Source organism: Xenopus tropicalis, chromosome 4 (assembly GCF_000004195.4).
Source record: "Xenopus tropicalis strain Nigerian chromosome 4, UCB_Xtro_10.0, whole genome shotgun sequence".
In the NCBI taxonomy this organism is placed as follows: domain Eukaryota; kingdom Metazoa; phylum Chordata; class Amphibia; order Anura; family Pipidae; genus Xenopus; species Xenopus tropicalis.
In genome coordinates this window covers 150,660,953-150,805,131 of record NC_030680.2, presented here as the reverse complement: position 1 = coordinate 150,805,131, position 144,179 = coordinate 150,660,953, and the positions used below count along the sequence as shown (strand labels likewise).

The 144,179-nt window shown below is 47.9% G+C and overlaps 3 protein-coding genes across 3 annotated transcripts; 1 reads left to right on the top strand and 2 right to left on the bottom strand.

Annotated features, from left to right (window-relative positions):
- Positions 1-217: 217 nt before the first annotated feature.
- On the top strand, positions 218-21,757 carry tmem40 (transmembrane protein 40). Its single transcript, XM_031901266.1, has 13 exons — positions 218-471; positions 12,667-12,723; positions 13,968-14,107; positions 14,429-14,579; positions 15,196-15,300; positions 15,943-16,032; positions 16,846-16,899; positions 18,665-18,727; positions 18,920-18,970; positions 19,358-19,429; positions 19,684-19,758; positions 19,991-20,053; positions 21,400-21,757. The coding sequence occupies exons 2-13, from the start codon at positions 12,675-12,677 to the stop codon at positions 21,417-21,419; spliced, it is 933 nt and encodes a 310-aa protein (XP_031757126.1). The 5' UTR covers positions 218-471; positions 12,667-12,674; the 3' UTR covers positions 21,420-21,757.
- Positions 21,758-23,185: 1,428 nt separating this feature from the next.
- On the bottom strand, positions 23,186-46,152 carry tkt (transketolase). The gene is given in 14 exon segments (NM_001015866.1): positions 23,186-23,466; positions 24,405-24,527; positions 24,672-24,765; positions 25,242-25,325; positions 26,741-26,871; positions 28,107-28,263; positions 29,538-29,702; positions 30,070-30,263; positions 31,003-31,121; positions 33,126-33,317; positions 34,407-34,504; positions 36,377-36,490; positions 37,402-37,519; positions 45,954-46,152. Coding segments are annotated over 14 exon segments (1,884 nt in total). The 5' UTR covers positions 46,061-46,152; the 3' UTR covers positions 23,186-23,278.
- Positions 46,153-55,098: 8,946 nt separating this feature from the next.
- dcp1a (decapping mRNA 1A) lies at positions 55,099-89,055 on the bottom strand. Its single transcript, XM_031901265.1, has 10 exons — positions 88,863-89,055; positions 78,741-78,781; positions 78,505-78,632; positions 69,877-69,943; positions 64,634-64,757; positions 62,578-62,685; positions 60,435-61,076; positions 58,713-58,778; positions 58,204-58,389; positions 55,099-57,628 (listed from the first exon to the last, which is right to left on the bottom strand). The coding sequence occupies exons 1-10, from the start codon at positions 88,995-88,997 to the stop codon at positions 57,548-57,550; spliced, it is 1,578 nt and encodes a 525-aa protein (XP_031757125.1). The 5' UTR covers positions 88,998-89,055; the 3' UTR covers positions 55,099-57,547.
- Positions 89,056-144,179: the final 55,124 nt, after the last annotated feature.

Here is a 144,179-nt window from a genome sequence, read left to right as displayed (position 1 = left end):
ATAGATAAATAGATAGATAGACAGGCAGATAGACAGACAGACAGACAGATAGATAGATTCTGGGGCAGAAAGCAGGAATAATGAGGAAAGAGAGAATATTTAGTAATTAGACAGCAGAGGAGCTTGTCACTGGGCAGGGAGTAATGACATAACTGCTCTCCCCACGTGGCCCATAGTCACTGACAGCCCTGTGAGTCTTGTGTCAGCCTGCCCTGCTATGTGCGTAGCTATATACGTAGGTGACACAACAGGCAGAACCCGCTGAGTGTCAGGCCCCACATACTGAGTGACTGAGCCCCAAGCCGGGAAGCACCGAGCCAACGACTGACTGTCTCCTGCCTGGGAGCAGTCTCTCAGCAGTCTCAGAGCAGTCTCTCAGCAGTCTCAGAGCAGTCTCAGAGCAGTCTCTCAGCAGTCTCGGGGAATCACTCAGGGGAGCAGGACACGTCTGGGCCTGGGAGCTGACAGCAGGTAAGTGGCTACAGAAGGCAGGAGAGGTAGGTCCCTGGGTTAAAGCTGTGGGACTGGTTGGAATCCATTTGGGCCGGTACCTGCCTGTGTATTGGGCTCTCGGCCCCGGGGCCCCTAGTAGAACTGACACTCACTGACTGGGGGTCTGTACTGGGATTCCCTAGCGCTGTGGGACTGGGGGGCAGTGAGATCCATTAGGGAAATGGCATGGGGGCAATTATGGGCTGGAAATAGAGCGAAACATTCCAAACTGCCCCCCCCATTAGCCTGAGGGGGAATCCCCGGGGCAAGTGCAGCTCAGGGGCAAATCTGTCCCGTTTCCCTTTGCTGAAAAAATTTGCAAAACTTTGGAAAAATTTGGCAAATGCGACCATTGTGCAACTTTTTTGATGCAACTTTTTCTTTTACGCAACCACAACTTTTTTTGACGTGACTTTTTTTTTCAATTTTTTTCGTGGCAAATTTTTTCGCCCCTTTCGCAAAAACTGCCAATAGCGAAATTTCTCTGCAAATCCAGGTAAAAACATTCTGCTCATCTCTACTCGGGATTCTACTGTCATTTCCTAGAGATCAGGGGCCCCTGTGTGCCAGGAAAATGCCCCGCCCCTTCCCATATTAACCCTTCCAAGGCACTCAGCCCTTATTTATTCCATTCTATTCTGGCAATCTGTGGGAATTTATTGGGCTGGGGGGGGCTGTTTGTGCCTCTGGGTACTGGGAATGCCAGGGGGGCTGTAAGGTGCCACAGACAGTCACTATTTATTGGGCTGGGGGGGCTGTTTGTGCCTCTGGGTACTGGGAATGCCAGGGGGGCTGTAAGGTGCCACAGACAGTCACTATTTATTGGGCTGGGGGGGCTGTTTGTGCCTCTGGGTACTGGGAATGCCAGGGGGGGCTGTAAGGTGCCACAGACAGTCACTATTTATTGGGCTGGGGGGGGGGGCTGTTTGTGCCTCTGGGTACTGGGAATGCCAGGGGGGGCTGTAAGGTGCCACAGACAGTCACTATTTATTGGGCTGGGGGGGGCTGTTTGTGCCTCTGGGTACTGGGAATGCCAGGGGGGCTGTAAGGTGCCACAGACAGTCACTATTTATTGGGCTGGGGGGGCTGTTTGTGCCTCTGGATACTGGGAATGCCGGGGGGGCTGTAAGGTGCCACAGACAGTCACTATTTATTGGGCTGGGGGGGCTGTTTGTGCCTCTGGGTACTGGGAATGCCAGGGGGGCTGTAAGGTGCCACAGACAGTCACTATTTATTGGGCTGGGGGGGCTGTTTGTGCCTCTGGGTACTGGAATGCCAGGGGGGCTGTAAGGTGCCACAGACAGTCACTATTTATTGGGCTGGGGGGGCTGTTTGTGCCTCTGGGTACTTGGAATGCCAGGGGGGCTGTAAGGTGCCACAGACAGTCACTATTTATTGGGCTGGGGGGGCTGTTTGTGCCTCTGGGTACTGGGAATGCCAGGGGGGCTGTAAGGTGCCACAGACAGTCACTATTTATTGGGCTGGGGGGGCTGTTTGTGCCTCTGGGTACTGGGAATGCCAGGGGGGCTGTAAGGTGCCACAGACAGTCACTATTTATTGGGCTGGGGGGGCTGTTTGTGCCTCTGGGTACTGGGAATGCCGGGGGGGCTGTAAGGTGCCACAGACAGTCACTATTTATTGGGCTGGGGGGGCTGTTTGTGCCTCTGGGTACTGGGAATGCCAGGGGGGCTGTAAGGTGCCACAGACAGTCACTATTTATTGGGCTGGGGGGGCTGTTTGTGCCTCTGGGTACTGGGAATGCCAGGGGGGCTGTAAGGTGCCACAGACAGTCACTATTTATTGGGCTGGGGGGGCTGTTTGTGCCTCTGGGTACTGGGAATGCCAGGGGGGCTGTAAGGTGCCACAGACAGTCACTATTTATTGGGCTGGGGGGGCTGTTTGTGCCTCTGGGTACTGGGAATGCCGGGGGGGCTGTAAGGTGCCACAGACAGTCACTATTTATTGGGCTGGGGGGGCTGTTTGTGCCTCTGGGTACTGGGAATGCCAGGGGGGCTGTAAGGTGCCACAGACAGTCACTATTTATTGGGCTGGGGGGGGGGGCTGTTTGTGCCTCTGGGTACTGGGAATGCCAGGGGGGGCTGTAAGGTGCCACAGACAGTCACTATTTATTGGGCTGGGGGGGGGGGCTGTTTGTGCCTCTGGGTACTGGGAATGCCAGGGGGGGCTGTAAGGTGCCACAGACAGTCACTATTTATTGGGCTGGGGGGGGGGCTGTTTGTGCCTCTGGGTACTGGGAATGCCAGGGGGGCTGTAAGGTGCCACAGACAGTCACTATTTATTGGGCTGGGGGGGGGGGCTGTTTGTGCCTCTGGGTACTGGGAATGCCAGGGGGGGCTGTAAGGTGCCACAGACAGTCACTATTTATTGGGCTGGGGGGGGGGGCTGTTTGTGCCTCTGGGTACTGGGAATGCCGGGGGGCTGTAAGGTGCCACAGACAGTCACTATTTATTGGGCTGGGGGGGCTGTTTGTGCCTCTGGGTACTGGGAATGCCAGGGGGGCTGTAAGGTGCCACAGACAGTCACTATTTATTGGGCTGGGGGGGCTGTTTGTGCCTCTGGGTAGTGGGAATGCCAGGGGGGCTGTAAGGTGCCACAGACAGTCACTATTTATTGGGCTGGGGGGGCTGTTTGTGCCTCTGGATACTGGGAATGCCAGGGGGGCTGTAAGGTGCCACAGACAGTCACTATTTATTGGGCTGGGGGGGCTGTTTGTGCCTCTGGATACTGGGAATGCCAGGGGGGCTGTAAGGTGCCACAGACAGTCACTATTTATTGGGCTGGGGGGGCTGTTTGTGCCTCTGGGTACTTGGAATGCCAGGGGGGCTGTAAGGTGCCACAGACAGTCACTATTTATTGGGCTGGGGGGGCTGTTTGTGCCTCTGGGTACTGGGAATGCCAGGGGGGCTGTAAGGTGCCACAGACAGTCACTATTTATTGGGCTGGGGGGGGCTGTTTGTGCCTCTGGGTACTGGGAATGCCAGGGGGGCTGTAAGGTGCCACAGACAGTCACTATTTATTGGGCTGGGGGGGGCTGTTTGTGCCTCTGGGTACTGGGAATGCCAGGGGGGCTGTAAGGTGCCACAGACAGTCACTATTTATTGGGCTGGGGGGGGCTGTTTGTGCCTCTGGGTACTGGGAATGCCAGGGGGGCTGTAAGGTGCCACAGACAGTCACTATTTATTGGGCTGGGGGGGCTGTTTGTGCCTCTGGGTACTGGGAATGCCAGGGGGGCTGTAAGGTGCCACAGACAGTCACTATTTATTGGGCTGGGGGGGGGGGCTGTTTGTGCCTCTGGGTACTGGGAATGCCAGGGGGGCTGTAAGGTGCCACAGACAGTCACTATTTATTGGGCTGGGGGGGCTGTTTGTGCCTCTGGATACTGGGAATGCCAGGGGGGCTGTAAGGTGCCACAGACAGTCACTATTTATTGGGCTGGGGGGGGCTGTTTGTGCCTCTGGGTACTGGGAATGCCAGGGGGGGCTGTAAGGTGCCACAGACAGTCACTATTTATTGGGCTGGGGGGGCTGTTTGTGCCTCTGGGTACTGGGAATGCCAGGGGGGGCTGTAAGGTGCCACAGACAGTCACTATTTATTGGGCTGGGGGGCTGTTTGTGCCTCTGGGTACTGGGAATGCCAGGGGGGCTGTAAGGTGCCACAGACAGTCACTATTTATTGGGCTGGGGGGGCTGTTTGTGCCTCTGGGTACTGGGAATGCCAGGGGGGCTGTAAGGTGCCACAGACAGTCACTATTTATTGGGCTGGGGGGGCTGTTTGTGCCTCTGGGTACTGGGAATGCCAGGGGGGCTGTAAGGTGCCACAGACAGTCACTATTTATTGGGCTGGGGGGGCTGTTTGTGCCTCTGGGTACTGGGAATGCCAGGGGGGCTGTAAGGTGCCACAGACAGTCACTATTTATTGGGCTGGGGGGGCTGTTTGTGCCTCTGGGTACTGGGAATGCCGGGGGGACTGTAAGGTGCCACAGACAGTCACTATTTATTGGGCTGGGGGGGGGGCTGTTTGTGCCTCTGGGTACTGGGAATGCCGGGGGGACTGTAAGGTGCCACAGACAGTCACTATTTATTGGGCTGGGGGGGGCTGTTTGTGCCTCTGGGTACTGGGAATGCCAGGGGGACTGTAAGGTGCCACAGACAGTCACTATTTATTGGGCTGGGGGGGCTGTTTGTGCCTCTGGGTACTGGGAATGCCAGGGGGGCTGTAAGGTGCCACAGACAGTCACTATTTATTAGGCTGGGGGGGGGGGCTGTTTGTGCCTCTGGGTACTGGGAATGCCGGGGGGGCTGTAAGGTGCCACAGGACAGTCACTATTTATTGGGCTGGGGGGGGGGGCTGTTTGTGCCTCTGGGTACTGGGAATGCCAGGGGGGCTGTAAGGTGCCACAGACAGTCACTATTTATTGGGCTGGGGGGGCTGTTTGTGCCTCTGGGTACTGGGAATGCCAGGGGGCTGTAAGGTGCCACAGACAGTCACTATTTATTGGGCTGGGGGGGGGGCTGTTTGTGCCTCTGGGTACTGGGAATGCCAGGGGGGCTGTAAGGTGCCACAGACAGTCACTATTTATTGGGCTGGGGGGGGCTGTTTGTGCCTCTGGGTACTGGGAATGCCAGGGGGGCTGTAAGGTGCCACAGACAGTCACTATTTATTGGGCTGGGGGGGTGTTTGTGCCTCTGGGTACTGGAATGCCAGGGGGGCTGTAAGGGGCCACAGACAGTCACTATTTATTGGGCTGGGGGGGCTGTTTGTGCCTCTGGGTACTGGGAATGCCAGGGGGGCTGTAAGGTGCCACAGACAGTCACTATTTATTGGGCTGGGGGGGCTGTTTGTGCCTCTGGGTACTGGGAATGCCAGGGGGGCTGTAAGGTGCCACAGACAGTCACTATTTATTGGGCTGGGGGGGCTGTTTGTGCCTCTGGGTACTGGGAATGCCAGGGGGGCTGTAAGGTGCCACAGACAGTCACTATTTATTGGGCTGGGGGGGCTGTTTGTGCCTCTGGGTACTGGGAATGCCAGGGGGGCTGTAAGGTGCCACAGACAGTCACTATTTATTGGGCTGGGGGGGCTGTTTGTGCCTCTGGGTACTGGGAATGCCGGGGGGGCTGTAAGGTGCCACAGACAGTCACTATTTATTGGGCTGGGGGGGCTGTTTGTGCCTCTGGGTACTGGGAATGCCAGGGGGGCTGTAAGGTGCCACAGACAGTCACTATTTATTGGGCTGGGGGGGGGGGCTGTTTGTGCCTCTGGGTACTGGGAATGCCAGGGGGGCTGTAAGGTGCCACAGACAGTCACTATTTATTGGGCTGGGGGGGGGGGCTGTTTGTGCCTCTGGGTACTGGGAATGCCAGGGGGGGCTGTAAGGTGCCACAGACAGTCACTATTTATTGGGCTGGGGGGGGGGGCTGTTTGTGCCTCTGGGTACTGGGAATGCCAGGGGGGCTGTAAGGTGCCACAGACAGTCACTATTTATTGGGCTGGGGGGGCTGTTTGTGCCTCTGGGTACTGGGAATGCCAGGGGGGCTGTAAGGTGCCACAGACAGTCACTATTTATTGGGCTGGGGGGGCTGTTTGTGCCTCTGGGTACTGGGAATGCCAGGGGGCTGTAAGGTGCCACAGACAGTCACTATTTATTGGGCTGGGGGGGGGCTGTTTGTGCCTCTGGGTACTGGGAATGCCAGGGGGGCTGTAAGGTGCCACAGACAGTCACTATTTATTGGGCTGGGGGGGGCTGTTTGTGCCTCTGGGTACTGGGAATGCCAGGGGGGCTGTAAGGTGCCACAGACAGTCACTATTTATTGGGCTGGGGGGGTGTTTGTGCCTCTGGGTACTGGGAATGCCAGGGGGGCTGTAAGGGGCCACAGACAGTCACTATTTATTGGGCTGGGGGGGCTGTTTGTGCCTCTGGGTACTGGGAATGCCAGGGGGGCTGTAAGGTGCCACAGACAGTCACTATTTATTGGGCTGGGGGGGCTGTTTGTGCCTCTGGGTACTGGGAATGCCAGGGGGGCTGTAAGGTGCCACAGACAGTCACTATTTATTGGGCTGGGGGGGCTGTTTGTGCCTCTGGGTACTGGGAATGCCAGGGGGGCTGTAAGGTGCCACAGACAGTCACTATTTATTGGGCTGGGGGGGCTGTTTGTGCCTCTGGGTACTGGGAATGCCAGGGGGGCTGTAAGGTGCCACAGACAGTCACTATTTATTGGGCTGGGGGGGCTGTTTGTGCCTCTGGGTACTGGGAATGCCGGGGGGGCTGTAAGGTGCCACAGACAGTCACTATTTATTGGGCTGGGGGGGCTGTTTGTGCCTCTGGGTACTGGGAATGCCAGGGGGGCTGTAAGGTGCCACAGACAGTCACTATTTATTGGGCTGGGGGGGGGGCTGTTTGTGCCTCTGGGTACTGGGAATGCCAGGGGGGGCTGTAAGGTGCCACAGACAGTCACTATTTATTGGGCTGGGGGGGGGGCTGTTTGTGCCTCTGGGTACTGGGAATGCCAGGGGGGGCTGTAAGGTGCCACAGACAGTCACTATTTATTGGGCTGGGGGGGGGGCTGTTTGTGCCTCTGGGTACTGGGAATGCCAGGGGGGCTGTAAGGTGCCACAGACAGTCACTATTTATTGGGCTGGGGGGGCTGTTTGTGCCTCTGGGTACTGGGAATGCCAGGGGGGCTGTAAGGTGCCACAGACAGTCACTATTTATTGGGCTGGGGGGGCTGTTTGTGCCTCTGGGTAGTGGGAATGCCAGGGGGGCTGTAAGGTGCCACAGACAGTCACTATTTATTGGGCTGGGGGGGCTGTTTGTGCCTCTGGATACTGGGAATGCCAGGGGGGCTGTAAGGTGCCACAGACAGTCACTATTTATTGGGCTGGGGGGGCTGTTTGTGCCTCTGGATACTGGGAATGCCAGGGGGGCTGTAAGGTGCCACAGACAGTCACTATTTATTGGGCTGGGGGGGCTGTTTGTGCCTCTGGGTACTTGGAATGCCAGGGGGCTGTAAGGTGCCACAGACAGTCACTATTTATTGGGCTGGAGGGGGGCTGTTTGTGCCTCTGGTACTGGGAATGCCGGGGGGGCTGTAAGGTGCCACAGACAGTCACTATTTATTGGGCTGGAGGGGGGCTGTTTGTGCCTCTGGGTACTGGGAATGCCAGGGGGGCTGTAAGGTGCCACAGACAGTCACTATTTATTGGGCTGGGGGGGCTGTTTGTGCCTCTGGGTACTGGGAATGCCAGGGGGGCTGTAAGGTGCCACAGACAGTCACTATTTATTGGGCTGGGGGGGGCTGTTTGTGCCTCTGGGTACTGGGAATGCCAGGGGGGCTGTAAGGTGCCACAGACAGTCACTATTTATTGGGCTGGGGGGGCTGTTTGTGCCTCTGGGTACTGGGAATGCCAGGGGGGCTGTAAGGTGCCACAGACAGTCACTATTTATTGGGCTGGGGGGGCTGTTTGTGCCTCTGGGTACTGGGAATGCCGGGGGGGCTGTAAGGTGCCACAGACAGTCACTATTTATTGGGCTGGGGGGGCTGTTTGTGCCTCTGGGTACTGGGAATGCCAGGGGGGCTGTAAGGTGCCACAGACAGTCACTATTTATTGGGCTGGGGGGGGCTGTTTGTGCCTCTGGGTACTGGGAATGCCAGGGGGGGCTGTAAGGTTCCACAGACAGTCACTATTTATTGGGCTGGGGGGGGGGCTGTTTGTGCCTCTGGGTACTGGGAATGCCAGGGGGGCTGTAAGGTGCCACAGACAGTCACTATTTATTGGGCTGGGGGGGCTGTTTGTGCCTCTGGATACTGGGAATGCCAGGGGGGCTGTAAGGTGCCACAGACAGTCACTATTTATTGGGCTGGGGGGGCTGTTTGTGCCTCTGGGTACTGGGAATGCCAGGGGGGCTGTAAGGTGCCACAGACAGTCACTATTTATTGGGCTGGGGGGGCTGTTTGTGCCTCTGGGTACTGGGAATGCCAGGGGGGCTGTAAGGTGCCACAGACAGTCACTATTTATTGGGCTGGGGGGGCTGTTTGTGCCTCTGGGTACTGGGAATGCCAGGGGGGCTGTAAGGTGCCACAGACAGTCACTATTTATTGGGCTGGGGGGGCTGTTTGTGCCTCTGGGTACTGGGAATGCCGGGGGGACTGTAAGGTGCCACAGACAGTCACTATTTATTGGGCTGGGGGGGGGGCTGTTTGTGCCTCTGGGTACTGGGAATGCCGGGGGGACTGTAAGGTGCCACAGACAGTCACTATTTATTGGGCTGGGGGGGGCTGTTTGTGCCTCTGGGTACTGGGAATGCCAGGGGGACTGTAAGGTGCCACAGACAGTCACTATTTATTGGGCTGGGGGGGGCTGTTTGTGCCTCTGGGTACTGGGAATGCCGGGGGGCTGTAAGGTGCCACAGACAGTCACTATTTATTGGGCTGGGGGGGCTGTTTGTGCCTCTGGGTACTGGGAATGCCAGGGGGGCTGTAAGGTGCCACAGACAGTCACTATTTATTGGGCTGGGGGGGGGCTGTTTGTGCCTCTGGGTACTGGGAATGCCAGGGGGGCTGTAAGGTGCCACAGACAGTCACTATTTATTAGGCTGGGGGGGGGGGCTGTTTGTGCCTCTGGGTACTGGGAATGCCGGGGGGGCTGTAAGGTGCCACAGACAGTCACTATTTATTGGGCTGGGGGGGGGGCTGTTTGTGCCTCTGGGTACTGGGAATGCCAGGGGGGCTGTAAGGTGCCACAGACAGTCACTATTTATTGGGCTGGGGGGGCTGTTTGTGCCTCTGGGTACTGGGAATGCCAGGGGGCTGTAAGGTGCCACAGACAGTCACTATTTATTGGGCTGGGGGGGGGGCTGTTTGTGCCTCTGGGGTACTGGGAATGCCAGGGGGGCTGTAAGGTGCCACAGACAGTCACTATTTATTGGGCTGGGGGGGGCTGTTTGTGCCTCTGGGTACTGGGAATGCCAGGGGGGCTGTAAGGTGCCACAGACAGTCACTATTTATTGGGCTGGGGGGGCTGTTTGTGCCTCTGGATACTGGGAATGCCAGGGGGGCTGTAAGGGGCCACAGACAGTCACTATTTATTGGGCTGGGGGGGCTGTTTGTGCCTCTGGGTACTGGGAATGCCAGGGGGGCTGTAAGGTGCCACAGACAGTCACTATTTATTGGGCTGGGGGGGGGCTGTTTGTGCCTCTGGGTAGTGGGAATGCCAGGGGGGCTGTAAGGTGCCACAGACAGTCACTATTTATTGGGCTGGGGGGGCTGTTTGTGCCTCTGGATACTGGGAATGCCGGGGGGGCTGTAAGGTGCCACAGACAGTCACTATTTATTGGGCTGGGGGGGCTGTTTGTGCCTCTGGGTACTGGGAATGCCAGGGGGGCTGTAAGGTGCCACAGACAGTCACTATTTATTGGGCTGGGGGGGCTGTTTGTGCCTCTGGGTACTGGGAATGCCAGGGGGGCTGTAAGGTGCCACAGACAGTCACTATTTATTGGGCTGGGGGGGGCTGTTTGTGCCTCTGGGTACTGGGAATGCCAGGGGGGGCTGTAAGGTGCCACAGACAGTCACTATTTATTGGGCTGGGGGGGGGCTGTTTGTGCCTCTGGGTACTGGGAATGCCAGGGGGGCTGTAAGGTGCCACAGACAGTCACTATTTATTGGGCTGGGGGGGGGGGCTGTTTGTGCCTCTGGGTACTGGGAATGCCAGGGGGGCTGTAAGGTGCCACAGACAGTCACTATTTATTGGGCTGGGGGGGGGCTGTTTGTGCCTCTGGGTACTGGGAATGCCAGGGGGGGCTGTAAGGTGCCACAGACAGTCACTATTTATTGGGCTGGGGGGGGGGCTGTTTGTGCCTCTGGGTACTGGGAATGCCAGGGGGGCTGTAAGGTGCCACAGACAGTCACTATTTATTGGGCTGGGGGGGCTGTTTGTGCCTCTGGGTACTGGGAATGCCAGGGGGGCTGTAAGGGGCCACAGACAGTCACTATTTATTGGGCTGGGGGGCTGTAAGGTGCTGGGACCCTCTAAAGATTTTCTTGCAGGGGGGCCCGGCGTGTTATTGGAACCCACTATACTTTTCGTTGCACTTTTCTGGATTTGCCCTAATTAATGGGTCAGATTTAGCACCATTTATATTTCAGGCCCTTATTACATCTCAGAACATTCCAGTAACATTTCAGGAGGGGGAGTCCGTTTATCCAGCTAGGCCACACTTGGCTCAGTGTTAGTGAACATCTCCCAGCATTCCCCTGGGTATAACAAGGGGGGGGTTGATGATGCAGCAGCAGACCAACCGCAAATCCGCTGAGAATTCCCAGCATGCATTGTGTTGATATTTGTGGGGCCATTTGCTACTCTGACGGCCCCTACTGTAACTATCTAATAGCCTTATGCAGGGTTGTTACCCACAAGCCCCCTGTGTGTTCTGGACTACAAGTCCCAGCATTCAGTGGTAATAACATGGCAGGAGTCACATCAGGCCCCGAGGGAATGAAAGGCTTTGGGACTGTATGTTGAATGGAATAAATAAAATATAAGCAAATGAGAGTTGGCCAGTAGAAGCCGCTGATCCATTAGCCGTATGCGTGCGGGGGGGGGGGGATCCTGCCAGCAGGTCGCTATAGGCCCATAACCTCCCATACGTCTCTATGGGAAACAGTGAGAGGAAGACTGGAGCCACTTAAGCACGAAACCCCTCATAGAAGCCATAGACCTTATACCCAGGCTAAGTGCCGCCCCCATTCCCTTGATTGGCCATGTTGGGTCCCCAGGCCACGTTATTCCTGGGCTAAGTGCCGCCCCCATTGCCGTGATTGGCCACATTGAGTCCCCAGGCCACCTTATACCCAGGCTAAGTGCCGCCCCCATTGCCTTAATTGGCCATATTGAATCCCCAGGCCACGTTATTCCTGGGCTAAGTGCCGCCCCCATTGCCTTGATTGGCCACATTGGGTCCCCAGGCCACCTTATACCCAGGCTAAGTGCCACCCCCATTGCCTTAATTGGCCACATTGAGTCCCCAGGCCACGTTATTCCTGGGCTAAGTGCCGCCCCCATTGCCTTGATTGGCCACGTTATGTCCCCTGTGACTGTATAACGACTGGGTAATTAGCCATAGGGTGACTAACGAAGGAGCCATGTGACCGCACTGTATTTCAGGTTCCACTGTAACGATGTTTCAGCAGATGATGCCTCAGTTAATTGCCCCCTCCGGTGCCATTTATTGCACAACGTGCCCAGTGTGGCAATGGGGCCCGTGCCCGTGGCTGCTGTCACTTCATCTTCCTCATCACACCCATCGGCTTCCTCTTGTCCCACCAGGGGTTAAATCCAGGAGGGCTGAAGGGTCTGCAGCATGGGGGGGGGGCAGATTTATAGAATGAGCTCACATTCATTAACTCTTTCCTGACTGTAAGGAATCTGCCAATTAATTACAGTTTTGGGGCAGTCATATTCAACTGTCATATCGGGTCACATGAGTCCAGGGGCAGTCAGCTGATTAACTAACCCCGCCCCCCCAACAAGAACTAGTGTTAAAATTATCTTTGGGGGCTTATTCACTCGCTAGTCATTTTCAGCGTTACTGTAAGTGGGGGGCAACACCCCAAATGATTTGTGGACCAGAACTGTTTATTCGATTTCTTTTGGTGTTTTTTAAATTATTTAACATTTTGCTTTTCACCTCCATTATCTGGTTGCCAGGGTCCCACTTAGCCTAGCAACCAGGCGGTTGGTTTAATGACAGACTGGGAGGATGGAAGTGGCTTTTAAAATTATGCCAAATAGTAATAATAAAAATCCATTTCTTAGTTGCCAAGCATCGCGGACCCTAGCAACCAAATTGCATTTCCTATTTCCTTTAGAAGCAGAAGAGAAACCCTAGTCAAAAATAAAACCAACTGTTAGGTTGTTGCTAAGGTGACTCGTACCCTAGCAACCATGCAGTGGTTTAATTGACAGATCCAGAATGAATGGGGGGAAAGGGGCTAAATAGAAAGAAAAGTAATAAATTGAATTGCGCTGGAGGTTTTCTATACATTACACAGAGAGTATGAAGCAGAAGGGACTCACCTGAACCCCATTCCTGCCCCACTGAACCCCCACAGTCCCATTGGTTAGAAGAGAAGGAATAAAAACTCTTATTTTCTGTTACAGGGGCCACAATGGAGGCGGGTCACTTCCAGATCCCCAATCTCTCCCCAGATCAGCAAGGTAACGCAGCGACGCAGCAGATGAGGTTGAAAAAAGACTTGCAGATTGTGTGAACACGGGTCATTCCATTGTGCCTCATGGGGGAGGCCGGTTATTATTGTTGCATTTCCCAGCAACCCTTGCAGCGCGTTCTTGCTGCTCCCATGGGAACACCTTCTAGCCTGCATGCTATTTAGTTCAGGCCCATAGATTTCATTGGGATCACTTCTCTAGGGATGCTGGGATTTGTAGTCTAGCGACTCGCAGGGAGCCACGGGATGGCAAATACTTTCAATGAAACGGGGCCACTTGGGCCACCATTGCTCTTGGCGAGTAAGATTCTCGCCATGGCAGGAACATTCCTGGTTATCCCATTGGTTTGTTAATTATTTGTAACTTTTTTGCAAAGAAAATGTGTATTGTTATGAGATTCCCCTATTCTAATTCCCATTTATATCATGTAACCCTTTCCTTACCTGTAGAATAGGATCACATTGACGTAACTGGCACAGTTCTGTGGTTGGGATCCAGTAGACTTGACCCCTCTTTACTATGAGAGAGACTGAGGAACTGGGATTGACAGCGCAATGCCTCCACCTAGTGGCCACTGAGGAGTACAGCTCAGGGAATTCCACTAGGAAAACAAAACACACTCAGTTGCAGTAACCAAGATTAAAAATTGCATTAACCAATGGGGATCCGTCTGTTCTATCAACCTCTGGCACAGACTCTCAAGGTGCCACACTCTAATGCCCTTGTTCAGTTCCAGCACTGGGCAGTGGGGTAATTAGATGTTACTGAGCCCCAGAGCAAATTCAGTTTGGGGCCCCTAAAGCTGACCTATTCTATCAGAATATATTGAAATTGCTCTATTATAAGGGCCTTATTGGGCCCCCTACACTCCTGGGGCCCACTGCAACCGCAGGGTCTGCTTTCTCTGTAGTTACGCCCCTGGCACTGGGGCTCCCAGCCAATAGAATGGCTCTCCAGCTTGTTACTGGGCAGGATGATGTCACAGACAGAAAAACAGGGGATATGGTTATCTGATCCCCTACAATAAGTTGAGTAGAACCCACAGAGGGTATCCCCCGATAATACATTTCATACTGAGATGGACCCCCCCATACAGCTAGCTCCAAAACTGCACCTTCCCTTCTGCCTGACAATGGGGGATCATGGGTAATAAGATGTGGAGGGGACCCTAAACTTTTTTTTTTTTTTGCTCAGGACCAAACTGATCCCATGTGTTTTTGTTCCCCCAACAGAGATTTTTAGGAAAGCCTTCAGCCAGGATCTAGAGAAGCTGAAGTCGGATGAGGGACTGGGGGCGCCATCTTGGGACCTGTTCATTAACCTGTGTAAAGCGCCGGCGCTGTCCATCCTGACGCAAGAGGAGGCTCAGACTGTAAGTTTATTGGCTATTGGCAAATTTTTTGCACCACAATTTTGCAGAAGTTTAGTGGAACAAACTGCCAATAGCGTAACGCAGAATTTCGGTGCAAATCCATGCCTGGCGGAAAAATTCACTAATTACCATCCAGTAGCAAAGCACTTACGCCCCCTGGAGTCTGAATGCAGGGGAAATACCGGGGGGGGGGGGCTAAACAGAAATGGAAGGGGGTAGGGGCTCCCCTTGATTTATAAGGCGTCTCACCCTGGGCATTACATTGATACCCACTGGGGCTCATACCATTCTATTCAATGCACATTCATATTTATATTCCAGTTACTGCAGCTGGCTCCGCCCTCTCAGCAGCGCGACGCCGTCCTGAAATCCATTGAAGAAAAGGGACCAAGCGCAATATTTATCCTTTATCTTTTCCTGAATCTGCACAACGAGGAGCGCTATGGGGAAATGCCGAGCTCCACTGATAACGGTACGTTCTGGGCAGGTCAGACTGGTGTGAGATATTAGGGCTCATTCACAAACACAAGATTGCCCCACATTAACACTACTTTGCCCCCATACTCACTCCTTACAACTTGTATGGTGCAATGGGCCTGCCCATAGTCATAGGGTTCCCCTAGTGGGTCCCAACTACACACCCAACTGACCAACATCAAGGGAATCAAAGCACAGTTGGCACAATTGTTGTGGTGTATACTATTTGTTTGGTGCCCACAATGACAATGGAATTCTGGGAGGTGGGACGTTTCATTGTAGGAACAATAAATGGGCCCCGTTTACAACATTGTGCCTGTGTGAAAATGGATGAGCATATTAACCTCAGACATACCAGTATAATCACAACAGAAAATGGCTTAAAAAAAATCTCAACCCCATAGGATAGGGATAGCTGCCCCATCTGAGTATGGACAAGAACGGAGAGTGGAAGAGTGGAGGTTTGCTCTGCTTTGCTCTCCCTAAGCTAAATGTGTCGACTGTATTTTATATTACCAATTTTACACCCATGTGTCAGTATCCAGTGCAATGCAGCTGTATCAACAGGAAACTGCTTTTTATTTAATTTGAACGGACTCTTTTCCACGCAGATGAGAAGTTGGGAATTATATCAACCGTACGTGACAACTTCCTGCTCGTACTGCGCAAAAAAGTCATGGAATTGGCCCAGAGATCCAGACTCAGCGCTCCCCAAGGTAAGTGAAGCAGTGACACACCATCCGCCATGCAGCAAGTCTGATGGTCCCTAGGGGGAGCCAGTGAGCTATTTTCCAGTGATAGGCCTGGTGTAGGCACAGAAACTCTCAGCAGGGAGGTGGGGTGAGACAACAATGGGTGGGGCATTGACACGCGGGGTGGGTAGGGCTATGATGTGGTGGTCAGCTATTGGCCAATTGCAGTTTCAATCTTGCAGAGTCCTGCCCAGTTTTCCAAATTGGGCTGTTTTGATCCGGACAGCCCAACTGAAAACCAGGTTGTCTGGGTCAAAACCAAACAAGTGGCAACCCTAGTCTGGTGGCTTTTTGAAATGGCGTTATCAGATCCCGCCCCCCTCTGACATCAACTGTGTTGGCATTTAGGTACCTTCTTAACCTTGGGTTGGGCCTGGGTAGATATGGGGCAAGTTAGAATGAGTGCAGGTTAGAAAATACCATTACTATTATTACTATTAGGTTACTACCAGTTCATCTAGGGTTATGCCCTGTGATCCCATCAGATCCATAGAAGATGGCATTAGGTAACTTTGGCAGCCTGTCTAACGTCTATTGGATCTACTGAAAATCTGTCTGTCTGTGGCCAGAGATAGTGTATCTGACACCTGTGTCATTTGTTACCAGGCGGAGTAAGACCCGGTTCTGCTGTTGCCACCGTGAAGCCCATGGCACCGAATAAAGAATCACCACAGGGCAAATCACAGGAAGATCCAGGTTTGTCTCTTGGTTCTACATATAATTCCAATGGTGCAAATGCTGATAAATTCTATTTGACCTCTAATTTGATCTATAAATGTTTGATCCATTGTGATATTTGACCCGGGATTGTGTAGAATTTTCATCCATTTTTATGGAGGAAGACGTGGGTACCCATTTTGGATTCAGCAGAATGTGTACTTTACATCTTTATTTATAATATATATATTTGTGTTTTAACATAAGGAGATCAACATTATATATAACATACATACTTCCAGTTGGATACAAAATACAAATCAGAAAAATAAACTCCGCCTTCTGGGCACAACCTTTAGACATTTGGCAAGTTCCCTAATTAAATAGGGCCCCTTGTGGAGTGCCAGTAACAAAACACATATATTGGGGCCCGACCCTGACCCGGCATGCCTCCGAATTTATATACCCGCCCTGTTCTGACTATTTGTGACATCACTTGCGCAAAGCTCAGGGCCCCCCTCACCCCTGCTCCTTCGCCAGATTTTCTATGGCGGAGGCTGGGGGCATATTTTTAAAAAAATAAAAGATAGAAATATAGGACAGGACCAGACAGGACTCCCCAAAATTGTCAATTGCCGATCACCACATCATAGCCCCACCCCATGACATCACCAGCCACCCATGTGATATCATGTCCCCACCCACTAACATCAGATCCCGTCCCCCTCCAGAATTAAATCCACGAAAAGGTGGCAACCCTATCTCCCCCCTATATTCCTTTGCTCACTCCTTATTACAATATACATAGATACAGGTTTTTACTGATATTTATTTTTTTGATCCTGTGTTTAGAATCTACAGATGACATTATAAAGGAAGAAAAGAAGGAGATCCACCCTGTAACAGGTGATGAGAATGATATTTCTTATAGATAATTTGTAGGATTCCATCTTTCCATGATTATTACAGATTAGCAGCAGAATATGAGTGGCAGAGGATCTTGGGATGTGTAGTTCAGCATTGATACAAATGCCGACTCTGTGCCTTCATCTTTAGAATGCTTTATGCTGGTACATTAGAAAATGTGGGGCATATAATGGGTTAAATTGCAAACTTTCAGAAATTACCTAAAAACTGCTACATTCAGCTTAGCTTTCCTGTATAAAGACATATTTACCCATTTTGGATTCAGCAGAATGTGTATTTTCTTAAAATATGTTTTTTTGGGGTTGACTTATTTATTTGCCACTTTTACCACAAATAAATCAGACAGTTTATTTTTTGGTAGTAGAAATATATGCCATGATATATGTATATACTAACTTCATTTTGGGGTCTCTAAATGCCAGATACATCAGTAATCCTATGCACAGGGGGCATCAAACTGTTCAATGGACCCCTGGCTTTCATATTTAGGATATTTTTTCTTGGTACCTAATGCTACGTGGGAGATAAGGGGCTTAATTTTAATGGAAACTGCTAAGTAGAAAGACACAGTTACCCATTTTGGATTCAGCAGAAAGTGTACTTTAATAAAATGCATGGTTTCCGGGGGTAAACCTACTGTTCCAGGATTTTTGGCTTTTGAATCTTAGTTTTGATCTATAGTTAGGTTTTGATCTATAGAAGTCCGAAATCATAAATACATATGGGGTATTGGCACATTCAAGAGAAATGAGACTTTCAGAATCAGTTGAATTTTTGTGCAAAAAAAATACATTTTTCTGGCATAAATCCCTATATGATGAGAAATTGCAATTTTTTTTTGGTATTTAGAGCTGTAAATTTCCAGAAGTGGAGGTACTCAGGCAGATTTAGAAAGCTCAGGTTCTCCTGAGAAAAAAAGGGTGTATAGTCTTCCTAGGTAAACTCAAAATCCGCACCTAAGAAATGCCCCTGGGGGCAGAATTGGGGCTGATACAGGTATAGGACCCATTGTCCAGAATGCTTAAGTCTACTAAAAAATCAATAAAACATTAAATAAACCCAACAGGGCTGTTCTGCCCCCAATAAGGGGTAATTATATCTTAGTTGGGATCAAGTACAGCAACTGTTTTATTATTACAGAGAAAAGGGAATCATTTAACCATGAAATAAACCCAATAGGGCTGTTCTGCCCCAATAAGGGGTAATTATATCTTAGTTGGGATCAAGTACAGGTACTGTTTTATTATTACAGAGAAAAGGGAATCATTTAACCATGAAATAAACCCAATAGGGCTGTTCTGCCCCAATAAGGGGTAATTATATCTTAGTTGGGATCAAGTACAGGTACTGTTTTATTATTACAGAGAAAAGGGAATCATTTAACCATTAAATAAACCCAATAGGGCTGTTTTGCCCCCAATAAGGGGTAATTATATCTTAGTTGGGATCAAGTACAGGTACTGTTTTATTATTACAGAGAAAAGGGAATCATTTAACCATTAAATAAACCCAATAGGGCTGTTCTGCCCCAATAAGGGGTAATTATATCTTAGTTGGGATCAAGTACAGGTACTGTTTTATTATTACAGAGAAAAGGGAAATCAGTTTTAAAATTCAAAATTACTTGGTTAAAATGGAGTCTATGGGAGATGGGCTTTCCATAATTTGGAGCTTTCTGGATAAGGTTTCCGGATAAGGGATCCCACACCTGTACTGTGAGTAACATGGAATGTTCTGTCCCCAGAGAGAAGCAGAGAGAAAGACAAGAAGAAGAAGGAAATGGAGAAGCATCATGTGGCCGATACAGGTAACCCCCATGCTCCCCAGTGTAACAGACCTCATACCCCTTTCAGATATTGGTGATATTTAAATATAATATTCAATACACAAACAATAAAAGGTTTCCAATAATTTATATTTATAATGCATTTTATACAAATATATGTAAAGTATAATGTTCTCCCTTTTTGTCTTTCTTCGTCATTTTGGAAACCAACAGTTGATGGACCTCGGCACAGGAACAGGAAGTACTGGGGCATCAGAAAGGATGGTAAGAAAGTGACAGAACCCCTCAGTGACTGCTAATATCCTTATCATTTACAGTAGGGGGTACATTATCCCTTATAATACATGAGTGATACTCAGAGTTCCCTGTATAACTCAGCCTGCAGCCTTGTGCCTTTATATGGGGGGCACAGAACCCCTCAGTGACTGCTAATATCCTTATCATTTACAGTAGGGGGTACATTATCCCTTATAATACATGAGTGATACTCAGAGTTCCCTGTATAACTCAGCCTGCAGCCTTGTGCCTTTATATGGGGGGCACAGAACCCCTCAGTGACTGCTAATATCCTTATCATTTACAGTAGGGGGTACAAAATGTACAATAAATCTATAATGCTTGTATGATTTGTTTTTCTTTTCTGCTTTACAGATGAGTTTTTTCACTTTATTATCATTTGCTTTGCGGTTGGCGCCTCGCTGATCTCTTCATACAATTACTCAGGTAAAAGAATGAGATCCATTGGTTAGAAGATCTGCATCCCAAGGCATGCTGGGAACTGCAGGGGGAGTCACAGTCACAGGCTGGGGAAGGTATTGTAGGTATTGTATTGGTTAATGTTTGGAAAAGAGTGTGTATGTGAAGCTGAGAAGGGGTGGGGCATCATGCAAAATAGGCGGGGCTGAGGGGCGGATTGGGGGCACACCCAGGTGGGTCAGGTGACCTCATTTGTCCTGTTTTTATTTCCCTCTCTGCAGATTGGACCGTTTCGGCTGGGATCGGGTTACTCGCTTTTGCTTCCCTAGAAACCATTGGGATCTATTTTGGTTTAGGTAAGTCACTGATTTATAATGTACATGATCCACTGTTGGGATCTGTTCCCTGAGCAGCATTAAAGTCCTGCATTAAGGGATATGATTATTCTTACAAGCGTCTGCTAGGGGTGTGGCCTAGAGGATTGGGGGCGTGGCCTGACATAACAAGGGGACAGGTTTAGTCAAATTGCACATTTTTCCCCATTATCAGCACTAATTTATTATTATTATTATATACTGTTTCCTCTAGTTTACCGAATAAGGACAGTTATCGAAGCTTTTCTACCTCTTCTCAGGAAATCGCCTCTGGCCAGTAAGTCTTGTTCCCTTTCAGCATCATTTCACTGGTTTTCATCTGACTGAAACTTCATAGGGTGGGATTATTGTGTGCCCAGAACATTCCCTCTCTGTATATTTGTATTTATATATATGGGTAGGGGGTGCCATAGTGTTTCCCTTAGACAGTACAGTATGGGGGTACAGCTTATTGTGTGCCCAGAACATTCCCTCTCTGTATATTTGTATTTATACATATGGGTAGGGGGTGCCATAGTGTTTCCCTTAGACAGTACAGTATGGGGGTACAGCTTATTGTGTGCCCAGAACATTCCCTCTCTGTATATTTGTATTTATACATATGGGTAGGGGGTGCCATAGTGTTTCCCTTAGACAGTACAGTATGGGGGTACAGCTTATTGTGTGCCCAGAACATTCCCTCTCTGTATATTTGTATTTATACATATGGGTAGGGGGTGCCATAGTGTTTCCCTTAGACAGTACAGTATGGGGGTACAGCTTATTGTGTGCCCAGAACATTCCTTCTCTGTATATTTGTATTTATACATATGGGTAGGGGGTGCCATAGTGTTTCCCTTAGACAGTACAGTATGGGGGTACAGCTTATTGTGTGCCCAGAACATTCCTTCTCTGTATATTTGTATTTATACATATGGGTAGGAGGTGCCATAGTGTTTCCCTTAGACAGTACAGTATGGGGGTACAGCTTATTGTGTGCCCAGAACATTCCTTCTCTGTTTATTTGTATTTATACATATGGGTAGGGGGTGCCATAGTGTTTCCCTTAGACAGTACAGTATGGGGGTACAGCTTATTGTGTGCCCAGAACATTCCTTCTCTGTATATTTGTATTTATACATATGGGTAGGGGGTGCCATAGTGTTTCCCTTAGACAGTACAGTATGGGGGTACAGCTTATTGTGTGCCCAGAACATTCCCTCTCTGTATATTTGTATTTATACATATGGGTAGGGGGTGCCATAGTGTTTCCCTTAGACAGTACAGTATGGGGGTACAGCTTATTGTGTGCCCAGAACATTCCCTCTCTGTATATTTGTATTTATACATATGGGTAGGGGGTGCCATAGTGTTTCCCTTAGACAGTACAGTATGGGGGTACAGCTTATTGTGTGCCCAGAACATTCCTTCTCTGTATATTTGTATTTATACATATGGGTAGGGGGTGCCATAGTGTTTCCCTTAGACAGTACAGTATGGGGGTACAGCTTATTGTGTGCCCAGAACATTCCTTCTCTGTATATTTGTATTTATACATATGGGTAGGAGGTGCCATAGTGTTTCCCTTACACAGTAAGCAGGGAGTATATGGACAGGATAATAATGATATTTTGTGTTTTTCAGGTTTACAGAAGGAGCAGTAGATCCCAAGCTGAGGAAATCCTTCCCTTATTCTCTGATCATGAACTGAAGTATTTTTCACCGGATAATTAAACCAATTGCACATTCCTGTGTTACTGGGGGGGCAGAAGCTGTTTTGGGGTTGGAGCCGCACAACATGGTACATTCTACACCGACGCCCAGTATCCGTCCCAGCATGCACTTGGATATATTCAGAATGGCTTTGTGGGACACGTGTAACTTCCGGCTGCACCTCCTGCTGAAACCTTTACTTGAAGAGGAATCAAATGGTTAATGTATGAAAAGAAATAAATGTAATGTATTGATCTCTGGCCGTGCAATAAAAGCCTCCCATCAGTAATGCGCTTTGTCTGCCCCGAAGGAACCCCACATTGGACTCATTACTACTATACCGGCCCCATAAAGTTACACTCGGGGAATCTGGGACCAGTCTGGGTCTCCCTGAAAACCATTCTGGCTCACTGTAAAGACAAGTGTTTTTATATATATATATATATCTATGGGCTGTTCCACCGCAGTAGGGTGGGAAGTGGAATGAGCCAAGTGCCAAAATTAGGGTCTGAATTACATTTTTCCTCTGATTTAATATCCCCCAGCTTCACTGTGCTGCAATCCATTGTTCCCCCTAGAGCTGCTGCTGCTTCTGGGTGGGGGGCTGATAAAATATTAAAGCAACACTGACATGGGGGAACCTGTTTGTTACAAACCCATCAGTTAATGAAGCTTCTCCAGCAGAATCCTGCATTGTAATCTGTTTTCTCTGTAATAATAAAACAGTACCTGTACTTGATCCCAACTAAGATATAATTACCCCTTATTGGGGCAGAACAGTCCTATTGGGTTTATTTCATGGTTAAATGATTCCCTTTTCTCTGTAATAATAAAACAGTACCTGTACTTGATCCCAACTAAGATATAATTACCCCTTATTGGGGGCAGAACAGCCCTATTGGGTTTATTTAATGGTTAAATGATTCCCTTTTCTCTGTAATAATAAAACAGTACCTGTACTTGATCCCAACTAAGATATAATTACCCCTTATTGGGGCAGAACAGCCCTATTGGGTTTATTTAATGGTTAAATGATTCCCTTTTCTCTGTAATAATAAAACAGTACCTGTACTTGATCCCAACTAAGATATAATTACCCCTTATTGGGGCAGAACAGCCCTATTGGGTTTATTTAATGGTTAAATGATTCCCTTTTCTCTGTAATAATAAAACAGTACCTGTACTTGATCCCAACTAAGATATAATTACCCCTTATTGGGGCAGAACAGCCCTATTGGGTTTATTTCATGGTTAAATGATTCCCTTTTCTCTGTAATAATAAAACAGTACCTGTACTTGATCCCAACTAAGATATAATTACCCCTTATTGGGGCAGAACAGCCCTATTGGGTTTATTTAATGGTTAAATGATTCCCTTTTCTCTGTAATAATAAAACAGTACCTGTACTTGATCCCAACTAAGATATAATTACCCCTTATTGGGGCAGAACAGCCCTATTGGGTTTATTTCATGGTTAAATGATTCCCTTTTCTCTGTAATAATAAAACAGTACCTGTACTTGATCCCAACTAAGATATAATTACCCCTTATTGGGGCAGAACAGCCCTATTGGGTTTATTTAATGGTTAAATGATTCCCTTTTCTCTGTAATAATAAAACAGTACCTGTACTTGATCCCAACTAAGATATAATTACCCCTTATTGGGGCAGAACAGCCCTATTGGGTTTATTTAATGGTTAAATAGGAAGCAGCCGTTTGTTCTCAGAGCCTTTATTGGAATATAAAAATGTAATAAGTGAAGCGTTGGGTTATGAGAGCGGCGATGGTGGCACCGGGAAGAGGCGGAGTTACTTGGAGTTGGTCGCGTGGGACACCAGCCCTTTCACAGCCGCCACGATAGCCTCACTGTCGATTTCAAACAGCCGGAGCAGCTCGGTGGGCTTGCCGCTACGTGGCACGTGGGACACAGCCAAGGATTTCAGAGTAATGCCGGGGACCCCGACCACGGCTGCAGCCACGGCTTCTCCAATGCCGCCTAGAGGGGAGGAGAGAAGGGAATTTTACTCTCTGATGGAAAACTCATCCGTTATTCTCTTTCTCTGCTCAAAGTTTCCCCCGGAGCAGTAACCCCTAGCAACCAATCAGCAGGTAGATTGTTCTGCTCACCTCTTTAAAAGCCAACATCTTATTGGTTGCTATGGGATACTGCTCCAGGGCAAACTTGGCGCCTTCTATTACATACGGGGGATGGAGTAAATGTTCAAAAATGTAACTTTTAGGATGTTGTAGAAAGTTCTATTCTGAGACAGTTTGCAGTTGGTCTTCATTTTTTATTATTTTAGTTTTTTTTTTTAATTATTTAGCTTTATATTCCGCAACTGCAGTCTGAAATTTTGGCAGCTCTATAGTTGCTAGGGTCCAAATGACCCTAGCAACCAGGCAGTGGCTCCAATAAGAAACTGGAATATGAATAGAGTGGGTCTGAATATAAAGATAAGAAATAAACAGAAAGGATAACAATGACATAGTGTTTTGTCTGCAGGGGTCAGCGACCCCCCTTTGAAACTGGGAAAGAGTCAGAAAGGAAAAGAAAATAATTCAAAAACGGTAAAAAAAAATTAAAAATGAGGACCAATTGCAAAGTTGCTAAGAAGCGGCCATTCTATAACAGACTTAGAGATGGACCGCCCCTTTAACATAATGCATTGTTAATTATTTTGGGTCAAAGTCAAAGTGTATGCGGTATTGGGCAGAGCCAAACTGCAGCCTGTGTCTCAGGTTTACTGATAAGGAGGAGTTTGGTACCCTCAGGTAATTTATTCCACTGCCTTGTTGCTAAGGTGAGTTGGGCTCTAGAAACCATCCTTTAGAAACCTCGTTATCTGGTTACCAGGGTCGCTAACAAGCAGGGCGGGGTCTGAATGTTTTACCACCTGTATTGAATAAAGGGAACGTTCCTGGCGTGGCACTTACCTTCGTGGTAATGATCCTCCACAGTTATTAACCGCCCGTTGGTGGCTTTGGCATTCTCCACAATCGTCTTCTTGTCCAGCGGTTTGATGGTGAACGGGTCGATGATTCGGATGTTGATTTTATCTGCAGGGATGGAACGTGGAAGCCATTAATGATAATAATGCTCACTGGGGTGGGATAGAAGAAGAGTGCTTTCTCATCTACAGCTACTACACATGAAAGGGCTTTGGGGCAATTATCATTGTTACATTATTATATTCCTTTTACCTTTCTTAAGCTGCTCAGCCGCTGCGAGTGCTTCATGCAGGGTCACACCCGCGCCGATTACTGTCACCTGATCATCTTTGTTCTGTGCCACCACCTGTGCCCAAACGGCAAAAACATCATCAGCTCCCACCCACAGCCAGAAATACTGCTATACTGTATACAGGGGGAATGCTCTGGGCACACAATAAGCTGTACCCCCATACTGTACTGTCTAAGGGAAACACTATGGCACCCCCTACCCATATGTATAAATACAAATATACAGGGGGAATGCTCTGGGCACACAATAAGCTGTACCCCCATACTGTACTGTCTAAGGGAAACACTATGGCACCTCCTACCCATATGTATAAATACAAATATACAGAGAAGGAATGCTCTGGGCACACAATAAGCTGTACCCCCATACTGTACAATATGGCAGTTTCCTATTTCTATACCCTACAGAGAGCCAATCAACATCTGGAAGTTACATTTTGCTCACAGAAGCTGTTCCCACTGAGCAGCCATGTTATACACAAACCCAGTTGGCCCCCTGGGAAGAATATCTGTGTTTTCTTCACTACTGACCTTGGCATGTCCGATTTTGAATTCCTCGGTGCTGCTGTAAATAACAGCATTCTCTGGGCGACTCGTTCTTATGAAGCAAATCCCCTGAGTAATAGAAAATAAAGAAAATTATATTGTGTGTGGGGGGGGGGGGGCGTGGGGGACTGTGAGGGGGTAACAGCCATGTTATTTGTACTTGTGATTGGCAATTCTTAAAGGGATGGTTCACCTTTAGGGTGTTAGAGAACTCACTATTCCTAGCAGCTTTGCAGTTTGTCTTCATTATTTATTTGTTATAGTTTTTTAATTACTTGCCTTCTGTTCAAATCTCTCCAGCTTTCACATGGGGGTCACTGACCCCGGCAGCCAAACCCTATTGCTCTGTGACACTACACTTTGAATGCTATTGTTATTCCTTATATTTCTATTTGGTACCTCCCCTTTTCATTTTCCAGTCTCTTCATTAACCATTAATTAAACCCAATAGGGCTGTTCTGCCCCAATAAGGGGTAATTATATCTTAGTTGGGATCAAGTACAGGTACTGTTTTATTATTACAGAGAAAAGGGAATCATTTAACCATGAAATAAACCCAATAGGGCTGTTCTGCCCCAATAAGGGGTAATTATATCTTAGTTGGGATCAAGTACAGGTACTGTTTTATTATTACAGAGAAAAGGGAATCATTTAACCATGAAATAAACCCAATAGGGCTGTTCTGCCCCAATAAGGGGTAATTATATCTTAGTTGGGATCAAGTACAGGTACTGTTTTATTATTACAGAGAAAAGGGAATCATTTAACCATGAAATAAACCCAATAGGGCTGTTCTGCCCCAATAAGGGGTAATTATATCTTAGTTGGGATCAAGTACAGGTACTGTTTTATTATTACAGAGAAAAGGGAATCATTTAACCATGAAATAAACCCAATAGGGCTGTTCTGCCCCCAATAAGGGGTAATTATATCTTAGTTGGGATCAAGTACAGGTACTGTTTTATTATTACAGAGAAAAGGGAATCATTTAACCATTAAATAAACCCAATAGGACTGTTCTGCCCCAATAAGGGGTAATTATATCTTAGTTGGGATCAAGTACAGGTACTGTTTTATTATTACAGAGAAAAGGGAATCATTTAACCATGAAATAAACCCAATAGGACTGTTCTGCCCCCAATAAGGGGTAATTATATCTTAGTTGGGATCAAGTACAGGTACTGTTTTATTATTACAGAGAAAAGGGAATCATTTAACCATGAAATAAACCCAATAGGACTGTTCTGCCCCAATAAGGGGTAATTATATCTTAGTTGGGATCAAGTACAGGTACTGTTTTATTACATGAGGGTAACTCCTGGGTAAGTCGGGTAGGTACCAGCCCCAGCAGGTAACACAGAATGGTGGGGGTTACTTTTTCATCACTGTACAAGGGGAGGGGCATCAGGACAAATGATCCCACCAACAATGGAAACGCAATCAATAAGCAGGGACAGGAACGGGGCAAGAATGCTGGCACATACCTTTGTGTTTGCTGCCAACTCCACCGCCTTCTCTGTAGATACGGCATCACTTGGGTAAAATACGGTTGCGGTGGGGACAGCCCGGAACATGGCCAAGTCTTCCAAACCCATCTGAGAGGGTCCGTCCTCCCCTGCAACAAACAAATTGTTATCACGTTACAATTCCGCTACAATGGAGCAAATTATCAGGAGATCATTGCACCATCCCCACGATTAAATCAACAGAAATCAATGAGCGGAAAATTAGGCCACACCCAGCATGCTGGCCACTCCCCTGGGGGAGAGAAGCTGAAACTGGAGCAAAATCAACCTATCTGGTATTTTAGTTGCTTTGCACACACAACCCTAGCGACAACAGAAGATGGGGGGCTACTGGGGGGCATCTTCTGGGGCACAGAATTTCTCAGCTAAAGGGCTGTGGGGGCCTTGGGTAGGTATTAAAGCCCAAAACTCATAAAGCAGAACAAGTTATGTTAGTATTTCTGTGCATGGGAAGCCATACAGCCCTGACCCACAGAGCACACACTCGCACACACCGAGCGCTTTACCTTTAGTAATAATGGAGTGTATCTTGTGTCTATAATAACAACAAGAAACAGCACAGGATTCAGCAATAACATGGGGGGGGGCAGTTTGGTTTCCCCATGCCCCCCCCCCAGCAACATATTCTCCAGAATTAGGAAGTCATTTTTTATTTTGCAACATTACAGCATTTTGTCAGGACGTTTCCAAACCAGTCGGGGGCATTGGCCAAAGGGGAAACTTGCCTCAAAGCGTTTCCAAAGAGCAGAGGGGTTTGCAAAATGCCAGAGGTTTGGTAAAGGGATAATTCTATTCTATTCTAATTCTTTAACTTCCTGTTAATCTCGGTATTTATACATCTATATACATCCTATAGCAACCGTTACCTAGTACAGTACAAGGGTATATCTTTTGCTCAACTTTTTTTTAGAATAAAACAACCATTCTTGCATTTATTAAATGTCACAATAATGTTGTCGAGAAATTTGTGAAATTTAATTGGCTGTTCAATTTCATGAATCCTCTTTATTTTTCCCAAACCGGAAGTGCTCCAGCGGCCATTTTAGGAGGCATTGGTGCTCATTCTTGGAAAACAATTATGTGTTTAAGTATCACTTGAAACTGGGTGAAATAGAAAACAATGATGGGATTAACTTCCCCTTGAAAGTGTGTTTAGGACAGGCTGTCGCTGACTATTCCATTCTGTTCCTACTAGTCTAAGCCCCCATAGGACTAAATGGTTCTCGCTGCTTTTCCAGAAAGACACACAAGTGATGTTGGGGTGGACGAGAGGGATTAGCATAATGGGAGGAGCCACAGATAACAGAAACCAATCAAAACCCACCTATGGAGACACCGCAGTGGGAGCCGCACAGGTTGATGTTGCTCTCAGATATGGCCGCCATCCGGATCTGGTCGAAGGCTCTGGTGAAGAACGTGGCAAAGGCACTGGCAAAGGCCACAGTGCGGTCTCGTGTGGTGGAGCCAACGGCAACGCTGACCTGCAGGAAAGCATATGGTTGGATTCTGGGAAACTCCTCATATTCTAAGGCAGGGAGTCTTCAACTCCCAGCAGCCCACAGTCACAGGTGCTGCTCTAACCAATGGCTACTCTGCCTGTAACTTTCTCATCCTAAAATAACTGGGGCCCTAAATTATATATTATATAGTGAATAAAGTGCCCCCTATTGTAACATATAGGGATATTATAAGCCCCCGAGGGGTTCCTTATAATATATAGGGAATAAAGTGCCCCCTATTGTAACATATAGGGATATTATAAGCCCCCGAGGAGTTCCTTATAATATATAGTGAATAAAGTACCCCGTATTGTAACATATAGGGATATTATAAGCCCCCGAGGAGTTCCTTATAATATATAGTGAATAAAGTGCCCCCTATTGTAACATATAGGGATATTATAAGCCCCCGAGGAGTTCCTTATAATATATAGTGAATAAAGTGCCCCCTATTGTAACATATAGGGATATTATAAGTCCCCGAGGAGTTCCTTATAATATATAGTGAATAAAGTGCCCCCTATTGTAACATATAGGGATATTATAAGCCCCGAGGAGTTCCTTATAATATATAGTGAATAAAGTGCCCCCTATTGTAACATATAGGGATATTATAAGCCCCCGAGGAGTTCCTTATAATATATAGTGAATAAAGTGCCCCCTATTGTAACATATAGGGATATTATAAGTCCCCGAGGAGTTCCTTATAATATATAGTGAATAAAGTGCCCCCTATTGTAACATATAGGGATATTATAAGCCCCCGAGGGGTTCCTTATAATATATAGTGAATAAAGTGCCCCCTATTGTAACATATAGGGATATTATAAGCCCCCGAGGAGTTCCTTATAATATATAGTGAATAAAGTGCCCCCTATTGTAACATATAGGGATATTATAAGCCCCCGAGGAGTTCCTTATAATATATAGTGAATAAAGTACCCCCTATTGTAACATATAGGGATAATATATAGTGAATAAAGTGCCCTATATTTTACTTTATTTATTATAATATACAAGTTTCAGTCATGTGACAGAAATTACATCACTAAGCTCCAATTATAACTGATGACATCACTAAGCACTGTTTATAAGGATATAATTTACAGTTTGGTCCCATAGAGAAATTAACAAACTGTATATTAGAAATAGATTATTATAAATCAGTCAAAGGCTTCTCCAGGCAGCAGTCCTGTAACTATAAATGGGCCTATCAGAGGGTAACTGAGACTGTGGTGCAACTGTTGCATGATTACCATGTTCTGCTCAGCAATGTAGCATTCGATGTAGCGATCCGGATGCTCTTTCTTGAACAGTTCTGCAAAAGTGGAATTTTTCGTGTCCCCGTCCAGAGCGATGACTCGGTCGTTGGCGTGGCCCATCTTGGCGAGCGCCAGTCCGTAAGCTTTGCGGGTTGCCATCTGTTAGCGAGAGGGGAAATATCACTAGATTAGTAGCACATAAAGGAACCTTCTGTGCATTATAAGTAGAAATAAGGTATTTGTTTCCATATGGCTCCGGGGCCCGGAGGCCGGTGATTGGATATTTCTGATTTGGCCACAACATTGGTTCATTGAGTCCACTCATTTGCCACATTGGGCCAACAGGATCCAACAGACCCATCACCCAATGAGATTTGCCAACCTGCCTGATCAATATGGCCGACTGGAGCCCCCATACACAGGTTTATAAGCTCAGTCTGGGGAGGTTGGCTCAGATTGGCCCGTGTATGGCCGGCTTTCCCTTCCCAACACTTAGCTATTCAGTTTCCCATCATTCCTCACTCACCTTCTCCCCCAACTTGTATCCTGGGGGTGATGGCATCTTGATGTTTTTGATGCATACGGCTGGGGCATCTTCCACCGGGAGGGTGGGGGTCAGTTTCTTGTTGCTTTTGATCTTTCCTTCAATCTCTTTAATGGACTGCTCAGCCAAGTCTTTGGGGAGGGGCTTCCCGTGCCAGTTCTCTTTATCCTCCACCCCTGCAAGCACATGACACCAATGGAACTGAACCAATCAGCATTTGCGATATCACCTGACCCACGACTGCAGCAAACAGTGCAACTACCCAACCATAACGCTGCCCCACTGCGCCCCCTGGTGGCTATAGAAGTTGCCAAAAAACATAATTATACAGTAGATGCAAGGAAATTCCCCAATGACCAAAAATCTCATTATAAATGCAAAAGAAAAGACCAATGAGAATGCTGATTCCCAGCACTGTGTCAGCCATCTTGCTGGTACCTTACATATAGAGATAATTATGTCAATTTTTTCTTCATTATGTTCCACAGGAATCAGACATGGGGATAAAGGGACAGACTTGTTCAGTGCTGGGAAACTGTGCTTATTGCTCCCAACTCCAATTGCAGGAACAGAGAGCAAGAAATACACAGATCAGCTGGGATTCTCATTGGGGGATTTCTTGCATATTAATGTAGCCGCTGGCCCTGGGGATTTGGGGACAAGTTTTACTGCGCAATATTGCTTTAAGAATACACCTCTGATGTTGCTGGACTACAGCTCCCAGCATGCCTCACCCTTCATTATATGTTACATTATTCTGGGATTTGTAGTTCAGCAAGAGCTGAGTAAAGTTTTGGACCATTACCCTAAAAGTATAAAGTAAGGGCAAGAGTAGTGAAAGGGCAATGAATAACAGCTTTTTGGGTGCCTGGCGAGACTGAAGGGGCAGGGCTAGAGAGTTAGGGTGACACTTACCTGAAATCCCTTTGCCCTTAAACGTCTTGGCAATGATGGCAGTTGGTTGGTTCTTGACATGACAGAAAGCCTTGCACAACTCTTCCACACTGTGTCCATCGACCACAACACTGTGCCACCTGGGGGGGTCATTATGCAAGGACACCCGGTCACCCAAGCGGAGAAAGTGTCTGATCCTGCCCCATATACCCAACTATAATTCAGCCCAACATCTCACCCCGTGCCTGAATTCTGCCCCCATATACCCAACTATAATTCAGCCCAACATCTCACCCCGTGCCTGAATTCTGCCCCCATATACCCAACTATAATTCAGCCCAACATCTCACCCCGTGCCTGAATTCTGCCCCCATATACCCAACTATAATTCAGCCCAACATCTCACCCCGTGCCTGAATTCTGCCCCCATATACCCAACTATAATTCAGCCCAACATCTTACCCCGTCCCTGAATTCTGCCCCCATATACCCAACTATAATTCAGCCCAACATCTCACCCCGTGCCTGAACTCTGCCCCCATATACCCAACTATAATTCAGCCCAACATCTCACCCCGTGCCTGAAATTCTGCCCCCATATACCCAACTCTAATTCGGCCCAACATCTCACCCCGTGCCTGAATTCTGCCCCCATTTACCCAACTATAATTCGGCCCAACATCTCACCCCGTGCCTGAATTCTGCCCCCATATACCCAACTATAATTCAGCCCAACATCTCACCCCGTGCCTGAATTCTGCCCCCATATACCCAACTATAATTCGGCCCAACATCTCACCCCGTGCCTGAATTCTGCCCCATATACCCAACTCTAATTCGGCCCAACATCTCACCCCGTGCCTGAATTCTGCCCCATATACCCAACTCTAATTCGGCCCAACATCTCACCCCGTGCCTGAATTCTGTCCCCATTTACCCAACTATAATTCGGCCCAACATCTCACTCCGTGCCTAAATTCTGCCCCCATATACCCAACTATAATTCGGCCCAACATCTCACCCCGTGCCTGAATTCTGCCCCCATATACCCAACTATAATTCGGCCCAACATCTCACCCCGTGCCTGAATTCTGCCCCCATATACCCAACTCTAATTCGGCCCAACATCTCACCCCGTGCCTGAATTCTGCCCCCATTTACCCAACTATAATTCGGCCCAACATCTCACCCCGTGCCTGAATTCTGCCCCCATATACCCAACTATAATTCGGCCCAACATCTCACCCCGTGCCTGAATTCTGCCCCCATATACCCAACTATAATTCGGCCCAACATCTCACCCCGTGCCTGAATTCTGCCCCCATATACCCAACTATAATTCAGCCCAACATCTCACCCCGTGCCTGAATTCTGCCCCCATATACCCAACTATAATTCGGCCCAACATCTCACCCCGTGCCTGAATTCTGCCCCCATATACCCAACTCTAATTCGGCCCAACATCTCACCCCGTGCCTGAATTCTGCCCCCATTTACCCAACTATAATTCGGCCCAACATCTCACCCCGTGCCTAAATTCTGCCCCCATATACCCAACTCTAATTCGGCCCAACATCTCACCCCGTGCCTGAATTCTGCCCCCATTTACCCAACTATAATTCGGCCCAACATCTCACCCCGTGCCTAAATTCTGCCCCCATATACCCAACTATAATTCGGCCCAACATCTCACCCCGTGCCTAAATTCTGCCCCCATATACCCAACTCTAATTCGGCCCAACATCTCACCCTGTGCCTGAATTCTGCCCCCATTTACCCAACTATAATTCGGCCCAACATCTCACCCCGTGCCTAAATTCTGCCCCCATATACCCAACTATAATTCGGCCCAACATCTCACCCCGTGCCTGAATTCTGCCCCCATATACCCAACTATAATTCGGCCCAACATCTCACCCCGTGCCTGAATTCTGCCCCCATATACCCAACTATAATTCAGCCCAACATCTCACCCCGTGCCTGAATTCTGCCCCCATATACCCAACTATAATTCGGCCCAACATCTCACCCCGTGCCTGAATTCTGCCCCCATATACCCAACTATAATTCAGCCCAACATCTTACCCCGTCCCTGAATTCTGCCCCAAAGCTGATTCCCTGCCCCCACATGTATATACACCTACCCGAAGGCTTCGCAGCGTTTCTGGTAGACTTCGACTTTGTGCTGGAGAGGCGCCGGGTCGCTCTGCCCGAGACGGTTGACGTCAAAGATGGCAACGAGGTTGTCGAGCTTGTAAAATCCAGCAAAGGCCATGGCCTCCCACACTGAGCCTTCTGAGACCTCTCCGTCCCCCAGGAGGCAGAACACCCGGTAGCTGCGCAATGTTCACAAATGGCAGTTAGAACAAAGGGCAACCCCAAAACTTTCTCAAAAACAAGAAAAATTCAGCTTTGCGGTTGGTCTGCATTTGAAGATTTTTTTTGCGGTTTTGTAATCATTCACTTGCATCACATGACCCCAGTACCCAGCATGACTGTGAAGCTTGATTGATACTGATTATTTGTGGGGATGCACTGAACCCACTTTTTTGGGTTCAGCCGAACCCACCCCGGGTGCATCCCTAATTATTTGTGGGGATTTATCTTTCACTCATGTTTGGCCTGCAAATGGCCAAAACGCTGCCTGGTTGCTAGGGCAGTTGGACCTAGCAACCTGCCAGCAGTTTTAGTTCCACATTAGCTGCAGAACTGAATACTAAAGGGAAAGTTCATCCTAACATAAACTTTTAGTATGTTAAAGATCAACCTGTTGTAGGTAACATTTCAGTTGGCCGTATTCATTTATTTTGCCCTTCTAGGTACATAGGAACTGTATGGGGGCTGGAAACAGCATAATGGTTAAATCAAGGGTTAAAGGGATGGCCATTGCATATTAGTGACTTGGGCCGGATCTGTACCCATCTGTGTAGCCATTTTTATGAATGGAAACCACCTGTCACTGCACAGTGTTTTAACCCAGCAACATCAGGGCAGCAGGGCTTCTGCTACAATATCTCAGGAGTCTGAACCAGCAGTGCAGATCATATAAACAGCCAGACATTAGCATAACTTAGGTACTGGTCGGGCTGAACCAACAAAGATTGAGCTGAAACAGAGACTATTTAGTAAGTAGAGGCTCCACAGATTTCTTAATGCAAACACTGGATGGTGGGGGCAACAAGAGCCCGTTCCCACAATGCACTGCACGTGCGCAGTCATAGCAAGTTACTGGGAAATCACATTTTTTACAACCTCCAAAGTCTTGCAAAGGAGGCTGAGAGTTATAGTTCAACAGAAAGTGCTACAGACTGGAGAGAGAGCAACAGAACAGAAAGGGAAAAAAAAATGATTAATTGGAAAATTTCCATTGCACTCATGAGAGATCTGGGGCCGAACTCCGACATAGGAACAAGTTGAAACATTACCTGGCTTTGTCGAAGAATTTGCCGGTGTACGCCATGCCGCAGGCAGCGCCGAGCCCCTGCCCCAGAGATCCCGTTGCCACATCCACAAACTCTTGTTTCTACAACGTAAAAAGCTAAATTTCACTCCACTGACTGGTTGCTAAGGTATACTGAACCCTAGCAACCAGAGAGCAACTGAACGAAAAAGACCAGCTGCAAATAGTCTGCATCATACTAACAGTTAATCTAAATGTATAATATATAAAGCTGCCCTCTGTGATATATACAAATATAATGTGTATTGACATAAATTCCTTATCAGTTGGTTGAATGAGGTGCCGCGCCCATTATACTGATACCCCGGGAGGGAGTGTGCACCTTCCGACTAGGCAAAGGGGGTGCAAAATACTGCTTGTTAGGCACCATTTACAAAGCCAGGGGCAAAGTCTAATAAATGTGAGCATTCCTCAGCGGGTTGCATCCCAAGGTGCAGTTCTTTGCACAGAATTCAAACACTTTATACATTTGTTACGGATACTTTAATTGGTTGCTAAGGTAATTTGAACCCTAGCAACCAGATAGCTGCTGAAATTCTAGAGTTGCTGAACAAAAAAGTAAAATAATTAAAAAAAAAGACCAATTGCAAATTGTCTCAGAATATTACTCTCTGCATCATATTAAAAGCTATCAGGAACTGTTTTGCTTTACTTCCCCCCCCCCCCCCCCCACTATCTTTGGCTCAAGGAGCTGGGAAGCAAGGGGGCTGTGTATTATTCTATTATTATATAACAATTGCATTATACAGTGAATGTGCCGAAAATAACAAAGCGCTGATTTTCTCCATCAAAGAGTGAAATACGACTCCCCAATCTGCAAGAGACAATGCACCCAAAATACAAATGGTCCGACTATAAGAATACAGCAATTTATTTTTCTCCTCATTGGAAATATCTGCATTCAGCACTTAATTTGATGCTAAATGTGAAAGTCGCACATATCTGTACTTGATCCCAACTAAGATATAATTACCCCTTATTGGGGGCAGAACAGTCCTATTGGGTTTATTTAATGGTTAAATGATTCCCTTTTCTCTGTAATAATAAAACAGTACCTGTACTTGATCCCAACTAAGATATAATTACCCCTTATTGGGGCAGAACAGCCCTATTGGGTTTATTTACTGGTTAAATGATTCCCTTTTCTCTGTAATAATAAAACAGTACCTGTACTTGATCCCAACTAAGATATAATTACCCCTTATTGGGGCAGAACAGCCCTAATGGGTTTATTTAATGGTTAAATGATTCCCTTTTCTCTGTAATAATAAAACAGTACCTGTACTTGATCCCAACTAAGATATAATTACCCCTTATTGGGGCAGAACAGCCCTATTGGGTTTATTTAATGGTTAAATGATTCCCTTTTCTCTGTAATAATAAAACAGTACCTGTACTTGATCCCAACTAAGATATAATTACCCCTTATTGGGGCAGAACAGCCCTAATGGGTTTATTTAATGGTTAAATGATTCCCTTTTCTCTGTAATAATAAAACAGTACCTGTACTTGATCCCAACTAAGATATAATTACCCCTTATTGGGGCAGAACAGCCCTAATGGGTTTATTTAATGGTTAAATGATTCCCTTTTCTCTGTAATAATAAAACAGTACCTGTACTTGATCCCAACTAAGATATAATTACCCCTTATTGGGGCAGAACAGCCCTATTGGGTTTATTTAATGGTTAAATGATTCCCTTTTCTCTGTAATAATAAAACAGTACCTGTACTTGATCCCAACTAAGATATAATTACCCCTTATTGGGGCAGAACAGCCCTATTGGGTTTATTTCATGGTTAAATGATTCCCTTTTCTCTGTAATAATAAAACAGTACCTGTACTTGATCCCAACTAAGATATAATTACCCCTTATTGGGGGCAGAACTGACAGTATGGCTGCTCCCATGGAGTGTAAGCTTTTAGGTACTAACAGGCACAGGGTGTCCTTCCAGAATGGAGTCCAGTTTCCTTAAATTCAGTAGCTCCGCTTCCTTCACAAACCCGGCCTCGGCCCAAGCGGCGTAGAGAATGGGCGCAGCGTGACCCTGAAACGAGAAACAGACATACAATGCGGTGTTTCCCACACATCCCGAGCTCCATAGACACAATATAAACAGAGAGGCCCAGTCTGGCTGCAGGAACCCAAAACACCAATGAGATTCCCACACCTAATCTTGTAATACCCCCTTGTTAACTTGTCTAGAAATGCCATATTTTATATACTGGACTTTCTACACCAGCCTAAAGGTTCAGCGTCTCTAAAGAACTACTGGTCCAATCCTTGTGGACAGCAGCTCCCCATCTTGGATTCTGTTAGAAGTGTCAGTGACACTGCACGTGCTCAGTATGCCGTGGGCAGCGGATGGGATAGTCTAGGGGTTGTCAACACTGTTATTAAGGTGAGCTTTGTTTCACCCCCAAATCATATGCATTTGCCATCTAGGTGATATCTAGGAAGTGCTGAATGGAAAATAAAAGTAATTGTAATTGTAAAACCTGAGCTGTCAATCTTATATTGACAAATATATATATTGATTATATCAATATATGATTGACAGCTCAGGTTTTTAAATACATTTATAACAACTATGGATGGGCAAATATCTTCTGTGCCGCAGCTACAGAGCTGGGGTTGCCTTGGGCTAGTACAGCACCCCAAAACATAATGTACAACATTTCTGCCCTACTTCTTTAGTAAGGCTTTAGTTCTCCTTTAAAAACTCCCCAAAGCATTCGTTCCTGCTCGAAATGGGCATTGGGATCAATGATTTGCTGTTAAAGCTCAGTACTTCTGTCTCACTCTAACACCCAAAATGGTGCCTTACTGGCTACCACCCTGATATCGGCCTAGCTTTAGGTGGGGGGCCTTTGGGTGGCTTTATATAAAATGTTTCCCCCCCAACCCCACTATCAGACATGGCCAAATCTAACCCTGTGCTTATTACTTGTATCTTACCTTGGACATCACAAAGCGGTCATTGTTGGGGTTCCGGGGGTCCAGGGGTTTGTACCTCATGGTATGGAAAAACAGGACAGACATGATCTCTGCTGAGCTGCAACATGATGTGGGGTGCCTACAAGCCAAACACAGAGTATTATGAGCGAGTTTGAAGGGTACGATTTGGTGCTGGGTATTTGGTTTGGACCAGGTCTGGGTATAGTCTGGTCACATGAACATGCTGGCACACACCAGGCATCTGCCCCACCTTCACTATCGACTGAGGGCCAGGGTTAGTGAGTTTGCAATCAGGTCGATAGATAAGGGCCACGGCACACCCACATGCTACTTGCCCTAGATCACGTTCCAGATCACATGAACAAGTGCTAGCAATGGGGGTCAGTAGCTGTATGAGGAAAGTAGCCGCATCTGATTGCACCCGGTGTGCCTGTTCTGTTGGCCTGGGGGCAATGTCGGACTAGGACCCCTGGGGCCCACCAGAAAACCTTAGACCCTAGGCCCACTCTCCTAACTATTTTTCCTCCTTTCCCCACCCAACCTCTTTATTCTCCTAGTCTCTTGTATCTCCATGGGAGCATCTATCCTTCCATCTAGTTCTCCTCTTTGTTCCCATTCAGAAATAGGGAATGACCATGAAACAGGCCAAATGGTCAGGAGCAGGAGGGCCCACTGACTCCTGGACCCACCGGGAGTTTTCCAGGAATGGATTTCCACAGGTGAGTAGAAATAATTGCATACAAACACCCCAATGCTTGCTCCCCAAGTGTGCAAAAATAACAATAAGTGACACGCGTTCTGTACCACTCAAACGTTCTAGGTGACTCAAGATGGGCCCCTCTGCACTTGGAATGGACTTTTGCACTTTGTGGCTGCACTTTTCAAGGGAAAGCTTCTCTTTGTGAGTTCAGCCATCTTCTCTGGAAAGCCTTGAAAAATCAGATCTTCTGGCACAAGAGGAAACAAACTGGATCTTGGCTGATGTGGCTCCCGGTGGCCCATTTAAATAGATCATCTCAGTATTTAAAGGCCATGTAAACCTTACATTTACCATGTGTATAAGTTGGGCACATCTTTCCCAATTATATTAGTATAATTTGCACTGAATATATCCCCTCATACGCCAGCACCATCCCATTTTCCTAAGGCAAATAGCAGCTTTCGTCCGGCGGCCATTTTCCCCTCTGACACATCATCAGTGAAGCAGCCGTCTCTTAATTTACTGCTAGACTGGAGGGCGTGTTTGGTAATCTGCATTGAGAAGAACTGAGCATGCCCAGTAGCCAACAGCCAATGCAAATTCCTGAGGGAGGTAAAATCACGGCACAATGGCATGCCCAGAATGGCTACGGACAGGGGCAGATCGGCACGGAGAGAACACGCATGCTCGGGGTATTTATGGAATAAAACATTAGTTCCCAGGACACGGACACGTGTGTTAATTCAGTTACACAGATATTAGTGGAGGAATTCCGCATGCGGGTTTTAATCATTCCAAGTCCCGCAAACTCCATTCATACTTATCCGCCGTCTCCTAGGCGTCTCCCGCGCTCCTTCTTCCACCTAAAGTCTAACAACCTGAAACAGCGAGCAGGGCAATGGCATTACTGCAGCAACTAAAGGGCAAGTCATTGTTACAAAAATGGCAAATTGTAATTAATAGGGATAATTCATTCATGCTAATCAAATCCTGGATCATAGAGCTTGCACTCAGATCTTATCTGGGTAAGTTGAGGGGCTCTGTGCCCATATAAAGGCACAAGGCTGCAGGCTGAGTTATACAGGGAACTCTGAGTATCACTCATGTATTATAAGGGATAACGTACCCCCTACTGTAAATGATAAGGATATTAGCAGTCACTGAGGGGTTCTGTGCCCCCCATATAAAGGCACAAGGCTGCAGGCTGAGTTATACAGGGAACTCTGAGTATCACTCATGTATTATAAGGGATAATGTACCCCCTACTGTAAATGATAAGGATATTAGCAGTCACTGAGGGGTTCTGTGCCCCCCATATAAAGGCACAAGGCTGCAGGCTGAGTTATACAGGGAACTCTGAGTATCACTCATGTATTATAAGGGATACTGTACCCCCTACTGTAAATGATAAGGATATTAGCAGTCACTGAGGGGTTCTGTGCCCCCCATATAAAGGCACAAGGCTGCAGGCTGAGTTATACAGGGAACTCTGAGTATCACTCATGTATTATAAGGGATAATGTACCCCCTACTGTAAATGATAAGGATATTAGCAGTCACTGAGGGGTTCTGTGCCCATATAAAGGCACAAGGCTGCAGGCTGAGTTATACAGGGAACTCTGAGTATCACTCATGTATTATAAGGGATAATGTACCCCCTACTGTAAATGATAAGGATATTAGCAGTCACTGAGGGGTTCTGTGCCCCCCATATAAAGGCACAAGGCTGCAGGCTGAGTTATACAGGGAACTCTGAGTATCACTCATGTATTATAAGGGATAATGTACCCCCTACTGTAAATGATAAGGATATTAGCAGTCACTGAGGGGTTCTGTGCCCCCCATATAAAGGCACAAGGCTGCAGGCTGAGTTATACAGGGAACTCTGAGTATCACTCATGTATTATAAGGGATAATGTACCCCCTACTGTAAATGATAAGGATATTAGCAGTCACTGAGGGGTTCTGTGCCCCCCATATAAAGGCACAAGGCTGAAGGATGAGTTATACAGGGAATTCTGAGTATCACTCATGTATTATAAGGGATAATGTACCCCCTACTGTAAATGATAAGGATATTAGCAGTCACTGAGGGGTTCTGTGCCCCCCATATAAAGGCACAAGGCTGCAGGCTGAGTTATACAGGGAACTCTGAGTATCACTCATGTATTATAAGGGATAATGTACCCCCTACTGTAAATGATAAGGATATTAGCAGTCACTGAGGGGTTCTGTGCCCATATAAAGGCACAAGGCTGCAGGCTGAGTTATACAGGGAACTCTGAGTATCACTCATGTATTATAAGGGATAATGTACCCCCTACTGTAAATGATAAGGATATTAGCAGTCACTGAGGGGTTCTGTGCCCCCCCATATAAAGGCACAAGGCTGCAGGCTGAGTTATACAGGGAACTCTGAGTATCACTCATGTATTATAAGGGATAATGTACCCCCTACTGTAAATGATAAGGATATTAGCAGTCACTGAGGGGTTCTGTGCCCACATAAAGGCACAAGGCTGAAGGATAAGATCACATTCTGGTTACAGTGAGTGCTGTTTCTGTGAGTGGATCAGTGGATCAGTTCTGTGGGTCAGGATTGTGTAACTGTTCATCTTCCCCCCTGTGGTTGCACTTACAAAACAGAAATGTACACAAGAGCATTTCGCCAGGAGATTGGCTCACAGAATGTGGATTTTTCAGAGGAACAGGAAGACAAGAAGGAATACAGCAGCCAGCGGCACCCAGTGGCTTCTGGGAGTTGTAGTACAAAACATATCCTGCAGGGATGAAGCTTTTCCATGGCTGGAATAAAGGGAATCTGGGGCAGAAAATGCCAAGTCAGGCTGAGTGAGTTGTTTGGGCCAGACACACAGTCTGTTTGTTGGGCAGAGCTCAGACGGGGAGGTGAGGGTTAGTCAGCACATAATACATTCCCGGCATTTCTACCCCGTATTTATGTCACACAAACGCTCACTGCCTGCAAAGTCACCGTGACAGTGTAACTCTGCGATGCCCCCACGCCAGCACCTCCCCTAGTGCCAATGGGGCTTTAATATGGAGGCACGCTTCATGGCTGCATGGAAATCTCTGCAGTCTGCAGGTCATTTCTAATTCCAATTAGCTTTGCATGATCTTTTTACAAACTGGGAGTTGGTAGTTAAAATGTAATAGCTGGAGGGCCGCCGGCAGAGTTAGAATTAATAGATGACCCATAGACGGAAGGTTTGACCACCAAGGAAAACCTTGTCTGCGAAGACAAATACAGGTATGGGATCCCTTATCCTGAAACCCGTTATCCAGAAAGGTCCGAATTACAGAAAGGCCATCTCCCATAGACTCCATTTTAATAAAATAATTCAGAATACTAAAACTGATTTCCTTTTTCTCTTTAATAATAAAACAGTACCTGTACTTGATCCCAACTAAGATATAATTACCCTTTATTGGGGCAGAACAGCCCTATTGGGTTTATTTCATGGTTAAATGATTCCCTTTTCTCTGTAATAATAAAACAGTACCTGTACTTGATCCCAACTAAGATATAATTACCCCTTATTGGGGGCAGAACAGCCCTATTGGGTTTATTTCATGGTTAAATGATTCCCTTTTCTCTGTAATAATAAAACAGTACCTGTACTTGATCCCAACTAAGATATAATTACCCCTTATTGGGGCAGAACAGCCCTATTGGGTTTATTTAATGGTTAAATGATTCCCTTTTCTCTGTAATAATAAAACAGTACCTGTACTTGATCCTAACTAAGATATAATTACCCCTTATTGGGGCCGAACAGTCCTATTGGGTTTATTTAATGGTTAAATGATTCCCTTTTCTCTGTAATAATAAAACAGTACCTGTACTTGATCCCAACTAAGATATAATTACCCCTTATTGGGGGCAGAACAGCCCTATTGGGTTTATTTAATGGTTAAATGATTCCCTTTTCTCTGTAATAATAAAACAGTACCTGTACTTGATCCCAACTAAGATATAATTACCCCTTATTGGGGCAGAACAGCCCTATTGGGTTTATTTAATGTTTAAATGATTCCCTTTTCTCTGTAATAATAAAACAGTACCTGTACTTGATCCCAACTAAGATATAATTACCCATTATTGGATGGAAAACAATCCCATTGGGTTTAATTAATGTTTTATTGATTTTTTAGTAGACTTAAGGTATGGAGATCCAAATTACGGAAATACCCCTTATCCGGAATACGCTTGGTCCCGAGCATTCTGGATAACGGGTTCTATACCTGTATTGACAATGTCTGCTCCAGGTCAAGTAACCCATAGTAACCAGATGTAAGCATGTTCCCTGCCCATTGGTTGCTATGAGTTACTAGACCTGATGCAGATGGCATTAACCCATTTATACCAAATTTCCACTTAAACGAGTGTAACTACCATCTGACTCCCAGCAGCTCAATGACTTTCTCGGGGCAGATCTCCTGAATGTGTGGGGTTATCTGCAATTGCCTCTTTCCAAATAATGGCGCCACATTTCCTATTAGAACATCCTTATTGCACCAACACTGCACTTCCTTAAACTTAGGTGCAAGGGCCCCGGGGTGGGGAAATGCTCACAAAATGGGTGGATTAATAAGGGAATAATATAGAGAGGTTTGTTTTGCCTTTACTAATTCAGTTATACCACATGACAAAATGATGGGTGGGTGGAGCCTGTTTTATGCATTTGTCCAAATATTCCACTCCAGCTGAGCCTATTAGTGGGGGCAATAAAACAAATATTTACCCATAAAGCCCTAGAAGGCAGACACCTACACTGCCATAGGGCTGCTGTACTAACCGTCCCATAAAGCATTCCACTAAAGTGCATAGGGTTTTCAATTTAAGTGTAAGAATTCCTGGCTCCTTTATTATCATACAATGTAACTTAACTTACCCTTTAAAGGGATGGTTCACATTTAAGTTAACTTTTAGTTGTCTATTTAAGGGTAAAAACTCCTGGCTATTGTAACTAATTGATTATCACCCTACCCTAGCAACCAGACAGCTGCTAAAATACCAAATGGAAAGCTGGGGCAATTTCCCATTATGTGCCCCAGCATAACTGACCCCACCAGGAGCTTCAGGTGAAGTATTTATTCATTTTTTTCAGTTATTTGCCTTCTTCTTCTGCCTCTCCCCAACTTTCAAATGGGGGTCACTGACCCCGGCAGCCAAATAATATATTGCTCTGTGAGAGTCCAGTTTTATTGTTACTTTTTATTACTTATCTTTCGCTTCAGCCCCTCCCCTATTCATATACCAGTCTCTTGTTCAAACCATTCCCTGGTTGCTAAGGTAATTTAAACTCTAGCAATCAGATAGCTGCTGAAATTCTAGAGTTGCTGAACAAAAAGCTTAATAACTGAAAAAAAAACATAAAAATAAAAAATGAAGACCAATTGCAAATTGTCTCAGAATATCAATGTCTACATTGTATTAAAAGTTAATGTAAAGGTGAACTACCCCTTTAAGTTCAGAAGGTTCTGGAAAGTCAGGGAGGAAATAACCTGATTTGTTCTGGCAGCGCAGACTATTGGCAGGGCAGAAATTTGCCGCGGGCATTCGGCCGGCTAAGCTCACTGTGGGCATCTTGGTCTTGAGGCTCATTAGATGTGATGCTGCTGCACAGAGAGAAAGGGAGGATATAGCGCCCAAGGCCAGCATTCCTCACTTTATCTTGTTTGTTATATACGATTGGTCCCGGCACAGCAGAGCGGCTAAAAAACAAGTTGCGCTTCCCAGCAGGCAAACTTCAAGGACCATGGGCAGACTATGGGGGGGCACCCCTCTTCCCATGGTTCTCAGTCGGCTTTTGGGAAAATAGCTATAAAAAAGAGAGAAATAGAGACCCCCTAATACCAATGAACTTGGCCCCCCGGCCCACCTGGCTCTCCAGCTAGGAACTGGGTCCTTACACTTCCTTGGGCTGCAATGTGGGGGTACAGAATATAAACAGTCCCCCCCAAATACAGTGTCTATCTCATGGTCACTCTGGGCAAACAGACTTCTGCATCACTTAGATTGTAAGCTCTACGGGGCATGGACCTCCTTCCTACTGTCTCATACCAAAATCTCTGTGTATTTATACCTATTTATTGTATTTATTATAACACTTGTATAAGTGTGTATATTGTTTTCATAGGTTTGTCAATCAGCAAACTTTAGAAACATTGTTTCAGGAGTCAGAATCCACAGTGTATAGAAAAAATAGAAATACCCACTGCTTTTAATGGCAATTACATTTACAAATAAACATCAAACCAGTGAAAATATGCCATGTATGTATATTGGGAGGTTGCTTAGAACTATAGTTTTGGTAGATATTGTATTTAAAAGGCTGGTTATGGGGCACCTTTGGCTCTGGTTATTATTTTCGAATGTAAATACACAGAATTGCACTCAAACATGAATAAAAACAGACGTCTCAGCAAAGAAAATCAGTGATCCAAAAGATCAGCAATGTGAGCCCCAGAGGATGCTGGGACAGGAAGATGGAGGAAACAATAAAAACTCAAAGTGCAAGCTCTCATGACTGTGCAGGAATTATACAAATAAAGGGCTAGAATGAAAGAGCGGCTGAAGCTTTAGATACGTCTGTCTCTCCAGTATGGATCAACATGTGAATGTAATATAAACTCCCCCAATCACTGATCACTTTAGTTCCCCTTTAACCTGGGATGAGGAAATGACATTGTCTTGCAATTGCCCCCTTGTGCAACTGCCCTAAGGCAACCGACTGATGGTGCAACAAGGAGTAACAGCGGCAGGCCACACAGGCTCTGCCCCAGCAGGTATTACTGTGTGGAATATTACTGAGACAGGGCGGTACCTGCACCCACGGTGCCAATGTCAGGCTGAACACGTGGAGCAGCAGTCTGTACTGAGAGAAACTGATACAAACATTCGACACAGATTTACACTTAGGGTGAAGACACACAGAGCTACTTAGTAGCAGCTACTTTTCTACCAGAAAACCCCCTGCCATAGACAGTACTGAGAATTCTCTCTGCTAAACACACGTAGCGACAATTATCAGTCATTGATCAGAATTGTCTGTTTTAGTAGCCGTGACAAGTAGCTGCTACTAGTAGCTCTGTCTGCACCCTAATACACACACAGGGCTCCTGGGAGGTTCTGCAGCATCTGTGCCTCAGGGGGCTTTTTAATATTTATGGAAAAGCCCCCTGAGGCACAGAAGTTGCAGCGTTGGATATTGGGGGGCTGCTTATAATCATGCAGCTTGCTACCACAGAATCAGGGTGGGCTTTGGCTATTTCCCATAAGCCTTTGCTAGCCATCACAGGAGGCAGGCTGGGTACCAAGCTGTAACAATGGCATTGTGGCGCCACAGGTACTACGCCCAGTAACACACGTGCCCGCCGCTGGGCTGATATTCAGGTGCTTATGGGCTGGAGGTTATCAGCCGCCTCAGAAAATAACAATAATACTAATTTCATGATAATTCTGACTGGTATATACAGGTATAATATACAATGTGTATTAAATAGTGGGAGAGGTGCCACTTCTACCTCAATACCACTCACTTTGTGAGGATGCTGGGCCCTCTGTGAGCCCCCCAATACTTAGTAAAAATGGTAAGGGGTGAATGTAGAAGGAGGAGGGAACCCCCACACAGAGTGAGGCTCAGGTACAGGGATGAATGGGAGGCAGGAATTAGAACACGTGACTCCCAGCTTTAGCGGGAACTGCTGGAAGTGAGAAATACCCCCCCCCAACAGGTGCAGGTGGTACATCCCCCCCCAACAGGTGCAGGTGGTACATCCCCCCCCAACAGGTGCAGGTGGTACATCCTGCACGTATATAAGCACTTACCCAGATCCAGCTGCTGTGGTGGATTTAATGCAGAGAACTCGCAGCCTATTGGCCGTGTCCCTGAGGGCCTGTAGGGTCTGCTGGTCGGGCTTGTGGTACTCAGCCATGGGGCAGGCAGGTGTCGGGGATTAGTGCGGGATTACGGGCGAGAAGCCGGGCAGCTGCTGGAGCTCTGGGGCCTGTGACAGGTGGGAGAGCGGCTGCAGCCTTCACTCTGTGCGGCCTGGGAGGGGAGTCATATAGGAGGAAGCGGAGGCAGGACTGGGGCGGGAACTGTGGGCACTGGGGGAATGGCTGGGCTCTGAGGGGCGGGGAGTGTGGGCACTGGGGGAATGGCTGGGCTCTGAGGGGCGGGGAGTGTGGGCACTGGGGGAATGGCTGGGCTCTGAGGGGAAGGGAGTGTGGGCACTGGGGGAATGGCTGGGCTCTGAGGGGCGGGGAGTGTGGGCACTGGGGGAATGGCTGGGCTCTGAGGGGAAGGGAGTGTGGGCACTGGGGGAATGGCTGGGCTCTGAGGGGCGGGGAGTGTGGGCACTGGGGGAATGGCTGGGCTCTGAGGGGAAGGGAGTGTGGGCACTGGGGGAATGGCTGGGCTCTGAGGGGCGGGGAGTGTGGGCACTGGGGGAATGGCTGGGCTCTGAGGGGCGGGGAGTGTGGGCACTGGGGGAATGGCTGGGCTCTGAGGGGCGGGGAGTGTGGGCACTGGGGGAATGGCTGGGCTCTGAGGGGCGGGGAGTGTGGGCACTGGGGGAATGGCTGGGCTCTGAGGGGCGGGAGTGTGGGCACTGGGGGAATGGCTGGGCTCTGAGGGGCGGGGAGTGTGGGCACTGGGGGAATGGCTGGGCTCTGAGGGGAAGGGAGTGTGGGCACTGGGGGAATGGCTGGGCTCTGAGGGGCGGGGAGTGTGGGCACTGGGGAATGGCTGGGCTCTGAGGGGCGGGGAGTGTGGGCACTGGGGGAATGGCTGGGCTCTGAGGGGCGGGGAGTGTGGGCACTGGGGGAATGGCTGGGCTCTGAGGGGCGGGGAGTGTGGGCACTGGGGGAATGGCTGGGCTCTGAGGGGAAGGGAGTGTGGGCACTGGGGGAATGGCTGGGCTCTGAGGGGCGGGGAGTGTGGGCACTGGGGGAATGGCTGGGCTCTGAGGGGCGGGAACTGTGGGCACTGGGGGAATGGCTGGGCTCTGAGGGGCGGGGAGTGTGGGCACTGGGGGAATGGCTGGGCTCTGAGGGGCGGGGAGTGTGGGCACTGGGGGAATGGCTGGGCTCTGAGGGGAAGGGAGTGTGGGCACTGGGGGAATGGCTGGGCTCTGAGGGGCAGGGAGTGTGGGCACTGGGGGAATGGCTGGGCTCTGAGGGGCGGGGAGTGTGGGCACTGGGGGAATGGCTGGGCTCTGAGGGGCGGGAACTGTGGGCACTGGGGGAATGGCTGGGCTCTGAGGGGCGGGGAGTGTGGGCACTGGGGGAATGGCTGGGCTCTGAGGGGCGGGAACTGTGGGCACTGGGGGAATGGCTGGGCTCTGAGGGGCGGGGAGTGTGGGCACTGGGGGAATGGCTGGGCTCTGAGGGGCGGGGAGTGTGGGCACTGGGGGAATGGCTGGGCTCTGAGGGGCGGGAGTGTGGGCACTGGGGGAATGGCTGGGCTCTGAGGGCGGGGAGTGTGGGCACTGGGGGAATGGCTGGGCTCTGAGGGGCGGTGAGTGTGGGCACTGGGGGAATGGCTGGGCTCTGAGGGGCGGGGAGTGTGGGCACTGGGGGAATGGCTGGGCTCTGAGGGGCGGGGAGTGTGGGCACTGGGGGAATGGCTGGGCTCTGAGGGGCGGGGAGTGTGGGCACTGGGGGAATGGCTGGGCTCTGAGGGGCGGGGAGTGTGGGCACTGGGGGAATGGCTGGGCTCTGAGGGGCAGGGAGTGTGGGCACGGCAGGCTGAGGGAGGGGACTGGGGAGGGGGCTGTTAGCCTGGGCACCTGGGCAGGGAGAGAGGCCGGGCAGGGAGATTGGGTGGGGGGCAAGTACCGGGGCTTTGAGGGGCAGGAACTGAGAGGAATAGGAAAATAAATTCAAGGCCGCAAAGACTTAGGAAATAATCAATTTTCATAAAGTTTCAAATCAGTCAGTCCCTGTACCTGCCCCCCCCCCCACCCCGGGTTGTACCCTGACTGGGCAGCAGGGGGCAGGCGAGATGAGTGGTTGGGCACTGAGAGAATTGTGCTGATAGGCTGGGCACCGAGGGGTAAGGGCTGAGGGGCAGGGGCTGAGAGACTGGGCACTGAGGGGTAAGAGCTGATGGGCAGGGGCTGAGAGGTTGGGCACCGAGGGGTAAGGGCTGAGAGGCTGGGCACTGAGGGGTAAGGGCTGAGGGGCAGGGGCTGAGAGGCTGGGCACTGAGGGGTAAGGGCTGAGGGGCAGGGGCTGAGAGGCTGGGCCACCGAGGGGTAAGAGCTGAGGGGCAGGGGCTGAGAGGCTGGGCACTGAGGGGTAAGGGCTGAGGGGCAGGGGCTGAGAGGCTGGGCACCAAGGGCTGAGGGGCAGGGGCTGAGAGGCTGGGCACTGAGGGGTAAGGGCTAAGGGGCAGGGGCTGAGAGGCTGGGCACCGAGGGGTAAGAGCTGAGGGGCAGGGGCTGAGAGGCTGGGCACCGAGGGGTAAGAGCTGAGGGGCAGGGGCTGATAGGCTGGGCACTGAGGGGCAGGGGCTGAGAGGCTGGGCACCGAGGGGTAAGAGCTGAGGGGCAGGGGCTGAGAGGCTGGGCACCGAGGGGTAAGAGCTGAGGGGCAGAGAGGCTGGGCACTGAGGGGTAAGAGCTGAGGGGCAGGGGCTGAGAGGCTGGGCACCGAGGGGTAAGAGCTGAGGGGCAGGAGCTGATAGGCTGGGCACCGAGGGGTAAGAGCTGAGGGGCAGGGGCTGAGAGGCTGGGCACCGAGGGGTAAGAGCTGAGGGGCAGGAGCTGATAGGCTGGGCACCGAGGGGCAGGGGCTGAGAGACTGGGAACCGAGGAGTAAGAGCTGAGGGGCAGGGGCTGAGAGGCTGGGCACCGAGGGGTAAGAGCTGAGGGGCAGGAGCTGATAGGCTGGGCACCGAGGGGCAGGGGCTGAGAGACTGGGCACCGAGAGGTAAGAGCTGAGGGGCAGGGGCTGAGAGGCTGGGCACCGAGGGGTAAGGGCTGAGGGGCAGGGGCTGAGAGGCTGGGCACCGAGGGGTAAGGGCTGAGGGCAGGGGCTGAGAGGCTGGCACGAGGGGTAAGGGCTGAGGGGCAGAGGCTGAGAGGCTGGGCACCGAGGGGTAAGGGCTAAGGGGCAGGGGGCTGAGAGGCTGGGCACCGAGGGGTAAGGCTGAGGGGCAGGGGCTGAGAGGCTGGGCACCGAGGGGGTAAGGGCTGAGGGGCAGGGGCTGAGAAGGCTGGGCACCGAGGAGTAAGAGCTGAGTGGCAGGGGCTGAGAGGCTGGGCACCGAGAGGTAAGAGCTGAGGGGCAGGGGCTGAGAGGCTGGGCACCGAGGGGTAAGGGGCCTGAGGGGCAAGGGGCTGGAGAGGCTGGGCACCGAACCGAGGGCGGTAAGGCTGAGGGGCAGGGGCTGAGAGGCTGGGCACCGAGGAGTAAGAGCTGAGGGGCAGGGGCTGAGAGGCTGGGCACCGAGGGGTAAGGGCTGAGGGGCAGGGGCTGAGAGGCTGGGCACCGAGGAGTAAGAGCTGAGGGGCAGGGGCTGAGAGGCTGGGCACCGAGGAGTAAGAGCTGAGGGGCAGGGGCTGAGAGGCTGGGCACCGAGGAGTAAGAGCTGAGGGGCAGGGGCTGAGAGGCTGGGCACCGTGGAGTAAGAGCTGAGGGGCAGGGGCTGAGAGGCTGGGCACCGAGGAGTAAGAGCTGAGGGGCAGGGGCTGAGAGGCTGGGCACCGAGGAGTAAGAGCTGAGGGGCAGGGGCTGAGAGGCTGGGCACTGAGGGGTGGGGCCGAGAGGCAGTGCCCAGGGACTAACACGGCTGAATAGAAGGAACTAATAGTCTAATATTGAGTAAGGGCATCTCCTAAGGAAGCAGAATGTCTCAATTCCTGTGATTACATCATAGCTGGGTTTGTGAGGTAATTGGGACATTTCTTGCTCTGAATAAGGAAAAGAAAAACCAGTTTGAGTTTTGGGAATAAAATAAAGGGAATCTTTATCCTTCCTGTATTGTCACCTCACTGCTATTAATATACTCATTGTGTAACTATGTCTGGGAGTAACCTCTTATACTAGTTGGGCTATAGGGCGGCTCGGGGTGCCAGTGGGGCAGTGAGGGGGCACATTGAATCCTTGTAGCAGTCTGGGCTGTGACTAATTATACTGACACGGGGGGGGGGGGGGAGTGGGCCCTGCTCATAAGAGCTTACAGTCTAAGGGGGCCATTTACCAACGCTCGAAATAAAAAGCAAACATCTTATTGGTTGCTATGGGTTACTGCTCCTGGGCAACGTTAGTGCCTTTTGTTACACATGGGGGTTAGAGTTTTAGTACAGTTTGGGCCCCGCAGGTCCTGCTTGTGAGTTCAGTTCCTCAGGGCGGATTTGGGTTTCACAACAAGTTCTGAGTGATTTTCCTATTGGCCGGTCCCCGTGTCAATCACAGGGAAATTTGCATGAAATATTACAGCAGAAGTTAAATTATCTGTGACGTATCTTGGAATTCCACTTACTGCAATCCCACTAAACGTTCAGTTTAAGGTAAACTTTCCCTTTAAAGGTGATTATTGCCCCTCTTCAAAAATAATTCCCCCCTGTGATACACTCGTCATACCTAGAGTTATATTTAAAGGAAAACTAAACTATAAAAATGAATATGGCTAGAATGCCAAATGTTAAACCATGAAATTAGATCTACAAATGCCCATTTTATCCCTTTTAAATCTCCCTAAGCATCGGCACAGGAGGGGGCATTGAGGGGCATCAGTAAAAAAATAATAATGCAAAGACATTAGATATTTAAACGTATAAAGATATATAGGTATTCAGTATATATTTGGGGCCCAAATTTGTGGGGAGGCTGTAAAGAGCTGGACTTTAGGGCTGTGGCACATGCTGAGATTAGTTGCCCGTGGCAACAAAGATTTGTCACGGGGCAACTAATCTCCCCGTCTGACACTGCCATATAGGGGCAAGCAGGCGCTCCTAACAACTTGCCACCTAAGGGCTGCGGCACACGCTGAGATTAGTCGGCTGCTACAAATCTCCCTTGTCGCGGGCGACTAATCTCCCCGATATGACATCCCACCGGCGAGAATGTTAATCGAGGCAACTTTGGCGATTGCGGCAAATAGCCGGCGCCGCGTATGCCATCCCATCAGCGATTTACATTCTCGCCGGTGGGATGTCATATCGGGGAGATTAGTCGCCCGCGACAAGGGAGATTTGTAGCGGCCGACTAATCTCAGCGTGTGCCGCAGCCCTTAGGTGGCAAGTTGTTAGGAGCGGCTGCTTGCCCCTATAGGGCAGTGTCAGACGGGGAGATTAGTTGCCCCGTGACAAATCGTTGTTGCCATGGGCGACTTATCTCAGCATGTGCCACAGCCCTTAGGTGGCAAGTTGTTAGGAGCGGCTGCTTGCCCCTATAGGGCAGTGTCAGACGGGGAGATTAGTTGCCCTGTGACAAATCGTTGTTGCCATGGGTGACTAATGTCCCCGTAAAGCCATCCCATCGGCAGGAATGTAAATCGCTGGTTGGATGGCATAAACGTTGCTATGATTTCCGGAAGTTGCCTTGAGAGGAAACTTGGGGCGACTTCCAGAAACGGGTGCACCTCGTTTGTACTGGAACATAAAGAGCTGAGCTGGGGTCCCTCCCAGTACCCCGTATGGTTCCCCTTGGGATTTCACCAACCAACGATTCAGATAGTTATTAGGGAGGTTCCAAATCCGCTATTTAAGTATTTGGCCGAACCCATTGCGAAAGATTTGTCCGAATACCGAAGCGAATCCGGATCTGCAAACCGGGTGAAAATGTTCCAACTTCCTGGTTTATACGACACAAAGTCACGTGATGTTCGGTATTGGGATTTGGTTGAGCCGGAGGCACGGAGTCGCCCCCCGAATCCCAATCCGGCTGCAAAAGGCTGAATATTGGCGGAATTCCCCCTGATTTACTGATCCAACATGGAACACGTTTATTTCTTATTCAGCAAAGAAAAGAGAATTGGAATCTTGTTTACTGGCAGATTATAATGTGCCGAGTCACGGCGAGTAGCGTCGGACTATTCAGTCTGTAAGGAAATATTTCCAGCTTTTCCCCTATCTGCCCCTCGGCAGGTAACTATGTGTTCATATTGAGAGGAGGGGCTGCTATTTCTGGCCGCTCAATTCACAACTTATTTACCCATTTATTTAAACAGCCCTGACAATATAATAAATAGCACTTTGTGGTTTCTGGGATAGAGCGCCACCCTGTGTCCGTCTGATACACAACATGATGGTTTCTCTAATGCACCTACATCCCTAGGATTTAAAGGGGATGTAAACACTACTGCACGGCTCAACCAAACTTTATTGGACTACAAATCCCAGAATAATGTAACATATAATGAAGGGTGAGGCATGATGGGATCTGTAGTCCACCTACATTGTATTGTGTTCTTAAGCAATATTGCACAATAAAACTATTCTAAAACTTTTCTCCTAATCCCCAGGGCCAGCGGCTACATTAAAGTGCAAGAAATCCCCCAATGAGAATCCCAGCTGATGTGAGTAAATCCGGCTCCCTGTTCTCTGTTCCTGCAATTGGAGTTGGGAGCAATAAGCACAGTTTCCCAGCACTGAACAAGTCTGTCCCTTTATCCCCATGTCTGATTCCTGTGCCATATAATGACGGGAAAATGCCATCATTATCTCTATATGTAAGGTACCAGCAAGGGGCCTGACACAGTGCTGGGAATCAGCATTCTCATTGGTCAGTTCTTTTGCATTTATAATGAAGTTATTGATCAGTAGAATTCTCATTGGTGAATTTTCTATAATTATGTTTTCCAGCAACTTCTATAGCAAAACCAGCGGGGCAAGGATCTTCAGACCATCCTTCTTAGCTTCAGGGGGTCCCTTTCCCCCAGGATCAGCCAAGGCATTACCCAGGGATTGACGTCTCCCTAAAGGTATGGGGGAAGCCATTATTATTATTCCATAACTATAAAGTGCACTTAAATGGGTAGTTCACATTAACTTTTACTATGTTATAAAATGGCCAATTCCAAGCAACTACTCAATTGGTCTTTATTATTATTATTTTTTAATTATTTGCCGTCTTCTAACCCTTTCCAACTTTCAAATAGGGGTCTTCTTCCCACAAACGTTCGGTCGTAGGTTTAAATGCAACGATGTAAAACTCGCATTTAGCCTGAAACTGTAGGATAAAGCCCTAAATATAACCAATGGGAGGGTGTTCTGAACATGAAATAGTTACAGGCACTAATCGTACCAAAGTGACTCTTAAGGTGGCCATACACGGACCGATTTTTTACTTACAAACGACCGATTCCCGAACGATCCGATGCTATCGTTAAGTTATCGTATAGTTGGTGGTGTACGAACGATCGTCGTCCCACTAAACGAGCCGACATTATCGTCCCCAAAATCGATCGGCCAGGTTTAAAAATTTTGGTCGTTTAACGATAAAATCTGCCAGTTGGTGTGAGTGTCAGACATTTGTCTTTCAACGATTGTTCTCTGCGCATGTCACGATTGCCAGCAGCGGAAGTCAACGACATTCGTACGTATTTTACGATAATGATGCGACAAAATCTTTCCCGAATTATCGTTGCTCGTGGATGGCATATCGTATGGGAACTCGATCGCCATACGATCGTTTGTCGATATAATCGTTCATCGCACAACGAGCGAAATCGCCTCGTGTATGGCCACCTTTATTGTAGGGCCCCCAAGGGTATCGGCAGATTTTATCCTTATCCCACCGACATCTTCTAAATGACCAATCGTCATGGTGCGAAAATTATTGGAACTATAATTCTGAGCCCACACACGGTTTGGTAGGATTGTACACACAGGGCACACACACCGAGTTACACACATACTGAGCTACACACACAAGGTCACACACAGTACAGGAAGCACAGTGCGACCATCTCCTACGCAGCCAGGACTTTGGGCCTACCTTTCCCTGAATAGGACAACTGCACTCCCTCACACTGCCAGAAGGGCTGGGGAGCGCACTATCTCCTCTATCAACAGAAACACAGGATTTCTTTTCTCCTTTTGTGTCACATGTTCTTCTGCATCAGCCTTCCTGCTCTCAGAAATATCCTTCAGGCCACGAGTCTGCTCAGTTTGCTCCTCATTCCCTTTTCCTCCTCCCAACTGTGCTCTAATCTGAGCTACCAGCAGCCAGAGCTGCATCAGGAAGCTACTGAGACCAAGCTAAAATGACAGCTGCTATCTTAAACAAACAGAGGGAGCCCCTAGTGCCGTTTCTCAGGCAGGTAAAGCTTTCTGCAGAATAAATATAGGGTTCTAGGTGGCACTATTGTTGCGAATCTATTGGCAGTAAAATGTCAAAATGCCTTTCCTTCTCCTTTAGGCTTTTTGAAAAGGAAACATAATTTCAAAAAAATCTGCAGCCTTTTTATAATGTTTAATGGAATAATCTGGTTTGGGACAGTTCCCTAAGCCCCGCCCCCTGTTCCCCCGCTGATCTGGCTGACTACTTTGTGACTCAAATAAAATGTAACAGTAGTCGCCTGTCCCTCAGCCTTCGGCCTGCCTCCTCCCAATCCCACAATCCCCTGCTGTACACGTGATGTCAATAAGGAAAGGAACATCCCAGTGCAATGCATTGTGGGTTATGTAGTTCCTGCATGCTGTCTGTAAGCTGTGGGGAAGTTGTTACAGTTTGTAACATCAGTGTTTTAGTCCCTCCTCCCCTGCCAGGATTTCACATGATGCAGAAAGAGAAGAACAGTTTTGCAGCTGGATTTCAGCCTATAAACATGGGATTTATTCCTACTGTTTGAAGGAACAGATTCCAGGGATAGGGATATTGGGGGTTTCAGCATTGTATGGGGCGCTTTAACACATTTTGGTTCAGAAGTTGGAGTTCCCCTTTAAACGATTTGGGCATTTCTATGAGATCGGCAGCACTGGTTACGTCGGCTGAAATAAAAGTCTGTAGGACAAAGGGATTGCGTAAATGCTGAAATATTTATTAATAGGAACTTTGTTAAAAAAATAGATTTGCGACACAAATTTGAATGAAAAGCCCTGCGCCGTGTAACATAATGTGCGTGATTGTATTACAGTCAGATAGAAGCCCCTCCCATCAGTGCCAACACGGGGGGCACTTTCCTCATTCCTCCCCCCCTTATAGGGGTTATCATCAAAGCAGTAACTATATATATATTATATATACACACACATATATAACCCCCAGGAGGGTTTCTGTGTGTTTGCGACATGCGGGGTTAAAACGGAACACGATGTTGTTAAGGTGGGACCATACGGCACCTCCATTCAGCCGGAATATTCCAACACTTCTACTTTATACACAGAATAATCCCACACGTGCGTTTGTCCAAGTTTCCCCCCAAATCGCCCCTATTACACATGGGGTTTGTTCACCTTTGAGTTAATGTTTAGTATGATGTAGAGAGTGATATTCTGAGACAATTTGCAATTGGTCTTCATTTTTTATTATTTGTAGTTTTTTTTTTAGTTATTTCACTTTTTGTTCAGCAGCCCTGCAGTTTGGTGTTTCAGCAGCTATCTGGTTGCTAGGGTTCAAATGACCTTAGTAACCAGGGAGCAGTTTAAATGGGAGACTGGAATATAAATAGGAGAGAGGGACTGAATAGAAAAATAGGTTATAAAATGTTAACAATAAAACTGAAGCCTCACAGAGCAATAGGTTCTGGCTGCCGAGGTCAGTGACCCCCATTTGAAAGCTGCAGAGTTAAAAGAAGAAGGCAAATACTAAAAAGTAAAAAATGAAGACCAATTGAAAAGTTGCTTAGAACTGGCCATTCTATAACATACTAAAAGTTAACTAAAGGCAACCAACTCCCTTAAATGTGAAAAATGGACAGAGAGCTAAATTAGGGGCAGGTAGAATTTGCCGCTAGTTCTCATGGCAGATTAAAGCTGCTGATTTGCCCCCATTGATATACAGTATGGCCAACATTGGGCAGATCAGTCAGGTTTAAACACCCCGTGGGTATAAGGACCCCCTTGGCTTGTGGATTTGGCCCTCTCCCTACAGCCCACATTGCTACCTATTATGATGGGTCACATGATCGGTTCCACCCTAATTGCCCACCCCAAACGAGCCGATCTTTGCCCGAATGGCCTTTACACACACAGTAACTGCCCCAACCTGGCCGCCCCTCTCTGCAGATTCCCACTGACTTTCTACGGAGTCACAAACAGCAGTGCAGGGATCTGGGAGGCGACTCTAAGCAGTTTTATATGGAAACAGCCTGACATGGGGCCAACCTGCACTCGCCCGACCCCACAGGGAACAGGAGGAACCTATGGCCGCCGTCACTTTCTCCCATCAAAAAAAAAAAAATCAAACTTAACAAATGGGTTTTAAAATTCTGCATTTCCTGATCTTAAAAGAAACTTTAAAACAAAGCACATTGTAAATGACACAAGACAAAGCTTAAAACGAAATCTGAACGAATTAAAACCAATTGTGTTTTTACCCAATAAATACGTTTCTGGAACACTTTCTCCGTGGCCCAAATGGCTCTGATTCTGGGCGGAACATCCAAGGGGCCATGTTAACTGGGAACAAAAGCACGAGTTTCCCTGAGACCCTGGGTTGGTGCTGCTGGGGGGTAAATAAATGGTCACGGCCCAGTGATAATGTCTTTACTTCCCCTTTAAAAGGAGGGAAAAGGCTGTAGTGCTATCAGCTGACTAAGGCTGTCGGGGAGATCTTTTATTTCGAAGGACAGGAATAGGGATCCAGTAGTGTGTGTGGGACAGCAATCAGTTAGCAACCATGGACCTTCTGGATCCCTGGGTTTGATCTACCAGATCCCTGATACAGGATCCAGTGCTGCAGGTTATATGGGCCGAATATGAGATTCTAATAAGAACCAGCCTGGGGTTGGTGGGCCGGGATATCTGAACATACAAAGTGCAGAGATAAGTCTGCAGTAGCCAATACGGCACAGAGGCCATTGGGCTACTGGGAATATTACAGTGGAATTGTTGTGCTTTACTCCAAAATACAATTAGGAGCTCTGACACACATTTAGTCTTTCCACTGCAATAAATAGCACCCTAAAAACAAACACAGAGCCCCCATTGCTGTCCCTTCCCTACCCTTTGCCTGTGCCCCGCCATTATGGAATCTTGTTTCGTTTGCCATTAACAGAGTAAAGCTCTAGAGAAGGGAAATTGGGGATTCTGCCCTCGTTTCAGTAAAGTGAAGTGTTTTATACGAAATGTCCAATTGAAACTCTTGATTCTGTTCAGTGGAAACTATACAATCAGGTTGTGTCCCCCGCAGGCAGAGCAGCCGATTGGACTGAGGAACGAAACTTTTTGTGGGTGTAAGGCTGGCGCCAGTCAGTGTCAGTGCATCCCCCTGGGCCTTCAGGGTTAATGAGGACCCGCGGTTCATTGCTATAACTTGCCGTTATCCGCGCTCTTTGCGTAAAGCTGTAAATAGACGTCGTGAAGTGAATTCAGGAAGCCGGAATCATTCTAGGAGAGAAAATAAAGACAATGGAGGTCCTCCCCTTAGTGACTTCTAATATCCTTATCATTTACAGTATTACATTACATTAACATTTATTTATAAAGCGCCAACATATTCCGCAGCGCTGTACAATAAGTGGGTTACATACATTGGACATACAGAGTAACATATAAAGCAATCAGTAACCGATACAGGAGGGGAAGGGAGCCCTGCCCAAAAGAGCTTACACTCTACAAGAGGGGGTACATTATCCCTTATAATACATGAGTGATACTCAGAGTTCCCTGTATAACTCAGCCTGCAGCCTTGTGCCTTTATATGGGGGGCACAGAACCCCTCAGTGACTGCTAATATCCTTATCATTTACAGTAGGGGGTACATTATCCCTTATAATACATGAGTGATACTCAGAGTTCCCTGTATAACTCAGCCTGCAGCCTTGTGCCTTTATATGGGGGGCACAGAACCCCTCAGTGACTGCTAATATCCTTATCATTTACAGTAGGGGGTACAGTATCCCTTATAATACATGAGTGATACTCAGTTCCCTGTATAACTGCAGCTTTGGCAGAGAGCTTACCTTTATGAGATGGATTAGTGTTTCTTGGAGCTGGGATCTACTCAGGACAAACTTTGAAGGATCAGACAGCGCTGAGTCAATGGGCGACATTCTGGCCTTTTCTTCTTGGACCGACTGATGGAAGACACTGGGCGACATGAGGACTGAGGGACCAACTGTGCTCATTTGAGCTACATATGGAGTTGCCTTTGGATAAGAAGAAGGATATGAGCCACAGGTGTAGTTACCCTTGCATCTAAGTATAAAACCTATAGGGCTCAGACTGGCCCACCAACAGGAATCTATGTGGAAAAGCTTCTGGGTGTGTTGATCAGCAGTGCTTCATGGGAAATGTTACAGGGCGTGCATGAAAGTATTAATGAAACGCACTATGGCCTGAAACCCCTTTTAATCAGCTCTGAAAGTAGTAGGCATGGAAACGGTGCCAGGCTGCCTCCATGTTGGCAGCAATTTGCCCTGACAGACACCAAACTTGAGATAAAATGGAAGCCAATGGGCACGGCACTTACCGATACCACCTTGGGTAAGCACTTGGGCTGGGGAAGAACCTCACATTCTTTCTTGTCAAGTACATTCTGTGGGGGGGAGAGAGAGAGCGAAAGAAGGAATCAACTGTATATCTGCCCCAGTCACATGATCAGCAAAATCCCATGTATTAACTGAACTGTCCTATAGCGGCCCCTAGACATAATGTCTAACTGAAAGTCATTTAAAAGAGAGCAAATGGGAATATATAGTGAATAAAGTGCCCCCTATTGTAACATATAGGGATATTATAAGTCCCCGAGGGGTTCCTTATAATATATAGTGAATAAAGTGCCCCCTATTGTAACATATAGGGATATTATAAGCCCCCGAGGGGTTCCTTATAATATATAGTGAATAAAGTGCCCCCTATTGTAACATATAGGGATATTATAAGCCCCCGAGGAGTTCCTTATAATATATAGTGAATAAAGTGCCCCCTATTGTAACATATAGGGATATTATAAGCCCCCGAGGAGTTCCTTATAATATATAGTGAATAAAGTGCCCCCTATTGTAACATATAGGGATATTATAAGCCCCCGAGGAGTTCCTTATAATATATAGTGAATAAAGTGCCCCCTATTGTAACATATAGGGATATTATAAGCCCCCGAGGGGTTCCTTATAATATATAGTGAATAAAGTGCCCCCTATTGTAACATATAGGGATATTATAAGTCCCCGAGGGGTTCCTTATAATATATAGTGAATAAAGTACCCCCTATTGTAACATATAGGGATATTATAAGCCCCCGAGGAGTTCCTTATAATATATAGTGAATAAAGTACCCCCTATTGTAACATATAGGGATATTATAAGTCCCCGAGGAGTTCCTTATAATATATAGTGAATAAAGTGCCCCCTATTGTAACATATAGGGATATTATAAGCCCCCGAGGAGTTCCTTATAATATATAGTGAATAAAGTGCCCCCTATTGTAACATATAGGGATATTATAAGCCCCCGAGGAGTTCCTTATAATATATAGTGAATAAAGTACCCCCTATTGTAACATATAGGGATATTATAAGTCCCCGAGGAGTTCCTTATAATATATAGTGAATAAAGTACCCCCTATTGTACAATATAAGGATATTATAAGTCACAGGAGTTACATGACCATATAAAGGAACAAAGCCTTCGGCCTCGTGCTTTTATACAGGTCATGTAACTCCGAGGTGACTTTTAATATTCTCATATTTTACAACAGGGGGTACTATATTATAATATTCAAGTTTTATACACTAGACACCATTTATAAGGATATAATTTACAGTTTGGTCCCATAGGGAAATGACCAAACTGCGTATGTATATTTTTTTTTTGACTGGGGTGCATATAAAGGGGCAGCACTCCCCCTTGATCAATATGAGTGCAGTGAACTGGGCTCGTGCTTCTCTCTACTCATGGTTTTTATCACATAAAATCTATGGTTTTTGTTATTTCTTACTGACCCCTGTGAAGGAAGGGGGCTGTTTATATAGAGCTCACTATCGCTAGTGAAGTTACATTTCAGTAATATGAAAGTAAAACAAATTACATTGTTAATCAATAGTTTAGGCAGAATGTATTTTCTCACAAAGGATCAATATTGGTGCAGCCCCTTAATTTGGTGCTAATGACCCCAAACATTTCATTGGCACCCAGGAAAGACAATTAAAGGACAAGTTGCAGAAAGACAGCTGTAATTCCTGGAGTTACCTGAAGAGGCGCCATAACTAGGCCGGTGCTTGGAACAGGCTTCATTATGCCTCCTTTAAAGCTCTCGGGTGTAGCCAGCTGGCCCAGGGCAGAAGAGAATTTTGGGGCAATGGAGGCTTTGCTTAAGGGCTGCGTTTGGACCTGGTCTGTGTGCGGAATCAGCTTCAGCTTGTGGAGAAGATCAGCCCCGGAATGGGAAGAGTTAACAACACTGCTGGAGCTGACTGGTGCCAGTGGGGGCAGGAGGTGCCATTCTGGTACAGGTTGGCTCAGGAGGGGTGAGACCTGCCCAGGGGCAGATTGAATGGCACTTATCAGCCCTTCTGGGGCAGTTGCTATACCCAGACTGGGGCTTAAACTGATTAGGTTTGCCACTGCCTGTGATGGCGGCCGTTGGCCCGGGCCTTGGGCAAATACTGTGGGCGCCACACACGCAGGGTGGCTAAAGTCACTGGCAACGGCATTGAAAGAAGCACAAGCTGCCTTCACCACCACTGGCGATGGCTGCTCGCAGGAGGCGGGGGCATACAATTGGGGGCGCCTGTCGCTTGGCTCCAAACTGGGGTAACAATTGGCCGCCGGCTGCTCTTTCGTTACCGAGGTTCCAAATAGTTCTTCAACTGTGAGATGTTTGTGTACGGCCTGAAAGCACAGGAGATCAGAGGCATTAGTGCTGAGCGCCACTAGGGGGCAGTGTTACACCTCAGCAATACAGAGATGCACAGAACATTGTGAGAGGTGTAACCTGGGAGTGGCAGATATTGGGGTTATCGGCACAGTTCTGCCCCAAGCTAAATGCCCTTTGTGCCCATATACGAGGCACGGCCTGAAAGCACAGGAGATCAGAGGCATTAGTGCTGAGCGCCACTAGGGGGCAGTGTTACACCTCAGCAATACAGAGATGCACAGAACATTGTGAGAGGTGTAACCTGGGAGTGGCAGATATTGGGGTTATCGGCACAGTTCTGCCCCAAGCTAAATGCCCTTTGTGCCCATATACGAGGCACGGCCTGAAAGCACAGGAGATCAGAGGCATTAGTGCTGAGCGCCACTAGGGGGCAGTGTTACACCTCAGCAATACAGAGATGCACAGAACATTGTGAGAGGTGTAACCTGGGAGTGGCAGATATTGGGGTTATCGGCACAGTTCTGCCCCAAGCTAAATGCCCTTTGTGCCCATATACGAGGCACGGCCTGAAAGCACAGGAGATCAGAGGCATTAGTGCTGAGCGCCACTAGGGGGCAGTGTTACACCTCAGCAATACAGAGATGCACAGAACATTGTAAGAGGTTTAACCTGGGAATGGCAGATATTGGGGTTATCTGTTTTGCCCCAGGCTAAATGCCCTTTGTGCCCGCGTACGAGGCACGGCCGTACCGCACTTCCGCCTAATGACAGCAACGCATTTAGGGAGATCACGGACAATTAGATAACGAGCTCAGCCACAGGATGCAGCCCTCTAATTAAACAGAGCCGGTTGTGCCCTGCGGGGAACAGCAACTAAAAGCACCCTTTAACCCTTCGTTTCCCCGCAAGACTAAAAATAGGGTTCCTGATGGGCGGCAGTGACCTCCACACTAACATTAAAGGGGAAGTTAACTTTTAGTATGTTATAGAATGGCCAACTTTAAGCAACTTTTTAATTAGTCTTCATTATTTGTTATAGTTTTTAATTATTTGCCTTCTTATTCTGCCTCTTTGCAGCTTTTAAATGGGGGTCACTGACCCCGGCAGCCAAACCCTATTGCTCTGTGAGGCTCCAGTTTTATTGTTACTTTTATGTTTTATTCCTTATATTTCTATTTAGCCCCTCCCCTATTCATATAGCAGTCTTTCATTCAAACCACTTCCTGGTTGCTAAGGTAATTTGGACCCTAGCAACCAGATAGCTGCTGAACAAAAAATAAAATAACTAAAAGACTACAAATAATAAAAAATGAAGACCAATTGCAAATTGTCTCAGAATATCACTCTCTATTCAGCAGGAACAGCCCATTTGCTTGCTGCCTCTATTACATTTTGCCGTCAATTTTTAAAGGATAAGTAAACAATGAAAGTTTGAAAGTGGGTGTGTAGGCACTGGCAAGTCTGTTTATGCAGCATTTCCCCCAGTAAACTAACAGTAACGAGGCACAGATTTACCTTTTCTTGTGCAGGAGCAGAGTTTTCTGGGGCCTCCAAACTGTCCGCCTTTTTATAGTTTGGCTTCTCAGAATAAGATCCATTCCCACTGTCATTCAGCCCCTGGCCCTAAACAGGAGAAAAACAAAGATTAAGTGACATTTTGTAACTGTGTCAAATTCATTCATCCTCTGTGAGTCCTGTGTCCTGTAAGCAGCAGTCCTGCCCTGCTTTATGGCCGAGATTCTAGCTATCTGTATAACAGAGCATTCTGTCACAGTGGCACAGATCCTATCTGATCCCCCCATTGTAAGCAGCAGTCCTGCCCTGCTTTATGGCTGAGATTCTAGCTATCTGTATAACAGAGCATTCTGTCACAGTGGCACAGATCCTATCTGATCCCCCCATTGTAAGCAGCAGTCCTGCCCTGCTTTATGGCCGAGATTCTAGCTATTTGTATAACAGAGCATTCTGTCACAGTGGCACAGATCCTATCTGATCCCCCCATTGTAAGCAGCAGTCCTGCCCTGCTTTATGGCTGAGATTCTAGCTATCTGTATAACAGAGCATTCTGTCACAGTGGCACAGATCCTATCTGATCCCCCCATTGTAAGCAGCAGTCCTGCCCTGCTTTATGGCTGAGATTCTAGCTATCTGTATAACAGAGCATTCTGTCACAGTGGCACAGATCCTATCTGATCCCCCCCATTGTAAGCAGCAGTCCTGCCCTGCTTTATGGCTGAGATTCTAGCTATCTGTATAACAGAGCATTCTGTCACAGTGGCACAGATCCTATCTGATCCCCCCCCCCCCCCCATTGTAAGCAGCAGTCCTGCCCTGCTTTATGGCTGAGATTCTAGCTATCTGTATAACAGAGCATTCTGTCACAGTGGCACAGATCCTATCTGATCCCCCCCCCCCCCCCCCCCCCCCATTGTAAGCAGCAGTCCTGCCCTGCTTTATGGCTGAGATTCTAGCTATCTGTATAACAGAGCATTCTGTCACAGTGGCACAGATCCTATCTGATCCCCCCATTGTAAGCAGCAGTCCTGCCCTGCTTTATGGCTGAGATTCTAGCTATCTGTATAACAGAGCATTCTGTCACAGTGGCACAGATCCTATCTGATCCCCCCATTGTAAGCAGCAGTCCTGCCCTGCTTTATGGCTGAGATTCTAGCTATCTGTATAACAGAGCATTCTGTCACAGTGGCACAGATCCTACGGAGCAGTTTGAGATGATATAAGGGGTATAGTACGGGGCAGGATGAGACACCATAATAAATGAATGTTATTCCCTCAGGTACAGAGCAGTGTGGGCGGCTATACCCTCCCCGGGGGGGATTACACTGTATTTGGAAGACTGCAGATTACGCCACTCAGTTCCTAATAAATCTCCCAGTGCCTTAGTGGGCACAACACACTGACACGGTGCCAAACCCCGTGTGGGCAGCTCAACAGGATTATTTCCTGATCCATCTGGCACGCGGTACCTAAATAAGCCCCTCCCCTCTCTCGGGCTTCTCATTATTACGTGCGAGTGCACTTTCACTGGCCGTGCCCTGTGTTGCCCCTCAGTGCCTTTTAATGGGCATGGTGTGAATAGGATAAATAACCAGTGTACATTGTTTCCCCGGGTGCTTACCCTAAGAACTCACACTCTAACCTCCATAGGACTCTGTTAGGAGCTGTCCACACATGAATGGAATGGTTGCCTAAAACATGGATTTTCAGACTGTAATGTCTGCTGAGCAGAGCCCCTTGTATATCTTATCAGTTCGATGTACCCACCCTTCTACCGTACAGCGCCATAGTACTGAGAGGAGCTTTATCAATACATTAATAATCATCTTTGCCTGATTTGGACAATGACATTTTGGGCTAAATCTTGCAGATTTAGAGGTTTGGCCCTCTGGCCAATGGTCAGATCCCATGCAGGGCCCACGCAGATCCACTTCCTAAGGGCTGGGGGTCTCTGGCCGACTCAGAAATCAGGTTGGGGACTAAAGAATATCGGAGTCAATGCCTGCTTGTGTGGGCACCTTAACACCCAGGGTATTTACATCCTCGCCAAGTCTACCTGTTCATATTCATTCTTGGCCTTGCTGAGCATCTCCAGAATGTCTATGGGTCGGTCCGTGCAGCCATTCACAGCACTGGGATTCTTCCAGGTCTTTGCTCTTTCCGATTCCTGCTGGACCACTCTAGAAGGGAAGCACAGAAACAGTAAATGGGATGTTTCTGTTGCTCCGAGGCACAAAATCTATAGCAGGTACATACAGGTCTGAACCTGGTGCCAGTAGAACCTTAAACGGGGTACAATGAAATTCCTGGCAAGTACGTACTCCCTACTCTGTTTGGGGGGGCCCTTCCCTGTTTCAGCACAATAATGCCCCCATGCACAGAGCCAGGTACAGAATGGGTTTGCTGAGATGGGAAGAACCTGACTGAGCCCTGACCCCCAACCCAACTGACCCCCTGTGGGATGGAACCCCGACTGTGAGCCTGACCCCCAACATCACTGCCCAACCTCACTAATGCCCTTGTGGCTGAATGGGAGCAACTCCCAGCAACACTGTTCCACCATCTAGTGGGAACCTTCCCAGAAGGGCAGGGGCAGTTATAGCAGCAATGGGAGGGGCAACTTCATATTAACCCCCCAGCTCCGGAAATGAGGTGTTAGGGGGCAGGTGTGCCCATACTTTTGGCCCTTTAGTGTATTTCCCGATTATGTTTCCCTCTCTCTATAATGGGATGAGTTTGATGTCAGTTCTTTCCGGAAACCCCCAATTGTCCCACATGGGAGGAGCCGCTTCCCCAGCACAAACCCCGCCCCCAGAAAACTTCCTATGGAAATCCCAAGCATTTCTCATCCACAGAACATTTCTCAAGATGAAGCGCACAGTATCCCCGAATGACCCCCTCGCTCCTGTGCCCGCTGTGCCTCATAAATCTTTTCCGAGCAAAAAATCTAGAAATGTTGGTGCCGAGTGAAGCTTATATTCATATTTCCCTATAATCCTCTTTATAAAAAGCCCCAGTAATGAACAAAACAAGCTTTTCTGTGCGCAGAGCGGCCATGGAGCCGGCCCCTGTCTCTGTAGGCTTGTGTGGAATGGCTGAGGGCAATGCCAGGAGGTGCCATCCAAACCATTTCTCCAAGTGCCAATCACTCTGCAGCCAGTGGTCCTGCCGGGGAGACTCGGTTCTGCAGAGTTTCCTTCTAAAGATTATTGGGCTTTGGGGCAACTTCACCTTCTGGGCTCATAGTGTGTGCAGCAAGAGAGAGAGAGCTATGTTGCCTGATACTATCATGGCTCCTTGCCCGGGGCATTCACTATACGTGTGTGATCTGCTCACTGACTCCCCCATCAGGCAGAGCTGAGTAGCACTCACAGCCCGAGCAGCAGATACTGTTTGGCCTCCCAAGTGCTGAGCCAAACCAATGCATTCCTCATTCTCACTGGGTTTATAGTTATGTGTAACTGTCACTGTGTCTGTCCCTTTCCCTTCTCTGCACTGCTGGTTCTGACTCCTGATACAACTCCCCAATATCCATTCATCCCTCATTCTCACTGGGTTTATAGTTATGTGTAACTGTCACTGTGTCTGTCCCTTTCCCTTCTCTGCACTGCTGGTTCTGACTCCTGATACAACTCCCCAATATCCATTCATCCCTCATTCTCACTGGGTTTATAGTTATGTGTAACTGTCACTGTGTCTGTCCCTTTCCCTTCTCTGCACTGCTGGTTCTGACTCCTGATACAACTCCCCAATACCCATTCATTCCTCATTCTCACTGGGTTTATAGTTATGTGTAACTGTCACTGTGTCTGTCCCTTTCCCTTCCCTGCACTGCTGGTTCTGACTCCTGATACAACTCCCCAATATCCATTCATTCCTCATTCTCACTGGGTTTATAGTTATGTGTAACTGTCACTGTGTCTGTCCCTTTCCCTTCCCTGCACTGCTGGTTCTGACTCCTGATACAACTCCCCAATATCCATTCATCCCTCATTCTCACTGGGTTTATAGTTATGTGTAACTGTCACTGTGTCTGTCCCTTTCCCTTCTCTGCACTGCTGGTTCTGACTCCTGATACAACTCCCCAATACCCATTCATTCCTCATTCTCACTGGGTTTATAGTTATGTGTAACTGTCACTGTGTCTGTCCCTTTCCCTTCTCTGCACTGCTGGTTCTGACTCCTGATACAACTCCCCAATATCCATTCATCCCTCATTCTCACTGGGTTTATAGTTATGTGTAACTGTCACTGTGTCTGTCCCTTTCCCTTCCCTGCACTGCTGGTTCTGACTCCTGATACAACTCCCCAATATCCATTCATTCCTCATTCTCACTGGGTTTATAGTTATGTGTAACTGTCACTGTGTCTGTCCCTTTCCTGCACTGCTGGTTCCGACTCCTGATACAACTCCCCAATACCCATTCATTCCTCATTCTCACTGGGTTTATAGTTATGTGTAACTGTCACTGTGTCTGTCCCTTTCCCTTCCCTGCACTGCTGGTTCTGACTGCTGATACAACTCCCCAATATCCATTCATTCCTCATTCTCACTGGGTTTATAGTTATGTGTAACTGTCACTGTGTCTGTCCCTTTCCCTTCCCTGCACTGCTTATACTCCCTCATGAAACAATGTAGCAGAAGCCAGCAAATGAACAGACCCAGAGAAGAACGGACTTCTATATCATTTTTAAAATAATGACGTGGCATTTGCCCAATCAATGTGATTAAGAGGCCAAGTCGATGCTCTTAGTACTAAAATGGAGAATCCTGTGTATAGTCCCATAAAATCTGTCGGCTGCACAAAGACATTTTTGTCTGTGGTAAATATTTATAGAGCCCAAAATGCCTCCAAGTAGCGGCCCGGGCAGAGGCAGCAGGCAATGAAGATACTTGTGCTGCAGGGCTCCAACAGCGCCGCACATCTTCTCTTTTGTATAAATCTACTTGCAAAGGCGCCAAATATATTCACTGACTCAAGCACCAGCAAACTGTAGTGCCAGTCAAGGGGAATCCCTATGTGCCATAGTTTTATGGTATCTCTCTGTACAGGCTATGGGCAAACTTAGGGGGCTGTTCCTGCTGAATTGTGCTTAGTACAGGGGAATCCCTATGTGCCATAGTTTTATGGTATCTCTCTGTACAGGCTATGGGCAAACTTAGGGGGCTGTTCCTGCTGAATTGTGCTTAGTACAGGGGAATCCCTATGTGCCATAGTTTTATGGTATCTCTCTGTACAGGCTATGAGCAAACTTAGGGGGCTGTTCCTGCTGAATTGTGCTTAGTACAGGGGAATCCCTATGTGCCATAGTTTTATGGTATCTCTCTGTACAGGCTATGAGCAAACTTAGGGGGCTGTTCCTGCTGAATTGTGCTTAGTACAGGGGAATCCCTATGTGCCATAGTTTTATGGTATCTCTCTGTACAGGCTATGAGCAAACTTAGGGGGCTGTTCCTGCTGAATTGTGCTTAGTACAGGGGAATCCCTATGTGCCATAGTTTTATGGTATCTCTCTGTACAGGCTATGAGCAAACTTAGGGGGCTGTTCCTGCTGAATTGTGCTTAGTACAGGGGAATCCCTATGTGCCATAGTTTTATGGTATCTCTCTGTACAGGCTATGAGCAAACTTAGGGGGCTGTTCCTGCTGAATTGTGCTTAGTACAGGGGAATCCCTATGTGCCATAGTTTTATGGTATCTCTCTGTACAGGCTATGGGCAAACTTAGGGGCTGTTCCTGCTGAATTGTGCTTAGTACAGGGGAATCCCTATGTGCCATAGTTTTATGGTATCTCTCTGTACAGGCTATGGGCAAACTTAGGGGCTGTTCCTGCTGAATTGTGCTTAGTACAGGGGAATCCCTATGTGCCATAGTTTTATGGTATCTCTCTGTACAGGCTATGGGCAAACTTAGGGGGCTGTTCCTGCTGAATTGTGCTTAGTACAGGGGAATCCCTATGTGCCATAGTTTTATGGTATCTCTCTGTACAGGCTATGGGCAAACTTAGGGGGCTGTTCCTGCTGAATTGTGCTTAGTACAGGGGAATCCCTATGTGCCATAGTTTTATGGTATCTCTCTGTACAGGCTATGAGCAAACTCATATCGGGCTAATTTGACCGTCTGGCCCTAGGGCCAAACAACTGAATTAAAATGGCGGGGCATTAGGCCTATGCAGTCCCCGATTCAACAGGAAAATCAAACCTGCCCAATTGAGATCTGGCCAATTTCTGGCCCATACATGGGCAGATAAGCAACCGAATCAGTCTAAAGGACTAATATCAGCAGCTGAAATTGCCCAGTGTGACCATGAAGCCCCCTGTCTGAGAGATTGCAAGCTCATACTAGGGATTAGGGGGTAAAGGGGTGGTTCACCTTTACGTTAACTTTTATTATGTTATAGAATGGCCAATTCTAAGCAAATTTTCAATTGGTCTTCATAATTTATGTTAGTTTCTGAATTATTTGCCTTTTTCTTCTAGCTCTTTGCAGCTTTCAAATGGGGGTCACTGACCCCGGCAGCCAAACCCTATTGCTCTGTGAGGCTCCAGTTTTATTGTTAACATTTTATAACCTATTTTTCTATTCAGTCCCTCTCTCCTATTTATATTCCAGTCTCTCATTTAAACTGCTCCCTGGTTACTAAGGTCATTTGGACCCTAGCAACCAGATAGCTGCTGAAACTCCAAGCTGGAGAGCTGCTGAACTATTGTTACTTTTTCTAACTTTCTTTTCTACTCAGCCCCTCTCCTATTCATAAACCAGTCTCTCATGCAAACCACTCCCTGGTTGCCAAGGTAACTTGGACCCTAGCAACCAAACAGCTGCTGAAACTCCAAACTGCAGAGCTCCTGAACTGAAAATGAAATAACTAAAAAACTACAAATAATAAAAAACGAAGACCAATTGCAAATTGCCTCAGAATATCACTCTCTACATCATACCAAATGTTAACGCAAAGGTGACCAACCCCTTGCCAGTGGATCTGCCCCATATTGGGCCACTATGGTGCAGGGGGAGCATTAGCTCCTGATCCCCAATACCCACAGGTCCAAAGCTGAATGCTCTGTGACCAATATACCAATATACCTATACATACATATATATATATATATATATATATATATATATATATATATATATATACCTATATCTACAAACTAGACCCCCAGCATTCACATACAGCGGGATTGTGGGAGCTATAGGGCCCCCCCCTAGTGCCGGTGCCGCGGCACAGCCGGTACTTACAGGGATATGACCTCTGCCCATACTCACATAAGAGGCTTTGCTATGATACTCACTGCGTCATCAGTTTTGCTATCCGCTGGCAGTCGATCTTGTCATAAAACCAGATGCTGTAAATGGCCACTGAAACGGAGAAAGAGCAAATACAGGAGAAGATAAATGGGCTGCGAGTTGTGACACAATGTGTGTTTTAGCCCCCCCTCCCCAAGCAAATGATATTTAGCAGCAACACGGTGTTAACGAGCTCCTCGTCCCAAGCGCAGCAATAAGTCGCTATTTAATGTTTATTTGCCCTTTGTTCAGCAACAGCACTGATAGGGGCAACGCAGAGTAAACAGAAAAAGGAGCTGGGAAACAGACGCCAGCTGTTAGGGGATGTGGGGGCTACTGCCAAACTGCCCCAGCCTCAATTTCCCATATGCAATATATAGAGTGTAAGCTCTATGGGGCAGGGACCTCCATCCTCTTGTGCCTTCCACTCTTAACTTATTGCAACTATATCTTTTATTTATTTGTATTTATTGTTATACTGTGTATTTATCTATTATTATCTTATTAACCCCCTGTTTGTATTAATGTATTCTACAGCGCTGGGTACATAAGTAGCGCTTTATAAATAAAGATATACATACATATACAACAGTTTGCCTTTAAAGGGCAACTTAAGACCTAGAAAAAATATTTTCTGATGGATCATTCCCCACAATCATCATTGCCCTCCATTCCCCCCCCCCCTTTATATTCATGGTTACCCCCAGCGTCCCCACTCCTCTTTGCCCACTTACAGCTCTAGGGCGCAGGGTCCTGCCACCCATGGTTGCTGCCAATACACTTGGGGGGGTATTTATTACATTGGAGACAAACATCACCAAAGCAACCAATCAGATCTTTGCTTTTGTTTTCTAACTTGTAGGTGACCATTGAAATCTAATTGCTGATTGGTTGCTATAGGCAACATCACCAGTGATGAAAGTTACTTGAATCACTTGAACACCAAATGGTTATGTTGCCTTTATTTACAATAACCAGCCCAATTTGGCCCAACATACAGGTAAACAATCTCAGGCTACATCCGCACTGTGGCAAAAAATCCAAACAAGGGGATCTGGCAGGGTATGGCCAACAGAAAACAACTGGACACCTTTCTGTTAGCTTTTAGTAGGATGTAGAGAGTGATATTCTGAGACAATTTGCAATTGGTCTTCATTTTTTTATTATTTGTAGTTTTTTAATTATTTCACTTTTTGTTCAGCAGCTCTGCAGTTTGGAGTTTCAGCAGCTATCTGGTTGCTAGGGTCCTAATTACCTTAGCAACTAGGGAGTGGTTTGAATGTGAGACTGATATATGAATAGTGGAGGGGCTGAATAGAAAGATAAGGAATAAAAAGTAACAATAACAATAAAACTGGAGCCTCACAGAGCAATAGGGTTTGGCTGCCGGGGTCAGTGACCCCCATTTGAAAGCTGGAAAGAGTCAGAAGAAGGGAAATAATTAAAAAACTATAATAAAAGACTAATTGAAAAGTTGCTTAGAATTGGCCATTCTATAACATACTAAAAGTTACCTTATAGGTGAACCCTTCCCTTTAAAGGTTCCATAGGGAAATAATTGGTATAATTATAATTGTGCGGTGCCAGTATCGCTTTAAGACGGGGGTAAGGCGGTATTTATCACTTGGATACCGGGATTAAAGTGAAGGGATTTCCAGACACCAGATAAAGAGATAAGTAGAGGGAATGCTTCTATGGACAGGATGTCTAGGCGGAAAGATATTCTATTTTTATCTCTTATATTCTGCTAAATCATCTGCCGACCGCTCCAATGGGGCCCCAATGACTTGGTTACCAGAAAGTAAATATAGGCAAGCCGTGTCCTACCAGGTCTAAATAGGAAGGAGTCAAGGAGCTTATTGTGTGCCCAGAACATTCCTTCTCTGTATATTTGTATTTATACATATGGGTAGGAGGTGCCATAGTGTTTCCCTTAGACAGTACAGTATGGGGGTACAGCTTATTGTGTGCCCAGAACATTCCTTCTCTGTATATTTGTATTTATACATATGGGTAGGGGGTGCCACAGTGTTTCCCTTAGACAGTACAGTATGGGGGTACAGCTTATTGTGTGCCCAGAACATTCCTTCTCTGTATATTTGTATTTATACATATGGGTAGGGAGGTGCCATAGTGTTTCCCTTAGACAGTACAGTATGGGGGTACAGCTTATTGTGTGCCCAGAACATTCCTTCTCTGTATATTTGTATTTATACATATGGGTAGGAGGTGCCATAGTGTTTCCCTTAGACAGTACAGTATGGGGTTGCAGCTTATTGTGTGCCCAGAACATTCCCTCTCTGTATATTTGTATTTATACATATGGGTAGGAGGTGCCATAGTGTTTCCCTTAGACAGTACAGTATGGGGGTACAGCTTATTGTGTGCCCAGAACATTCCTTCTCTGTATATTTGTATTTATACATATGGGTAGGGGGTGCCATAGTGTTTCCCTTAGACAGTACAGTATGGGGGTACAGCTTATTGTGTGCCCAGAACATTCCCTCTCTGTATATTTGTATTTATACATATGGGTAGGAGGTGCCATAGTGTTTCCCTTAGACAGTACAGTATGGGGGTACAGCTTATTGTGTGCCCAGAACATTCCTTCTCTGTATATTTGTATTTATACACATGGGTAGGGGCTGTCATGTTGGTGATCCCTCCCATTCTGACCAGATAAAGCTCACTCCAGGCAGTAAATGTAAAAATAAAAGGTCAGTAATTAGCCCCTGTGTTTGGCCAGACTAGAGCTACCTACCTACCCTCTCACTGTATCCCGGGGGTGGTTGTTGCTGCTCCTTCCTGTATAACACAGAACACGTTGGTGCTATAGAAATAAATGACAATGATATTTTTGCCATTTTTGGAAAGACACAGTTGCTCCCCCCAAAGAAAGCGAGCGTGCCAAGGCCCAACACCCCCCAAACACAGACAAACAGAACCTGTCTGAGGAGAAATGAAGATAAAGAGCTGAGAGCGACAGCTTAATGGGCAGCCAGGAATCAGTGCCAGGGGCTGCCCAGCCGAGCTCCGCAGTGAAAAGCCCAAGTCAGCGTTTGTCTGGCAGAATGAGAGCTCGCCCAAACCCCGTGAAAGGCACTCAATGTCACAGTCACGCGGCCAGCGACCGGCATCATCTAGGCTGGGGGCTCAGTGTAACCAGCAACCGGGCACTTACGGTACTTGTGCCCCCACCGGGTGTGCCAATTCCCTCTATAAACATAAAGAGAATAAAGGTTTCCTGCCCCCTTCCTTATGGGTAGAGAAGGGCAGGTAAGTTAATAAAGGGCATGAAAGAAAGGCTGGCCCAGTTGGGATTGGTTACACTGGGGAAGGGGCAGTTAAGGGGGGGGGTCACTATATATATATATAAATATATAAGGGGGGGGATAATGAAATAGAGAAAGTACAGGGAAGAGCGACTAAGCTGATAAAGGGAATGGGCTCAGTTATGGGGAAAGGCTGGCCCAGTTGGGATTGGTTACACTGGGGGGGGCAGTTAAGGGGGGGTCACTATATATAAATATATAAGGGGGGGCAGTAATGAAATAGAGAAAGTACAGGGAAGAGTGACTAAGCTGATAAAGGGAATGGGCTCAGTTATGGGGAAAGGCTGGCCCAGTTGGGATTGGTTACACTGGGGAAGGGGCAGTTAAGGGGGGGTCACTATATATAAATATATAAGGGGGGGCAGTAATGAAATAGAGAAAGTACAGGGAAGAGCGACTAAGCTGATAAAGGGAATGGGCTCAGTTATGGGGAAAGGCTGGCCCAGTTGGGATTGGTTACACTGGGGAAGGGCAGTTAAGGGGGGGGTCACTATATATAAATATATAAGGGGGGGGGCAGTAATGAAATAGAGAAAGTACAGGGAAGAGCGACTAAGCTGATAAAGGGAATGGGCTCAGTTATGGGGAAAGGCTGGCCCAGTTGGGATTGGTTACACTGGGGAAGGGGCAGTTAAGGGGGGGGGGTCACTATATATAAATATATAAGGGGGGGGGCAGTAATGAAATAGAGAAAGTACAGGGAAGAGCGACTAAGCTGATAAAGGGAATGGGCTCAGTTATGGGGAAAGGCTGGCCCAGTTGGGGTTGGTTACACTGGGGAAGGGGCAGTTAAGAGTTGCCAGGCCCCACACTGGGGTATCAGCACTCAGGGAGCCTGGGGAAGGCACTCAGATAAACAGAAAGCCAGTGTTTGCAGCCACCCAGCCAGAGATAATAAGGGACACTCAGATAAGGTGCATTAGTTAATGGCTGGGCTGCCCGCTGGTTTCCGTGTGTGGTCTCGGGGGCAGCGCAGGAAGACGTGCCAGTCTCTATAAAGCACAGATCTAGGGAAGATGTTTATAGAAATCCTGCAGAACTTGGGTAGATGAGGACGTTCCTACGTGGTGCCGTTGCCATAGAGCCCTGCTGCTGATTGTCGGCATGCCCACGGCAGCACCAACACAGATTGGGGAGATATCGGGAGTGGATCTGCCAGCCTCGCGTAATGAGTAGGAATCCCGGAGATGCCCAGAAGCCTCTGCTCTCAGCATAAGGAAGTGCTGTGTAGGGGTATTGGCACCACTAGGAATATGCCCCATTGCCCTGCGGCACAACCGACTCCCCACCAACGTGCCCCGGGGTCGGATATAAAGCAGTTGGATTTGCCAGGGATCTAAAGGGAAGAACAAACACCGTATCCCAGCAGCCTCTCTGGGGGGGGGGGGCACCATGAACTTCCCCAGCCTCGCTGCCGACATACTCTTAATAAAGAAGCCCCCGTGCCAGGATATGGATGGGATATACAGAGGGAAGATGGTCAATGAAACGCATCTGGAAACCTATCTGCTCCGAGCTTTCCAAGGTATGTGCGGGTCCCAGTGGCCCCTAAGGGCCCATTATTGTAGCAAAGCTATTAATATATGTAACGTGATAAGTTATAGTTCACACACTGAATAGGAAGTGCAATGGAATGTTCTGGGCACACAATAAGCTGTACCCCCATACTGTACTGTCTAAGGGAAACACTATGGCACCTCCTACCCATATGTATAAATACAAATATACAGAGAAGGAATGTTCTGGGCACACAATAAGCTGTACCCCCATACTGTACTGTCTAAGGGAAACACTATGGCACCCCTACCCATATGTATAAATACAAATATACAGAGAAGGAATGTTCTGGGCACACAATAAGCTGTACCCCCATACTGTAATGTCTAAGGGAAACACTATGGCACCCCCTACCCATATGTATAAATACAAATATACAGAGAGGGAATGTTCTGGGCACACAATAAGCTGTACCCCCACACTGTACTGTCTAAGGGAAACACTATGGCACCCCCTACCCATATGTATAAATACAAATATACAGAGAGGGAATGTTCTGGGCACACAATAAGCTGTACCCCCACACTGTACTGTCTAAGGGAAACACTATGGCACCCCCTACCCATATGTATAAATACAAATATACAGAGAAGGAATGTTCTGGGCACACAATAAGCTGTACCCCCATACTGTACTGTCTATGGGAAACACTATGGCACCCCCTACCCATATGTATAAATACAAATATACAGAGAAGGAATGTTCTGGGCACACAATAAGCTGTACCCCCATAGTGTTCTGTCTAAGGGAAACACTATGGCACCCCCTACCCATATGTATATACAACATTTTAATTTAGCTTTGAAAAGTCCAACATAGCAGCATAATATAGTTTTGGCGCTACAGTGCAGTTTAAATTTCTTGGTTATGGCCTTCAACCTAGATTAAAGTGGAGGCCATTGAAGTACTGTAGGCGGAGTTTAAGGTAGTTGGCAATTCAGTATTGGGTGGGCAAAGTGTATAGGGGCAGGTTATTGTTTTGATTGGTTTACTGATCAGCACTGGGGCCTTGAGTTCGATTCCTGCTCGGTCACACTCTGCAAAGAGTTTATATGTTCTCTCTGTGTCTGAATGGGTTTCCTTCCACACCCAAACACATACACAGGCTGGTTAATTGGCTTCTGATTGAATTGATCGTAGTGTGTAAATGCAATAGGGGCCTCAGACTGTCAGCTCCTCTGAGCATGGACTGAATGATGAATTATCTCTAAAAAGCACTGGGGGAAATTAATAATGAATAATTTGCAATCCAAACAAGCAACTGGAGGGAAGGACCTGTGCTAAAGGGTTAAACCCACCTCGTCAGCAGCAGTGCAGCATTTCCATAGTAACCAAGGGCTTTGATTGCAATAGAGCAGAGATGTTACATCCCCAGAAGTGTAGGAAATAGGGAGCAGTTGGGGGCTCAGCGCTGGGCACTGCACCCTGGCACACATGTGCGCGGAGACGTCTGTCCCAACAACAGAAGCTTCTTTGTCAAACACGTGACAAAAAGAACTCCCTCTAGGGATATGCTGGCCACCATTAAAGTGGCCACACACGTGGCGATTTTCGTTCTTTCGTGCAGCCATCGGTCGCACAAAAGATCGTTCCAATTCACCACTAACGTTCAAGGGCTGAAACATCAGATATGGAGGTAGAAACAATAGGATTCCCACCTCCTTCTGCCGATTCAGCTCTGAAGGCAGATTTTGCTCAGGTGCCTTCTATGGCGCCCGATCGGCGAGTCGACCGATATCCACAGTCTTCTGCGATATCGGTCGCCTCGCCAACTTGCCATACACACACCGAATATCGTATGAAATGGGGTTTCCTACAATATTATCGGTGCGTGTATGGCCAGCTTTAGTGCATTTAAAAATTACAATTTGGGAACAATGTGCCATTTTTCTACCCAGAACGCAGCATGCTTTGCCATAATTAAGCGTTCAAGGTGCTGGTAGCTCCCGGGTCCCCGGCATCAAGTTGTGGCCGATTTATCCAAGGGGCTGGCGGGGAGCGTATGGAGTGGGTTTGGATGCAAGAACCTTTAATTAATGGTGCCTATTCGCACATGAAGGGTGCTGATTTTAGTGTGCCCACAACTGCTGCTGTGCGTGGCCCTCACCTGCCCATGTAGGGGCAGAAACGAGGGGCCTGGCCGACCGATATCTGGCCTGAAATTAGCCAGATCTCGATCGGCCAGGTTAGAAGATTCAGTCGGATCAGGGACCGCATCGGCTCATTGATGCGGTCCCCGAACCGACTGCCCCTTGCCGCCAGTATAATTCAATCGTTACGCCCCAGGGCCAAACGATTGAATTTTTTTTTTTTCCCCCGATATTGCCCACCCGTAGGTTGCCAAGCGAGCGGATCTCAGCGTGTATGGGGACCTTTAGCCTACAGTTTGTAACGCTACTCACCGCTCAAAATAGCTGCAGCCCTTTGTATACTCTAGAACCATAAATTAAAGGAACAGTAACACCAATAAATGAAAGTTTTTTAAAGTGATTAAAATATAATGTACTGTTGCCCTGCACTGGTAACAGTTGTGTGTTTGCTACAGTAACACTACTATAGTTTATATAAATAAGCTGCTGTGTAGCCATGGGGGCAGCCATTCAAGTTGGAAAAAAGGAGAAAAGGCACAGGTTACATAGCAGATAACAGATGACCTCTCTAGAATACAATAGTGATTATCTGTTATCTCCTATGTGCCTGTGCCTTTTCTCCTTTGAATGGCTGCCCCCGTGGCTAAACAGCAGCTTTGTTTATAGAAATTTCTGAGGCAAACACACCAGTTTTTGGTGTTACTGTTCCTTTAAGGTGGCCACAAACGCACGAGACGCCCAATATCGCAAAGCCTGCGGATATCAGCCGAGTTATGACAATTTAAGGTGCCCATACACAGGTAGATTTCAGATGCCCATACGGATCATTCAGACTGATTCAGCTGCCCGAGTATGGGCACCCACAACCGATATCTGGCCTCAAATTGGTTTTGATAATAATAAGGTGTGTTTCCGTCGGATCAGGAACTACATCAGCTCCTTGAATTAAAGTGGCCATACACCTAGCAATTCTGATCATTCCTGCGACCATCAGTCTCGGGAAAGATATGGAGGTAGAAACAATAGGAATTATACCTCCTCCACCTACCGATTCAGCCCTGAAAGCAGATTTTCTTCTCAGATATCTGAAAGGCTGCGGATATCGCTTGTCTCATCGATCGCCAGGTTAAAAGATTTTGATCGGGCGCCTCTTTTAACCTGGCGATCGACGAGACAGGCGATATCCGCAGCCTTTGAGATATCGGTCGTCTCGTTGATCCGCCATACACGCACCGAATATCGTACGATGCTTAAGCCTGGTATCGCACACTTTTAGGTGGACATATGGGGAGAAGATCCCCTCGTTTATTGACCTCACCAAACGGGTAAATCTTACAAGGTATGGTCTTTACCCTTTGTGTTGGGTGCAAAATTATTGAGAATTCTGGTGCCTATTTTCTCTATTTGATACAAAGTATCTGCTACTGCTAAGCCTTTATCCAAGAAAATGCACAAAAAAAGTGCAAATTCACCGGCTCCCCCAGTAAGGAGCCTTAAATAACACAAGGGGGAGAGAATAAACCTTCCGGCCAGCCCAATTATTTTCCTTTCCTGGGAAGCCATTTGCCTGAATTTAGCAGAAAAAGGGGAGCCAAGGGCTCGTGGCCCCGCACCCAGATCGACCCAATTTCCATAGCAAATGAGAGGAACTCACAGCTGGAATTGCGGTACAGCAGGAAGGGCTCATGCAGCTGGAATTCCAGATCTTTGTTCACGGGTTCCACGAGGTTGTGCATGTTTAGCCGATTCATGATGGTGAATCCATGGTGCGGGGAGGCAGATCTATGCAGGGACAGAGAAAGGAGTTTAAGGGGGAAATAAAGTCGATTGGCTCAAGCATTACAGGGCAGGGGAACTGATACCCCCTGAGTGTGCAATGGTGCAACTTACCTTGTGTACACAAATAAGGTCCCCTCCACATCTGTCTTCTCCTACAGGGAAAGGGAGAGAAAACAGCTCATAAGGGCACTGTGACCAAACCCCACCCCTGTCAGGTCTGGGATTAAAAATAGGCCCCGGCATTCCCAGTACCCAGAGGCACAAACAGCCCCCCCAGCCCAATAAATAGTGACTGTCTGTGGCACCTTACAGCCCCCCTGGCATTCCCAGTACCCAGAGGCACAAACAGCCCCCCCAGCCCAATAAATAGTGACTGTCTGTGGCACCTTACAGCCCCCCTGGCATTCCCAGTACCCAGAGGTACAAACAGCCCCCCCAGCCCAATAAATAGTGACTGTCTGTGGCACCTTACAGCCCCCCCTGGCATTCCCAGTACCCAGAGGCACAAAAAGCCCCCCAGCCCAATAAATAGTGACTGTCTGTGGCACCTTACAGCCCCCCTGGCATTCCCAGTACCCAGGAGGCACAAACAGCCCCCCCAGACCAATAAATAGTGACTGGCTGTGGCACATTACAGCTGCTAAAGGGCTCTATACCCCTCTTTAACCTGAGCACTAGGACTATAGCTTGGGCCTGAAGATGAGACCACTAAGACTAATGTACTAATGTACTAATGTACACTAGATTTAGTCTTTAAAAATGGGTTCCAGCGACAAGTTGCTCGTTTTGTCTCTACGTAGAGAAGATTATAAGCTGCCAGTACCTAAACAACCAATTTAAAGCAGTATCGTCCATCGCTTCAAATCACTGAGAGCCTTGTGCGCACGATCTTACAAACAAAGCATCGTCATTCAAACCTACTGGAATCACTGAAAGTAAAACTCCCTGAGCGGGAAGTCTCTGCGATTTCCCCATTGCACTGAATGTCCACAGATAAGCCCTCTGTATAATGAGCTGCTCCTTATCCTATAGGCTGGAGCTTGGGAAAGGGAGGGGTTTGTTTATTCAGAGCCCCTTATCTCTGAACAAATTACAGTGCTTTTAGACAGAGAGTGAGGTCAATGAATGACAAAACCATCTTCCATTAGAGCTTCACTATGCCAAAAAGGTTAAAAATTTGATTTTTAACTACAGAATCCATTTAACAGAATTCCTTTTTTGTGTGCCCTTTGTATTGCCCCCCCCCCATCTCAAATAGTGTCCCCCAATAACAGAAAATATCTCATTCATTCCTCATTCTCACTGGGTTTATAGTTATGTGTAACTGTCACTGTGTCTGTCCCTTTCCCTTCCCTGCACTGCTGGTTCTGACTCCTGATACAACTCCCCAATATCCATTCATTCCTCATTCTCACTGGGTTTATAGTTATGTGTAACTGTCACTGTGTCTGTCCCTTTCCCTTCCCTGCACTGCTGGTTCTGACTCCTGATACAACTCCCCAATATCCATTCATTCCTCATTCTCACTGGGTTTATAGTTATGTGTAACTGTCACTGTGTCTGTCCCTTTCCCTGCACTGCTGGTTCTGACTCCTGATACAACTCCCCAATATCCATTCATTCCTCATTCTCACTGGGTTTATAGTTATGTGTAACTGTCACTGTGTCTGTCCCTTTCCCTTCCCTGCACTGCTGGTTCTGACTCCTGATACAACTCCCCAATATCCATTCATTCCTCATTCTCACTGGGTTTATAGTTATGTGTAACTGTCACTGTGTCTGTCCCTTTCCCTTCCCTGCCCTGCTGGTTCTGACTCCTGATACAACTCCCCAATATCCATTCATTCCTCATTCTCACTGGGTTTATAGTTATGTGTAACTGTCACTGTGTCTGTCCCTTTCCCTTCCCTGCACTGCTGGTTCTGACTCCTGATACAACTCCCCAATATCCATTCATTCCTCATTCTCACTGGGTTTATAGTTATGTGTAACTGTCACTGTGTCTGTCCCTTTCCCTTCCCTGCACTGCTGGTTCTGACTCCTGATACAACTCCCCAATATCCATTCATTCCTCATTCTCACTGGGTTTATAGTTATGTGTAACTGTCACTGTGTCTGTCCCTTTCCCTTCCCTGCACTGCTGGTTCTGACTCCTGATACAACTCCCCAATATCCATTCATTCCTCATTCTCACTGGGTTTATAGTTATGTGTAACTGTCACTGTGTCTGTCCCTTTCCCTTCCCTGCACTGCTGGTTCTGACTCCTGATACAACTCCCCAATATCCATTCATTCCTCATTCTCACTGGGTTTATAGTTATGTGTAACTGTCACTGTGTCTGTCCCTTTCCCTTCCCTGCACTGCTGGTTCTGACTGCTGATACAACTCCCCAATATCCATTCATTCCTCATTCTCACTGGGTTTATAGTTATGTGTAACTGTCACTGTGTCTGTCCCTTTCCCTTCCCTGCACTGCTGGTTCTGACTCCTGATACAACTCCCCAATACCCATTCATTCCTCATTCTCACTGGGTTTATAGTTATGTGTAACTGTCACTGTGTCTGTCCCTTTCCCTTCCCTGCACTGCTGGTTCTGACTCCTGATACAACTCCCCAATACCCATTCATTCCTCATTCTCACTGGGTTTATAGTTATGTGTAACTGTCACTGTGTCTGTCCCTTTCCCTTCCCTGCCCTGCTGGTTCTGACTCCTGATACAACTCCCCAATATCCATTCATTCCTCATTCTCACTGGGTTTATAGTTATGTGTAACTGTCACTGTGTCTGTCCCTTTCCCTTCCCTGCACTGCTGGTTCTGACTCCTGATACAACTCCCCAATATCCATTCATTCCTCATTCTCACTGGGTTATAGTTATGTGTAACTGTCACTGTGTCTGTCCCTTTCCCTTCCCTGCACTGCTGGTTCTGACTCCTGATACAACTCCCCAATATCCATTCATTCCTCATTCTCACTGGGTTTATAGTTATGTGTAACTGTCACTGTGTCTGTCCCTTTCCCTTCCCTGCACTGCTGGTTCTGACTCCTGATACAACTCCCCAATATCCATTCATTCCTCATTCTCACTGGGTTTATAGTTATGTGTAACTGTCACTGTGTCTGTCCCTTTCCCTTCCCTGCACTGCTGGTTCTGACTCCTGATACAACTCCCCAATATCCATTCATTCCTCATTCTCACTGGGTTTATAGTTATGTGTAACTGTCACTGTGTCTGTCCCTTTCCCTTCCCTGCACTGCTGGTTCTGACTGCTGATACAACTCCCCAATATCCATTCATTCCTCATTCTCACTGGGTTTATAGTTATGTGTAACTGTCACTGTGTCTGTCCCTTTCCCTTCCCTGCACTGCTGGTTCTGACTCCTGATACAACTCCCCAATACCCATTCATTCCTCATTCTCACTGGGTTTATAGTTATGTGTAACTGTCACTGTGTCTGTCCCTTTCCCTTCCCTGCACTGCTGGTTCTGACTCCTGATACAACTCCCCAATACCCATTCATCCCTCATTCTCACTGGGTTTATAGTTATGTGTAACTGTCACTGTGTCTGTCCCTTTCCCTTCCCTGCACTGCTGGTTCTGACTCCTGATACAACTCCCCAATATCCATTCATTCCTCATTCTCACTGGGTTTATAGTTATGTGTAACTGTCACTGTGTCTGTCCCTTTCCCTTCCCTGCACTGCTGGTTCTGACTCCTGATACAACTCCCCAATACCCATTCATCCCTCATTCTCACTGGGTTTATAGTTATGTGTAACTGTCACTGTGTCTGTCCCTTTCCCTTCCCTGCACTGCTGGTTCTGACTCCTGATACAACTCCCCAATATCCATTCATCCCTCATTCTCACTGGGTTTATAGTTATGTGTAACTGTCACTGTGTCTGTCCCTTTCCCTTCCCTGCACTGCTGGTTCTGACTCCTGATACAACTCCCCAATATCCATTCATCCCTCATTCTCACTGGGTTTATAGTTATGTGTAACTGTCACTGTGTCTGTCCCTTTCCCTTCCCTGCACTGCTGGTTCTGACTCCTGATACAACTCCCCAATACCCATTCATCCCTCATTCTCACTGGGTTTATAGTTATGTGTAACTGTCACTGTGTCTGTCCCTTTCCCTTCCCTGCACTGCTGGTTCTGACTCCTGATACAACTCCCCAATATCCATTCATTCCTCATTCTCACTGGGTTTATAGTTATGTGTAACTGTCACTGTGTCTGTCCCTTTCCCTGCACTGCTGGTTCTGACTCCTGATACAACTCCCCAATACCCATTCATCCCTCATTCTCACTGGGTTTATAGTTATGTGTAACTGTCACTGTGTCTGTCCCTTTCCCTTCCCTGCACTGCTGGTTCTGACTCCTGATACAACTCCCCAATATCCATTCATCCCTCATTCTCACTGGGTTTATAGTTATGTGTAACTGTCACTGTGTCTGTCCCTTTCCCTTCCCTGCACTGCTGGTTCTGACTCCTGATACAACTCCCCAATATCCATTCATCCCTCATTCTCACTGGGTTTATAGTTATGTGTAACGGTCACTGTGTCTGTCCCTTTCCCTTCCCTGCACTGCTGGTTCTGACTCCTGATACAACTCCCCAATACCCATTCATCCCTCATTCTCACTGGGTTTATAGTTATGTGTAACTGTCACTGTGTCTGTCCCTTTCCCTTCCCTGCACTGCTGGTTCTGACTCCTGATACAACTCCCCAATATCCATTCATCCCTCATTCTCACTGGGTTTATAGTTATGTGTAACTGTCACTGTGTCTGTCCCTTTCCCTTCCCTGCACTGCTGGTTCTGACTCCTGATACAACTCCCCAATATCCATTCATTCCTCATTCTCACTGGGTTTATAGTTATGTGTAACTGTCACTGTGTCTGTCCCTTTCCCTGCACTGCTGGTTCTGACTCCTGATACAACTCCCCAATATCCATTCATTCCTCATTCTCACTGGGTTTATAGTTATGTGTAACTGTCACTGTGTCTGTCCCTTTCCCTTCCCTGCACTGCTGGTTCTGACTCCTGATACAACTCCCCAATATCCATTCATCCCTCATTCTCACTGGGTTTATAGTTATGTGTAACTGTCACTGTGTCTGTCCCTTTCCCTTCTCTGCACTGCTGGTTCTGACTCCTGATACAACTCCCCAATATCCATTCATTCCTCATTCTCACTGGGTTTATAGTTATGTGTAACTGTCACTGTGTCTGTCCCTTTCCCTTCCCTGCACTGCTGGTTCTGACTCCTGATACAACTCCCCAATATCCATTCATCCCTCATTCTCACTGGGTTTATAGTTATGTGTAACTGTCACTGTGTCTGTCCCTTTCCCTTCCCTGCACTGCTGGTTCTGACTCCTGATACAACTCCCCAATATCCATTCATTCCTCATTCTCACTGGGTTTATAGTTATGTGTAACTGTCACTGTGTCTGTCCCTTTCCCTTCCCTGCACTGCTGGTTCTGACTCCTGATACAACTCCCCAATATCCATTCATCCCTCATTCTCACTGGGTTTATAGTTATGTGTAACTGTCACTGTGTCTGTCCCTTTCCCTTCTCTGCACTGCTGGTTCTGACTCCTGATACAACTCCCCAATATCCATCCATTCATTCCTCATTCTCACTGGGTTTATAGTTATGTGTAACTGTCACTGTGTCTGTCCCTTTCCCTTCCCTGCACTGCTGGTTCTGACTCCTGATACAACTCCCCAATACCCATTCATTCCTCATTCTCACTGGGTTTATAGTTATGTGTAACTGTCACTGTGTCTGTCCCTTTCCCTTCCCTGCACTGCTGGTTCTGACTCCTGATACAACTCCCCAATATCCATTCATCCCTCATTCTCACTGGGTTTATAGTTATGTGTAACTGTCACTGTGTCTGTCCCTTTCCCTTCTCTGCACTGCTGGTTCTGACTCCTGATACAACTCCCCAATATCCATCCATTCATTCCTCATTCTCACTGGGTTTATAGTTATGTGTAACTGTCACTGTGTCTGTCCCTTTCCCTTCCCTGCACTGCTGGTTCTGACTCCTGATACAACTCCCCAATACCCATTCATTCCTCATTCTCACTGGGTTTATAGTTATGTGTAACTGTCACTGTGTCTGTCCCTTTCCCTTCCCTGCACTGCTGGTTCTGACTCCTGATACAACTCCCCAATATCCATTCATCCCTCATTCTCACTGGGTTTATAGTTATGTGTAACTGTCACTGTGTCTGTCCCTTTCCCTTCCCTGCACTGCTGGTTCTGACTCCTGATACAACTCCCCAATACCCATTCATCCCTCATTCTCACTGGGTTTATAGTTATGTGTAACTGTCACTGTGTCTGTCCCTTTCCCTTCCCTGCACTGCTGGTTCTGACTCCTGATACAACTCCCCAATATCCATTCATCCCTCATTCTCACTGGGTTTATAGTTATGTGTAACTGTCACTGTGTCTGTCCCTTTCCCTTCCCTGCACTGCTGGTTCTGACTCCTGATACAACTCCCCAATATCCATTCATTCCTAATTCTCACTGGGTTTATAGTTATGTGTAACTGTCACTGTGTCTGTCCCTTTCCCTTCTCTGCACTGCTGGTTCTGACTCCTGATACAACTCCCCAATATCCATCCATTCATTCCTCATTCTCACTGGGTTTATAGTTATGTGTAACTGTCACTGTGTCTGTCCCTTTCCCTTCCCTGCACTGCTGGTTCTGACTCCTGATACAACTCCCCAATACCCATTCATTCCTCATTCTCACTGGGTTTATAGTTATGTGTAACTGTCACTGTGTCTGTCCCTTTCCCTTCCCTGCACTGCTGGTTCTGACTCCTGATACAACTCCCCAATATCCATTCATTCCTCATTCTCACTGGGTTTATAGTTATGTGTAACTGTCACTGTGTCTGTCCCTTTCCCTTCCCTGCACTGCTGGTTCTGACTCCTGATACAACTCCCCAATACCCATTCATCCCTCATTCTCACTGGGTTTATAGTTATGTGTAACTGTCACTGTGTCTGTCCCTTTCCCTTCCCTGCACTGCTGGTTCTGACTCCTGATACAACTCCCCAATATCCATTCATCCCTCATTCTCACTGGGTTTATAGTTATGTGTAACTGTCACTGTGTCTGTCCCTTTCCCTTCCCTGCACTGCTGGTTCTGACTCCTGATACAACTCCCCAATATCCATTCATCCCTCATTCTCACTGGGTTTATAGTTATGTGTAACTGTCACTGTGTCTGTCCCTTTCCCTTCCCTGCACTGCTGGTTCTGACTCCTGATACAACTCCCCAATACCCATTCATTCCTCATTCTCACTGGGTTTATAGTTATGTGTAACTGTCACTGTGTCTGTCCCTTTCCCTTCTCTGCACTGCTGGTTCTGACTCCTGATACAACTCCCCAATATCCATTCATTCCTCATTCTCACTGGGTTTATAGTTATGTGTAACTGTCACTGTGTCTGTCCCTTTCCCTGCACTGCTGGTTCTGACTCCTGATACAACTCCCCAATACCCATTCATCCCTCATTCTCACTGGGTTTATAGTTATGTGTAACTGTCACTGTGTCTGTCCCTTTCCCTTCCCTGCACTGCTGGTTCTGACTCCTGATACAACTCCCCAATATCCATTCATCCCTCATTCTCACTGGGTTTATAGTTATGTGTAACTGTCACTGTGTCTGTCCCTTTCCCTTCCCTGCACTGCTGGTTCTGACTCCTGATACAACTCCCCAATATCCATTCATCCCTCATTCTCACTGGGTTTATAGTTATGTGTAACGGTCACTGTGTCTGTCCCTTTCCCTTCCCTGCACTGCTGGTTCTGACTCCTGATACAACTCCCCAATACCCATTCATCCCTCATTCTCACTGGGTTTATAGTTATGTGTAACTGTCACTGTGTCTGTCCCTTTCCCTTCCCTGCACTGCTGGTTCTGACTCCTGATACAACTCCCCAATATCCATTCATCCCTCATTCTCACTGGGTTTATAGTTATGTGTAACTGTCACTGTGTCTGTCCCTTTCCCTTCCCTGCACTGCTGGTTCTGACTCCTGATACAACTCCCCAATATCCATTCATTCCTCATTCTCACTGGGTTTATAGTTATGTGTAACTGTCACTGTGTCTGTCCCTTTCCCTGCACTGCTGGTTCTGACTCCTGATACAACTCCCCAATATCCATTCATTCCTCATTCTCACTGGGTTTATAGTTATGTGTAACTGTCACTGTGTCTGTCCCTTTCCCTTCTCTGCACTGCTGGTTCTGACTCCTGATACAACTCCCCAATATCCATTCATTCCTCATTCTCACTGGGTTTATAGTTATGTGTAACTGTCACTGTGTCTGTCCCTTTCCCTTCCCTGCACTGCTGGTTCTGACTCCTGATACAACTCCCCAATATCCATTCATCCCTCATTCTCACTGGGTTTATAGTTATGTGTAACTGTCACTGTGTCTGTCCCTTTCCCTTCCCTGCACTGCTGGTTCTGACTCCTGATACAACTCCCCAATATCCATTCATTCCTCATTCTCACTGGGTTTATAGTTATGTGTAACTGTCACTGTGTCTGTCCCTTTCCCTTCCCTGCACTGCTGGTTCTGACTCCTGATACAACTCCCCAATATCCATTCATCCCTCATTCTCACTGGGTTTATAGTTATGTGTAACTGTCACTGTGTCTGTCCCTTTCCCTTCTCTGCACTGCTGGTTCTGACTCCTGATACAACTCCCCAATATCCATCCATTCATTCCTCATTCTCACTGGGTTTATAGTTATGTGTAACTGTCACTGTGTCTGTCCCTTTCCCTTCCCTGCACTGCTGGTTCTGACTCCTGATACAACTCCCCAATACCCATTCATTCCTCATTCTCACTGGGTTTATAGTTATGTGTAACTGTCACTGTGTCTGTCCCTTTCCCTTCCCTGCACTGCTGGTTCTGACTCCTGATACAACTCCCCAATATCCATTCATCCCTCATTCTCACTGGGTTTATAGTTATGTGTAACTGTCACTGTGTCTGTCCCTTTCCCTTCCCTGCACTGCTGGTTCTGACTCCTGATACAACTCCCCAATACCCATTCATCCCTCATTCTCACTGGGTTTATAGTTATGTGTAACTGTCACTGTGTCTGTCCCTTTCCCTTCCCTGCACTGCTGGTTCTGACTCCTGATACAACTCCCCAATATCCATTCATCCCTCATTCTCACTGGGTTTATAGTTATGTGTAACTGTCACTGTGTCTGTCCCTTTCCCTTCCCTGCACTGCTGGTTCTGACTCCTGATACAACTCCCCAATATCCATTCATTCCTAATTCTCACTGGGTTTATAGTTATGTGTAACTGTCACTGTGTCTGTCCCTTTCCCTTCTCTGCACTGCTGGTTCTGACTCCTGATACAACTCCCCAATATCCATCCATTCATTCCTCATTCTCACTGGGTTTATAGTTATGTGTAACTGTCACTGTGTCTGTCCCTTTCCCTTCCCTGCACTGCTGGTTCTGACTCCTGATACAACTCCCCAATACCCATTCATTCCTCATTCTCACTGGGTTTATAGTTATGTGTAACTGTCACTGTGTCTGTCCCTTTCCCTTCCCTGCACTGCTGGTTCTGACTCCTGATACAACTCCCCAATATCCATTCATTCCTCATTCTCACTGGGTTTATAGTTATGTGTAACTGTCACTGTGTCTGTCCCTTTCCCTTCCCTGCACTGCTGGTTCTGACTCCTGATACAACTCCCCAATACCCATTCATCCCTCATTCTCACTGGGTTTATAGTTATGTGTAACTGTCACTGTGTCTGTCCCTTTCCCTTCCCTGCACTGCTGGTTCTGACTCCTGATACAACTCCCCAATATCCATTCATCCCTCATTCTCACTGGGTTTATAGTTATGTGTAACTGTCACTGTGTCTGTCCCTTTCCCTTCCCTGCACTGCTGGTTCTGACTCCTGATACAACTCCCCAATATCCATTCATTCCTCATTCTCACTGGGTTTATAGTTATGTGTAGCTGTCACTGTGTAACACTATAGCTTGTTACACTTACAGTTCACACACACCTACCCCGTCACTTTGCCCCTCCCTCCATAACAGACCCTTCCATCCCAAACCTAACTCTCCCCTCACACAGCTGGTTTCCCCCACTTCCCCCCCCCCCCCGCTCCCATGGTCCCGCCCGGTGCCACTCACCCACTCATTGGCTTTGGGGCTGAAGCGATAGAGAGCGACGTGCCCGGTCACATCCACTATGTTACTGATATAGGGGTCAGACTGCCGCAGCGCCGCTAGACTCATCTCTTGCCCAGCCTTCTCCCGAACCGCCATCTTTCCTAGCGGAACAGCAGCGGGCTGGAGTGGGGCTCACACCTTAAATGTCCGCCAGCTCCGCAGCCCCGGCACAATGGTTCCTACCAGCAACGTTCCGCCCGCTCCGAGCTTCCCTATTGGTGCAACCAGAAATGTGGTCTGAGCAAGAAACAGAAGGTTTAGGGGAACTTTATTTTTACCATGGGTTTTGTTGACATATAACTTGTACACCAGCCTAGGGGAAACATAACTTTGAGTCTTGTCTAAAGTTGAGTAATAACTTTAGTGTCAAGGGACCCTGCCATGATGTTTATGGGGCTGTTTATCTCTAAATGACCCTGTTACACAGCAAATAATTCCCTCTGCCATTTAACCTTTTATTCTTCAACCAACAAATGTATTTGTAGCTGTAATATTGGTGTGTAGGCGCCATCTCAGTGCCTTGTGCCTGAGTCTGAGCTTTCAGCCAGCGCTACACATTAGAACTGCTTTCAGCTAACCTATTGTTTCTCCTACTCCCATGTAACTGGAGGAGTCCCAAGCCGGACTTGGATTTCTTACTATTGAGTGCTATTCTGATACCTACTGGGAGCTGCTATCTTGCTCCCTTCCCATTGTTCTGCTGATCGGCTGCTGGGGGTGAGGGGGGGGGGGATATCAATCCAACTTGCAGCGCAGCAGTAAAGTGTGCCTGAGTCTGAGCTTTCAGCCAGCGCTACACATTAGAACTGCTTTCAGCTAACCTATTGTTTCTCCTACTCCCATGTAACTGGAGGAGTCCCAAGCCGGACTTGGATTTCTTACTATTGAGTGCTATTCTGATACCTACTGGGAGCTGCTATCTTGCTCCCTTCCCATTGTTCTGCTGATCGGCTGCTGGGGGTGAGGGGGGGGGGGATATCACTCCAACTTGCAGCGCAGCAGTAAAGTGTGCCTGAGTCTGAGCTTTCAGCCAGCGCTACACATTAGAACTGCTTTCAGCTAACCTATTGTTTCTCCTACTCCCATGTAACTGGAGGAGTCCCAAGCCGGACTTGGATTTCTTACTATTGAGTGCTATTCTGATACCTACTGGGAGCTGCTATCTTGCTCCCTTCCCATTGTTCTGCTGATCGGCTGCTGGGGGTGAGGGGGGGGGGGGGGATATCAATCCAACTTGCAGCGCAGCAGTAAAGTGTTCCTGAGTCTGAGCTTTCAGCCAGCGCTACACATTAGAACTGCTTTCAGCTAACCTATTGTTTCTCCTACTCCCATGTAACTGGAGGAGTCCCAAGCCGGACTTGGATTTCTTACTATTGAGTGCTATTCTGATACCTACTGGGAGCTGCTATCTTGCTCCCTTCCCATTGTTCTGCTGATCGGCTGCTGGGGGTGAGGGGGGGGGATATCACTCCAACTTGCAGCGCAGCAGTAAAGTGTGCCTGAGTCTGAGCTTTCAGCCAGCGCTACACATTAGAACTGCTTTCAGCTAACCTATTGTTTCTCCTACTCCCATGTAACTGGAGGAGTCCCAAGCCGGACTTGGATTTCTTACTATTGAGTGCTATTCTGATACCTACTGGGAGCTGCTATCTTGCTCCCTTCCCATTGTTCTGCTGATCGGCTGCTGGGGGGGAGGGGGGGGGATATCACTCCAACTTGCAGCGCAGCAGAAGAAGATAAGAAATCCTGTGTTTCTTTTGATAGAGGACTCAGTGCAGCGTTTCTGTGAGTGCTTATGGCTGTATTTACATAGACCTTTCTGATGAAGCTACTGAGGTTTTAGCTTTCCTTCTCCTTTAAACACCAGCTCTACTGATGCCAAGTGCTGATTAGTTGTTATCAGTCACTAGAACTGGGGAAACATTTTCATTACCCCTTGTGTTTCATACAGAGGCGCAGGGCAATATAGTCACATCTCCCAAGTCAATTCCAGCCCCAAACCAAATATAACAGGTATCTGAACCCCCGCTGATATACACTGAGGCGGCAGATGATGCTTTACAGAAACATAAGGAGTGTTTTGGTTCAATAAGTTCTGCTTACCTTGCAAAAAGTTTCCCCAACTCCCCTAGATTGCCAGGGCTCCCCTTTATTTTACCCTCCGCTAAGCTTTGCCCAAGGGTGCGCTAGAATTTGCCCATAGATATTTGCTTCCCCCTTTAGAACGTTAATCCCGAAACCCAAGAGGTGAAAATGGGTCCCGTGCTCTCCTGATGTCGCTGGGAGGATTAATAATTGATTGGGCAGCTCCTAGATACAGTGATCTGGTGCAAACAGGTAATTCAATGCCCTAGATCCATGAGTACCAGTGTGAGTTACCTCTGGCCCTGCCCTGGGTGCTGATAACTGTCTGTCTGCCTGGGGAAGAATGACTGTCCCCATTGTTGCTATGTCTGTCTGAGCCATGATCCAACGTCTGTCCTGTTAAGGTAAGGAAGTTGCCTTTATTCCTATGTAGGGTAACAGAATCAGGGTGGGTGAGAAACAGGTATATAACTGCCTGCATTAAAGCTTTTACTGCTTCAGCTGTCTTCTGTTGTCGTTATAATGTCCTGTTTATATCCCATAATCCTTTATATCCTACTATTTTTTTTTCTTTTGTGCATTTCCACATTTTTTCAAATCAGCCATAAAGCAGAACAGGACTGCTGCTTGGAGGGGATCAGATAGGATTTGTGCCACTGTGACAGAATGCTCTGTTATACAGATAGCTAGAATCTCAGCCATAAAGCAGGGCAGGACTGCTGCTTACAATGGGGGGGGTCAGATAGGATCTGTGCCACTGTGACAGAATGCTCTGTTATACAGATAGCTAGAATCTCAGCCATAAAGCAGGGCAGGACTGCTGCTTACAATGGGGGGGATCAGATAGGATCTGTGCCACTGTGACAGAATGCTCTGTTATACAGATAGCTAGAATCTCAGCCATAAAGCAGGGCAGGACTGCTGCTTACAATGGGGGGATCAGATAGGATCTGTGCCACTGTGACAGAATGCTCTGTTATACAGATAGCTAGAATCTCAGCCATAAAGCAGGGCAGGACTGCTGCTTACAATGGGGGGGGATCAGATAGGATCTGTGCCACTGTGACAGAATGCTCTGTTATACAGATAGCTAGAATCTCAGCCATAAAGCAGGGCAGGACTGCTGCTTACAATGGGGGGGATCAGATAGGATCTGTGCCACTGTGACAGAATGCTCTGTTATACAGATAGCTAGAATCTCAGCCATAAAGCAGGGCAGGACTGCTGCTTACAATGGGGGGATCAGATAGGATCTGTGCCACTGTGACAGAATGCTCTGTTATACAGATAGCTAGAATCTCAGCCATAAAGCAGGGCAGGACTGCTGCTTACAATGGGGGGGGGGATCAGATAGGATCTGTGCCACTGTGACAGAATGCTCTGTTATACAGATAGCTAGAATCTCAGCCATAAAGCAGGGCAGGACTGCTGCTTACAATGGGGGGATCAGATAGGATCTGTGCCACTGTGACAGAATGCTCTGTTATACAGATAGCTAGAATCTCAGCCATAAAGCAGGGCAGGACTGCTGCTTACAATGGGGGGATCAGATAGGATCTGTGCCACTGTGACAGAATGCTCTGTTATACAGATAGCTAGAATCTCAGCCATAAAGCAGGGCAGGACTGCTGCTTACAATGGGGGGATCAGATAGGATCTGTGATTGCAGAGATATGGTTGGAATGTGTTGTGATTCTGTTAATGAGGTGTAAATAAACACAGTATAAAAGCCCAGCAGAGGGTGATACTACAAGCCAGCGACTCCCTGTTCACCCCCTGGAGCATCTTTATTACCTGCATGGTTCCTGCCCCAGCAGTTGTACTGGTACCAGAACCTGTATGAGTCGTGTAACTGTATATTGGACCCCTATTAACTCAGAACTCATTTACCTCATGAGCTTTAGGTTTAAAAGCAGCAGTCTCATCTGACAGCCCCGGCCCCTCTGTTCTGCCCCTTTAGTTCTCCCACTGTGTCAGTACCTGTCTGTATTCCCATGTTGCCCACGCAGGGCCACACCCTAGAGAATTACCCCATTGTTCTTTGGGCAGTGGCCCTTACAGGAGCCCAATGGCAGCCCAGTGAGTGGGAATAATGGAACCGTTGGAAGCTGATCCAGTACAAACCCATCAGGCCCCGTCTCAGGTTACTCCACAAATATTTCTTCTTTGTGTTTTTGTAGTACAGACAGCCTGTATTAACCCTCTCAGTGCCAGGGAGGATAATCATTCCATACTCTGAAAAGGGGTGAGCGTGTCAGTGGTACATTGTCATTGCAGCCCAGTGGCTAATTGGTACCTTAAATCCTCTCACTATTTGTAATACATTGTCCTGTTCTTCTACTACTTACATTTTTATGCTGTGTGCTACTCCTTTACTCTCTTACTCCCCCTGTACTACTCCTTTACTCTCTTGCTCCCCCTGTACTACTCCTTTACTCTCTTACTCCCCCTGTACTACTCCTTTACTCTCTTACTCCCCCTGTACTACTCCTTTACTCTCTTACTCCCCCTGTACTACTCCTTTACTCTGTTACTCCCCCTGTACTACTCCTTTACTCTTTTACTCCCCCTGTACTACTCCTTTACTCTCTTTCACCCCCTGTACTACTCCTTTACTCTCTTACTCCCCCTGTACTACTCCTTTGCTCTCTTGCACCCCCTGTACTACTCCTTTACTCTCTTGCACCCCCTGTACTACTCCTTTACACTCTTACTCCCCCTGTACTACTCCTTTGCTCTCTTACTCCCCCTGTACTACTCCTTTGCTCTCTTGCTCCCCCTGTACTACTCCTTTGCTCTCTTGCTCCCCCTGTACTACTTCTCAACACCCTTGCTCCCCCTGTACTACTTCTTTCCGCTCTTGCTCCCCCTGTACTAATTCTTTATGCTCTTGCTCCCCCTGTACTACTCCTTTACTCTCTTACTCTCCCTGCACTACTCCTTTACTCTCTTACTCTCCCTGCACTACTCCTTTACTCTCTTACTCTCCCTGCACTACTCCTTTACTCTCTTACTCTCCCTGCACTACTCCTTTACTCTCTTACTCTCCCTGCACTACTCCTTTACTCTCTTACTCCCCCTGTACTACTCCTTTACTCTTTTACTCCCCCTGTACTACTCCTTTACTCTTTTACTCCCCCTGTACTACTCCTTTACTCTCTTACTCCCCCTGTACTACTCCTTTACTCTCTTACTCCCCCTGTACTACTCCTTTACTCTTTTACTCCCCCTGTACTACTCCTTTACTCTCTTACTCCCCCTGTACTACTCCTTTACTCTTTTACTCCCCCTGTACTACTCCTTTACTCTTTTACTCCCCCTGTACTACTCCTTTACTCTTTTACTCCCCCTGTACTACTCCTTTACTCTTTTACTCCCCCTGTACTACTCTGTCTTACTCTCTCACACTCTCGGTGCCACTCTGCCCATTACAGTGCAGTTCAGTATCTGTACAAATGCCCTTTGTGCCCTACCCTAACAAAAGCCCGGCTGGCATTCAGTGCAAATGCCCTTTGTGCCCTACCCTAACAGAAGCCCGGCTGGCATTCAGTGCAAATGCCCTTTGTGCCCTACCCTAACAAAAGCCAGGCTGGCATTCAGTGCAAATGCCCTTTGTGCCCTACCCTAACAAAAGCCAGGCTGGCATTCAGTGCAAATGCCCTTTGTGCCCTACCCTAACAAAAGCCAGGCTGGCATTCAGTACACGTGCCCAATGCAGAGAACACTTGACAAACATTGTATATATGTAGATAATGAGAGGTCTCTAATGCGAGTCCTGCTTGATACAATGAGATGTATGAAGCCCTCACACAATGGGGCAGATACAATGAGAGGTATGAAGCCCTCACACAATGGGGCAGATACAATGAGAGGTATGAAGCCCTCACACAATGGGGCAGATACAATGAGAGGTATGAAGCCCTCACACAATGGGGCAGATACAATGAGAGGTATGAAGCCCTCACACAATGGGGCAGATACAATGAGAGGTATGAAGCCCTCACACAATGGGGCAGATACAATGAGAGGTATGAAGCCCTCACACAATGGGGCAGATACAATGAGAGGTATGAAGCCCTCACACAATGGGGCAGATACAATGAGAGGTATGAAGCCCTCACACAATGGGGCAGATACAATGAGCTGAAGCTTCCGTTGTTATCAGGATAAACTGGGGGTTGGGAAAGGGAAAGTTTTCAGTAAAATACCCCTTGCTGGGGTAGCTCTGCATTTCAGGGCTGTCTGTACATGGGAAGGGTATTTAATAAGGGTTTGTCCTATTCACCATCCAAGTGGTGGGTAAAATCTGGCAAAGCCAAACTCATACACGCGGCAACTATAAAATCACATGATGGGAATCTTTCAGCCCATGTCTCCATTATCTGAACAGACATTGACTGGGAAGGGTCAGCTGGGCAAGTTGGCAGAAAATATCTGCCCATGTAGGGAACCTAGAAAAGATGTTCATCAAATTTACTACAAAATCTTTTGTAAAAGAGACCAGGAATGTTCCGCCAGTTCCCCAGAGGCAGGATCTCCCTTTGGGCTGATGAGGTGGTTGAACAGTTTTAGGGAGGAAAAGTAGAGAAGCAACTAAATAAGGTCAAGACAGAGACAATAGGCCAGCATGGCAATAGTAAGTTTAAGGGCACCTATCAGTGCTATATTCCCCCCCCCAGGGGTGCAGGCTCCTACGTCACAGACATGCGCACAATGAGCAAATTGCGGCACTCTCTCATTATACGCCTGTCTGTGGCCCAACATGGCTGCCTCCTGGTGCGGGTAGCGCTGGTGGGGGGACTTTATTAAAAAAAACAAACTATTGTTTCTGCTATCTGAAGTGCTCTATTAGCCTGCATCTCTGGTGGGGCAAACAATATAGGGGTGATAGGTGCCCTTTAAGGTGGAGACAGTGGGGCAAGATGGAGACAGTAGGACAAGATGGAGACAGTAGGACAAGATGGAGACAGTAGGGCAAGATGGAGACAGTAGGACAAGATGGAGACAGTAGGACAAGATGGAGACAGTAGGGCAAGATGGGGACAGTAGGACAAGATGGAGACAGTAGGGAAAGATGGGGACAGTAGGACAAGATGGGGACAGTAGGACAAGATGGGGACAGTAGGGGTGGATGGAGACAGTAGGGCAAGATGGGGACAATAGGGGTGGATGGAGACAGTAGGGCAAGATGGGGACAGTAGGGCAAGATGGAGACAGTAGGGCAAGATGGAGACAGTAGGACAAGATGGGGACAGTAGGGCAAGATGGAGACAGTAGGACAAGATGGGGACAGTAGGACAAGATGGGGACAGTAGGGCAAGATGGAGACAGTAGGACAAGATGGGGACAGTAGGGCAAGATGGAGACAGTAGGGCAAGATGGGGACAGTAGGGCAAGATGGAGACAGTAGGGCAAGATGGGGACAGTAGGACAAGATGGGGACAGTAGGGCAAGATGGGGACAGTAGGGCAAAATGGAGACAGTAGGGCAAGATGGGGACAGTAGGGCAAGATGGAGACAGTAGGGCAAGATGGGGACAGTAGGGCAAGATGGAGACAGTAGGGCAAGATGGGGACAGTAGGGCAAGATGGAGACAGTAGGGCAAGATGGGGACAGTAGGGCAAGATGGAGACAGTAGGGCAAGATGGAGACAGTAGGGCAAGATGGAGACAGTAGGGCAAGATGGAGACAGTAGGGCAAGATGGGGACAGTAGGGCAAGATGGAGACAGTAGGGCAAGATGGAGACAGTAGGGCAAGATGGAGACAGTAGGGCAAGATGGAGACAGTAGGACAAGATGGAGACAGTGAGACAAGATAGAGACAATTAGAACAATTACTTTTTTGTAGAACCACATGGGGACTCTACCTAAGCCAATCAGAACCCCCTGCACTACACTGATGAGCCTCAAGAAAGGTGAAACCGGTCTGTAATTGGGAATCTGATCAGCTATTATCCCGGCTTCGGCTTCAAACCCAGTGGGTGAGATTTAGCCTATAGGATAAACCCATGTAAATAGGATTTTTTTAAGAGTTTTTAATTCATTCCCAGAATTCCTTTTGGTTCCCCAATATGGGACCCTTATGGGCAGATTTATCTAATTGTGAGTTTAGAGCTTAATACATAAAAACTCGCCCATGTTCTGTTTATCCCTATGGGAGTTCTACAAGTGTTTTTTTATCAATGGGTGAAAGTAAATACTTGCCATTTGATAAATACGCTTCTAAATATCCCATTGGAATAAACAGAACGCGGGTGAGTTTTTATGTATTAAGCTCTAAACTCACAATTAGATAAATCTGCCCCTTAGTGTTGTTGTTAAAATCTGTGTGTGTGGGGGGGGGCTGGGAATTCTACTTTAACCCACGGTCTGTAACTGTCGCTTTCCTAAAGCATCGGCCAATTAGTCGCTTGCTATGATACATTGGGCCCGATTCACTAAAGTGCGAAATAACGTGCGCTATTTTTAGGGTGCGCAAAAAATTTTACCGCTTCTTAATTTTGGCGACTTTTCGCACGATTCACTAATAGTACACTTGCGCTATTTTATGCGCGGTATTTCATGCGATATCCTTGTCGTGATAAATAGCGTGCGCGGTATTTTCCGCATGCACGCTATTTATCGCATGCGCTAATTGTCGCGACATTACGCACGCGACAATCGTCAGCATAAAAATGGCGACATTTTGCCCTTGGAGAGCACAGAGTGCTAGAGAGGTGCTGTATAAATGTTTATTTGCAAAAAAAAAACCCAAAAAACTATAAAAATCTAAGTAAGAAAAAAAAAAGAAGTGCTAGAGATAATAAAATGGGGGGGGGGGGGGGGCATTTAAGAATATTTAGCCAAATACTTAGGGGTCCGTTAGCTAAAGTGGCTTAAATTAAGTGGGAGATTTTAGACACAGAATAAATGGCAAATATGTTATGGGCACTTTATTAAACGGGGACAAATATAATATTGCAATTATTCTGGCAACAAAACATTGGATTGGCAGTTATCCCACTCGCCAGAAAATACGCTACGTACTAATTAGCGCAAGTTTTACTATTCAGCAAAATGGGCTAAAGGCAAAATTGTTGGCAGAATATTTGCAAACATGTAACCCATATAGCATATTGATGTGTTACTGATAAATGTAAGGGTGTAGGGGAAACTACATGAAAGTATAGAATACCATATCAAGGAAGGATAAATAATGACACATTACTCAGTTCAAAAGTAGAAAAATAAAAACTTTTACTTAAAATAAAAAAGGGGGGGGGGGAAACTTAGGCCTTGAGTTCCTCAAAGTCCCTCCTCAGTTCAGCAACTTCCCCCCGGAGCTGGGCCAGCTCAGCCTTCAGGTTGGCATCCGGGGGGCTGGGGGGGGAACCCAAGGGCCGGGGAAAGTGGGCTCAAACTGGGGGAGGAGTAAAGGGGGGGTGTCCGGGGCCTCCATGGCCTCCTCGGCCTTGGGGGCCTCCTCTGCCTCCTCAGCCTCTGGGGCCTTGCTGGGTCCTGGCTCAGTCCTGGGGCCTTGCTGGGTCCTGGGGCCTGGCTTGGTCCTGGGGCCTTGTTGGGTCCTGGGGCCTGGCTTTGTCCTGGGGCCTCGGGGGCCTGGCTTGGTCCTGGGGCCTCGGGGGCCTGGGCAGGTCCTGGGGCCTCGGGGGCCTGGGGTTGTGCTGCCTCCGGAGGGAGGAGAGGCGCAATGTCGATGTTGAGTTCTGTGAGACAGTATTGCAAGATGTTAGTTAAATCTATTATACATATATATATATATTCATACACAGAGGGCCACCATCCTAAATAACGGGGCCCCTCACAACAACATTTTTTGGGCCCCCCTCCTCCCACACCCCCACTGGCCCCTCCCCCTGTGAACCCTCACATCAATCCAAAGGACACACAGACATTGTTAGCCAGGGCCCCCTAAAACATTTGTGGCCCTTCCCCCAAATGGGCCGCTCCCTGCTGCTTCCCCCCTGCTTTAAACTCATTTATGCATATGTATTTGAAAATGTGTGTGTGTTTATATATATATATATATATATACACAGGTATGGGATACCTTATCCGGAAACCCGTTATCCAGAAAGCCCGTCTCCCATAGACTCCATTTGAATCAAGTAATTCATAATTTAAAAACTGATTTCCTTTTTCTCTGTAGTAATTAAACAGCACCTTCCTTTATTGTGTATTTTATAAAAAACATGCATATATACACATATATATATAGAGAGAGAGAGAGAGAGAGAAAATACATTTCAAGTTCAAATTACTTGCTAAATCTTTTAAGAAACGTATTGTGTAAAACCATATTAAAGTAGAATAATTACCTGCAGCTATGTCAGCTATTTCCTGAAAGCTCCTGCGCTTCAGGTCTGACCAAATCCGCTGGAGGAGGTCCATTATGAGGCGAAGGTCCCTGCGCAACCCGGCTATTAGGTCACGCAGGATGGCCCTCTTCCTCTCATGGACCCCTATTGGCCCCAGTGGCAGCCTGTCATACCCTGAGCGCAGGAGGAACGCTATAATATAGCGCCTCTCCTCATTTAGCAGCTCTAACACCCCAGGCATGATGCTCTCAGTGTGGTGACAGCAGGCTCAATGACACAAAATGGCCACAAGTCGCACATGTCACGAGATTCCAAAATCGCCACAAAATGGCCGCAAATCGCGCGTGATTACGAAGTCGCGACAAATCACCAACATATTCCTAGTAATGTATTTTGTGCGACTAAATATTTACCGCTATATAGTACTGTATATTATCGCGACTAAATTTTTACCGCTATATAGTACTGTATATTAGTAGGGAAATTCCATACATGCCAAGACTTTAGTGAAATTGAGTAAAAAAGACACAGACTGAATAAATAACACTGTAAGTCCATATTTTATTGCCAAAAGCTCATTTACTGTACTTTTCTATAATTTTTCGCCTGCCTGCAGTAGGTGTTATTTTTCGTATAGCCGAATGCGATATTTAGCGCGCCAAAGTTATAGTGAATCATGCGATCGTATTCTTTTCAGCGCGGAAATTAGCGCATGCGGTAAAACTAACGCGAGAAATACCGCATGCGAAAATGGCGACTTATTGCATGCGGTAATGCTGTAGTGAATCGCGCGCTAATTATCGCGTCTTTTTTTACCGCAAAAAAGCGTGCAATAATTTTTATCGCACTTTAGTTAATCAGGCCCATTGCATTTTAACCCAATCAGAGCAGCAGTATGGCATTTCCCACGTAATATGCTAATCTCCAGTGCAGTGAAGGTTAAAGGGCAAGTAATACAGGAAATATAGAGAGTATATTGGCAGTGTGCGGGGGACAGGCCTATCCCAGGATAGAGAAGAGCGAATGGAGCGCAGGGATATTGGAGCGCTGCCGTCTATACTTTTCCCATCACCAAAATAGATTAATCCTGTGTGGGCGGGGCCTCGCGATTGGGAATATTCTGCAGCGCAAACGCTCCGGGGATTTACGTTAAGGCTTAATGCTCCGTGTCTTGGCGCTTTCTTTGATGTTTAATCCCATATTCTTCCTTCTCTGGAAACTACACCTCAGGCCCCACCGCCCAAACGGGTCGCGCAGCCGAGCCAACGGGTAATCATTTAACCATTAAATAAACCCAATAGGGCTGTTCTGCCCCCAATAAGGGGTAATTATATCTTAGTTGGGATCAAGTACAGGTACTGTTTTATTATTACAGAGAAAAGGGAATCATTTAACCATGAAATAAACCCAATAGGACTGTTCTGCCCCCAATAAGGGGTAATTATATCTTAGTTGGGATCAAGTACAGGTACTGTTTTATTATTACAGAGAAAAGGGAATCATTTAACCATTAAATAAACCCAATAGGGCTGTTCTGCCCCAATAAGGGGTAATTATATCTTAGTTGGGATCAAGTACAGGTACTGTTTTATTATTACAGAGAAAAGGGAATCATTTAACCATGAAATAAACCCAATAGGGCTGTTCTGCCCCCAATAAGGGGTAATTATATCTTAGTTGGGATCAAGTACAGGTACTGTTTATTATTACAGAGAAAAGGGAATCATTTAACCATTAAATAAACCCAATAGGGCTGTTCTGCCCCCAATAAGGGGTAATTATATCTTAGTTGGGATCAAGTACAGGTACTGTTTTATTATTACAGAGAAAAGGGAATCATTTAACCATGAAATAAACCCAATAGGGCTGTTCTGCCCCAATAAGGGGTAATTATATCTTAGTTGGGATCAAGTACAGGTACTGTTTTATTATTACAGAGAAAAGGGAATCATTTAAGCATTAAATAAACCCAATAGGGCTGTTCTGCCCCAATAAGGGGTAATTATATCTTAGTTGGGATCAAGTACAGGTACTGTTTTATTATTACAGAGAAAAGGGAATCATTTAACCATTAAATAAACCCAATAGGGCTGTTCTGCCCCAATAAGGGGTAATTATATCTTAGTTGGGATCAGTACAGGTACTGTTTTATTATTACAGAGAAAAGGGAATCATTTAAGCATTAAATAAACCCAATAGGGCTGTTCTGCCCCAATAAGGGGTAATTATATCTTAGTTGGGATCAGTACAGGTACTGTTTTTAAAAATGTGAATTATTTGATTAAAATGGAGTCTATGGGAGATGGCCTTTCCGTAATTCGGAACTTTCTGGATAATGTGTTTCCAGATAAGGGATCCAATACCTCTATAGTGAAAAGTGCTTTTATACAGGTCATGGAACTCCGAGGTAACTAACTGTACCAGCACAGAGGTGTAGCAGCCCTGTAACAGCCCCCAGCAGCCCCCCATCTTCTGATGTTGTTCGGCTATCTTTTGTGTGTCAGTGGCACTGCACATGCTCAGTGGGCTGCTGGGGTGTGGGAAATCAGCAAGCAGGAAGTGAGGTCAGTCATAAAATCTGATGCTACAGGGCTGATTATGATTATTATTATTAACATTTATTTATGAAGTGCCAACATATCCCGTAGCGCTGTACAATAAGTGGGTTTCATACACTGGGCATACAGAGTAACATATAAAGCAATCAGTAACTGATACAGGAGGGGAAGGGAGCCCTGCCCAAAAGAGCTTACACTCTACAAGGAGTAACATATAAAGCAATCAGTAACCGATACAGGAGGGGAAGAGAGCCCTGCCCCAAAGAGCTTACACTCTACAAGGAGTAACATATAAAGCAATCAGTAACCGATACAGGAGGGGAAGGGAGCCCTGCCCAAAAGAGCTTACAATCTACAAGGAGTAACATATAAAGCAATCAGTAACCGATACAGGAGGGGAAGGGAGCCCTGCCCAAAAGAGCTTACACTCTACAAGGAGTAACATATAAAGCAATCAGTAACCGATACAAGAGGTGAAGAGAGCCCTGCCCAAAAGAGCTTACACTCTACACGGAGTAACATATAAAGCAATCAGTAACCGATACAGGAGGGGAAGAGAGCCCTTCCCAAAAGAGCTTACAATCTACAAGGAGTAACATATAAAGCAATCAGTAACTGATACAAGAGGTGAAGAGAGCCCTGCCCAAAAGAGCTTACACTCTACAAGGAGTAACATATAAAGCAATCAATAACTGATACAGGAGGGGAAGGGAGCCCTGCCCAAAAGAGCTTACACTCTACAAGGAGTAACATATAAAGCAATCAATAACCGATACAGGAGGGGAAGAGAGCCCTGCCCAAAAGAGCTTACACTCTACAAGGAGTAACATATAAAGCAATCAGTAACCGATACAAGAGGGGAAGGGAGCCCTGCCCAAAAGAGCTTACACTCTACAAGGAGTAACATATAAAGCAACCAGTAACCGATACAAGAGGTGAAGAGAGCCCTGCCCAAAAGAGCTTACAATCTACAAGGATCCAATTCTGATGCAGACTGTACTGGTTTCTATGCTGCCATGTAATGTGACCCTGAATTCATTACTAATCAGCCTTGTATTGTGACTGAACTCATAAATATATAACGAAAGGCAATCATACTTCCCCTTTAATTACCCAGTTTTCCGCCAAAGCATGACAGGGGAATATTACAATGAATAAATATAATAACAAATATACTTTCTGGCCTGAGAAGCCGAAGTCGTTCCGTTGCCGCTGAGCGGTTGTTCCCGGCTGCGGTGAGAATTAATGGCGCTAATTAAACATTGCTTTGTTAATGTTCATTGAAATTAGAACTTCCCACAAAGGCCACATTATAATTTCCAGAGCAGCCGCGGAGAAACTTTATCTACAGATTCCCCCTATCCGACCGGCAGGGAAATCGCTCACAGAACACGAAGGTTGAGGAAAGAAAAATGTATCTGTGGAAAGTTTATATTTATAGCCCAGTAATTACAGGCGGCGGCGGGAGAATAGGGGGCACAGCATTCCCTCAGTGTGTGCGGGGGGCTCTGGTACTGGGGCCTGGGGTTTTACACTTCTATTATTTGCAAAAACGTGGCCAATTATGCTAAAGTATTTTGCTGTTCAGGCTATGGGCAAACTTAGGGGGCTGTTCCTGCTGAATTGTGCTTAGTACAGGGGAATCCCTATGTGCCATAGTTTTATGGTATCTCTCTGTACAGGCTATGAGCAAACTTAGGGGGCTGTTCCTGCTGAATTGTGCTTAGTACAGGGGAATCCCTATGTGCCATAGTTTTATGGTATCTCTCTGTACAGGCTATGGGCAAACTTAGGGGGCTGTTCCTGCTGAATTGTGCTTAGTACAGGGGAATCCCTATGTGCCATAGTTTTATGGTATCTCTCTGTACAGGCTATGGGCAAACTTAGGGGGCTGTTCCTGCTGAATTGTGCTTAGTACAGGGGAATCCCTATGTGCCATAGTTTTATGGTATCTCTCTGTACAGGCTATGGGCAAACTTAGGGGCTGTTCCTGCTGAATTGTGCTTAGTACAGGGGAATCCCTATGTGCCATAGTTTTATGGTATCTCTCTGTACAGGCTATGGGCAAACTTAGGGGGCTGTTCCTGCTGAATTGTCTTAGTACAGGGGAATCCCTATGTGCCATAGTTTATGGTATCTCTCTGTACAGGCTATGGGCAAACTTAGGGGCTGTTCCTGCTGAATTGCGCTTAGTACAGGGGAATCCCTATGTGCCATAGTTTTATGGTATCTCTCTGTACATGCTATGAGCAAACTTAGGGGGCTGTTCCTGCTGAATTGCGCTTAGTACAGGGGAATCCCTATGTGCCATAGTTTTATGGTATCTCTCTGTACATGCTATGAGCAAACTTAGGGGGCTGTTCCTGCTGAATTGTACCGTGAGCAAAGTTGAAGTGTGAGTGCAATCGCCATGTATTTTCCCACAGTGCAGCATTTTTCCCAGAATTGTGCTGTGTCTGCTCCCCATTCTATTGGTGTAAGATTGCAGTCCCTCTTCTATTCATCTATAAATATCTCATTCAAACCACTCCCTGGTTGCAAGGGAATTTGGACCCTAGCAACCAGATAGCTATTATAATTTCAAACTACAAATAATAAAAAATGAAGGCCAATTGCAAATAATCTCAGAATATCACTCTCTACACCATACCAAGTTAATGTAATAAACAAATGCTAATTAGATTTTCTCTCGTTAGGGTATTTGGGTGTAGTTCCCCTTTATATGTGAATGTTTCCCGTGTAGAGCACTTGGTACTGTTGTTCCCTGACACAGATTCCCCAGCCGGCAGGACGGGGCCCCAGGCAAGGACTCGGCATACATATTGGATGAGGGAGCTCATTATGTCCCAGGCTCTGGCTAATAAGATCTGCCGACAGGTGCTCATTCCACCCAAACCTCCCTATTAATTAGCTCCCTTAATTATCCCCTCCACTATAACCACAGCAGGCATGTCAGACTCACTGGCCCCCAGGGACCAATTGGCTACAAATGCAGCTGTTACTGACGTTGCCCCTGAGTGAGCTCAGTTCTACAAGAGAAGCCATTGGGTCCCCGGGCATCCAGTCATGTGATGGTGTTAAACAGACACTGGCCAAAGAAATACTAATTAAAGGGATCTTATTATATCATGCAAGGGTACTCATAGGAAACTAAGGTTTTAATTACTTGTGTTTTTGCACGGGGGAGTGTATTTTCTGGTACTCATGCGACTGTCTCTACTTCCTCTGGATAAGGGGGAGTGTTTTTCCTGGTACTCATGCGACTGTCTCTACTTCCTCTGGATAAGGGGGAGTGTATTTCCTGGTACCCATGTGACTGTCTCTGCTTCCTTTGCACGGGGGAGTGTATTTCCTGGTACTCATGTGACTGTCTCTGCTTCCTGTGCACGGGGGAGTGTATTTCCTTGTACCCGTGTGACTGTCTCTGCTTGCTTTGCACGGGGGAGTGTATTTCCCGGTACCCGTGTGACCGTCTCTGCTTCCATTGCACGGGGGAGTGTATTTCCTGGTACTCATGTGACTGTCTCTGCTTCCTGTGCACGGGGGAGTGTATTTCCTTGTACCCGTGTGACTGTCTCTGCTTCCTGTGCACGGGGGAGTGTATTTCCTGGTACCCGTGTGACTGTCTCTGCTTCCTTTGCACGGGGGAGTGTATTTCCTGGTACCCGTGTTACTGTCTCTGCTTCCTCTGCACGGGGGAGTGTATTTCCCGGTACCCATGTGACTGTCTCTTCTTCCTTTGCCCGGGGGAGTGTATTTCCTGGTACCCGTGTGACTGTCTCTGCTTCCTTTGCACGGGGGAGTGTATTTCCCGGTACCCATGTGACTGTCTCTGCTTCCTTTGCATGGGGGAGTGTATTTCCCGGTACCCGTGGGACTGTCTTTGCTTCCTTTGCACGGGGGAGTGTATTTCCCGGTACCCATGTGACTGTCTCTGCTTCCTTTGCACGGGGGAGTGTATTTCCTGGTACCCATGTGACTGTCTCTGCTTCCTTTGCATGGGGGAGTGTATTTCCTGGTACCCATGTGACTGTCTCTGCTTCCTTTGCATGGGGGAGTGTATTTCCTGGTACCCATGTGACTGTCACTGCTTCCTTTGCATGGGGGAGTGTATTTCCTGGTACCCATGTGACTGTCTCTGCTTCCTGTGCACGGGGGAGTGTATTTCCTGGTACCCATGTGACTGTCTCTGCTTCCTTTGCATGGGGGAGTGTATTTCCTGGTACCCATGTGACTGTCTCTGCTTCCTTTGCATGGGGGAGTGTATTTCCTGGTACCCATGTGACTGTCTCTGCTTCCTTTGCACGGGGGAGTGTATTTCCCGGTACCTGTGTGACTGTCTCTGCTTCCTTTGCATGGGGGAGTGTATTTCCTGGTACCCGTGTGACTGTCTCTGCTTCCTTTGCACGGGGGAGTGTATTTCCTGGTACCCGTGTGACTGTCTCTGCTTCCTTTGCACGGGGGAGTGTATTTCCCGGTACCCGTGTGACTGTCTCTGCTTCCTTTGCACGGGGGAGTGTATTTCCCGGTACTCGTGTGACTGTCTCTGCTTCCTTTGCACGGGGGAGTGTATTTCCCCGGTACCCGTGTGACTGTCTCTGCTTCCTTTGCATGGGGAGTGTATTTCCTGGTACCCATGTGACTGTCTCTGCTTCCTTTGCATGGGGGAGTGTATTTCCTGGTACCCGTGTGACTGTCTCTGCTTCCTTTGCACGGGGGAGTGTATTTCCTGGTACCCGTGTGACTGTCTCTGCTTCCTTTGCACGGGGGAGTGTATTTCCCGGTACCCGTGTGACTGTCTCTGCTTCCTTTGCACGGGGGAGTGTATTTCCTGGTACTCGTGTGACTGTCTCTGCTTCCTTTGCACGGGGGAGTGTATTTCCCGGTACCCGTGTGACTGTCTCTGCTTCCTTTGCATGGGGGAGTGTATTTCCTGGTACCCATGTGACTGTCTCTGCTTCCTTTGCATGGGGGAGTGTATTTCCTGGTACTCATATGGCAGGGATAATATATATGCACTCCTAGGCAGAAAGGTAATTTGCCCTCCAGCATCAGAGGGGAGAAGGTAGATACCCATAGGGGGGGCAGTATATTATGGGGTGCAAGTGCCTCTAGTTATACACATTTTCCTTCAGAGAACAGATAAACTGCTTCAATTTTCATCAAAAGCCACAACGGTGATGAAACAGAATTTACAGAGATTCCCTGAATGAAGAAGAGATTTCGGATAAAGGGATTTCCCGGATCACTTTGCGCCGCTGAGTAAAAACAAAGCAAATGATTCTGATTGGAAACCCCGAGGGGGTAGAATCGCTCGGCTCTGCTGCAGCCAAGGTTTAATGAGGGCCCCTGGGGTGCAAATTACGGAACCCCCTGAGAAATCTACTTTGCACCACCTTGTTTAATTGATCTGCCGCTTAATCTTCCTTATATAAGTTATTAGGTCTAATGCAAATAATGGGGTAATTAGAGTTCAGCCTTTTACCTTGTCCGGGGGGGTTGGTGGGCTCCTGACCAATCACCAAGTAGCAACAGTGGCCTTAAGGCTGCAATCAGTCCCAGGATTCCTTGGGTTCTATCACAGCAGGGTTTTTGAGCAGGGTCAGTTCCTTTGTGATGTGTTACCTCTAACAGGAAATTATGGACCAGTAAGTCTGACACAAATAGTCATTCGCGATATTATAATGTAAGACACGTGACTACAGCCAGGGTGGGGGCCCGGACAATACAGAATTGTAACGGGCCCATACATGGAAGGGTCAGCTGCAGACTTGGCTAAGATCATCAGACTGGGGGCCAATGGGCACCTTCATTTGACTGCCATATTTAGGACAGGTAGTCATTTATTGAAATCGCTATACTATGGCTAATGTACTTTTTCAGCTTCATCTGCTATGTTAGCAGGATACCGTTTATATCCTATTCAGCCCTGCAACAGATACAGCATATGAGATATGTAAGCCCTGGAAATGTATATATTGTGTATATATAATATACAGTTGGGTCATTCCCCTAGGGGACTAAACTGTAAATTATATCCTTATATGTTATAAGGAACTCCTCTGTGACTTACAATATCCTTATATTTTAAAATAGGGGGCACTTTATTCACTATATATTATAAGGAACTCCTCGGGGGCTTATAATATCCCTATATGTTACAATAGGGGGCACTTTATTCGCTATATATTATAAGGAACTCCTCGGGGGCTTATAATATCCCTATATGTTACAATAGGGGGCACTTTATTCACTATATATTATAAGGAACTCCTCGGGGGCTTATAATATCCCTATATGTTACAATAGGGGGCACTTTATTCACTATATATTATAAGGAACTCCTCGGGGGCTTATAATATCCATATACGTTACAATAGGGGGCACTTTAGTCACTATATTAATATCACATATAGATCATATTGCTGTGAATCCCGGGGGCGGCAGTGATTTCAGGCAAATAACATGGGCAGGGCCGTCTCTCCCTAATATATTCCTTATGTGCAGCGCTGAGAAATATGTTGGTGCTTTAAAAATAGATTTAAATATAATAAACGTGTAAAATAGAGCAGATGACAGATATTTACAGGAAGGCAACTCAGTAGACCAGTCGGTGACTTTTCCTGGTCTCCATTGACTGCAATTAAAGGGGACCTCCAATGAGCTCTTTGGGGGACCCAGTCTGCCCTGGGAATTCTAGGAACTGCATAGGGAGGGTCAGTGGCCAATGAGCTCTTTGGGGGACCCAGTCTGCCCTGGGAATTCTAGGAACTGCATAGGGAGGGTCAGTGGCCAATGAGCTCTTTGGGGGACCCAGTCTGCCCTGGGAATTCTAGGAACTGCATAGGGAGGGTCAAGTGGCCAATGAGCTCTTTGGGGGACCCTGTCTGCCCTGGGAATTCTAGGAACTGCATAGGGAGGGTCAGTGGCCAATGAGCTCTTTGGGGGACCCTGTCTGCCCTTGGGAATTCTAGGAACTGCATAGGGAGGGTCAGTGGCCAATGAGCTCTTTGGGGACCCTGTCTGCCCTGGGAATTCTAGGAACTGCATAGGGGGGGGTCAGTTGGCCAATGAGCTCTTTTGGGGGACCCTGTCTGCCCTGGGAATTCTAGGAACTGCATAGGGAGGGTCAGTGGCCAATGAGCTCTTTGGGGGACCCTGTCTGCCCTGGGAATTCTAGGATCTGCATAGGGAGGGTCAGTGGCCAATGAGCTCTTTGGGGGACCCTGTCTGCCCTGGGAATTCTAGGAACTGCATAGGGAGGGTCAGTGGCCAATGAGCTCTTTGGGGTACCCTGTCTGCCCTGGGAATTCTAGGAACTGCATAGGGAGGGTCAGTGGCCAATGAGCTCTTTGGGGGACCCTGTCTGCCCTGGGAATTCTAGGAACTGCATAGGGAGGGTCAGTGGCCAATGAGCTCTTTGGGGGACCCTGTCTGCCCTGGGAATTCTAGGAACTGCATAGGGAGGGTCAGTGGACAATGAGCTCTTTGGGGGACCCTGTCTGCCCTGGGAATTCTAGGATCGTCAGGGAATAATCTCGGGGGGAGACCTTCCCTTCTGTTGGTGTTAATAAAGAGGCTACATGTTGGGGTATCTAGGACTAGGTGTTCCTTTACTTCCCCACTGACCCCCCCCAGAGGTAGAATCGGGGGCAGCTGCAGCCTCCCCCCTGCCTATAGGCAGCCAATTAGTGGCCTGAGCTGGGGGAGCCACACATGAATGGCACTTTGATGAGGACAATAAATGCTTCCTTAGACTAATTGCCTGTAATTAGCGGCAGAACTCCCAAATCTCATTTGCTTGTGTAAGTGGCTGCGGGGAAGCCTGTAACCCTGTCTCCTGTGCTACATGGGGGTCTGTGTACAAACACATAATAGCCCCGGGGCACAACAACCTGCCCTGCTGAGGGATTCTGGGAGCAGGGGGGAGTTGGCAGTGCAGGGTGTGTTGGGTTTCTCATATCCCCAATACATGGAAAGAGGGGGGGCTGGGGCTGGGACTAAGCAGCTCTGTTCCTTCCACCGTCAGGAAAGTCCTAAACCCCCAAGGGGCAGAGTAAGTGAAATGCAATTGGACTTATACCAGTAACCCCTGTGACCCCTCTCTGAGAGCAGCCAAATAAGTTGGTTTCATGAAAGCACACACATTACCCATGATGCCCTGATAAACTTCCCTGTAATAGTGCGGGGGGAAAGAGGGAAATGTCTGAGAAGGTACCATGGGGTTAAATGTGCTTAATGCAAAATGCACTGATCTATAACTGACCAGAGTGCTCGCAGCTCAGCATTAACTACTGATATCCCGTTCTGCAGCAGCTTGGGCCCAAGGGGGAGCTGTCAGTTACAGAGAGTATGTAGGGACAGGGGTGGGATGGAGCAGAGAGAGGTTCTGCAGCAGCTTGGGCCCAAGGGGGAGCTGTCAGTTACAGAGAGTATGTAGGGACAGGGGTGGGATGGAGCAGAGAGAGGTTCTGCAGCAGCTTGGGCCCAAGGGGGAGCTGTCAGTTACAGAGAGTGTGTAGGGACAGGGGTGGGATGGAGCAGAGAGAGGTTCTGCAGCAGCTTGGGCCCAAGGGGGAGCTGTCAGTTACAGAGAATGTGTAGGGACAGAGGTGGGATGGAGCAGAGAGAGGTTCTGCAGCAGCTTGGGCCCAAGGGGGAGCTGTCAGTTACAGAGAATGTGTAGGGACAGGGGTGGGATGGAGCAGGTTCTGCAGCAGCTTGGGCCCAAGGGGGAGCTGTCAGTTACAGAGAGTGTGTAGGGACAGGGGTGGGATGGAGCAGAGAGAGGTTCTGCAGCAGCTTGGGCCCAAGGGACTGTCAGTTACAGAGATGTTGGGACAGGGGTGGGATGGAGCAGAGAGAGGTTCTGCAGCAGCTTGGGCCCAAGGGGGAGCTGTCAGTTACAGAGAGTATGTAGGGACAGGGTGGGATGGAGCAGAGAGAGGTTCTGCAGCAGCTTGGGCCCAAGGGGAGACTGTCAGTTACAGAGAGTGTGTAGGGACAGGGGTGGGATGGAGCAGGAGAGGTTCTGCAGCAGCTTGGCCAAGGGGAGCTGTCAGTTACAGAGAGTGTGTAGGGACAGGGGTGGGGATGGAGCAGAGAGAGGTTCTGCAGCAGCTTGGGCCCAAGGGGGAGCTGTCAGTTACAGAGAATGTGTAGGGACAGGGGTGGGATGGAGCAGAGCAGGGTTCTGCAGCAGCTTGGGCCCAAGGGGAGCTGTCAGTTACAGAGAGTATGTAGGGACAGGGGTGGGATGGAGCAGAGAGAGGTTCTGCAGCAGCTTGGGCCCAAGGGGGAGCTGTCAGTTACAGAGAATGTGTAGGGACAGGGGTGGGATGGAGCAGAGAGAGGTTCTGCAGCAGCTTGGGCCCAAGGGGGAGCTGTCAGTTACAGAGAATGTGTAGGGACAGGGGTGGGATGGAGCAGAGAGAGGTTCTGAGGCAGCTTGGGCCCAAGGGGGAGCTGTCAGTTACAGAGAGTATGTAGGGACAGGGGTGGGATGGAGTGTAGGGACAGGGGGGGGATGGAGTGTAGGGACAGGGGGGGATGGAGCAGGTTCTGGGGCAGGTTGGTTCGGCCCAATTGGGGGCTGTAGGGCTCAGACTGAGGGATAGGGCGCTACAAGTTGCTGGGAGCTGACACTGAGCCCAGAGACGATCTCACAGGCGCAGCTGCTGCTGAACTTCTTGGGAAGTTTCTCTCAGGGGAAGCGGCAGGTGATTGAGTGACAGCTCCGCTTCCCAGAGTGCAGCGCGGCGGCAGTACGAGAGGACCATTCATCCTCCTTGAGCATCTCTCCGCCTCAGCCAATGAGCACTGAGCAGTGAGGTCCGGCCAGCCAATCCTACGAGGGATGAGGCTCCCAGCAGCCCCGCCCAGCTTTCCGAGCGCATTGAGTTAATCCCCGGGCCCACCCCCTACAGCTTTAACCTGTTGGTGTTCGGGGAGCAGGCGGGAGCGGTTACCATGGGAACCCGGTGCTCCCGGATGTGAGAGGGATGCCGGCCGGAGCTGGCGGGGTTCGCCCGGTGCCTGAGTGAGATGGGGGGCGGTTAGGGGGTCGGCCGGGAGGCTTCTGGAGTCCTTTCGCTGCGGGAACTCTGCCCAAGCCCGGCGTGTGTGCCCGGGGCTTCCAGCATGGAGCAGCGACCGAGAGGTACGGGGATTGGGCACCGGGGCCCCCAGGGACCCCCTCCATCCTCTGTGTAACCCCCAGGGACCCCCTCCATCCTCTGTGTAACCCCCAGGGACCCCCTCCATCCTCTGTGTAACCCCCAGGGACCCCCTCCATCCTCTGTGTAACCCCCAGGGACCCCCTCCATCCTCTTGAACCCCCATGGTAACCCCCTCCATCTCTGTGTAACCCCAGGGACCCCCTCCATCCTCGTGTGTAACCCCCAGGGACCCCCTCCATCCTCTGTGTACCCCAGGGACCCCCTCCATCCTCTGTGTAACGCCCCAGGGACCCCCTCCATCCTCTGTGTAACCCCCAGGGACCCCCTCCATCCTCTGTGTAACCCCCAGGGACCCCCTCCATCCTCTGTGTAACCCCAGGGACCCCCTCCATCCTCTGTGAACCCGCCAGGGACCCCTCCATCCTCTGTGTAACCCCCAGGACCCCTCCCATCCTCTGTGTAACCCCCAGGGACCCCCTCCATCCTCTGTGTACCCCAGGGACCCCCTCCATCCTCTGTGTAACCCCAGGGACCCCCTCCATCCTCTGTGTAACCCCAGGGACCCCCTCCATCCTCTGTGTAACCCCCAGGGACCCCCCTCATCCTCTGTGTAACCCCCAGGGACCCCCTCCATCCTCTGTGGTAACCCCAGGGACCCCCTCCATCCTCTGTGTAACCCCAGGGACCCCCTCCATCCTCTGTGTAACCCCAGGGACCCCTCCATCCTCTGTGTAACCCCAGGGACCCCTCCATCCTCTGTGTAACCCCAGGGCCCCTCCATCCTCTGTGTAACCCCAGGGACCCCCTCCATCCTCTGTGTAACCCCCAGGGACCCCCTCCATCCTCTGTATATCCTCACTGTCCTCTGTATTACCCCCCAGTTACCCTCACTGTCCTCTGTATTACCCCCCAGTTACCCTCACTGTCCTCTGATATTACCCCCCAGTTACCTCACTGTCCTCTGTATTACCCCCCAGTTACCCTCACTGTCCCCTGTATTACCCCCCAGTTACCCTCACTGTCCTCTGTATTACCCCCAGTTACCCTTACTGTCCTCTGTATTACCCCCCAGTTACCCTCACTGTCCTCTGTATTACTCCCCAGTTACCCTCACTGTCCTCTGTATTACCCCCAGTTACCCTCACTGTCCTCTGTATTCCCCCCCAGTTACCCATACTGTCCTCTGTATTACCATCCCCAGTTACCCATACTGTCCTCTGTATTACCCCCCAGTTACCCTTACTGTCCTCTGTATTACCCCCAGTTACCCTCACTGTCCTCTGTGATTACCCCCCAGTACCCTCACTGTCCTCTGTATTACCCCCCAGTTACCCTCACTGTCCTCTGTATTACCCCCCAGTTACCACATACTGTCCTCTGTATTACCCCCATTACCGTCCTCTGTATTACCCCCAGTTACCCTCACTGTCCTCTGTATTACCCCCCAGTTACCCTCACTGTCCTCTGTATACCCAGTACCTCACTGCCCTGATTAGCCCCACCAGTTACCCTCACTGTCCTCTTATTACCCCCCAGTTACCCTCACGTCCTCTGTATTACCCCCAGTTACCTCACTGTCTTGTCTACCCCTTCGTTATCCCTCACTGTCCCTGTATTACCCCAGTTACCCTCACTGTCCTCTGTATTACCCCCCAGTTACCCTCACGTTCCTCTGTATTACCCCCGTTACCCTCACTGTCCTCTGTATTACCCCCCAGTTACCCTCACTTTCCTCTGTATTACCCCCGACAGTTACCCTCACTGTCCTCTGTATTACCCCCCAGTTACCCTCACTGTCCTCTGTATTACCCCCCAGTTACCCTCATTGTCCTCTATATAACTCCCAGGCACCCTTATTCTCTTCTGTGTAACAGCCAGTAACCATCACTGTCCTCCTTATAACCCCCAGGCACCCTCATTATCCCCTATATACTCTGTATAACTTCCAGGCACCCTCATTATCCCTAATACCTGTATAACTTCCAGCACTCATTAACCCCTATAACTCGTATATACTTCCAGGCACCTCATTAAGCCCTTATACTCTGTATAACCCCAGCACCATCATATCCCTATATACTCTGATACCCCCAGGCACCTCATATCCCCTATATACCTGTATAGACCCAGGATACCTCTCATATCCCAATATCTCTGTTATACACTCACCACACTCCTCATATCCCCTATAAACTCGAATGAACCCAGGCCCCTCATTATCCCCTATACTACTCTGTACAACTCCCAGCACCCCATTCCCTATAATACGCGGTAACCCCTAGGCACCTCATATCCCTATAATACTCTGTATACCCCAGGCCCCTCATTTCCTATACAGACTCTGTATAACCCCCAGGCTACCGCTCATTCCCGATACCTGATAACTCCCAGGCACCCACATTATCCTATATATCTGTTATAAACCCAGACCACCCTCAATATCCTATATACTATGTTACCCACAGAGCACCTCCCAATTATCCTATAGGTACTTATAACCCAGCAACCCATTAATTCCCTATAATACTCTGTAAAGACCCCAGGCACTCACTTATCCTCTATATACGCTGTAAAACCCCAGGCACCACATATCTACCGTAATATACTCGTATAACCACAGGCACCCTCATTAATCCATAAATACTCTGTATACACGCACAGGCACCTCGATAATCCTAATACTCTCGTAAAACCCAGGCACCCTCATTTTCCGATAATACTCTGTAAACCCAGCACCCTCATTTCCTATATATCTGTATAACCGCCAGACACCCTTCATTCCCCTATATATCTGTAACCAGCGACCTCAGTATCTCTATATAACTCTGTAACTCCCGGCAACCAATTATCGTCCCTTATATATCTGTATAAGCCACTAGCACCCCCATTATCCCATATAATGCGTTACTAACCCAGCCCAGGCACCTCAATCCTATATACTTATAACCCAGCACCACACATATCTCCTATATAATCTGTATAATACCCCCAGCACCCTCATTTTCCCTTATATTGCTGCTATAACCACAGCACCACAGATCCGCAGTATACTTCTGATATAACCAAGCAGCACCACATTATCCCTATAACTCTGTAAACCACAGCACTCATTATGCCCTATATACCTGTAATACGCCTACAGGCCGTCTCATTATCCTATAATCTCTGTATAAACCACACCTCTTTTTTCTATATCTTGTATAACCCAGGGCACCTCATTTCCCAAATAATCGTATATACCCCAAACCCATTTCCTAATCTCGTAACCCCAGGCACCTCATATCCCTATAATACTATGTAACCCCAGGCACCCTCATTTTTTCCTATATACTATGTATAACTCCCAGGCACCCTCATTATATATTTGACATTATATGAAATTATATATGTTCTGGTTCCTGCGTATAGAGAGAGTATTGGGCAGAAAGACAAATTCATCCCTTGCGGTTGGTCAGTTGGGGTATTTAACTGTGTGTTTATAGTGGAACAGGAATTGTTTTTACTGTCCCATGAGGTGCAGGTTCTGTTCTGTCCCTGTTTATATAGCTCAGGTACTATTCCCTGTGATATAAATCCTGGTTCTGTCACTGTGTATTGTGTGCTAGAACTATAACCTTATTGAGTATAACATGCAGGTACCGTTACTTCCCTGTGTATAAAGTGCCGGTACCGTTACCTCCCTGTGTATAAAGCGCCGGTACCGTTACTTCCCTGTGTATAAAGTTCCGGTACCGTTACTTCCCTGTGTATAAAGTGCCGGTACCGTTAATTCCCTGTGTATAAAGTGCCGGTACCGTTACTTCCCTGTGTATAAAGTGCCGGTACTGTTACTTCCCTGTGTATAAAGTGCAGGTACCGTTACTTCCCTGTGTATAAAGTGCAGGTACCGTTACTTCCCTGTGTATAAAGTGCCGGTACCGTTACTTCCCTGTGTATAAAGTGCAGGTACCGTTACTTCCCTATGTATAAAGTGCAGGTACCGTTACTTCCCTATGTATAAATGCCGGTACCGTTACTTCCCTGTGTATAAAGTGCCGGTTACGTTACTTTCCCTGTGTATAAAGCGCTGGTACCGTTACTTCCCTGTGTGTAAAGTGCAGGTACCGTTACTTCCCTGTGTATAAAGTGCCGGTACCGTTACTTCCCTGTGTGTAAAGTGCAGGTACCGTTACTTCCCTGTGTATAAAGTGCCGGTACCGTTACTTCCCTGTGTATAAAGTGCCGGTACCGTTACTTCCCTGTGTATAAAGCGCCGGTACCGTTACTTCCCTGTGTATAAAGTGCAGGTACCGTTACTTCCCTGTGTATAAAGCGCCGGTACCGTTACTTCCCTGTGTATAAAGTGCAGGTACCGTTACTTCCCTGTGTATAAAGCGCCGGTACCGTTACTTCCCTGTGTATAAAGTGCCGGTACCGTTACTTCCCTGTGTATAAAGTGCAGGTACCGTTACTTCCCTGTGTATAAAGTGCCGGTACCGTTACTTCCCTGTGTATAAAGTGCCGGTACCGTTACTTCCCTGTGTATAAAGTGCCGGTACCGTTACTTCCCTGTGTATAAAGCGCCGGTACCGTTACTTCCCTGTGTATAAAGTGCCGGTACCGTTACTTCCCTGTGTATAAAGTGCAGGTACCGTTACTTCCCTGTGTATAAAGTGCAGGTACCGTTACCTCCCTGTGTATAAAGTGCAGGTACCGTTACCTCCCTGTGTATAAAGTGCAGGTACCGTTACCTCCCTGTGTATAAAGCGCCGGTACCGTTACTTCCCTGTGTATAAAGCGCGTACCGTTACTTCCCTGTGTATAAAGTGGCAGGTACCGTTACTTCCCTGTGTATAAAGTGCGCGGTACCGTTACCTCCCTGTGTGTAAAGTGCAGGTACCGTTACTTCCCTGTGTATAAAGCGCGGTACCGTTACTTCCTGTGTATAAAGTGCCGGTACCGTTACTCCTGTGTATAAAGCGCCGGTACCGTTACTTCCCTGTGTATAAAGTGCCGGTACCGTTACTTCCCTGTGTGTAAAGTGCAGGTACCGTTACTTCCCTGTGTATAAAGTGCAGGTACCGTTACCTCCCTGTGTATAAAGCGCCGGTACCGTTACTTCCCTGTGTATAAAGTGCAGGTACCGTTACCTCCCTGTGTATAAAGTGCCGGTACCGTTACTTCCCTGTGTATAAAGTGCAGGTACCGTTACTTCCCTGTGTATAAAGTGCCGGTACCGTTACTTCCCTGTGTATAAAGTGCAGGTACCGTTACCTCCCTGTGTATAAAGTGCCGGTACCGTTACTTCCCTGTGTATAAAGTGCAGGTACCGTTACTTCCCTGTGTATAAAGTGCCGGTACCGTTACCTCCCTGTGTATAAAGTGCAGGTACCGTTACTTCCCTGTGTATAAAGTGCAGGTACCGTTACTTCCCTGTGTATAAAGTGCCGGTACCGTTACCTCCCTGTGTATAAAGTGCCGGTACCGTTACCTCCCTGTGTAGAACAGGCAGTGGGGGCCCATGTGACCTATATACATTGCTGTGTGCGACTCATGACTCAGCAGAGAACATAGGACGGAACCATGTGACCCATGTAATGACCCTCGGTCCATATAAGGGGGGGGCCTGGGTGCCTGTCGGACTTGGCGCTGTTGTCCTTACGTGGCCCTCTGGGAGTTTGGCCACTGCTGCTCCCGACTTCCCCTTCCTCTCAGGAACCTCATTGCCTTCCTGCTGCACCGCCGGGTCCGACTCCTGCACTGTTTAGTTCCGCTGCCTTTCCCTCCCGGCCCATAGCTACCTTTCAGCCCGGCCCCAATTGGACTATAGTAAGTATCTATGTGACACTGCCCAGACGTCCTCCCCCCCCCTCTGTGTTAGCTGCACGGCGCCCGTGTTGACTGCCACTTGCCGCCCTTTCGAGGATTTACGTGAGCCATGTATTAGGTGCACTGTCTTGTTGCTAAGGCATATAGGACCCTAGCAACCTGATTGTATTAGAATTAACTATCAAGCTCTTCCCAATTTGAGAAATCTGTAAATAGTTATTCTTTACATGTGTCAGAGCTCCATTAGAAGTGCCACAGTCTAGTAGTTACCAGTCGCGTATATGCGAGGTCTTCATTGACTATAGTTACTTGCAACTTTCAGTGAGCCTATGAGTTGGGCAGTGACTCTCTACTCTGAGGACCTTGTGACTCTGTGAGCGTGTTGTCCAATGCTCCTAAAGCCCCATGGAGGCTTAGGTGTGAGTTGGCGCGTTTGTAGATTGGTAGGAAAATCCTTGGCAGCAGGGGCGTTTTCCCCCCCCGGGACAGGAATGTAATCACATGCCATTGCCAAGATGGGTTAACCTTGTGCGCCGGATGGAACTACAACTCCCAATGTAGTTCAGCTACAGCCGAACAGTCACAGCTGTGAGATCCCTGTCCTAGTTTGTCGCTCTCTCTTCTCCTTCTCTCCACAGTCACCTTGACGCTCTCATTGTTCATTCTCATCAGGAGCCGCCGGCCGCTCGGCTCCGTGCACTAAAGGGTTAATGGATTATGCACGGCGGGGCTGTCTCTTTATCCGTTGCAACCTTGCGCGGCACAAGATGTAGGCAGATGTGGGGATACAATATGTCCTCTCGCTGGATGTCTCTCTCTCACGTGTCTCTCACTAATTATACCCTCCTCTCTCTCTTAATTCATTAAATCCCGGCACATGAATTAAGTAATAACAGTGTGTAAGTTTGAGTGTAAGTGTGAGTGTGAGTGTGAGTGTAAGTGTGCGAGAGTGTCTGTCATTGCTCACTCTGAGCGGCATTTACCCATAATGGGCTTCATTCAGCGCGGGGGGAAGGTTTGTTTGTGTGAGGGGATTAGGCACTCGCCCGTCTCAATCAGCCCCGACCTCTCTCTTCTCAGCGGGAGGCAGACATGTTTGTATTATACAGGAATTATATCACTCTCAGCCCTGCGCTCCCTCCTCTATCTGCGCTGTCTCTTACTGAGCAACGAGAGAATGTGATCCCATTCCCTACCCTCACCTTGTCCTTTGTTTATACACAAAACTCACAAATAGCCTGAAAAATGATCCGTTATCCTTTATATGGGCACAGAACCCCTCAGTGACTGCTAATATCCTTATCATTTACAGTAGGGGGTACATTATCCCTTATAATACATGAGTGATACTCAGAGTTCCCTGTATAACTCAGCCTGCAGCCTTGGGCCTTTATATGGGGGCAAGAACCCTCAGTGACTGCTTAATATCCTATCATTTACCGTTAGGGGGTACACTGATCCTTATTAATAATGAGTGATACTCAGAGTTCCCTTATAACTCAGCCTGCAGCCTTGATGCCTTTATATGGGGGCACAGAACCCCTCAGTGACTGAAATCTATCATTACAGTAGGGGTACATTATCCCTTATAATACATGAGTGTACTCAGGAGTTGTCCCTGTAAACTCAGCCTGCAGCCTTGTGCCTTATATGGGGGCACAAAACCCCTCAGTGACTGCTAATATCCTTATCCATTTACAGTAGGGGGTACAGTTATTCCCTTATAATACATGGAGGATACTCAGAGTTCCCTGTATAACTCAGCCTGCAGCCTTGTGCCCTTTATAAATGGGCACAGAACCCCTCAGTGACTGCAAATATCCTTATTCATATACAGGAGGGGTACCATTACCCTTATAATACATGAGTGATACTCAGCAGTCCCTGTATAACTCAGCCGTTCACCTTTGCCTTTATATGGGGGCACAGAGCCCTCATGACTGCTAATATCCTTATCATTTACAGTAGGGTAACATTATCCATTTCATAATACAGTGATTTGATACTCATAGTCCCTGTATAATCACCTTGCAACACTAAAAACAAACAAACAAAAAAGAGCGCACACTGGATAGAAGCTAAAATCCTTGAATTCATCAACATTAAACCACCTGACCGTTTCATCCTAAGAACGTAACCCAGGACTAATGCGGCACAACGGACACACAATCACTTTCCACACTACGGCAATCTGTGGTGTTGTTCTGCCATATCCCCTATGTAACCGCTCTCGCCAACCCACCCCATCCCCAACACTAATTCCACTTCTGGTGCTTGTACCACGGAACCACGGGCCGCCAGTTCCACAAGCAAATACAGACTATTAATTCATGCCATGGCAGGCAGAAGGGAATGTTGACAAACACGTGGGAGGGGCAGCTGAGAACAATCACTTTCTTGTCTTATGCCCCAGAACCCTGAAAAGCAGCGATCCCTGAATAATCGAGGGTTTGTGCAAAACCGGCCTGCCAGAATACGTGTTCCAGATCCTCTAGAGAATAACTGGCCAGGTGGTACCGGAAAAACGTCCGTGGCGAACCGCTGGCCCTAATGCCCACGGCCAAGTCACCCAAGACGAATGAGGAAGAAGTCGCAGCTCCCAGTCTCTCAACGTATTAACCCCACGCTGATCTCACACGCATTACCCCCATCAGTTACCCCATCCAGCTAACCCCTCCAGTTACCCCCTCAGTTACCCTATGGTTCCTTGTATCTACATGATCCCTTAGTGCAATCAGGGATAGTGACCCAAGGCCAACTCTCAGAATAGATGGTGACAGTGACGCCGATGTTGCCCAATTGGAAACTGGATGTTGGGCAGATCTTACTCAATAGATATACAACATTATTATTAAATAGGCACGGGATTCTTACTGCCACTCAGCCCCCCCCCCGCATTGTTGGTAAGGATATCGGTTGCTATTGTTGTCTATGGAATTACATCAATTACAGCAGAACGTGACTTTTTATGATTCCCAAGGAATAACGTCAACTGGCATAAATTCTGGGAAAAATCTCAGTACCCGAGCACAAACAATCCCCCCCCAGACAAATAAAATAGTGGCTGGGTCTGCACCTTACCAAGCCCCCTGGTCCCATACCCAGAGGCACAAACAGCCCCCCAGCCCATAAATAGTACTGTCTTGCACCTTACAGCCCCCCTGGCATCCCATACCCAGAGCACAACCAGCCCCCCAGCCCAATAAATTATGTCTGTGCCACTTACAGCCCCCTGCATTCCATTCCAGAGCACAAACAGCCCCCCCAGCCCAATAAATAGTACTGTCTGTCCACCTTACAGCCCCCCTTGCATCCAAGTACCCAGAGCAACAAACACCCCCCCAAGCCCCAATTAAATATGTGTTTTGCACCTTACAGCCCCCCTGGATTCCCACTGACCAGAAGAACAAGAACACAGTCCCCAGTGCCCAATTAAATAGTGAGGCTCTCTTTGTTGGCAATCACGTGAGCAGCCGCGCCCTCGCAATTCCCAAGATCACCCCATGCAGTGACTTGCACTAACAAAATACTCCTTCCCTCACTCCTAACGACCTACGGTAACTAAATAGTTGACTTGTTCCCCTTTAGTAAGCATACCTTTTAATGCGCACCCCTTGGCATTTCCCCAGTACCCAGCACAAACAAGCCCCTCACTCAGCCAGACCGTTAACTAACATCGTACTGTCTGTGCACCGTTTACAGCCCCCCCTGCATTCCCAGTCCAGAGGCACAAACAGCCCCCCAAGCCCTAAATAATAATGATGTCTGTCACCTTACAGCCCCCCTGACCATTCCAGTCTCCAGAGCACCAACCATGCCGCCCCCACGCCCAATAAATAGACTGTCTGTGCCAACGCCTTAACGCTTGCGCCCTTCATTCCCAGTATCCGCCATGATGGCTAATCAAAATGCACAGACCGAACCCCACGGCCCCGAGAACTGCATAAACTTTTATTCACCTTATGCATTTCTACTAGTCAGCTGTGGACGACCCCCCTGCATTCCATTATACACTACTCCAGAGCACATAACAAAGTCCCCCCAAGTCGCAAGATAATTAATTCGATCTGTCTCATGGTGACATCCTTACCAGACGCCACACACTCGGAGCATCTCCTGCCACAGCGCTACCCTGATGCACCTTTACATATGAGACAGCCCAACGCCCGCGCCCCAAAGCAAAGACACTCTCTGAAGCTATGTGACGTGCGACTCAATAAATGCCTCCCCCTGCTTGAGCACTTTACCCTATTAGGCCCGAGAGCTTAACAACATCAACATGCACTCCCCCTTAATAATCCACATATGAGTAGATACTACAGAGCTTTCCTGTAGTAGACTCAGCCTGTTCCTTCAGCCTTGTGCCGTCTATCATATGGTGTACCAGACTCCAGCTGTACTGGCAGTTTCTCAAATATACCTTCTACCAGAAGGCTACAAGAGGAGCGGCTCCACATTACCACTGTCCCAATATAAAATATCATGTACTGGAGGTCTGTTGAGCTATTCCCGTATACAATACCCTCTAGCGCGACCGCCCGTGAGACAATCTCCCGTACTCCTAAGAGAGTGCCATCATAATACTCACCCCCGTCAGGGGTCACATAATAATCTTACCTTACATGTTACTTGACTAACCACTTACATTGACTCCCGCTCGGACTTTACCATCAGGAGACCTCTCCTGATATAACTAAGCCACTATGCAGACACGCCCTTGCTGCCCCTCTTCCAGCCATGGGCGAGGACACAAAATGAGTACTTGACTCCCTGGTGCCATGTACAGACCTCTCGTCCCCATCCTGGTAACACATTACAACACCAACCCGAGAGCACTCCATTATGTCACAGACCACCCCCTCAGCCAGTGAACACCAGTCAATCAGATCGCCTAGAACTTTCTGTGTGTCTGGATTCAGGTCGCGATCGATAGGGAGACCTGAGTTTCACTCACAGAACCTGTACCTACGTACCTCGCCCTTTGTGCGCAGTTGCAGTTTGTAGCGCACAACTGACTACGCCTACCCTGACATTCTCCTAGACACACTGCCATCCCCTTATAGCCGGAAACTGAAAATGCTACCTGGTTGTTTGGGGTCAGTGACCCTGGCCAATCCATGAAAAACTACCACAGACTGTGAAGCTTCGGTTTGCTGTTCCCCATTCTTATTTCTCAGTCTTCATTGCATCCTTTCTATTCAGACCCTTACACTATTACATATTCATCAGGTTAGCTAGCCGTAGTACCCAGCCTGGGTAACCATAGAACCAGCTAAACGTTTCGGATCCAAAGCCGCTAGCGATGCCCACAATCTCAGATGTACATCTGAATGTTGGCTCTGGGTACAATAGGAACTAATGAACACAGACAGTGCCCCCACTGCTCGGCGAGGTATCGAAGCTTAAACCGGTCAGTGTATGAAGAATGCACAACGCTGGCCCCGCCCGGCTCCGGCCAGTCCTCCTGCATCAGCCTCTACCGCTCGGGAGGTATATAAGAATAAAAATTGCTAGGAAGCGTATCAGCTGTGCTGGCATATTAAGAGCACAAGCTCGCCCCCTATGGTGTACTTGACCTTATCTAGGGGGACCTCGAGCCATCATAAGAATGAAAGCACACTCGCCTCCCGTAATCTCTCAATGAAAAAGCTTAACCTGTGGGCGGACATCAACGTAAGAGACATCACCCCAGCCATCGAGCTGCCAGCAAAGATACTGAGCTATAGCCATAGGACCAACCCTCCCTCACTCCTCACAGGAATCGCAAAGCAACCTAATAGCTGGGCAGTCATGAACGCTTAGCTGGCAGCTTACACTAACCCAATGCGAAAGGTCCCGCGCTAGAAGCCTAGATACTGAAGCCATTAGATTAGCAAGGCTCGCCCCCCATAGACCACTAGAGAGAAAGAACTCCGCTGCGTGTATCTGTGACACGCTTATCTTGGCCAGGTACTCTTCAAGACATCCGCATGACATCCTCCACTTGACCCGATATCTGCTCACCCTTAGCTCGAGGGCCCTCACTCATCAAAGACCATAGAAGCACATGCAATGGGGTATCTTGAAGCTTAGCTCGGGAGAGGTATACACGCCCACACGTGAACAGCACCATGGTTGTACTCTCACACGCTAGCTGGGACTCTACCGCAACTGAAAGCTCCCCGTGCGGTATCTGAGGCTTAAGCGCAGGGCGTGTCAGTAACAGACCATCACACGTGCCCGTCCGCTGGGTATCTGAAGCTTAGCCGTCCCGGTACCTATAAGAATGAAAAGCGGCCCTGGGTATCTGAAGCTCAGCTGGGGGTACTATCAAACAACGAACGCCTTACTCGGTACATACCTAAGTTAAGGCTGGGCGGTGCATCATACCGAAGATGATAGTAAAAAGCACTTCATAAGCATGTGGAAGCATAATGCGAACCAGCGTGTAGGCTGGGGGCCGCGCGGGACAACACTCAAGAATGAAAGCACCATGCTGGGGTATCTGAACTTAGCTTGGGTGGATAAGCATGAAAGCACCCTGCGGGGTAGCTGAAGCATAGAGCCCAGGCGTAGGCGTAGATTGAAACAGCCCTTAAAGAAGAGGGCGACCACCTGCCTGGGTATCTCGGCACAACCTCTCACGAAACTCTGCGGGAAGACTATTCAATAAGCTAAGGAAGCAATAGCACCATGCTCGGACAGGATACGTATCTTTGAAGCCCTATAGTGACTGCAGTGAGGTGTTGTGTCATACAACCAGCAATCAGGACCGAGCACCCCTCGGGGTGAGGCGAGCTATGCATGAAGCTTACGCTGCGCCCAGGTGGTACTTGACAGAACTGAGATGCCTTTCTCCTCCCTTGCGAGCTGATCTGAGGACGACTTAGCTGGGGGGTGTATAAGAATGAGAGAGTGGCGCCGTCTCTGGGAAGTATCGGGAGCTAATGCCGTAGGAGTGGCTACTCAATACCTCAGGACAGGCAAGAAAAAGCCCGGGCGGACACCATTTAAAAAAGGGGGACTGGGGGACCACGCGCGCCCCGCAACCCCGCAGCCCAGCATTCTGGGAGGCAGCGCGAAAATGGGGAGAGTACCCTCGTGCTCCAGCTGTAGCTGGGACGCCGGTTATAGAAAAGAGATATGAGAACTGTGCCCCGTCGTGGGGTATCTGCAGTAGAGCTCTTACTGGGGAGCGATGTGAAGAGTATGGAAGGAATGTGAAAGAGCATCCTGCTGGCGTCGTATCTGACAACTTAGCTGGGGGTCGCGGTCGTTATAGAATCCGGAATATAGCACCCTGCATGTGAGTATCTGAAGCTATGAGGCGGGAGATATATAGCGAATCGAAAGACGCCAGGTGGGATGGAGGGGATCTGTAGCTATATCTGGGCAGTCTGGGGGTATATAAGCTAATGAGAAAGCGCCCTGCCTGGGTTATCTGTAGGCTTACTCTGGGTAAAAGAATGAAGAGTGCCTCTCCGGCGTCATCCTGACCCGGGCATTACTTGCCTGTGTGCGTTGACATCATAATGTGTTATAAAGTGCCCCGCTGGTATCTGAAAGATTAGCTGTGTGCTACCTAAGAATGAAAGTCGCGCCCCTGCTAGGAGTATCTGAAGCTAGCCGGAACATGGGTATGGTAGAATGAAAGTGCCCAGCGTGTGCTCTGGTATCTGTAGCTATTCACGGCATATGGCGAGGGAGTTACATATCAAATGCAAACGCGCACTTATTTTTATCTGCGGGTATTCGTGTAGACTTAGCTGGGGTGTAGATATAAGAATTAAACAAGTTGCCCCGCTGAGAGGTTATCGGAAGCTTAGCCGTGGGGTATATAAGAATGAAAGTGCACCTGCTTGGATCCCAAAGGTATATAGAAACAGTGCTTAGCCAGTGGGGTTATATAGAGAATGAAAGGGCCCGCTGGGGTATCTGTAGCTTAGCTGTGGGGTATATAAGAATGAAAGCCGCCTGACTGGGTATCGCTGTGCTAGCTTGGGTTGGATTAGATAGTAAAATAAATAGTGCTCCCGCTGTAATCGTAGCTTACTGGGGGAGGAGAATGTTTAATAAATAAAAGTGCCCCGCTGTCTCTGCTAGCTTAGCCGGGGGGACTGAAATGTGAGTACCATAATGTGTTAGCAGTAAGGTACAGCCCAGAGGCGCTATGGGCGACCCCCCCGTGTATGAATGTGCCGGCCCGGCGGCTGCTCTGTAGGTTTCGATGCCGCTGGCGCTTCCCCCGAGTGCCGTTACCTTAATGGGGCTCATTTGTAACCTTCACTGAGTGGCTGGGGGGGTCCGGCTGTGAGCGGGGAGAGGGGGCCCTGCGGGTATAAATCAGGGCTCCCGGGGGGCAACTCCTGTTCTACATGCCCAGTTCCTCACTTACGTGTGTGGTGGCCTCGTGGGGATAAATATTCTTCTTTTCTTCTGCCCCGGGGCAAACAAATCACTTTACTGCCTCTGTGGGGCCCATATACAGAATATAAAGGGCTGCCCTGGGGGCCCCATTCACTGTATAAAGCAGAGATACCCGAGCCTCGAGTCTAACTAAGCACCGCCAGTGAAGACTACTTGGCCCCCGCGCTTGCACTCACCATCATTCGCTTTTATTAATATGAGGCAGCAAAATCCCCTCTCGTAGTGACTGCTAGACTATCCTTATCATTTACCCGTAGGGGTATCAGCTTAGTTTTTGTAAAGTTTTTATACTCAGGTGGCAGTATATATCGGAAGTTTTAGTTTTTTGAAGGAAGGTTAGAGGTGAGAGTGAAGAGTCGACGAATAGTAAGTGAGTAGTTATAGTTAGTTAGGTAAGGAAGTTTATTGAAAGAAAGTGAAGGATTATTAAGATATGCCTATTATAATACTATGATTAGCAGACATGATGGTTCTGTGGACTCCCCCATAGCTATCAGAGATGCCCCTGACTAAGTCAGCAACTCAGGCCTGAGTTATACAGGGAACTCACATGAGAGTGTGTATCTACTGTACTTCATTAAGGGATTGAATGCCTTATTACTCATCGCCTGGGGCAAACAGAAACCCCCTCGAGTGACTTTAGACTAAATTAATATCCTATCTTAATACGAAGTGAAGGGGAGCATGAGCATTATCCTTTATTAATCACTGCTGAGTAATACTCAGAGTATCCCTGATAACTCAGCTGCAGGCCTTCTGGTGCGCCCACTTATTTAAAACCAATCGGGGGCACAGAAACCCCTCGGTTTCAGGCCTGTCTGAAATGAGTCTCTTTATAATTACCAAACATAGAGGGGTACGAATATATCTGGGGTACCTTGTAGTATACATCATGTAATACTTTTTGAGTTGATAAACTCATGCAGGATTCGCCTGGTATATACTCACCTGCGACAGTACCTATGTGTGCTTAATTAATTGGGGGGCACAGAACCCCTCAGCTGACTTATTACCTGTAATCCTTATCCATTTACATTGAGTAAGGTAAACATTATCCCTTGATAATACGAATAGGCAGTCATGATGAGGAACTCAGAGTTCCCTGGTATATACTCTGCCTCGCTATGGCCTCTTCTGTCGCCTTCATCCCATAATAAGGGCACAAGGTGAACTTTACAGATCTGAGAGATCATGGAGGGAGCCCCACAGCAACCCCTCAGGACATCTAATAATCCTTTATCATTTACAGTAGGGGTACATTATCCCTTATAATACATGAGTGATACTCAGAGTTCCCTGTATAACTCAGCCTGCAGCCTTGTGCTTTATATGGGGGGCACAGAACCCCTCAGTGACTGCTAATATCCTTATCATTTACAGTAGGGGGTACATTATCCCTTATAATACATGAGTGATACTCAGAGTTCCCTGTATAACTCAGCCTGCAGCCTTGTGCCTTTATATGGGCACAGAACCCCTCAGTGACTGCTAATATCCTTATCATTTACAGTAGGGGGTACATTATCCCTTATAATACATGAGTGATACTCAGAGATCCCTGTATAAGTTGTTGGTAATAATCCCCCATTGCGCTATAGTCAGTATTTGGTAGGATCCCTGTGTGTACAGAGACATAGTTTCCCATGCTCTGGGTTGGGTGGCATCACACAGTGTGAGACAGAAAGTGCCCGGGGGGGGGATCAGTTAGCCCCCAGCCTGCCATTCCCTCCCCTCTCGTGCATTTGCCTCCCAGTAACCGGCGCCGGTGCAACTACCACTTACTGTGACCCACAGCCAAACATTTTCAGGGCCCTGTAACCCCCGGGAAGATTCGCTCTGTATCAGACATGAATCAAGATTTCTGTGCTGGGCCCCAGGGCAGCTGCAGGGGCTTCTCCCCCAGTTGTTAGGGCAGGGGTATCAGCATGGCAGCAGGGGCTGGTAGCATTCATGTCATATTTCCAGCCCCCCTTCCCCATGTGTGCACAGTACAGGATAAAGAGACGCCGCCGACATGGGGCTCGCTCGCTTCACTCGCCGTAACGAGTTGTGTTTGACAACCAATAATGATATGGTTACAGTAATCCCCTGTGCCCACAGCATGCCTGAGCTATATTGGGATTGATGTGCAGGCCAGCTGTCAGCTTGGTGTATCCGTATCCTCGCTGGTACCGTGCCCCCCCCTGTCACCGAGCAGGATACAAGGCACACACGGTTATTGTTACATACATATTCATATACATGAGCTGTGCCGCCAATCTGTGTGTCTGGCAAATGCCAGGGGGGCTCTAAGCTGCCACAGACAGTCACTATTTATTGGGCTGGGGGGGCTGTTTGTGCCTCTGGGTACTGGGAATGCCAGGGGGGCTGTAAGGTGCCACAGACACTCACGATTTATTGGGCTGGGGGGGGGCTGTTTGTGCCTCTGGGTACTGGGAATGCCAGGGGGGCTGTAAGGTGCCACAGACAGTCACTATTTATTGGCTGGGGGGGCTGTTTGTGCCTCTGGGTACTGGGAATGCCAGGGGGGCTGTAAGGTGCCACAGACACTCACGAATTATTGGGCTGGGGGGGGGGCTGTTTGTGCCTCTGGGTACTGGGAATGCCAGGGGGGCTGTAAGGTGCCACAGACAGTCACTATTTATTGGGCTGGGGGGGGGCTGTTTGTTCCTCTGGGTACTGGGAATGCCAGGGGGGCTGTAAGGTGCCACAGACAGTCACTATTTATTGGGCTGGGGGGGGCTGTTTGTGCCTCTGGGTACTGGGAATGCCGGGGGGGCTGCAAGGTGCCACAGACAGTCACTATTTATTGGGCTGGGGGGCTGTTTGTGCCTCTGGGTACTGGGAATGCCGGGGGGGCTGTAAGGTGCCACAGACAGTCACTATTTATTGGGCTGGGGGGGGGCTGTTTGTGCCTCTGGGTACTGGAATGCCAGGGGGGCTGTAAGGGTGCCACAGACAGTCACTATTTATTGGGCTGGGGGGCTGTTTGTGCCTCTGGGTACTGGGAATGCCAGGGGGGCTGTAAGGTGCCACAGACAGTCACTATTTATTGGGCTGGGGGGCTGTTTGTGCCTCTGGGTACTGGGAATGCCAGGGGGGCTGTAAGGTTGCCACAGACAGTCACTATTTATTGGGCTGGGGGGGGGCTGTTTGTGCCTCTGGGTACTGGGAATGCCGGGGGGGCTGTAAGGTGCCACAGACAGTCACTATTTATTGGGCTGGGGGGGGGGCTGTTTGTGCCTCTGGGTACTGGGAATGCCGGGGGGGATGTAAGGTGCCACAGACAGTCACTATTTATTGGGCTGGGGGGCTGTTTGTGCCTCTGGGTACTGGGAATGCCGGGGGGGGCTGTAAGGTGCCACAGACAGTCACTGTTTATTGGGCTGGGGGGGCTGTTTGTGCCTCTGGGTACTGGGAATGCCAGGGGGGCTGTAAGGTGCCACAGACAGTCACTATTTATTGGGCTGGGGGGCTGTTTGTGCCTCTGGGTACTGGGAATGCCAGGGGGGCTTTAAGGGTGCCACAGACAGTCACTATTTATTGGGCTGTGGGGCTGTTTGTGCCTCTGGGTACTGGGAATGCCGGGGGGGCTGTAAGGTGCCACAGACAGTCACTATTTATTGGGCTGGGGGGGCTGTTTTGTGCCTCTGGGTACTGGGGAATGCCAGGGGGCTGTAAGGTGCCACAGACAGTCACTATTTATTGGCTGGGGGGGGGCTGTTTGTGCCTCTGGTACTGGGAATGCCAGGGGGGCTGTAAGGTGCCACAGACAGTCACTATTTATTGGGCTGGGGGGGCTGTTTGTGCCTCTGGGTACTGGGAATGCCAGGGGGGCTGTAAGGTGCCACAGACAGTCACTATTTATTGGGCTGGGGGGGCTGTTTGTGCCTCTGGGGTACTGGGAATGCCAGGGGGGCTGTAAGGTGCCACAGACAGTCACTATTTATTGGGCTGGGGGGGGGCTGTTTGTGCCTCTGGGTACTGGGAATGCCAGGGGGGCTGTAAGGTGCCACAGACAGTCACTATTTATTGGGCTGGGGGGGCTGTTTGTGCCTCTGGGTACTGGGAATGCCAGGGGGGCTGTAAGGTGCCACAGACACTCACTATTTATTGGGCTGGGGGGGCTGTTTGTGCCTCTGGGTACTGGGAATGCCAGGGGGGCTGTAAGGTGCCACAGACAGTCACTATTTATTGGGCTGGGGGGGGGTGTTTGTGCCTCTGGGTACTGGGAATGCCAGGGGGCTGTAAGGTGCCACAGACAGTCACTATTTATTGGGCTGGGGGGGCTGTTTGTGCCTCTGGGTACTGGGAATGCCAGGGGGGCTGTAAGGTGCCACAGACAGTCACTATTTATTGGGCTGGGGGGGCTGTTTGTGCCTCTGGGTACTGGGAATGCCAGGGGGGCTGTAAGGTGCCACAGACAGTCACTATTTATTGGGCTGGGGGGGCTGTTTGTGCCTCTGGGTACTGGGAATGCCAGGGGGGCTGTAAGGTGCCACAGACAGTCACTATTTATTGGTCTGGGGGGGGCTGTTTGTGCCTCTGGGTACTGAGATTTTACACCCAGAATTTATGCCAGTTTGACGTTATTCCTTGGGAAACATACAATCACCGTTCTGCTGTAATTGATGTAAATTCCATAGACACAATAGCAAACCAGATACACTGTACAAACAATGCCGGGGGGGGGGGGCTGAGTGGCAGTAACGATCCCGTGCCATATTTATATATAAATGTGTATATCTATGAGTAGATCTGCCCAACATCCAGTTTCCAATTGGGCAACATCCGGCGTCACTGTCACCATCTATTCTGAGAGTTGGCCTTGGGTCACTATCCCTGATTGCACCTAAGGGCAACTCTGTAGATACAGAACCATAGGGGTAACTGGAAGGGGTAACTGGAAGGGGTAGCTGATGGGGGTAACTGATGGGGGTAATGCGTGTGAGATCCAGCGCTGAGGGGGTTAATACGGATCTGAGAGACTGGGAGCTGCGACTTCTCCTTCATTAGTCTGTGGGTGACCTTGACGTGGGCATTACGGGCAGCAGCGTCTCCCAGCGGGACGTTCTTTCCGGTACCACCTTCCTGCCAGTTATTCTCTAGAGGAATCTGGAACACGTTTATTCCCTGGCAGCGCCCGGTTTCTGCCCACAAACCCCACAGATTATTCATGGGGATCTCGCTCTGCCTTTCCAGAGGTTTCTGGGGCAAAATAAGACAAGAGAAGTGATTTGTTCCTCAGCGCTGCCCCTCCCACGTGTCTTTCTAGAAAATTCCCTTCTGCCCTCCGGCCATGGCATGAATTATAGTCTGTAATTGGCGTGGAACTGTGCCGGCCGTGGCTTCCCGTGGTACCAGCACAGCAGCTGGAATTCAGTGAGGCCGAGAGCGGTACCAGTACGGGGGGAATGGGCAGAACCATACACACAGATTGCCGTAGTGCTGGAAAGTGATTGTGTGTTCCGTGTGCCGCCATTAGTCCTGGGTTACGTTCCTTAGGAGTGAAACGCGTCAGGTGGGTTTAATGTTTGATGGATTCAAGGATTTTAGCTTCTATCCAGTGTGCAAACCTTCTACCTATCCAAGGCCCCAACCTCTCCCCTAGCTATGGGTTTGGGCATTGGTACCCGTACCAGTACAAGGTTCCAGTGAGTTACTGCCCAACTGGCCTCTGAAGGTGCCAGTAACTATAGTCCAATGGAGCTCTGAAGGTGCCAGTAACTATAGTCCAATGGAGCTCTGAAGGTGCTAGTAACTATAGTCCAATGGAGCTCTGAAGGTGCTACTAACTATAGTCCAATGGAGCTCTGAAGGTGCTAGTAACTATAGTCCAATGGAACTCTGAAGGTGCTAGTAACTATAGTCCAATGGAACTCTGAAGGTGCTACTAACTATAGTCCAATGGAGCTCTGAAGGTGCTACTAACTATAGTCCAATGGAACTCTGAAGGTGCTACTAACTATAGTCCAATGGAGCTCTGAAGGTGCTACTAACTATAGTCCAATGGAACTCTGAAGGTGCTACTAACTATAGTCCAATGGACCTCTGAAGGTGCTACTAACTATAGTCCAATGGAGCTCTGAAGGTGCCAGTAACTATAGTCCAATGGAGCTCTGAAGGTGCTACTAACTATAGTCCAATGGAGCTCTGAAGGTGCTACTAACTATAGTCCAATGGAACTCTGAAGGTGCTACTAACTATAGTCCAATGGACCTCTGAAGGTGCTACTAACTATAGTCCAATGGAGCTCTGAAGGTGCCAGTAACTATAGTCCAATGGAGCTCTGAAGGTGCTACTAACTATAGTCCAATGGAGCTCTGAAGGTGCTGCTAACTACAGTCCAATGGAGCTCTGAAGGTGCCAGTAACTATAGTCCAATGAAGCTCTGAAGGTGCTAGTAACTACAGTCCAATGGAGCTCTGAAGGTGCCAGTAACTATAGTCCAATGGAGCTCTGAAGGTGCCAGTAACTATAGTCCAATGAAGCTCTGAAGGTGCTAGTAACTACAGTCCAATGGAGCTCTGAAGGTGCTAGTAACTACAGTCCAATGGAGCTCTGAAGGTGCTAGTAACTACAGTCCAATGAAGCTCTGAAGGTGCTAGTAACTACAGTCCAATGGAGCTCTGAAGGTGCTAGTAACTACAGTCCAATGGAGCTCTGAAGGTGCCAGTAACTATAGTCCAATGAAGCTCTGAAGGTGCCAGTAACTATAGTCCAATGGAGCTCTGAAGGTGCCAGTAACTATAGTCCAATGAAGCTCTGAAGGTGCCAGTAACTATAGTCCAATGAAGCTCTGAAGGTGCCAGTAACTATAGTCCAATGGAGCTCTGAAGGTGCCAGTAACTATAGTCCAATGGAGCTCTGAAGGTGCCAGTAACTATAGTCCAATGAAGCTCTGAAGGTGCCAGTAACTATAGTCCAATGGAGCTCTGAAGGTGCTGCTAACTACAGTCCAATGGAGCTCTGAAGGTGCTACTAACTATAGTCCAATGGAGCTCTGAAGGTGCTAGTAACTATAGTCCAATGGAGCTCTGAAGGTGCTACTAACTATAGTCCAATGGAGCTCTGTTTGTTCCTCTAACATTTGCCATTAGGAGGAGGTTATATCTGGCTTGACTCTCATACTCAGGCCTAAATCCTCATTTATAGGGTGGGTGATCACTTTACTATCGGGGTGATTTATCAGTGGGGTGCTCAGATACATAGAAACATGGGGGTGAGGGGAGGAAAGATTGTGACTATTGTGTATATTTGAATGAATAAAATAATAAACGACGTCTCATTGGCAGATTCAAACTATGCAAGTGGCACCCGGGTCCCACTCTCAGCTGACGGGCCGGCTTCGCAGTCGAAAGGTCCAGCGCCTTCCAAACCGACAGTTTTATCTTGGCAAGCTGCCATCGATGCTGCAAGGCAAGCCAAGGCCGCCCAGAACATGAGCGCCGCTGAGCCCCTGCCGGTCGGATCCCTGTCCCAAAAGAAACGGCAGCAATATGCGAAGAGCAAAAAGCAAGGAGGCAGCTCCACCAACAACCGGCCGACCCGTGCCCTCTTCTGCCTGAATCTCAATAACCCCATACGGAGAGCCTGCATCAGCATCGTGGAATGGAAGTATCCTTTTATTGGGATCCTAAGCACTTGGCAATGGTTAATACCCATGTGGGGGGCTTCTCTGTAGGTGCTGCCCACCTTCCCAACCTCTGGCACCACAAGCACCTTACTCCAACTGGGGCATTCACTGCCATGGAACGACCAACTGTGCCCCCAGTACCACCCTGCACCCAACGTGCGCCCAACTGTGCCCCCAGTACCGCCCTGTACCCACCGTGCCCCCAACTGTGCCCCCAGTACCGCTGGTTTAATAGCCCAGATACAGCCATAAATTCCCTGCCCTGTACCCAACGTGCCCCCAACTGTGCCCCCAGTACCGCTGGTTTAATAGCCCAGATACAGCCATAAATTCCCTGCCCCGTACCCAACGTGCCCCCAACTGTGCCCCCAGTACCGCTGGTTTAATAGCCCAGATACGGCCATAAATTCCCTGCCCCGTACCCAACTGTGCCCCCAGTACCGCTGGTTTAATAGCCCAGATACAGCCATAAATTCCCTGCCCCGTACCCAACGTGCCCCCAACTGTGCCCCCAGTACCGCTGGTTTAATAGCCCAGATACAGCCATAGATTCCCTGCCCTGTACCCAACGTGCCCCCAACTGTGCCCCCAGTACCGCTGGTTTAATAGCCCAGATACAGCCATAAATTCCCTGCCCTGTACCCAACGTGCCCCCAACTGTGCCCCCAGTACCGCTGGTTTAATAGCCCAGATACAGCCATAAATTCCCTGCCCCGTACCCAACGGGTCCCCAACTGTGCCCCCAGTACCGCTGGTTTAATAGCCCAGATACAGCCATAAATTCCATGCCCTGTACCCAACGTGCCCCCAACTGTGCCCCCCAGTACCGCTGGTTTAATAGCCCAGATACAGCCATAAATTCCCTGCCCCGTACCCAATGTGCCCTCAACTGTGCCCCAAGTACCGCTGGTTTAATAGCCCAGATACAGCCATAAATTCCCTGCCCTGTACCCAACATGCCCCCAACTGTGCCCCCAGTACCGCTGGTTTAATAGCCCAGATACAGCCATAAATTCCCTGCCCCGTACCCAATGTGCCCCCAACTGTGCCCCAGTACCGCTGGTTTAATAGCCCAGATACAGCCATAAATTCCCTGCCCCGTACCCAACGTGCCCCCAACTGTGCCCCCAGTACCGCTGGTTTAATAGCCCAGATACAGCCATAAATTCCCTGCCCTGTACCCAACTGTGCCCCCGGTACCGCTGGTTTAATAGCCCAGATACAGCCATAAATTCCCTGCCCCATACCCAACGGGCCCCCAACTGTGCCCCCAGTACCGCTGGTTTAATAGCCCAGATACAGCCATAAATTCCCTGCCCCATACCCAACTGTGCTCCCAACTGTGCCCCCAGATTTATGGGATTAAGGGCTATGGGCAAATGATTTTGATCTGAACCCCATTTTGCAATGAGACCTTAACTCCGCCTCCAGACCATTTGACATATTTATACTAGTGGCTATTTTTGCCAATTGCGTGGCCTTAGCTGTTTATATTCCGTTTCCTGAAGATGATTCTAATTCAACAAACCACAACCTGGTAAGTACATTGCTGTTTCTTCTCCTCAGTTACTCGAGTTTGGTTATTGCATTGCTGGATGAGCAACATGGAGACAGTAGGGCAAGATGGAGACAGTAGGGCAAGATGGAGACAGTAGGACAAGATGGAGACAGTAGGGCAAGATGGAGACAGTAGGGCAAGATGGTGACAGTAGGGCAAGATGGAGACAGTAGGGCAAGATGGTGACAGTAAGACAAGATGGAGACAGTAGGACAAGATGGAGACAGTAGGGCAAGATGGAGACAGTAGGGCAAGATGGTGACAGTAAGACAAGATGGAGACAGTAGGACAAGATGGAGACAGTAGGGCAAGATGGAGACAGTAGGGCAAGATGGTGACAGTAGGGCAAGATGGAGACAGTAAGACAAGATGGAGACAGTAGGGCAAGATGGAGACAGTAGGGCAAGATGGTGACAGTAGGGCAAGATGGTGACAGTAGGGCAAGATGGTGACAGTAAGACAAGATGGAGACAGTAGGGCAAGATGGAGACAGTAGGGCAAGATGGGGACAGTAAGACAAAATGGAGACAGTAGGGCAAGATGGAGACAGTAGGGCAAGATGGGGACAGTAGGGCAAGATGGTGACAGTAAGACAAGATGGAGACAGTAGGACAAGATGGGGACAGTAGGGCAAGATGGAGACAGTAGGGCAAGATGGGGACAGTAGGGCAAGATGGGGACAGTAGGGCAAGATGGAGACAGTAGGGCAAGATGGAGACAGTAGAACAAGATGGAGACAGTAGGGCAAGATGGAGACAGTAGGGCAAGATGGAGACAGTAGGACAAGATGGGGACAGTAGGGCAAGATGGAGACAGTAGGGCAAGATGGAGACCGTAGGGCAAGATGACAACAGAATTTTATTTCTATCTGTGTTGATCAATCTCTGGCCTGTTGGTTATTGTTGAAGTGCACTGGGCTAGTGGAGGCTGCTGGGAGTTCCACACTTGCTAAGGGGCAATAGTCTGGACATCCCTTCTGCCAATAAATAATGGTGTCGGAGGGGAACATAAAAGGGACATTGTGTGAGAAACAATATTGTGCCAATTGTACTCATCTAAAGGAAGGAATGGGCTTTAAAAAGTTGTGTTTTGTGCTGATTTGTTGAAAATTTCTCCCAACCCCCCCTAGCCCCACCCATCTGTCCCACTTCCTGCTGCCTCCTTTCCCAGGCTGTGTAGGGGGCGGCGACAGTGTAGGATAGGAACCAATCAGCAGCTAGGCTGACCTGATAGGGAACTGAAGCCTGTCTGTGTGAGTGCAGGGCTGTGATTGGCTCTCCCCCTCCTACTGTGCTTCTGGCAGGGACCGTTGAATTATTCTTTTTTGGAGATTTACGTATTTGGGGTTTTGCCTGTATCCGATTGTTTCAGTTTTTTTCTTGAAAAATGTGGATAATTCTGAGTATTTTCTTATTTTATCTAAAAATCACATTCAAGATTTATATATTATATTTATATCATTTATATAAAAACGCGGTGGGTTTGAGCTGCCGAGAAGCACTGAGGCCTATAGGGGCCTATAATATTCACATTTGTAGAGTTTTATTGTAAAAAAACATGAAAAAATAGAATAGCAGTGACAGCCTGTCCTTGGCACACTTTTCAAGGGGAAGTTAATCCCATCATTGTTTTCTATTTCACACACTTTCAAGGGGAAGTTAATCCCCTCATTGTTTTCTATTTCACACACTTTTCAAGGGGAAGTTAATCCCATCATTGTTTTCTATTTCACACACTTTCAAGGGGAAGTTAATCCCATCATTGTTTTCTATTTCACGCACTTTCAAGGGGAAGTTAATCCCCTCATTGTTTTCTATTTCACACACTTTCAAGGGGAAGTTAATCCCATCATTGTTTTCTATTTCACACACTTTCAAGGGGAAGTTAATCCCATCATTGTTTTCTATTTCACACACTTTCAAGGGGAAGTTAATCCCATCATTGTTTTCTATTTCACACACTTTCAAGGGGAAGTTAATCCCATCATTGTTTTCTATTTCACACACTTTCAAGGGGAAGTTAATCCCATCATTGTTTTCTATTTCACGCAGTTTCAAGGGGAAGTTAATCCCATCATTGTTTTCTATTTCACACACTTTCAAGGGGAAGTTAATCCCATCATTGTTTTCTATTTCACACACTTTCAAGGGGAAGTTAATCCCATCATTGTTTTCTATTTCACGCAGTTTCAAGGGGAAGTTAATCCCATCATTGTTTTCTATTTCACACACTTTCAAGGGGAAGTTAATCCCATCATTGTTTTCTATTTCACACACTTTCAAGGGGAAGTTAATCCCATCATTGTTTTCTATTTCACGCAGTTTCAAGGGAAGTAATCCCATCATGTTTCTATTTCACACACTTTCAAGGGGAAGTTAATCCCATCATTGTTTTCTATTTCACACACTTTCAAGGGGAAGTTAATCCCATCATTGTTTTCTATTTCACACACTTTCAAGGGGAAGTTAATCACATTATTATTTCTATTTCACACATTTTCAAGGGGAAGTTAATCACATTATTATTTCTAGTTCACACATTTTCAAGGGGAAGTTAATCACATTATTATTTCTATTTCACGCAGTTTCAAGGGGAAGTTAATCACATTATTATTTCTATTTCACGCAGTTTCAAGGGGAAGTTAATCACATTATTATTTCTATTTCACGCAGTTTCAAGGGGAAGTTAATCACATTTCTATTTCACACAGTTTCAAGGGGAAGTTAATCACATTATTATTTCTATTTCACGCAGTTTCAAGGGGAAGTTAATCACATTATTATTTCTATTTCACACACTTTCAAGGGGAAGTTAATCACATTATTATTTTCTATTTCACGCAGTTTCAAGGGGAAGTTAATGACATTATTATTTTCTATTTCACACATTTTCAAGGGGAAGTTAATCACATTATTATTTTATATTTCACACATTTTCAAGGGGAAGTTAATCACATTATTATTTTCTATTTCACGCTGTTTCAAGGGGAAGTTAATCACATTATTATTTCTATTTCACGCAGTTTCAAGGGGAAGTTAATCACATTATTATTTTCTATTTCACACATTTTCAAGGGGAAGTTAATCACATTATTATTTCTATTTTACGCAGTTTCAAGGGGAAGTTAATCACATTATTATTTTCTATTTCACGCAGTTTCAAGGGGAAGTTAATCACATTATTGTTTTCTAAAATCCAAGTGAGGAAATTGAGCACCAATGCTCCTAAAATGGCTGCTGGATAACTAAAGAATGAACGTCTGTGTTGATTTTGGAGTTTTATCTAGAAATGGCAGTATATTCCCGAAATTCTCATTTTTTTTTAGAAAACTACACAAATGATTTTGGATAAAAATAAAACGAAATTCGAAACTTTCGCATGATGAATTTACAAATGATGGTTTCTATCAATGAATACACGATTGGTGTTTGCTAGTGAGTGACCCAAGCTGCCCGGGCAGCAGTGCTGCCTTGTGTTACACCGGGGTTATTATGGGAAACACTGACTTCCTCCCCTCGGTGCTGTCGTTGTGCTTCTGCGTTACAGTTAATGTGATTTCTTTGTTTAATTGTCAGCGAGCAGACGAGCGGCTAAGCTGAGCCCCTGGTGGGGATTATCTGCACTAAATAGGCACAAGGTTAAGTGAGTCGCACGGTGTCACCGGCAGGTATGGGATGGGCTTCCCCTGCCCCAGTACTGATACCCAGCTGGTACCGAGCTGATACCGACCCGGGGATGGGTTTGTGTGACCTTGCCTTATATCTACTGATTGTCCCATAGCAATGTATGTCCTTATCATTTACAGTAGGGGGTACTTTATCCCTTATAATACATGAGTGATACTCAGAGTTCCCTGTATAACTCAGCCTGCAGCCTTGTGCCTTTATATGGGGGGCACAGAACCCCTCAGTGACTGCTAATATCCTTATCATTTACAGTAGGGGGTACATTATCCCTTATAATACACGAGTGATACTCAGAGTTCCCTGTATAACTCAGCCTGCAGCCTTGTGCCTTTATATGGGGGGCACAGAACCCCTCAGTGACTGCTAATATCCTTATCATTTACAGTAGGGGGTACAGTATCCCTTATAATACATGAGTGATACTCAGAGTTCCCTGTATAACTCAGCCTGCAGCCTTGTGCCTTTATATGGGGGGCACAGAACCCCTCAGTGACTGCTAATATCCTTATCATTTACAGTAGGGGGTACATTATCCCTTATAATACATGAGTGATACTCAGAGTTCCCTGTATAACTCAGCCTGCAGCCTTGTGCCTTTATATGGGGGGCACAGAACCCCTCAGTGACTGCTAATATCCTTATCATTTACAGTAGGGGGTACATTATCCCTTATAATACATGAGTGATACTCAGAGTTCCCTGTATAACTCAGCCTGCAGCCTTGTGCCTTTATATGGGGGGCACAGAACCCCTCAGTGACTGCTAATATCCTTATCATTTACAGTAGGGGGTACATTATCCCTTATAATACATGAGTGATACTCAGAGTTCCCTGTATAACTCAGCCTGCAGCCTTGTGCCTTTATATGGGGGGCACAGAACCCCTCAGTGACTGCTAATATCCTTATCATTTACAGTAGGGGGTACATTATCCCTTATAATACATGAGTGATACTCAGAGTTCCCTGTATAACTCAGCCTGCAGCCTTGTGCCTTTATATGGGGGGCACAGAACCCCTCGGGCCAGATGGAGCTAGGGAGTAAGGCAAAGCCCCCCGGCATGCAGTTGGTGAGGCCCCAGAATCCCTCTCTCTCGGGAGTGTAACTAAACCCTGGGCAGAGGCTTAGTGTTGCGCTAATACTATTATTCACTGCAATCTAATTACCGTCTCATTTCCATCAGAAAGGATCAGGCTCCCGGCAATTACATTTAAACATAGTGGCAGCGAGTAAACACCAACAAGACTAACGAAGATCCCAGCACCCCACAGTGTGAAGCTGTCAGAACTGGGGGGCCGGTGTCACGCGGGTTTGTTTGGGCGCTTCAGGCGCACGTGGGGTTGTGGCCTAGAAATACAGAACTGAAGGGCCCAAAACACACCGCCATAGTCTGTGCAACTTAGTATTTGGGCAAATCTATCATGAAGGATTCGGGGTTGGATTGGGTGCACCCTAATATATATATATATGTAATGCTATTACAGAAATGCCAAGCTGCCCCCTGGGAAATACAATTGGGGGGTAACTTGCCCACCCCCTTGATGTGCCAAGACTGCCCATTCCATGCTCGACTAGGGGAAATTTTTGGAAGCAAATCGCCGTGCTTGTATTCCCCACAATGCATCATTTGCCCCAGAATTCCAGCATCATTCGGTATTGGGCCAAATCATGAAAGATTCAGGGTTCGGGGTTAGATTTGGTGCACCCTAATATATATATGTATGTAATGCACACAGTCCCTGCCATTACAGAAATGCCAAGCTGCCCCCTGACCCCTGGGAAATAAAATTGGGGGGTAACTCGCCCACCCCCTTGATGTGCCAAGACTGCCCATTCCATGCTCGACTAGGGGCAATTTTTGGAAGCAAATCGCCGTGCTTGTATTCCCCACAATGCATCGTTTGCCCCAGAATTCCAGCATCATTCGGTATTGGGCCAAATCATGAAAGATTCAGGGTTCGGAGTTAGATTTGGTGCACCCTAATATATATATGTATGTAATGCACACAGTCACTGCCATTACAGAAATGCCAAGCTGACCCCTGACCCCTGGGAAATAAAATTGGGGGGTAACTCGCCCACCCCGTTGATGTGCCAAGACTGCCCATTCCATGCTCGACTAGGGGCAATTTTCAGGTGCAAATCGCTGTACTTTTATTCCCCACATGTATCATTTGCCCCAGAATTCCACCTTCATTCAGTTCGGTATTGGGCCAAATCATGAAAGATTCAGGGTTCGGCCGAACCCAAAAATAATGGATTCGGTGCCTCCCTGATAGTAATGTGGTCATTGAGGTTCATAGTTGCCTTTTAAAGGACAAGGAAAGCCTAAACCTTAGAGCCCCAGACATAAAGTACTTGCCCCTCGCCTTTGTGCAGGGTTGTCTGCTCTCTGGGGCTTTGTGGATCTTCAGCTTTTGGGGTCCAGTGCCCAGAGGTGCAAGAGAACCCCACTTTACCCCGCTATTAGCCACTGTACTCATGAGGGGCAGGAATCCTCTACCCCAAAATCTCCCTGGCTAATGGGATATCCATTCTCCTTGCCCAGAAGGTCGGAAGTAGCGACTATGTTGCCCCAATTAGTGCTGCATAAAAGTTAAGATGGCGGCTGCTACATAATGAAAGGTCTCTTTGAGCTGGCGGTGTCGGTTCCAACCCAATTAAAGTCAAGAACCTGCCAGGTTGCACGCATCCAAACTTAATGGCAACGCATTCCGCCCTGCGTCGCTAATTATCTTTAGGGCTCTTGAAAAGCCTTGAAGTGTTTATTTCCCAGTATGAAAGGGAATCAAATGATGGCGGCTGAAACGTTTCCCCATGAATAAAGCATTAGGGAGGCGAGATTAAAGCGCCAAGGTGACATAAAGACGCCCCGCCGCCGCCACGAGAGCTTCGTCTCCCAGTGATCAAGCGCCGGAGATTGAAATCCACCCTGTAATTATTTTGTGATGTAGAAATGCGCCCCCCCCCCTCTAAATGCTCATTAGGAAATTATTTGCACACAACTCATTCAAGTGGCGCTTTATGCCTTTATTGGCACCGCAGTTTTTTCTTAAGAAATTGAATTTAAAGGGCACACCTGCCCCTCAACATCTTATTCCCAACCCAAGGGGGTTAATATGGAGTTGCCCCTCCCCTTGCTGCTATAACTGCCCCTGCCCTTCTGGGAAGGTTTCCACTAGATGGTGGAACAGTGTTGCTGGGAGTTGCTCCCATTCAGCCACAAGGGCATTAGTGAGGTTGGGCAGTGATGTTGGGGGTCAGGCTCACAGTCGGGGTTCCATCCCACAGGGGGTCAGTTGGGTTGCCCCTCCCCTTGCTGCTATAACTGCCCCTGCCCTTCTGGGAAGGTTTCCACTAGATGGTGGAACAGTGTTGCTGGGAGTTGCTCCCATTCAGCCACAAGGGCATTAGTGAGGTTGGGCAGTGATGTTGGGGGTCAGGCTCACAGTCGGGGTTCCATCCCACAGGGGGGCAGTTGGGTTGCCCCTCCCCTTGCTGCCCTTTACCCCCCAGTCCAGCTTGCAGGTAGTGACGCAGGTTCTCACCCATCAGAACCACACGATCCAGTTGAACAGCGTCGCCCTGATGTGGCTTCCAGGGACAGTTTGGAACTTGGCACTGACTGTTCTGACTGAGGACATGGTGTGAGACGGACTTTTGGCCAGAAATGTTCCTGATTAATACGGTGTCGCTGAAAGCAGCTCTGGGCTCAGTACAAGTGCTGGAGGGCTGCCCTGTGCCGGGAGGATTCTGTTTAGCCTGGAGATTGCAAATGACTCCTTGGGTGGCCGGCACGGCACAGTTCATTTAGTCCGGCAATGTCAGAACCAGGGACCGGCTTAAACCGCTCCAACGTAAATAGACAAAGTGCAGAGATGCTCATAAAAGTCCTGGGGGAGAATGTATTGGGTTTATGGCCCAAGAGTTTTCAGCTGGCAGGGAGTAAGGGCAGTTTGTGCTTTTGCACCCCTTAGTGCTCATCATTGCCCCTTATTGCACTTTTGTCTGTAAATGGCACAAATGTGCTGCCTGTACTGATGGGAACTGTGCCAGCGGCACCGATGTGCTCATTCTGCCCCCTACTCTGTGCCCCCCGTTAGTCCTTGTGAGTCCCCCCTAGTTGGTGCCGTCTGAAGGGATTCTTCCCCCGGTGCCTGCCGACCCATAACCCAAATATTATGTGCAAGTTAATGGGACTGTGACGCCTGGGAATACTCAGAGCCATCGGGTTTTGTTTGTTGTTTCTATAAAGCAGGGTCCCAGCCTTCAGCTACAGAGACCCACTTGGTCCTGGTTCTAGTCAGGCTGCAGCCAGAGAAAGAAAGTGGGAATTCTGGGTAATGTAGTCTGTCCTCTATCTCCATGCTGGAGTCCTGAGTGGAACCGATCGGACCCGACCTGGACCTACAACCTGCAGTGGGCAGGGTAGAGTAAAATATAGATAATATAGGCAATATAACATAAGAACTATAGATAAGACCCACAGGCCCCTAATCTTTCTTGTATTTGGGGTATAAATAAATAAATCTAATATTCTGTTGCACTGAATGGAGTCAAATATTTATCGTTCCGGTGCAGTAAATGAGCCTTTATGCTGTGAGGATGCGGTTGCCTAGCGACGCCCTATAATAAAGTATAAAGTACAGATACAGCGGTGCCGGCCCGGTGCTGGTAGTGCAAGGTCAGTGCAAGAACACAAACACCGTGTAGGGCAACAGTCTGATCCATGAATAGAATGAGCCCATATGTACAGGTACAGGTATCGGACCTGTTATCCAGAATTCTCAGGACCTGGAATTTTCCGGATAAGGGATCTCTCCGTAATTCACATCTGCTAAAAATCATTTAACCATTAAATAAACCCAATAGGGCTGTTCTGCCCCCAATAAGGGGTAATTATATCTTAGTTGGGATGAAGTACAGGTACTGTTTTATTATTACAGAGAAAAAGGAAATCGTTTTAAAAAAATGAGAAAAATGAGTCTATGGCCTTTCTGTAATTCGAAACTTTCTGGATAATGGGTTTCTGGATAAGGGATCCTATA

Excerpts from the sequence above, each read along its gene's own strand:
- tmem40 (XM_031901266.1), top strand. The coding sequence starts at position 12,675 with ATGGAGGCGGGTCACTTCCAGATCCCCAATCTCTCCCCAGATCAGCAA. Across the intron at positions 14,108-14,428 it reads CGCAAGAGGAGGCTCAGACT|TTACTGCAGCTGGCTCCGCC; the intron begins GTAAGTTTATTG and ends TTTATATTCCAG. Across the intron at positions 18,728-18,919 it reads GCATCATGTGGCCGATACAG|TTGATGGACCTCGGCACAGG; the intron begins GTAACCCCCATG and ends GGAAACCAACAG.
- dcp1a (XM_031901265.1), bottom strand. The coding sequence starts at position 88,997 with ATGGCGGTTCGGGAGAAGGCTGGGCAAGAGATGAGTCTAGCGGCGCTG. Across the intron at positions 61,077-62,577 it reads CTGCTCCTGCACAAGAAAAG|GCCGTACACAAACATCTCAC; the intron begins GTAAATCTGTGC and ends CTGTGCTTTCAG. Across the intron at positions 57,629-58,203 it reads CACTAATCCATCTCATAAAG|AATGATTCCGGCTTCCTGAA; the intron begins GTAAGCTCTCTG and ends TTTCTCTCCTAG.